Source organism: Notothenia rossii (genome assembly GCF_949606895.1).
Source record: "Notothenia rossii genome assembly, chromosome: 9".
NCBI classification, from domain to species: Eukaryota; Metazoa; Chordata; class Actinopteri; order Perciformes; family Nototheniidae; genus Notothenia; species Notothenia rossii.
The window spans coordinates 74,855,199-74,979,265 of NC_136907.1; the positions used below are offsets into that span (position 1 = coordinate 74,855,199).

The 124,067-nt window shown below is 41.3% G+C and overlaps 3 protein-coding genes across 4 annotated transcripts; 1 reads left to right on the forward strand and 2 right to left on the reverse strand.

The window, feature by feature from the left end:
* Positions 1-10,574: 10,574 nt before the first annotated feature.
* On the reverse strand, positions 10,575-11,974 carry LOC307020578 (uncharacterized protein). The gene is made up of 2 exons (XM_079652030.1): positions 10,798-11,974; positions 10,575-10,638 (listed from the first exon to the last, which is right to left on the reverse strand). Exon 1 carries the CDS (start codon positions 11,791-11,793, stop codon positions 10,987-10,989), a length of 807 nt encoding a protein of 268 aa, XP_079508156.1. The 5' UTR covers positions 11,794-11,974; the 3' UTR covers positions 10,575-10,638; positions 10,798-10,986.
* Positions 11,975-18,779: 6,805 nt separating this feature from the next.
* On the forward strand, positions 18,780-115,948 carry LOC307018617 (contactin-associated protein-like 4). 2 transcript variants are annotated; one of them, XM_079648946.1, is made up of 24 exons: positions 18,780-18,938; positions 47,642-47,752; positions 56,314-56,507; positions 59,049-59,196; positions 60,667-60,870; positions 63,680-63,855; positions 64,027-64,173; positions 66,727-66,994; positions 68,903-69,052; positions 69,455-69,626; positions 76,029-76,135; positions 78,820-78,939; positions 79,395-79,595; positions 80,887-81,049; positions 83,734-83,861; positions 86,041-86,211; positions 90,351-90,569; positions 94,404-94,643; positions 96,130-96,354; positions 99,345-99,478; positions 102,170-102,257; positions 108,278-108,496; positions 111,135-111,206; positions 113,982-115,948. In XM_079648946.1, exons 1-24 carry the CDS (start codon positions 18,854-18,856, stop codon positions 114,176-114,178), a joined length of 3,939 nt encoding a protein of 1,312 aa, XP_079505072.1. In that variant the 5' UTR covers positions 18,780-18,853; the 3' UTR covers positions 114,179-115,948. The 2 variants fall into 2 exon arrangements, with proteins under 2 accessions (XP_079505072.1, XP_079505073.1); XM_079648947.1 differs by lacking the exon at positions 111,135-111,206.
* Positions 103,173-105,864, reverse strand: LOC307018623 (tripartite motif-containing protein 16-like). Its single transcript, XM_079648955.1, is given in 2 exon segments — positions 103,173-104,401; positions 104,404-105,864. Coding segments are annotated over 2 exon segments (1,668 nt in total). The 5' UTR covers positions 105,728-105,864; the 3' UTR covers positions 103,173-104,057.
* Positions 115,949-124,067: the final 8,119 nt, after the last annotated feature.

Here is a 124,067-nt window from a genome sequence, read left to right on the forward strand (position 1 = left end):
AGGCTCGTCAGTCCCCTCCTGCTCCCTGGCTAAATGATGCACTGCGTGCTAATAGAACCATCCTTCGGGCAGCAGAGCGGAAACGGTGGAAATCCAAACACCATGACGACCTCCTAACCTATCAGGCTCTCCTCTCCTCTTTCTCTGCTTCCATCTCTCAGGCAAAAAGCACTTTCTTTCAAGATAAGATCTAATCTTCCTATTCCAATCCCAAAAAACTATTTTCTATCTTCTCCACCCTCTTGGACCCCCTCAAAGCCCCTTCCCCCTCCCCCCTTCTGTCAAGCGACTTTGTTAACCACTTTGAAAAAAAGGTTGATGATATTCGCTCTTCTTTTTCTGACTCACCTTTACTCACCGCTTGGTCACCAGACCCTCCTTTCACCCACAAACTAACCTCCTTCTCCCCTCTCTCTCCAAGTGAGGTTCTTACCCTCATTACCTCTGCCCGTCCTACCTCCTGTCCTCTGGGCCCTATCCCCTCAAACCTCCTTCAGACTATCGCTCCTGATATTCTACCGTTTCTCACCCATTTCATCAACACTTCTCTAACTTCTGGTCACTTTCCAAACAGTCTCAATGAGGCAAGAGTAAACCCTCTCCTAAAGAAACCCACTCTCAACCTGTCTGATGTTATAAACTACAGGCCTGTCTCTCTCCTCCCGTTCCTGTCTAAAACACTTGAACGCGCTGTCTTTAAACAACTCTCCTGTTATCTCCATCAGAACAACCTTCTGGATCCGCACCAGTCTGGTTTCAAGGCAGGTCACTCAACAGAAACTGCTCTCCTTGCTGTCTCTGAGGAACTGCACACTGCTAAAGCAGCCTCCCTCTCCTCTGTAATCATCCTTCTGGACCTGTCTGCTGCATTCAACACGGTGAACCATCAGATCCTCCTTCGCACTCCAAGAACTTGGATTTTCAGGCACTGCACTTTCCCTCCTCACCTCATACCTCAAAGACCGCACCTACAGGGTAACTTGGAGAGGGTCCGAGTCCGACCCTTGTCAATTAACTATAGGGGTCCCTCAGGGCTCTGTTCTTGGTCCCCTCCTCTTCTCCTTGTACACAAACTCGCTCGGATATGTCATTAGCCCGCATGGTTTTTCATACCACTGCTACGCTGACGACACCCAACTAATTCTGTCCTTTCCCCGCTCAGAGACCCAGGTCGTCGCACGCATCTCTACTTGCCTAGCAGACATCTCTCGGTGGATGTCTGCTCATCACCTCAAGCTCAACCTTGACAAGACTGAACTGCTTTTCCTTCCGGGAAAAGATAGTCCCACTCTTGACCTAACAATCAACATCGGCACCTCTGTTGTCTCCCCGACTCAGACTGCAAGGAATCTGGGTGTGATCCTAGATAACAAACTGTCCTTCACTGCAAACATCGCTGCTACAACCCGCTGCTGCAGATACACGCTTTACAACATCAGGAGGATACGTCCCCAGCTGACCCAGAAATTAACGCAGGTTCTGGTCCAGGCTCTCGTCATCTCACGCCTAGACTACTGCAAATCCCTCCTGGCTGGTCTACCTGCATGTGCCATCCGACCTCTGCAGCTCATCTAGAATGCAGCGGCTCGTCTGGTCTTCAACCTTCCAAAATTCTCCCACACCACGCCGCTCCTCCTCTCACTTCACTGGCTTCCAGTAACTGCTAGAATCCACTTCAAGACACTGGTACTTGCGTACCATGCTGCGAATGGATCTGGCCCTTCCTACATCCAGGACATGGTTAAACCGTACACCCCAGCACGTGCACTCCGCTCTGCATCAGCCAAACAGCTCGCTGCACCCGCACTGCGAGGGGGACCCAAGTTCCCATCAGCAAAAACACGTGGGTTTGCTATCCTGGCTCCAAAATGGTGGAATGAGCTCCCCATTGAAATCAGGACAGCAGAAAGCTTGCACATCTTCCGGCGCAGACTGAAAACTCATCTCTTTCGACTCCACTTTGAGCGATAGAATTACTAACAAAGCACTTATATACTAATAAAGGGCTGGCTTATCTATAGCCAGTTGAGTAGCACTTGAAATGTTTGGCTCTATGAAACCTGATGTACTTATATGATTCTGTTTTCTTCAAGGTCAAATGTAGTTATTGTAAGTCGCTGTGGATAAAAGCGTCAGCTAAATGCAATGTAATGTAATGTAGCGCGAGGCGACACAACAGTCGGGGGTCCGTCTGTGTCGGTTCTTTGGTGTCAGCTTGGTGTGTCCGGGCCTTAACAGTGATGAACACGTCTTTATTTCATTTAATGAAACTTCCACTTAAGTCAAATGGTTTCTTTGTGTTTGGTAAGGTTTCATCCTAACATTGAGAAACATGTTTTTATTCTGTGAAGTGTTGGATTACCCTGCCTCAGTTTCAAAGCGTCTGTCAATAAACACAATGTTTGTTTGAATCTTTAGTCATTCTGAAAGAGAGAGCTACTCAACACAAACCCTGATTAAGTCAAAGTTTATTCTCTGGTCCAAAACACTCACAAATAAGTTATAATATACCTAAATAGTGACGATGAGGAAGAAGGAGCTGTTGGACTTTCTGTTTTGTTTGCAGACACACACTTTGTCTCGGTTAGGACTCAATTCAGTATACAATTTCCTTTAACGCCATGATAAAAGGGAAGAAATCAAACAGAGATAAGCCTTAAAATCAACATGACATTTCAACCAAAAGGTATTTACCGGAGTCTCTGTCACCACGTCTGATCTGAGATAAACAGTTATTGTATATCCTTTATATATTTGAGAAGCTTAAGCAGCTCTGATGTCTCTTATCTTAAAGTCGTTCCACTTCTGAGGCTGTGAGTGTGTCAGGGAGATAGACCAAACACAGCTCAGATGAATCACACTATTTTCATGTATATTTTTTGCTCCTGTCTGACATTGCGTGAACAAATCTCATCTGAGATCTGAAGCAAAACTTTTACAAAGAAAGCAAGAACATTTCCATTTCTGAAGCTTTTCAATTTAAATCAGATTCACCTCTAGAAGCGAAAATATTTCATGCTTTATTCAGACATTTTCCTAACAAAGGCAGTCTGAATAAATTCAAGTTATAAATAGTCCTTAGAGAGTAATGAAATATGCCTGGTTGTGCAGTTTACTATTGTCTCAAAGTACCTTTCTCTGCCCTTATCGTCAGCTCCATCACGAAAAACTAACTATCTATTTTTTTGTCTAAAGGATGTTTAAATTATGTACAAATGAAATATTGTACATATATCGGAAACAGGCAACCCTCCACACACAGAGGCGAAAGAGCTCCGTCTACTACAACAATTTCCAGCACTATAATTTACTTTATTGTGTATAACGTTTGATATGAATCTGACTGTGTGTGTGTGTGTGTGTGTGTGTGTGTGTGTGTTTGTGTGTGTGTGTGAGTGTGTGTGTGTGTGTATGTGTGTGTGTGTGTGTGTATGTGTGTGTGTGTGTGTGTGTGTGTGTGTGTGGCCTAGCATTACTATCCTTGAGGGGACCGAAATCTGTTTACACAGTCACGTGTGGGGACTCGCCTCCCTTATGGGGACATAATGAAGGTCCCCATGAGGGGAATCATTAATTTTAGGGTGAAGACTTGGTTAGGTTAAGGGTAAGGGTTAGGCATGTGTAGGTTATGGTTAAGGTTAGGATAAGTCTCCAGGAAATGCATGTCAATTTAATGTCCCCTGAAGTGATGTATACATGGTATGTGTGTGTGTGTGTGTGTGTGTGTGTGTGTGTAGGTGTGTGTAGGTGTGTGTGTGTGTGTGTGTGTGTGCGTGTGGTTGTGTGTGTGTGTGTGTGTGTGTGTGTGTGTGTGTGTGTGTGTGTGTGTGTGTGTGTGTGTGTGTGTGTGTGTGTGTGTGTGTGTGTGTGTGTGTGTGTGTGTGTGTGTGTGTGTAGATGGCTGCCTCTCCGTCTGCCAGTGCATGTGTCAACTAATGATCAGATTCTTGTCAGGAAGGGTTTTCCTCCAGAATAATTTCATCTTCCTCTGAGTGACTCTGACTGGCATTCATCCTGCCGTCTGCACACCATGTTTAGTCGGCAATACTCTGGGTAATTGAGCAATTTGGAGAAAATGTCTTCACCTCATATTCCAAATTTCTTCGTCTTCTATTCCGAATTTCATATTTTCCTTCTGGCCCAGTAACAAGCAAACCCATCTACCTTCAATAACATCAAATGAGATACAAAACATCCAACTTAATCCAAATTAAACGTATGTGTCATTAGTAATAACCATTCCACTGTCTCTCTCTGGACTGAAGGTTGGAGGCGCATCCAGACAATAGTCACAGTAATTATGATCTGCATGATGATAATTTCCTCACCAGTCGAGCTGCTGCTCCCCAACAACGGATGATTTTGGGTCTGATGAATTTCCTCCCTGTTACGCCGTTAATGAAGGTGAATTGAAATGCTATTTCCAGGTTTAATGAAAGCCTATTTCCCTCTAGTCCTAAAATGAGGTCAGTAATGGATAAAAGAAAAGCGGAGTTCAGATGGAAGCAATGTACAGATAACTGGTACTAAGCAATGATTTGATTACGTTGCTTCACAATTTCAATTCTAAATTATATTTTCAAATATTGCTTGTTGCAGAGGTACCTATAAAAAAAATGCATGAAATCTCCCTTTATGTCACGCTAGTAACATGACATGTGAGATCCTAATCCTTAATCAATTCTCATGAAAGCACTTCAAAGACAACATTAAACACTGATGCACTAGAAACATTTGGCTCATGGTAATTAAAAAGGGAGTTTAGAGAAAGCACAGTGAGGGTTTCTGAGAAAACTGAAAAAAGTAAAGTAGTGGAAAACTAATTTCCTCTGCTAAGTATTGAAATAAACTGGATTAGCGATATCTTCTTTGTAATGTAGATGAAACGTTCCTAATTACGCCGTTAAATGTCATAATCAAAGAGAGTTATTTCTGTTTGGTTTGTTCTCGTTCTCGATAGTGTGAGGATTACATTGTGAGATCTTCCTTTGATGAGATTGTGGTGAATAGTCTTTACTCATGTGGATGTGAAAGCTGCCGTCTGCTGGTGTGAACGCGTGTTCATTCCTGGCAGAGACGAGCAACCACTGAAGCTTCAGGAGGCCGTCTGATCAGCTTTGTTCCAAAACAACACAAACCTGAGTTTCCTGTGAAAGAGAAACAGCTAGGATTATTGTAGCTGCTCTCTGTGTTCGACTCACATCAGAGTTTAAAGAATAAATTCACTTTTAATGCCATTCAGATCTCATTTCTCTTCTGGCTTGGTTTCATAAATCCAGGATTATAAAAACACCCTCAGGCCGTTATGGAACCGGGTGTGTAAAAAACCCAAAGAAACATCCATATTCATAACATAACATAACTCAGACGCTCCCAGAGATTTGGTAATTCTCACTTACATACACGTATAACACTTTTCTTGTATGCAAACAGAAAAAGAAAAATGTAAACAGGCCCCGTTATGATTTTGGGTCGTGTTTGATACAGGTTTTTGTGCATGTAAATGGTCTGCAAAGGGTAAAATCCCAAAGCTCCCTCCAGAGTGAGTTTCCTTCAAAGGCACTGAAAACACCCACCATTGGATTCCTTTGTTTAATTCCGTAACATAGTGACATCACTACGTACAACTTCTATTGGCTAGCGTTCCAATACATTGTAGGTGATAGGCTAAGGGGCGGGACAATCTTTAAGCGGTTGAGCAATCACAACAGATCCGGCCAGCTAACCAATCAGAGCAGACTGGGCTCTGGTTTCAGACAGAGAGTGAAAAGAGGTGCTGCAGCACAGGCAGTATGAGCAAAATTAAGAGCTTTTTGAACATTAAAGCATGGAGACATGTCCCAGTAGAGACACTGAATAAGAAAGATTGCTTGAAAATGAGCGTAATATTATGTCCTCTTTAAAAAAAAAAATTACAATTTTGATTTGCTACTTTTAGTTAAAGGTAAGTAGGTATGTATGTAGGTAAGTTTGAGAAACCGGCTCGAGATACACTTTTTGCTATATTCCATGGAATGCTCTTAACATCCCGATAGCAATGAATATCTGAAGTGCTTTGACAATAAATACATAAAATTCCATCATCAGTTGAAGCCGTAGCGCTGTAAAAAGCACGACCAATCATCTGAGCCGGCCCGGCTAAAGTAACTGGATGGCCTACCTGCCTGTCAGCCTTCCATCTGTGCACAAACTTATCTTGTGGTCATGTGCGCCTTCGTGTGTGTTGGAGGAGGGGCTCTGTGAGGAAGTGGCAGATTTGTTCCGGCCGTGTATTTTCAAATTCTAGCGCACTCGAGCTGGTTTCTCCAAAATTACCTACCCCACCTTTAAGTATTAAAATATTTTTAAGTGAACATTTTTAGTGTTGAAGACTTTGTTCCAAAAAAAACAAACAACTGAGTGTAGCAAGAGCTAATTAACTTAAAAAAAATAAAACAACATATTTATACTTAAAGACACTCTTGAAATCTTTCCTCAATAATCCAGGTACAGTGCTTTGTGTCAAGGCCATAACGGCTAAAATCGTGATTGAGTGCCTGTCAGACTCCACTTAGATTGCCTTAAAACCTGTGTGCCATCATCCTCCCCTCTGAATGTCAGCCTCCCACTCTTCCTTCTCTCCCTGGGAGCTCTAACATGTCACTGTATGTTTGGCAGCCTGTAGTTAGTATCACTTTGCACCTGCTGCATTTAAGGGGGTGTGAAATCCACTCTGGCAATCCAATGTGCGTTTTAAGAGCTCCCCTGACTGTTAATGTTTCTCAGCAAAGGACATAAAAGCCAGTGTGACTTCCACACTTCTGTGTGTTACAACCGTTTAGAAAGTGTGGAGGAATCACAGGGTTAGAAAGCAAACCAGAACACAAACAGGATACAATTCATCCTGGGCATAAAGTGATTTAATGGTTTCATCATGTATTTGGCATGAAAAAATGAAACATAGTCAACTACATTACATATTAGACGTTTTTATCCAAAGTGAATTACATACTCAATACTGTGGACAATCCCCACAGATAATCAATTTGGGGCGAAGTGTCTCAGGGACACAACGACATGCTGTCTACAGTGGGGTTTGAACCTGCTCTCTTGATCCGAACACCAACGCTCTATCCACTTCGCCACACACCTCCTGACTATTTGATTATTTCTAGAAAACCTTTGTTGGTTCTGTGTAGAAGTACTCTTCACTGTTGATGTAATTATTAGTTGTTAGCAGTGTGCGAAATACCCGTCAATAATCAGGGGGGTCTCCATCTCCCATTTATTGCGCAATATACCGGTCGAAGATTTCTCAATACGCAGTAGGCCTCCTATACAATATTCCATGGATGCAAGCCAAGACAATCAGTAATCTATAGCAGCGTTTCTCAACGGGGGCGCCGTCTGGCGTCTTCAGGGGTGCCGCCAAATAATTCTAGATTCTGGCGTTCATATGAATGAATGAATATGTGACCGTTAAAGAGCCGTCTGTTTTCGATCCCATGCGAGGAAAGGCTTTTGCCAGCCAAAATAGAAGATATGTGAATAAATGTTTTGAATTATGAATACTGGACATAGTAAGCTTAAAAACATGTAAGTGACCATTGCAAGTGACAAATAAATATTATAATTTGAGACCCCCCTCAAATGTAGCTGTTGAGGCTTTCAGGGGGGCTCAGGTGTTAATCAGGGGGGTCGAGCTCCCCCGGACCCCCCCGTATTTCGCACACTGGTTGTTAGCCTAATAGGGTGCAATCATCAAAAGTCAGAAATCCTTTATTTGTCCCTCAGTGGGAACTTTTTACACAATTTCATCAAAATTGCACACCGTGAATGTCTGGATTTCCATATTAGTGTGTCTCCTAATGAAGGCCACGTTCAATTGAATTGGGTTATTTGTCACATGAGAATAATATGTAACCATAGATTATCTTTAGATAAGAGTATGAAATATGTCATATTCTCTTAGTCTTCAGACACACACACACACTCCAGACTGATTTGTCGCAGGTATTTTGTTTCTTACAACAATATAAACTTCAATCAGCTTTTTCTGTGTTTCTATTGTGTTATGTTCCTGAGTGCGGAGGTAACAGATCCATGACCCATGAAGTGAGAGCAGGAGGAGGCTAATGGAACAGAGGGAAAGTTGAAAAGCAGTTCAGGATGTCAGCCCTTTATATTGGCAGCCTAGAGGGAGGCCTGCTGCTGGACTGATCTCAACCAAACAAAAACATCTTTCTTCAGATCCTACGTACAGCGCTGCTACTTCAGAACCATTTCCTCCACATACAGGAAGTGGACTTCCTACAAATGCAAATACAGCACGCGGAAGAGTTGATTTCTCTCTGAAAATGTTTGATTTCTGCACCTCTTTTCTGGCTGCCAGCAGCTTGACCTCTGAGTCTTTTCTGTGTCAGCCAACTGGCCGGCCTCACACAGCCAGCAGCTGCTGCGGGAACACAGAGCAAGGAAACAGACATTTTGAGCCCAATTCTTTTTTGGCTTTCTCTCAATGGCAGAGGACACATCACACAACTCATTTCCTTTTATTTAATTAAGTCTTTTGAAGAGTGCTTGCCTTAAGCAGACAATTAAAAACACGTTAGCCACAGCAAAGTGTTTATTTACTTTTTCTATGCCGAATTTATAATTTTTTTTTTATATTTGTCATTCAAAATAAACAGCTATCACTTATTAGAAAACAATCTTCAACTAATTTATGAATTATTAACTTAATTCTCATACATTTTCTTCATCTCACAGAGATGGCCCACATACAGATCAAGAAACCTTTGTTTGAATAAATGATTAAATAATTAAATATGAAACGCTTCAGTTTACTCCATTATCTACCAATAACTATAAACTGATGAATCATTTATCCCTTTATAGTCAAATCCTTTCAACATATCCTGCTTCTCAACAATATGTGCTCAATCGAACACAAAATAAAGTAAATAAAAAAATAATAAAGATTACATTTACAAATGTCCTCCTCAACACTCAGGGAAGATGCTGATATGATTAATGAAATAACGAATATTAAAGATGACACTAAAGGATTCAGACTAATGCAGTTAATTCAGTTTCTTATAAATGATTATCCAACTTAAACCGAATATCCAACACATCTGTAGTCAATTGGTTTCCTCAGACATCGTTTGTTAAAGTATTCAGCTCTTTCTCATTATTGCCAAATTGTAATGTATCACACATTTGTTTGAAAATCAGGGAGAAAGCAGATGCTCCGTCTACTGATGAAAGATGCAATCATAATTATGTGTTGTCCAGACATCTCTCATCATATCAGAGTAGCTGCTTCCCCTTCTTAAAAAGGCATGTTTATTCAACTGCAAGGACTCATCTGCTTTTGCTCATTGAGTGAGGTTCATTTGGTAAAGTGAGAGTAAAGTCATTTAGTCCGCGGTGCTACTGATTACGAAACAGAAACACTTTAAAAGTTAATTTCCTCTTCTCAGAGAACTGCAGGTGGGTTTAAAGGTTGAGAACTAAATCCAGAGACAGCTTAGCAAACAAGGTTAGACACTCGGCGTGTTTTTTCCGAGCGCGCCGTCTTTTTAGTGCTGAAAAGAAATCAACTTTTCAGAAAAGTGCCAAAGACGTGACTGTAATTGCAGGAGAAGCTTGTTTTTGCCCGTGTTTGTCAGATGGTAACTCAATCCCAATCTTTATTTATTTATATAGCACATTTAAAACAACCTCGGTTGACCAAAGTGCTGTACAGGGAACACATATAATAACGCAATAGGAGTAAAATAATAAAACAAGAATTCAAAACAAGTATTAAAAGCCAGGGCGAAGAGGTGAGTTTTTAGCTGTGATTTCAATAGACTGAGCAGATCGGATATGTACTGGGAGGCTGCGACTCTTATAACAAAGACTGAAAGCATTTGTTTAGGCAGAATAACCTGCAGACACTGAGTGAGGCTGCCACTGGACGCGGATTGTCCTCCTTGCTCTAAAGCAGGGGTGTCAAGCTCAATTTCACTGCGGGCCACGTTCATATTATGGTTGCACTAAAAGGGCCGGTAAGATACATATTTAAATATTTAATATATATATAAAATAATGTATTATTTGACATTATTGCCTCTGCATTGGATTATTATCGGAGAGGGTAATAACTTCATAATTAACTACGTCTGAAAGCAGAAGTCTAGGGCAAATAAGTGAAGTCTCTTCAGTGAGAATGTCACAAAATGGTTTAAAAAGAAAAGCCAAATTCTGGAAAAAAAGTCTAAAAAAAAGAAGTTACATTTAAAAAAAGAAAAGCCAAATTCTGAGAAAAAAATCAAATGTGAGATGCATTGTGTATTGTCCATATATGGGCTACGTGCTTCTGCAAAGCGGCATGTAACCGTATAATAAACATATCATATTTTTTGCAAGCTCTTGTGGGGCCACAGAAAATGAAGTCTCGGGCCGGATTTGGCCCCCGGGCCTTGAGTTTGACACCCTTGCTCGACAGCTTTCAGATTGAGCAGTGAAGCTAATTATTACAAAGAGTGAGAGCAAACATCTTCTGGTTGGTGTACATGGTGAACAAAACTGTGTCACGTAAATATGTAGTAACTGAAGAAACACACTCCTCAATGTCAGTTTCGGTGATTTATTGACAAGGATGACGACACCCTAAAACAGAATAATGCAGCAAGATAAGCTGACAAAGTATTACATCCATGCAATTCAATCAACACAAATATATACCACGAAACAGAGTATAGTAGTATAATAGTATAATATATATATAGTATAATATATGGTATAATATAATAGTGGAAACAGTCTTACATGAATGAGTGGACGAACGTCTCAACTCGAGGCGGAGTGCATGAACAATGTTTGAACTAAAATGGCCGCTCGGCACTTCCGGGTCAGAGCACGGCATAACCGGGCAGCGACAGCAGTGACACTGCCCTCTAGTGGCCGGCGATAAACTCTTCATCCCCCCCAGACCGGAAAGCTATGGGCCGGAATAGGTTAACGGTCTACATCCCGTATCCAGCTGCCAGACTCGGGCTCGTAACGTGCAGGCGGCCTCCTCAAGCGGCCCGGCCGAGTCGGCTGGGGCAGCGTCGGCGGCGACTGCGGCACCGGGAGCGGTGCACCCAGGAAGGCACCCGTAGGAACAGCGAGGTCAGAGGACGCCCCATCAGCAGGCGTCGGTGGGGAAGCGCCAATAGCCGAGTCGCGGGGCCCGACAGCCGGCCGCTGAGCAATCCCCTGGGGCGTCGCCCAGCCCGGGTGGATAGGTGGGGGCTGATGACCCAGGGCAGCGGGCGGCGGCGACGGCGCAGCCGACTGCTCGCGGGCGCAGGGTGTGGCCGGCGTGTAGGCACGGAGGAACCGCCGGTTGCGCAGTGTCAGACGTCCCGAACCGTCAACCCTGACCCGATACTGGTCGTGGCCCGGCGACTCCACCACGATCCCCGACCTGTCCCATTTGTGGGGGCTCGGGCCTTGCTGGTTCTGGAGGAATACCCTTTCGCCGAGTGCCAATGGGCGGAGCGGTCTCGAGTGAGTCCCCAGAGACTCTGTGGTACGGGACATACGGGTCCGAAGGGCGTCCTCCTTCGCCGCCCATGCCTCGCGCCATAGCAGGCGGATATGCGGGTTCGAGAACTTCTCGAGGCGGTTCACGAAGGAGAGCGAGCCACGAAGTGGGCGGCCGAAGATGATCTGTGCTGGCGAGAGGTCGCAGTCGGGGTCAGGCGTGTTACGCAACTGCAGCATAGCGCGCAGGAAGCGGTCCTGATCAAGGCTGCCCGACGGGCCGGTGTTGGACATCAAGAGGCGCTTAGCAGTCTTAACCGCAACCTCCGCCCTCCCATTCGACTGCGGAAAGCTAACGGAAGACACACGGTGTTCGACGTGCCATAAGCGGAGGAAGTCCTCGGTGTGGCTCGCCTTGAATTCCGGACCACCGTCGCTCGAGAGCTCCTCCGGTACGCCGAAGGTGGCGAAGAACGACCGGAGGTGTTGGACCAGGCCAGCTGAGCCCGCCAGGGCAGTACCCGCCGTAGAGCTCAGGACCTCTACCCAGCCCGAGAGCCGATCCCCGACAACTAGGTAGTGACGGCCCCCATAGTCGAAGAAGTCAGCAAACACCGCCTCGAATGGCGTGGACGGGGGTGGGGACGGCCGGGGGGGTGTAGCCGCCTGTGACGGAGCATTGCGGTTGCAGTCTGCACACCCGTCCCTGGTGGCCTGAATGTCCCCGGACATCCCGGGCCAGTAAACTATGGCTCGGGCATGCTGCCCCATGGCTGAGGTCCCCTGGTGTCGTCATGAAGAAACACACTCCTCAATGTCAGTTTCGGTGATTTATTGACAAGGATGACGACACCCTAAAACAGAATAATGCAGCAAGATAAGCTGACAAAGTATTACATCCATGCAATTCAATCAACACAAATATATACCACGAAACAGAGTATAGTAGTATAATAGTATAATATATATATAGTATAATATATGGTATAATATAATAGTGGAAACAGTCTTACATGAATGAGTGGACGAACGTCTCAACTCGAGGCGGAGTGCATGAACAATGTTTGAACTAAAATGGCCGCTCGGCACTTCCGGGTCAGAGCACGGCATAACCGGGCAGCGACAGCAGTGACACTGCCCTCTAGTGGCCGGCGATAAACTCTTCAGTAACACAAACTATATATCTTTATAAAGTCTGGATGTTTGTTTCACCTACGCGATGCCATTTACTGCAACTGTTGACTCACACTCTTTATGGAGTGGTGCAGGGATGACGTATTTACCCGGAAGTAAGCTGCTGGTTCCCTCGAAAAAAAAGCAACGGGATTTCTCCATAGGATTTTGGAAAATAGCTTGAAAGGTCTTTAGTTCAGGTTCAACCGGATAATCTCCACATGTCTACCCTACTTTTATAATTTTCTAATCATAAATCTAGTCGCCAGAAGCAACATGCTAACGTTATGCTATAAAGGAACTACAGCAGGGTCGCTGCTTCAACGTCACGCCAACTTAAGATCCATATTCAAAACTACAGATTCTAAATGTTACAAGTTGAAGCGTTTGTTTTAACAGTTTGCAGGAGGCAGGTACTTGCTTTCAAGCCGAACAGGGCAAACAAACTTAGAGGAGTGTTTAGGTGTTCGGCGTAATGACGTACAGCGGCCTCAACAACTTCTGTAGCCCTATTCAGCTCCTTGGTAACAACCATCGCTTCTCAGACACTTAAACTCTTCAAAAATCACCAGTGGGGTCACTGCTGAGGTGTTTAATGTCGTAGAACAAAACGTGATCAGTCTCTTAAATGTGTCTCAACCACAGACCTTATTTCCAGATATTTTCCAACATCCTATGGAGAAATCCCATTGACTCGGGGACGAGGGAACCTGTAGTGGCTCACTTCAGGGTTTTAGGACTCGTCACTGCACCGCTCTATAACCACCACTTGTTCTGAGTGTCTAATAATGATGCGGGTGGATTTATAGGAGGAGGAGTCAGGGAAATGCCATGTGTATTTCATAAACACGCTAAAAAGTGCCTTGTGTATTGATATCAAGACACGAGTAGAACCAGGCTGAACTGAGAACCTGAGCTGTGACACGTCAAAATGGTCTAAAAGATAGTAATTCCAAAAATCAGGAAGCATTAAACTGCATTTCTTACCAAGAGGTATCATCCAATACAAATGTACTTATCAAGTGACCATATGACCACAACTCACTCAATGATCAGACGCTAGAATCCCCCCAACAAGCTCTGTTTATATTTCTTGATATCCAAGCCCAGTGCGCAGTGAATGAAATGTATTTCCACTGCTTGTTTCTGTGATCTAATCTTTCCTGTAACTTATCAAAGCTCCTGACCTTAACCAGTACTTTGTCAATCAAAGCTTCCCCCTCAGGTAGGCTCTCATTTATCCACCTGTCAAACGTATGCCACTGATGCATTTTCTTATGGCCTCACTCTTGATAAAGTTGTCCTATTGAGACAAATATCGTATCAAACCACAGCTCATTCAGCGACGAGCTAAAACTGTTTCTCTTTGAAATGAAACTATTGTTTACTCCACTGTGGCTCCTGTCTGCCTGGAGATTTGATCAAACCTTTGAGAGGCAGCGGCACGCTATCATCCTCCAACAAAACAGAAAACGCACCTACTTCTTTCTCTCAGGAGGTCAAGCTGAAGATTGTTTTGTACTGCAAAGTATTTAATTAAACTGAAGGTTTGTTTGGGAAGTAAGGGGAAGCTTTGACAACAAAGCAGACATACAAATCTACTTTAACTAGCATTTAAAAATGAGTATGATATGTCCTCTTTAAGGAACAGGTTGTCTTCCTCTAACAAAATAGAAAAAGCTCCATTCTACTTTCCTCAGTAAAGCTGAAGATGTTAATATGATTTTTGCAACAATGAAATCCACAAATCAAAGGGCGGCATTGCTTTGTACCTCATTACGAAGTATTTTACTAAACTGATCAAAGCCGACAGAAAAACCTACATTAACTAGCATTTCACTTTTTCTTAAAATCTCTCACCCGTCTGATTTGAACATCAAACAGCCAGCTGGTTTCTCAGTGTGTGGTGTCTCTGCAGGCCACCGATGTGTGTGATGCTCATGACGAGTGTGTGTGTGTGTGTGTGTGTGTGTGTGTGTGTGTGTGTGTGTGTGTGTGTGTGTGTGTGTGTGTGTGTGTGTGTGTGTGTGTGTGTGTGTGTGTGTGTGTGTGTGTGTGTGTGCGATCCTGTGTTTCTCGCTGACTGGCTGCAGTGCTGTGTTTGCTCTCAGTAGGTTTCATTATCAGATTCCCCTGCAGACTCTCTCTGCACGTCTTCCCTTCCCTCTCTCCTCTTTCTTTTTTAACCAACAAATACAAAGCGCTCTTCTCCCACAGAACCCCCCCCCCCCCCCCCCCTTATACACAGACATGGGTGTGTGCATCTGAGCTAACAGAGATGTTTTATTCAGGTTTCCATGGCCAGCTGCAAGAGATGCATGAAAAATGGGTAGTGTGTGTATTGAATGGTATTTCATGTAATGTGCACCTCTCATTTATTCTGAAATATTTTTTACATAAGTCTTGTGGGCAAAAATGTAAGACACAATGTTCCTGAATAAGATCATAATAGATAATATGCAAGGCACAGTTCTTCCATAGAGTCTATTACTATATGTGTCAACCTTCAGAGTGCACGAATGCATTTGCACGGCTACTTACAGTTTTTCTCAATCGCTAAACCCACTTTTTAGAATCTAAATTCATTTCTTCAAAACAAGAACATAGCCATCTAAACAGAAACACACTTGCCATAACTCTGAATATCTTTTGCAAAATGCACTTACATGACCAAAACTGAAAATACTGGTCACAAAAAAGAATAAGTCGATCGAAACAGAACAAATTGTCCTCTAATGAGACAAATGTGTTTTCATAACTGAAACTCCGGTCACCATAACAACACATTATACCATAACAATATACATTTCTTGCAAAGTGCTCTAAGGCACTCAAAACTAAAAATACCCCTTCCAAAACCAGATACCTTCTCCAAAAACAAACATTTGTCAGCTCATTAGAAGACTATTTGAACAGTCATTACTAAGTGGCACACTAAATACTGACTACAATCATCAATACACAAACCTCAAGCTATCGATATTGGAAACTGAACGGAAAACTGACAAGTTGGGAGAAACAAACTTACATATAGGAAAAACAGTATGTTACTGTAACTATGTCATTGTTTTTATGTCTCATTTTCAGAAGAGCACCGTAACAGAAACAAAAGATGAATAGCAATACACTGGAAAAAAAATAACATGGGTAAATGATGTAAATCAGCAGTAAAGCAGAGAATGAGATCTATATAGCTTTACTGATCTGCTCTTTGCCGTCTGTCTGGCCACATAGCCTCATCTACGTCACAGCGTATGTCTTCCCTTGCAAGGCAGCGTGGGAAATATCTCCTTGTGTGTCGACACCACCCTTGACAAACATCTTACTGAAGTGAGGGAGGTCTTTTATAGGATTCTCACTAATTACAATTACTATAGGAAATTCATTGATATCAGCTGTGAGCAATTCATTTACATGGAAGTGAAGTACTCAATTCACCCCAATACAAAAAAAAACATTTCTCAATGTGCAAAAAGGAAAAGACCACAATTACTGACTGTAAAAATGTTGTATCAGCTATAGCTAATCCTCCCCATATGAACATCTCAAAGAGCTATGCAAGTCATATCAACACTATTATAGCTTTACCGGCACCATTTAAAAAAATATTTTACGTAAGTACAGTCATGCAAATTCTATCTTGTAAATGTTTTCAATGTAACATCATTACTGTAAGGTATACAGTACATTCCATGGAGTTACCTTTTTCAATGGGGTGATTGACTGATAACAAGTGTTCATATTTTGCACATCAAGTGTCAATTAGTGTAGCTATGGTCTAAGTTTATGAGGAAGTGTTATCCACTGTGAGAAGATTATTTGTTGTTTTGTAGACATGAGTTACACAAAAGATTTTTGATCTTTGTGTAGAGAATTGTAACTTCAGTTCGAGAATTGTGTGATCTGTTTTGCAAAACACTGCTTAGCATCTGCATTTTGTGTGATATCAATGATAAATGGTATACTGTTGTAGAGAAATGGTTTTCTGTTTCGATGGCTGTGCTGTTGGTTTGATGAAAGGAATTTTGATTCTAAATAGTGGGTTTAGCGATTGAGAAAAACTGTAACACAGGAAAAAGTTCAAGTTTCAATTGTTACCACTCAAGTTTGTTGTAGAGTAATAGAGTAGACTAGAGTACGGGGCACTTGCTGATTAAGATACGTGCAATTCAAAGCAAGAATCCATATGTAAGGCATCAAACACTCAACTCCTGCAGGCCGTAAAGGTTTGTAGTTCGCCTAATATTAAGAAAACCTTCAATTCACACCATGACTCCAGGATGCAGAAGTTGTTAATTCACATTGCTTACGATAGATTGCAAAGATTTCATGGCAAGTAAAGCTTGCACAATCCATCTTCTGCTGATTCGAGCTGTCACAATATAAAGTATATGGCTTTTTTCTGTTCTGCTGGAAGCATTTACAACCACATGTTAGTGAAAGCAACTGGTTCTATTGAACATGCAAATAATAAGTGCATTTATGTCCGTTTGGTTTGAAAATGTTCAATAAATGTTTTTTCCTCTATAAAAACTTCTCATTATTACATAAATTCAAGCTAACCACAGCCACTGTTCTCCGTTTGTGTAGAAACTACTTGATTTAAACAGCCAGTTAGATTTCAGATAGGGCCCTAACCCTTTTAAATGAATTCCCACAACACAAAGCCTGTTTGAGTTTTTACCGCAAATGTGGTTGCCAGTGGAAATTCATTCGTACCCATCTGGTTTATTTCATTCTGATTTCCTGCCATTTTATTTCATAGAACACATCCTGATTATCATGACCTCGATGGGTTCACTTAAGTGTTCTCATATCTATTCTAAGTTCTCGTTATTTACCTCAGAATCAGTGCAATCTGCCCCCTACTTATTTCTCTTTCACTCTCCTGTATGCTTTTGTCAGGCTGTCTCACTCATGTATTCCCATTCACAGCTAAGAAAGCCCTGGGTTAATGTAGGCATGCCTCCCTGCTATCTGACCTGAAACATAACTAGGACAACTTCAAAATGATGTTGTTTTTATCACTCTTTAATTATTCACCTCCTATCTTTCTTGTTCTAAAGAAAGTCTCTGCTGGATGTGATTCTTATACCTTTGCCCTTCAAAATGGCTGCATGACTCTCCACTAAAAAGATTACATGTAACTTTTAGACACTTTTATCCAAAGCAACTCACACATATTAAAGGTCTCCTATTATACTGTTTTTCATCAATATATTATAGGTCTCAGATATGTACAAACATGTCTCTGAAGTGTTTGGCTCCAAACACCAAACAGATCCTTGCAGCACTATGCACTGCATAGGTGACCTTTAAGTTTTTGTGGGCAGTCCCCAAAGGAGCAATTTTAAGTGTCTCACGAAAGGACACAACAACTGATGGCCAGTCCCGATGGTTGAAGATGTGTAACATTTTAAAGTTGGAATGAGGTTTCTGAGGGAAAGTATAAGAATTTTCAAGTCTGAAGAGTTTCTCCATTGGCTTCCAGTTAAAAATGTGATGAATTATGGGATGTGTCTCTGGAATTATGAATGTCGATTCCCGACCGAGCTGAACGTTTTGATGTTTGAACAGAGTTTCTGCGATGTTTAATGTGGGAGAAGAAGCAGCGCAAAATAACCCGGCGGAATAATAATGAATTTCGTGCAAAATAAAATAAATAAATAAATAAAATAAAAAAATAAAGTAATTAAATAAAATAAAATAAAAAAATAGTGCAGTGCCTTTAATGTTTTTCTCTGAAACGTTGACTAACAAGTCCAAAGTGCACAGATTGACACTAAACCAGTGTTCTTCTTTATTACATTTCTCTGTGCACGCTATTTTTCAGAACATGTACAAGTTATACTTTTAAAAAGTGGTGGAGACACATGTCCCCAGCGCAAAAGAGGCCTATTCTATGATTATGTCACCATCTGTCATGCAGCTGTTTGTTGGTGTTTCATTTTAACTGGTGAAAGACCATTTGCACCTGAGCGCACATTTCAGTTTGGCTCCAGCCAACCACAGAGCTGCAAAAGCTGAGAAAACAGACTACACTGACCCCCCCCCCCCCCCCCCCCCCCCCTCTCTCTGGTCCTTCAGTCTGGTTTTGGGGAGATCTCTCTTGGAGCTGTAGAGGAGAGGTCGACCGTCTCTCTCCTCCAGCAGTTTTTCTGCAGCCTCCAGTCGCCTCATCATGGATTTTGGGACTAAAAGAGTCGCTGGGATTATCGCTCAGGTCGCCCTGCTCCTCTGCAGCTCGTCCGGGACACACGGAGCAGGTGAGCAGGCTGCGCGCTTTCTACTTTCCCCGGGGGAGAGGGAGCGAGTCCGGGCAGCGCGGACCCGGTGGAGAGGCTCTCAACTGGGGCTTCATGTCTCTGTCATACCGCCTGGAGTAGTAAAAGACTCATTGATATTTCGGCTGATTGTCTCGTAATGTTAATTTGGGTGAAGTGGATTTGATTCTCTAGGTTTTGAGATGGTGTGAGTCGCGGTTACGCGTCAGTAGGCTACTTGGTTAAAAGAAGAAGGAGAAATAAGGACATTTGAATAATGACTGCTTGATTGTCAGTCATTTACGAGAAAGTAGTGAGTTTTATCAGTGGACTGGACTTGCTTTGTGATTTAGGATTTTGGTTTCCCGCCTTACTTTTGCCGCATTTTAATGAGCATGTTCATTTACTCCCATGGTTACAATGATCATAAGCAATTCGCCATTTGTCACCCAAATGTGTCAGAAGCCAGTTCCTCCAGCGTGTGCGTAAAACATCAGTGTCGCTTTGTTTTCTGGTTCATTTGGTGCTCAGAGCAGCATGGTGGGGATCCTGGGACTGAACCACGGCTGTGCTCACACACTCCAGAGAGCTGCCACATTATGAGGATGTGTGTAAGTGTGAGAGTAGTAGCCTTTGCAGGTGGTTGGAGGGCAGAATAAGATTTAGCGGTCTGCTGTTTGAGTATCTGTGAAGGAAAACATTAATGAGAAAGGTCTTGTTTGTCCTGCCTGCGTTAATTCAATTAGTAAAAAGGAAGTTTATTCTGCTGAGAAACACAAATAATTCCAAACACAGAGATGGAGAGAAACCCGAAAGGAAGATATGATGGAGATGAATCTCAGGATGAGACCTGATACCTGAATGAGATGAAAGCAGGTGGCTGTGAGACCCTTTTGTTCTCCTCTTTTACAACATATTGCCACCTGATCCTCTCTTTGATTCATCTGTTCTGTATTTGACTAAATATGTTTTGTGTTTTGTTTTAGCTTTTCTGCCTTTTCTTAGCAATAAAGCAATGTAATAAGCCCTTTCTGCCTCTCTATGACACTCTGTTTCCTACACATCATTATGAAAAGTCCTAAACTCAGTAGCGATGGTTATGGTGAGCTGGAAAGGCAGTCGGCTGTAAGACAGGAGAGGAGGAGAATGAATTTAAAACAGATTCATATCCTTTGTCCCTGAAAGAAACATCGACAGCTTCACCAAAGTATCCACATCTCTTCATCTCTTCTCCTCCTGCTGCTTCTCTTTTTGTGTCTGTTTCTGATCTCCTGCTGCCCTCTCCTTCCTGACGCATCTTTCTGCTGGTTCCTGTGCTCTTTTCGTGCCCTTTTGTCTTGCCAACAATTCCTCTCTTTCTCATTCTGTTTCCATGCCTGCTTCCTCTTCCCCTCTCACCTCCACCTGGATCTCTGCCCTCCCGCTGAATCAGAGAGCTGCTGCTGTGTCGCTGGCTCTTTCCTCCCTCAGTTTTCCTCTCCCCCCCCTCCTGTATGTTTTCCTGTTTCTTGGCTTCGTCTCCTCCTTTATCTCTCCTCCTGCTCTTTTCCTTTCTATCTTGTGATTTCTGTCATCACCTCCTTCTGTGTAGGTGTCAGAGTTTGTGTTCACACTTAAGTGGATTTCAAGACCCAAAGCAATGCCAACACTTCCCTTTCCCCTCTTCCTTTATTCCTGTCTCGATGAAACAGTATTTAAACCACAATGGGGCACTAAAACGCTCCACTATGAGTCGGACTGACATTGACATTGTTTGCAGCTTTTCAAAGCAGGTGTTACCACACATATCCAGTGATTTGTGTGCATGTCTTTTCCTGCAGTTTTGGTAATAAAGAAACAACCATTATATTAGAGGTGGGCAAGGGTGTAACTTTGGTTTGAGAAGTGGGGGGGACACAAAACCGGGGGTCCTCCGCAATGAAGCATTGTTCTCGATTTAATTCCATGTCCTGCCTTTCTACAAATATATTAGAGACTATGGTGTTAACTAATCCAAGAAAAATGTGTAGTGTATATAATGAGTGCAGAAACTTATCTAGTATCCTTTCCATGTGAACCTGTTTTATTTGTGATGACCTCACATCCTCTGGGGGGTCCGGGGGCATGCACCCCGGGAAGATTTGTTTCTTTAAATTGAAGTTAAAGGCATCAATCGGGTGCACAAATTAAGAGATGTATGGATACAGCTCTCAACACTCATATGAAACAGAACTGTATATATTTCAATACTCCAAAACCAATTAGAATATTTGATAAACTCCTCTCTCCTATCTTTATCTTACCTAGTCTGCATTCTTTCTTTTTATTTCTGCATATTTGACTAATCACTCCCCTTTTAAACTGTGTTTTTAATTTTTTAACTGGACATTGGAATGATTTCTTAACTTTTTTTGAGCAACTATATTAAATAGATGGAAATATTTGTTTACATAGATGACCAAATCGTTTGAGACCTTCTGAGACAACTTGGACTAAAGTTTACAATCTAAGCGCTCGTGCCACACAGACGCTCCTCCGTGACGATGAGCGCTTGAGTAAAAAAATAACAATACACACATTTGAAAAGTGGGGGGGACACAAACGGGATTTTGAAAAATGGGGGGGAAATGTCCCCCCTGTCCTCAGTGGAAATTGCGCCCATGGAGGTGGGTAACACTGACTTGAATATTTAATTTAACATTAGCTTTGTTTTCTATTGTTTCTGCATTAGTTGCATACTTTTTCTATAATTTTTCTCTTTCTCCGCCATGTCCATTTGTCTTCCCTTTCTCTCTCTGCTCTGTCTATCTCTCTGTTAATCTCAGCCTGACCCAGCAGCGCACCCATCATGCACGGACCATAAACCACATCAGTGTAATAAGTTAAGAGACTGCAGATGTGGAGACATCCCAGCCGCAGGTTTTCAGACTGAGCTTCACATCTCGCTCCCCCCCTGCAGACAGCTCACTGTTCGTTATGGAGGTGGTGGTAAATGACAACAAAGTACAAATACATATTTTAAATGCCACAGATGGCGCTCCCATCACTTGTTAGCCGGAGGAGGGAATGCTGGGGTTTATGTGATGAGATTCAAGGAAGTCAGTGCGTGAAACAGATACCCACAGGACAGTAAAGTCACTGTGCGTTTAATCGCCTTCTGATATTAACAGCAGGATACTGTCACTGTCGGTTTTGAAATGGCTTCTTGCATAAAGATAGTGAAATTAAAGCAGAATGGTGCTCAGAGACCATTATGTAACTGAACGGTGCGATCGGTATAAACAGAAAGGAGGTGTTGCCTCTGAAGAGAAATTAAGGTTAGTTCAAGTGATTTTTCGGGCAACCTGGGGGCAGCAGAACATAGGGCTGCTCGATTATGGCAAAAATCATAATCTCAATTATTTGGGTCAATAATTGATATCACGATCATTAAAAACGATTATCCATTTACTTTGAAAACATCCATTTATTGAAAAAGGAAATTTGAACAGTAGGTTTTGAACAGTTGATTACCCTGAACTTTAAGTATAATTCAACTGAAAAACCCAAAAATAATAATAATAATAATAATAATAATCGTTGTATTTAGATTACGTTGTTTTCGTAATCGTTGCAAGCCAAAATCGTAATTGCGATTAAAATACGATTAATTGAGCTGCCCTAGCAGAACAAGCTGTAAGCATCAAACCCAAAATATGATTTGATTCGATTTGGAGTCATGTTTTTTGAAAGTAGTGACACTGATCCAAAACAGACTGGACCCAACAACCAAAACACTAAGGGTGCTTTCACACTTTAAGTTAATTAGGTCCGGACCTAATTAACTAAATTATATTTAGGGAATTATATTATGCATTGTTGCATTTTAGTTCTGGTCTGTTCCTGGTCACACTTACTATAGTTTTCCACAAACAAACTAAGAGCAGTATAGATGAAGTTAAGCAGACTGACAGGTCAGTCATTGATTGGACAGTTTTGTCGATGCAGCGATTTTGTTTTGCTTGTGATGTGTTTGTTTGGGGTCTCGCAAAGCTCATGAAAAATATATTCTTTATTAAGCATTATTCGTAGGATTAGACTGAATCAAGCACATGTTATGCAGAATGACTGGTATCGGTACACAAGCCTTTTTTTGCTGAAGGGAGACAGGAGCTGGATTTGAGGCTTTCTGTGGGATTGTTTTTATACACTTTTTAATGGACTTAATGAACTGAAAAAGTACATTGAGTCAGAAAATAATAATACCCCCATGGCAGTGTGCCGCAAGGAAGCAGCTCAAGGTCGCTTGGAAAGGCCCAGTGTGGAAGTGGACCCCAGAGGATGTGCTATGTGTCTCCTTTCCTAAAGGCCCGGACACACCAAGCTGACACCAAAGAACTGACACAGACGGACCCGACGTCTTGGCCATGTGTCGCACTGGAACACACCGCAAAGACTGGCATGACGGCCAAGTAGCACCTATGAACTGTGCATGCGTGAGTGGCAATAACTCTCCTTACCAGCAGGCGGCGGTAGTGTGTATTCGTCATTCAAAAGAGGCAACAACCGGAAGACAGACTGCGTGATACACCGAGAGACGAAGAACAGACTGCACAGTGTTTCCCCTAGGTGTACTGCCTTGGCAGGGTGCTGCTCGGTTATCCCGAAAAAAAATCAGGGCACCCGAATTTTTTTTATCCTCTGGAGCAGAGAGAGGAGCTGCGGATTATTGTTATTGATATCGTACAGTAACAAAGTATTTGTACATTAAAAAGTAATAAAGTACAGTGTTACACTATACTTTATTACTTTAATTCAAACTGTATTCCCTTCTTATCATGTAGCCTACACTTCTTCCTTTCATTGATACATTTAAATCACCTGTCTACAGCATATAACATACCTGCTGCAAATTTGTGCTGCTGCTGCTTCTCTCTACCTCATCCTCTATTGCTGGAGGCAGCTCCACCTCATCAGATCTCTGATATGAAAGCAATCGTGTTATGATCATATTGAGCTATTGGTGTGAGTCTAACATTAAACAAGCAGTCTGCTTGTCATACATTGCTGACGATACATTTTAAGTGGCAATTTGTTGAGTCACTGCCGCTAAATGCCGGTAGCATCAAGCTAGCAAATCCTGCATTAGCCTCACATCAACAGGTGTAGACAGAACATCCAATTATCCTGAGCTAATTTACTGAATAAACCAACTCACATCTCCTGTCTTTTTTTTCACCCAACTCATTAGACTATTCTTCTGCTGGCGTTTCATTTTCTGTCAAATTCAATACTATAGTTCAAAACCGCGGTACCTGCTCACCATCTGTGAGCTATTTTTAGAATGCGCACGCTACGTTCGTTGTCGCGTTCGCACGCGTCCACCTGGGCAGGCTGTGTGTGTCCTTCTCTCGTGACGATAACGGCTTGCAGTTAAAAAATAATAATAAACTAATTTGAAACTGGGGGGGGACACAAACGGGCAGACAGCAGAGCTGTTGTTCTCCTCCTTTCCTCCGCTCTTGTCTCTGATTGTGAGTGTGTGCATTCGCGTGTGTGTGTGTGTGTGGGGTGGGGGGGGGGGAGCGGATCCCGGCCCTTCAGAAACAGAGCGGAGGGAGAATGTGAATACGCAAGGCAGTGGACACTGAAACATGCACATTGGATAAATAACATAGGCGTTTAGTTTATTTAATAAAAGAGCACATGTTCAATGTGAAACGTGACCGTAGATAGATTACTTCAGTTGCAATTTGGTGCTATATATATATATATATATCTTTAAATAATCAAAACAAAAAAACACCTTGAATTTTAGGCAGGGCGCGAGGTTCCGTTGGCAGGGCGCAGCGCCCCGCCAAGACAATGGTAGGGGAAACACTGCTGCATGATATAAACAAACAACAAATAGCGTGTTCCATTTTCACTCTACAGCGAGAAGCTCACGGGGCTTTCCCGAACCTGTGTCGAGAGCTGGAGTTAAATGAAATCTCAGATTTGCATTCTCAATAGTTTGTTTGGGTCCCTCGCTTCCGTTTTGCTTCTCATGCACTGATTCGCTAGCTGAACAGCCAATCAGAGTGATTTCTTTTGCCGACTGCCTTTGGCCGACTGCTTGATTAATTAATAGATTGTAGCCTGATTCAACATACATTAAGCTTTTGAAATCATGCTAAAATCAGATATCTGCTATTATAAATTCCTTTTGTTTGTTCATTTTCTTTTACACTACAAACAAACAACTCATTAAAGTCTGCTTGGACCACCTTTTAATTGTTTGGTCCCCACGAGGGTTCGATTGACAGCTTTCACACCAAGAAAACTGACCTGAGTTTGTACAGTTACAGAATATTGAGTGGTGTAGTTTTATATCAAACCTGACCCCACATTTTAGTTCAATTTTTTGTTTGTTTTATTCTACAGATTAGTGGGGAAACTTGCCAAGAACAAGTCCAGAATCTCAAAAGAGATCTGAAAACTCCTTCGCACTTGTAAGCATCAAAAATCTAATCAAAACTGTGTGTCAGTCCCTCCGTGGAAAAGACCAACTGCTTCTGTAACCATTTTTGCACTTTCACTCAAAAGTCATACAGTGAGAAATCCATCGTAAAGAGCAAGAAAGACCAATCTTTCCAGTCAGAGCTGCAGAAAACAGAAAATAATCCATCGCTGCCTCAGGGCATGTTGTGCTTTGAATTAAACATGTTGGCTGTCGTTATAGATCGGGTCCATAATAATACAGCCTAGCCTTGTTTGTGTGCTCATACATTCAGCTTCCATTGACAACAAAAGAGCATCACTCCAAGTCAGAATGTTTTGTAAAGAAATGTTTGAGTTTTTAAGATGTTGGCAGTAAAAACAAATGTGTGTTAAAAAAGTGAGAGTGTCTGCCATGCTAGCGGCTGTGTGATGCTGTATTTCTCTGAGCTTATTGCTAACTAAAATACTGACAAAAAAAATGCTAACTTGCTGATGCTGAGAAGACATAATGTGTACTCATCATCTTATATTACTATGCTTACATTTGCATTACACGTTTCCTTAAGGCTGCACCATAAACAGCATTTGTTTCCTCCAACAAGCCGTTTAGGACAGAGAGTGAATACACATACTGTACAGAGATGCTGTATGAGAAACCAATGTGAGTTTGGAAAATTGCACAATTTAAATCTATTCTAGCAAACCTCAACAATGGAATTATGATCAGTAGAAATGGCCATGACATGGGACCTTTAAGTTAACATGTTGAGTGTAGGACAGTCAAATAAAGCAATTTCAATAATTTGAAATAATCATAATAGTGATAATGAATATAAATTCACAACAACACTTAATATATTTCAATGATGAGTTTTGATTTGTGATTTGAACATATCAAAACTCTTTCTGGGTAGCAACTAGAATAAAATATCGGCATGTCAAAAAAGTTGTTATTTTATTTTTTGATATTTCAGTCTGTTGCTACATTTAAGCACTTTTTGTTGCCGATCGTCCCTGTAAAACATTGATATCCAAAACTAAAACGCCTGCTGTTCTCCTCACAGCGGACCACACTTTTACTGATCTGCTGGATCTATAATTGTGCCCTCAGAAAGTTTCGATCTATTGTGAGTTGTTTTGTTCTCTCAAAGCATAATTTGAGTACGCACAACAGTGTCTCTAATGCCGTAATTAGTGGATCCTTTGCTGTGTTGTTATGCTGTGGTTTTCTCTGCTGCTTTCAGAAATCCTCCCACTGGGTACTGTAGTTCTGCTTCTGGAACAGACTACTGTTTCTAATTAGGTGGCTCAAAACATGTCAAGCTTGGTTATGTAATTTCTCTTATTTTTAACTGTACCATAACTGTACGTGATGTTACATTTTAGCTTCGGGTCACAAACAGACCAACAAATATACAGCGGAGATAAACTCTGTTATGGATTGACAAGGCCTAAATTCCCCTTGGCTGTTAGAAAAACTGCAGCTTGCATTACTCAGCAGTGGATTTGAGTACAAGCTAACTCTAATTAAATAATTGTATTCCCTTTTTGAGGTGCAATATCCAATCGATTCCAGAAGTTGTTATCTTAAACTGTTTCATAATGAACTTGTTTTGTTCTTCTCTTTGTTTACTTCAATTTCCAGGATGTTACATGGTGATCCCTAGAGATTGAATCCGAACTTGTTCCATATAATTTTTTTGTACCGTTAGTTTACTGTCCTGTTAAATTGGCTAAATCAATGTGTTTTCTAAACCTTAAAGCATCACAATACTACGGTGGCCAACAGGTGCAAACGCGTTACAGAGGCCCAAAACACTTTCATGAGGAGAAACACACTGCACCTGCTTGACAACACATGACCAGCCTTTAGAAAACATTCACGAAACATGCACAGGGTTTTCTAAAAGCACGGCATAAACTAAACGCTGAATTACTATTATAAAACCATACTTTTTCTCAAACAGGACATGAACACACAAGTTCAGAGTTCACACACACACACACACACACACACACACACACACACACACACACACACACACACACACACACACACACACACACACACACACACACACACACACACACACACACACTTTGTGATGGATTTGTATGGCAAAAAGTCTTTCTCACAAGCAACACATTTACTAACTTGAAATGCTCAGTACTGTCCCCTGGAGGTTTAGGATAAGTTATGTGTGTTGCTTTTTTAAGACAATGTTAGCTTCCTGGTGCAGAAACTAGAAGCAGACAACATGCACGCACACACAAACACACACACACACACACACACACACACACACACACACACACACACACACACACACACACACACACACACACACACACACACACGCACGCACGCACGCACGCACTAAATAAGAGAGATATCCGACAGCCAAAGGTGACATAATGATCCGGGGTCATAACACCACACCTTAGATTTGTAACACACGTTGTTACATTACGTTGCATTTAGCTGACGCTTTTATCCAAAGCGACTTACAATAAGTACATTCGGCCAGGAAAATACAACCTTGAAGAAAACAGAATAATATAAGTACATCAGGTTTCATAGAGCCAAACATTTCAAGTGCTACTCAACTGGCTTTAGATAAGCCAGTCCTTTATTAGTATATAAGTGCTTTGTTAGTAATTCTATCTCTCGAAGTGGAGTCGAAAGAGATGAGTTTTCAGTCTGCGCCGGAAGATGTGTAAGCTTTCTGCTGTCCTGATTTCAATGGGGAGCTCATTCCACCATTTTGGAGCCAGGATAGCAAACCCACGTGTTTTTGCTGACGGGAACTTGGGTCCCCCTCGCAGTGCGGGTGCAGCGAGCTGTTTGGCTGATGCAGAGCGGAGTGCATGTGCTGGGGTGTACGGTTTAACCATGTCCTGGATGTAGGAAGGGCCAGATCCATTTGCAGCATGGTACGCCAGTACAAGTGTCTTGAAGTGGATTCAAGAAGTTACCGGAAGCCAGTGAAGGGAGCGGAGGAGCGGCGTGGTGTGGGAGAATTTAGGAAGGTTGAAGACCAGACAAGCCGCTGCATTCTGGATGAGCTGCAGAGGTTGGATGGCACATGCAGGTAGACCAGCCAGGAGGGAGTTGCAGTAGTCTAGGTGTGAGATGACAACAGCCTGGACCAGAACCTGCGTCACCTTCTGGGTCGGATGTATCCTCCTGATGTTGTAAAGAGTGTATCTGCAGCAGCGGGTTGTAGCAGCGATATTTGCAGTGAAGGACAGTTTGTTATCTAGGATCACACCCAGATTCCTTGCAGTCTGGGTCGGGGAAACAACAGAGGTGCCGATGTTGATTGTTAGGTCAAGAGTGGGACAATCTTTTCCCGGAAGGAAAAGCAGTTCAGTCTTGTCAAGGTTGAGCTTGAGGTGATGAGCAGACATCCACTGAGAAATGTCAGCTAGACAAGCAGAGATGCGTACAACGACCTGGGTCTCTGAGCGGGGAAAGGACAGAATTAGTTGGGTGTCGTCAGCGTAGCAGTGGTATGAAAAACCATGCGGGCTAATGACAGATCCGAGCGAGTTTGTGTACAAGAAGAAGATGAGGGGACCAAGAACAGAGCCCTGAGGGACCCCTGTAGTTAATTGAAAAGGGTCGGACTCGGATCCTTTCCAAGTAACCCTGTAGGTGCGGTCTTTGAGGTATGAGGTGAGGAGGGAAAGTGCAGTGCCTGAAACTCCAAGTTCTTGGAGAGTGAGAAGGAGGATCTGATGGTTCACCGTGTCGAATGCAGCAGACATGTCCAGAAGGATGATGACAGAGGAGAGGGATGCTGCTTTAGTCCGCTGTCCGTTCAAAATCTAAGATGTCATTGCCTCTGTGTTGAAATTGCTAAAAAGGCAAACTGGTGTGTTTGTGTGTGTGTAGGTTAAACTTCCCACTGTAGGTTGAAATTAATTGGATTGGCCCTGGGCGCTATATGCAAACATGAGGTCAAAGTGTATGTAAGCACATTAATATGAAGATTTAGCTGCCTGGAGTGAAAGAGACACGTCTGACCTGCGGTTTAACACACTAATATTTCTCTGCAGAGGAGAAGACACCCCCCCCCCCCACGCCTCCACCCGCAGTACTCCTTCAGGCTGAGGCTGCAAATTAGAAAGTATTCCCAGTGTGAAATTCTTGCTTAAGTGTAGTATAGTGGTCAGAAAGCAGCGGACGTAATGCTCATTAAAGCTCCTCAGTGTGTGATTACAAGATTAGAGGAAGATTAAAATGGCAAAGAAGATGAGGCTGGCTGTTTGGAAAGGGAATTAAAAAAAGATGAGAAAACCTTACTCACGCAATTCCGGTACAATTAAATTAATGGGCTAAAGTTATCATAGAAAAAACTGAGAACAGATATAAAATGGTAGGTAAAGTAACAGAGCAAAACACAATGAATGCATATAGTTGCATATATTTAGATATGTGCATATTAGTATTCCTATGAAGACATATTACAAATAAGCAAATGTTTTCTAGCATCTTTCTGTCAAACATGATATAAGATCACACGGTGAACTGGCTCAAGGGATTTGGGTTTTTGTTTATTCCTCAAAAAGCCCTCCCATTGATCATCTTTAATAATCGTGCATGAATTCTCTCTATACGGTTTTTGTTTTGGGGTTCTGCAAGTGCCACGGCCAGGTCTGGCTGAGGCCATTTATCACAGTGAAATGAAGGAGCTAAAAAACATCCTGAGAGGTAATGAGGTTTGTGTTTCGTCCTTCACAATACTTTAGCATCTGTGTGGAAGCAATGGGGCAGTTTTGTTCCAAAAGCCTGCTATTAAAGCAATTAAGGATGGGCATTTAGCCTAAAAGGAAGCCCGGAAAGAGTTAGCATTTTACCACTTCCGGGATACCTTGTTTTGAAGTCAACTGTTTTTGTGTGTGTGTTGTTGGTTAAATGCCTTAAAGGTGGGGTAGGTAATTCACTTCAGAAACACTTTTTGTTATATTCCATGGAATGCTCTTAACATCCCGATAGCATTGAATATCTTAAATGCTTGGACAATAAATACATAAAAAAAATTAATCTGAGCCGGCCCGGCTAAAATAACTGGATGGCCTACCTGCCTGTCAGCCTTCCATCTGTGCACAAACTTATCTCGTGCCCTCATTGGTCATGTGCGCGTTCGTGTGTGTTGGAGGAGGGGCTCTGTAAGGAAGTCTGAAGGAAGGGGCAGATTTTTTCTGGTTGTGTACTTTCAAATTCTAGCGCACTCGAGCTGGTTTCTCCAAAGTTACCTACCCCACCTTTAAATAGGTCTTTGGTTTTGCACACGTTTTGTTTGATGCCATAAAACACGTCAGTACCCACTCATGAATGTGCAAAGCTTATACGTGTCTTAATAATGGTGGTTGCCAACATGTGACAAAAGGAGACAACAACATTAGCCGTCTTTAGCTTAGCGGTGGTGATGTGAAGTCATGTGACCGTGCTGTCGTTCCCTTATAGCCTAACGTTAGCTTTTTACATCTGGTGATAGAATTTACGCTTAAAAAGTGGTGTTAATATGTGGATATTATCCTGCTGAACAAAACCTGTTAGTATCATAATCGTGTGTTTGCCACAGAAACACATTTCTGCACTATTCCAAAATCAAATGGAAACATCACATTGCTTTTATTCGAGTGGGCCCTTGCTAAGCTAAATTCCGCTCAAACCTACAAAGATATGCAATCACTTCACTTTGAATAGATGGTAGAAAAAATGGCTTCTTACCTGTTTGTACAAAACAAGGTCAAGTTATGAACAATACATGGCTCATCCTCATCTATATATAATGCTAGGCTGCTCTCTCTCTCAGTCTGTCCTTCTTTTTCTCTCTCAGTCTTCCTTGAAGTGTTTATTTCCCGCCTGAGCTGATTTAGAGCCACTGGAGTGAGTGCTAATCATAGCCTAATGGCAGATAATATCAATAACTCTAAATTGCTTTTAATCCTATCCTAATGAAAGATAAACCTCCTACCGTGCGTGTGTGTGGATTAACATTTCTTTCCCTCTCACTCCTGGGCGTTAAGATGATAGCGGCTCACTGGTTACTCACAGGATTCCCAAACCTCCTCAAGGAAAGACATTTTAAATCTGGTATTAAACGGCGTCCTGTCATGCCTCAAAGTCACATGCTGAGTTTGAAGTTCCTCGGGAAGTGAGATATTTTGTCAGGTCAAAATGAAATTAATTTATACTCAGACAGGTTTTCATTTATTTGCTTCCTGTCCTCTAATTTCCCCGCGATCACGACACAAAGCGGTAGACATGAGAGGCAGGTGATCAGTCATTTTTAATCCTTGATCTTGTCAATAGTGTTTCCGCTAATGATTTCGTTATTAACATATTTGCAGATGAAGGGATTCAATGAGTTGCTGGAGGCTAAGTGGCAAATTCTGCTGAGTTATTCCCCTCCAATGAAGGCTGTTAGGGCTCTTCTTATGTGGACTGTGGAGGGTTATATCCAGGGGTGCTTGATTAAACTCCTGAGCTCAGGAAATATCCCTCATCTGTTCCAGGATTAATCTGGGATAGAAAACTCTAAAGAGGGTGAACATTCAGCCAATCTCCCGCATTGCCCGCGTGAATGTATTGCTTTCCAGTGAGCTCGTTGTTTGCACCGAGGAGAACGTAAAAACCTGTGGATATAAACGATTGAAATTCCCGGTAAGCCTCCCGGTCCTCTATGATTCATGAGAGGGCAGCATCAGTGAGGGCAAACATGAGAATAGGGAAAGTAGCTGAGGATAAATCCACTTCATATTTCTTCTTTAGTGTCATTTATGGAAATGTGTGAAGGCAAAGTGGAGCCACGAATGGGAGCAGATGAAGTCAAGGATACAGAGCCACCAGTCATGAATCTATATTTACTGCATTAGCCCAGAAACAGGGAGTTAAGTGAGGAGAAGTCCATCCATTTGATATCTGGACCTGCTTGATTACTGTTTGTCTTCAATGCACTTCCCCAGAGGAAGTGTGGCTTCCTAAAATAAATGATGTGGCCCTATTATGCTGCGTGGGTGTTCCCTTTCCTGTAGTGTGTCATATAGGATTGTGTACATGTGAATGGTCTGCAAAGGCTAAGATCTCTGTGTTCCCTCCAGAGGGTACTTCTCTTCCACACACTCCCCCCCTGCCTGAAGCGCCTCCCTTGGTTCCATCCTTAACATAGTGACATCACTACGTATCACTCACGTTTCTATTGGCTAGTGCTCAAACACATTGTACGTGATAGGCTAAGGGGCGGGACATCTCTAAGCGGTTGACCAATCACAACAGAGCTAACCAGCTAACCAATCAGAGCAGACTGGGCTCTGGTTTCAGACAGAGGGTGACAAGAGGTGCTGCAGCACAGGCAGTATGAGGAAAGTATGACAACATAATGTTTATTGGGGCACTTAACAGAGCTCAAGTGTTCACACAATGTACAACAATATCTGTTTTCTTTTCTTATAACTGCCGATTATTATTTTTTTTCCATATTTTATTCCTTTTTATTCCATTCCATCGCAATGTAAATACTGTTATATTTATATTTTACTATATCTTTTATTATTTAAAATATTTTTTCTAGTTCTCTATCTGTGTTTTAATTGTTGTTTTACTTTTATGTATACACCACAACACCAAGTCAAATTCCTCGTAAGTGTAAACCTACCTGGTTATAAACCTGTTTCTGATTCTGATTCTGATTTAGCTGTGGTTTTAAGTCCTGTTAGCAACAACTAGCAAGCCACTGTTGCAACTTTGGCATTACCCCCCAAATTGTGCAACAGAGAGAGACTGGTGGTGTCACTAAGCTCTGGAGACACAGACTGCTGCAGGAATTTTAATGTCACATTTTCATATGTCCTCCACATTAGAATAATAAGTTTCACCTTCAAAATCTGAAAAGTTGCCCCTTTAATGATGTGACTGTGGAACTCTGCATTATTCAACGTTTGTGTAATTGTCTAATATCTGTCTTCTGCATCAGTGCATCTACATAACTTTATAACTCGCAGTCTACGCTCCACTGAAATAGATGCTGATCGCCGCTTAATGCTGTCACTGCTGTGTGTGTTTTATGAAGTCAGTACTGCGTGGCCACATCTCTGCAGACGGCTGCTGTACAGCGACTGCTGATGAGAAGAAGCAGAGCCGCTCACTTTGCATTAGAGAGGAGGACACAGCTGAGTCAGTGGCCATTAAAAAAGAAAGTGTACGGCTGAATTTCAACTCAACAAGACAGAGTTTAACCGAGCTAAGCATGTTCAGGCGGGAGGAGGCAGTAGTACACAAGTAACAACCTACATTTACTTAAAAACTGTGCTGTATCTTAAGGTACCTGAGTATTTTCCTTTTATGACTCTATCTAATACATTGTGGAAGCCAATATTGTACTTTTACTACACTAAATTGATCTGACAGCTTTGGTTACTTGTGTCACAGATTCAGATAATAGAAAAAATATACATTAACAAATCATCCTTCTAGGTAAAGATATCCAGAAGCAGTAAAGCAATCAAAATGAGCTCCTCCTTTACCAGCTGTAAGAAACACATTAATGCATCAATATTGATAATACGGTAGGTAATATCAAGTATTTTTTATGTTGGTATATATATATATAGGTTAAAGAGCTATCCAATCAGAGCAGACTGTAATAGAAAATAAAGAGCTTTTTGAACATTAGACATGGAGACATGTCACAGGAGACTACATACTGATACACCTGGAGATGAGCATGATAGGAACGCTTTAGCTTTTTTAATATTACAATTTTCTATTGCTACTTTTACTTAAAGGTGACCTATCATGCAAAATGCACTTTTGTACGTCTTTTATACATGAATATGTGTCCCCGGTGTTCCAGGGAACTCACCAAGTGTCAGAAAACACAACCCTCTCTATTTTCCTCCATACCAAAAACTCTTAAAAAGAGGCTGCAACGGATCTGATACAGGCTGATCCAGATTTGAACACTTCTATGATGTCACAGAAGTGGGGCTACGGCTATTGGGCCAACTCCACCAATCAGGAGGAGACAGCCACGGACATTGCCGTTGGAAAGCGCTGGAGACGCTGTAGTACATATGCCAGGCCTGTAGATGGTGCTGTTCTCACAGAATCAGCCCATGATGCAAAGACAGTGTTAAATTGAGCGAAATGAGGGATGGCTAAAATGCATGATCTGTTTGGTATTTTGAAAAATAAAAAGTATAAATATGCCTTATATGGGTATGGTCCTACACTATATTATTCAAATATAGCATGATAGGTCCACTTTAAGTACACTTTCTGATGACTTCTTCCAACACTGACTACAGGGGAAGGGATGAAATGAGGATGAGGAGAATTGAAGGTGGATAAGAGAAGGGGAGAAGAGGAGGTAGAGGAATATAAAGTACGAGAGGGGTCAGAGTCTGCAGGCTGTCTGCTCGTAGTGTTCCCTCTCCGCTCCTCACAAATGCACTGACCTTTCTACTGCCTTTCCCATTTTATCCCTCAATGACTCTGCAGCGTTTGTTTGTGCCACCATCTGCTTTCTGGAGGCACAGCCTCACATCTTTGAGATTGTTTCCAGAGGAGGATGATGGGAGGACAGCAGGTACAGTATAGTGAGGACAGTTAGAGAAGGAATGAGGAGTTCATATAAGGAGATAAGGAGTGTAGTAAGAAACGTAGGAAACAAACTGGGTTAAAAAGTTGATACTGTCCTCGAGGAATTAAGAGATTTTAGCCGTTCCTTCTGTCTGTTTTTACAATACATCACATTACATGTCAAAGCGACTTACATACCCAATACTGTGGGCTATCCCCACAGGAGCAATTTGGGGTGAAGTGTCTCAGGGACACAACGACATGCTGACTGCAGTGGGACTCGAACTTGATACCCCCTGATTCAAAGTTCAGCACACTATCCACTGAACCACAGCCTCCCTTCAATGACATTCTCAACTGCCTTTACAATTTCACCCCCGGCTGACTCTTCAGTGTGTGCATATATGTATACGCGTGTGTATATGTGTGTGTTTTTATGTTCAGCGCTGAGTTTGCCGAGCTCTGCAAGCTGTGGGTTTTTTGAAAGACTGCACTGGTATCAATATTAATGCCTCACCCATAAAACAGCGATTCTAGTGATATTTGATCTGTGAAATATCAGCCTCTTTTAAACCAGGATCTTGGGATGAAACAAAGACTGAATCAGATTATTAAAGTAAAGCCTACAGTGGATTTATGTCGGAAATGTGTACTTTATAACTTAATTAGCGGTGATGAGGCTAAGTACTTCCCATTATATATAAGCATCGTGGTACATACATTTGTTCATAAGTTGATTACTTTCAACATAACATTTAACCACCGAATTAGATATGAAATATTATGATAAATCAAAGCTTGCATGCCTGACGACCTAAAGAACACCTTCTTATGCTAGCTGCTAAATGTAGAAATAATCTGCGATAGAGTCAGGAGTGAGTTATATCATATCATCTGCTACTGATGCTCAGACTTTGAGATGACAATGAGTCCTAATCTGTACATAATGTTGCTACAGGGGGCAATAGTTAAGGGATTATAATGCTATGACTAAATCCCCGACCACTACGTTCTGCACTTAACATTTAACCTTTTGTCACGGCAAGAAAAAAAGATAAGGTTCAAACAGGGATTTATACTGTTCCAGTCTTTATCAACGCATGTGAACAGATGTAGTGTAACTCCTCAGGGAGCAGAGTGTAGCTTTCAGGTCTTGACCGGTCATATCCCAACAGCGTGACGTATTATTTATATCCCAGCGCAACAAAACAATTGGATTCTGTAAAGTGCATTAACAACGCAGAGATAAAACGCTCCAAGCTCCTGCAAAAGATTACATTTAAGACGGGCAGGGAAACAAATGTACAATTTGTAGTTCTGGAGCGATGCCACCTATCCTCTGCTCCCAAACTACCTGCATGTTTCTGACAGGAAGTGCAGAATCTAGTGTAAAAAATTGGCAATTGAGATTGATATTTTTTGCATCATGATTCTCATCATCATTGAAAAATATATCAATATGATATATGGTACTCAAATGGTATTATATGGTAACACTAATTGAGCCTTTAATAAATATGTTGCCCTTGAGATTTGAACATTGCAGTAACACATATTGCAATTTTGATAACAATGTTTCATCCCTAGTGTCAATTACTTTGTCAGTTTGGGTGCTACCTGTTGTAGATGTTGTTTTCGGAATCGCTTCCTTTTCTCTTAGGTCGATTCAGGATTTCCAAATGGCTAAAGTTTGATACTTTGTGCACCAGATCTCAAACGGTTTTTACTGAAGTTACTATTCCACTTTGTAGAACAATCTATGAAGCTGTGACAGGAAAGATTTGCCCCCATATCCCATGTTTCTGACCGGTGCCCTACAGTAATTGGGGTCTCTCTTGACTTTTCCCCCTTCTTTCCTATATTAAACTGTGAAGTGGAGGTTCAGTAGTAAAAGTGCTGAATTAAAGCTTCTCTTCCCAACTTCTGAAAGTGAAAGAAGTGTCAGGAGGAGCCTTTGTGTTTCCTGAGTGGCAGGAAACATGACATTATCTGCAGAGAAGTTTTATAAAGAGCATTAAACTTCTGATGTCTCCCGAGGAAGGACACACACACACACACACACACACACACACACACACACACACACACACACACACACACACACACACACACACACACACACACACACACACACACACACACACACACACACACACACACACACACACACACACAGGATTATATGTGATGTGTGTAGGAGTTTCCTTGTCTCTCTATCTGTGCCCATGTGACTTTAAAGTGTCAGGGGCTACAATTTCACACGTCCCAGTAACCCTCCGTCACTTTGACTGTCTGCACTTTTGACTCAGTAAATTATTTGTCTAAAGAAACTATTACCTTCCAGTGTGTTGCACATGACAACATATTTTTTCAGTATTTTCCACATTGTAACAACCTGAACTGAAGCAGTGGTGTTTTTTGTCTCCTCCCCCCCCCGAGTATCCCATTTATTTTAATGTCGCACTTCTGAAATAAATGAATCATGCTGAGCTGCCTGGATGATGTGATTTCTTTTTTTTGGGTGCTTTTTGCCTGATTGATGGAAGAAAATCACTTTTATTCCATCAGATGTTTTCAACTAAGAGGCAAATATATTCAAATCACTTACTTACTGCATCAGGTGATATTTTACGATACATCCCTCAGGAGCTATTAGTACGAGAGACGTAGCCTGCAGCCTTCCCTGTAAATCTGCATAATTGTGACAGAGATTATGATTGACAGCGAATGTTTTGGGCTTCAGCAATGTTTGTACTGAGCTGTGGTGATAATACTAATAATAATACATTTTATTCAAAAGTGCACTTTTCATTTGCGTAAACAAAACTCAAAGTGCTACAAAATTAAAAAGGGTGAAACAAAACAACAAAAACAATAAAAACAACAGAATAAAAGCAGTGACATGTATGCCGCCATGGCATAATGTGGGGGTTTTACAAATCTAGTTAAAAGCTATTCTAAAAAGATGAGTTTTTAGGCCTTTTTTGAAAGCATCCACAGCAGGAGGCTCGGTCTCCCATGGTTTTCAGTTTTGTCCTTGGTTTGATGAGGAGGTTTGCCTTTACTGAACGTAGGTTCCTCGTGGAGGTTTGTGGGGTGAGCAATTCCTTGATGTAGGAGGGAGCATTTCCTTGTATGCACTGATGAGTGAAGAGGGTGATTTTGTAGTCTATCCTGAGTAAGACCGGGAGCCAGTGCAGTGATTTGAGGATGGGTGTGATTCTCAAAAAGCTGTGTATTGCAGCTTCTGGATGTTCTTGCTAGGAATCCCAATGAGAAGTGCGTTACAGAAGTCCAGCCTGGAGGAGGCAAAGGCGTGGACACGTTCTTCAGCATCTGGCAGACTGAGTGTGGGGGGCGGAGTTTCGCAATATTTCTCAGGTGGTAGAAGGAGGTCTTGCATATTTGTTTGACGTGGGCCTCAAAGTTCAGGTGAGGATGGGAGGCGTGTGGCGCAGTGGGTTAATGCGCTGATCTTCGAATCAGAATAGCGAGTTCGAGTCCCACTGCAGTCAGCATGTCGTTGTGTCCCTGGGCAAGACACTTCACTCAAGTTGCTCCTGTTGGAATTGCCCACAGTATTGAGTATGGAAGTCGCTTTGGATAAAAGCGTCTAACATGTAATGATCCATTTTAACTCCCAGATTGTTAACCGTTGATGAGAGTGGAATGTTCTGACCGGAGAAGGTGATGCTGGTGATGGCGGAGGAACGGACCTGATGCGGAGTGCCAACAAGAATGGTTTCAGTCTTGGAGCTGTTTCCACACCTGTATCTCCTCCAGGCATGTGGTGATTGTGGATCATGGCAGAGGGTGCAGAGGGGGTTGGGTTTGCTCTGATGTAGAGCTGTGTGTCATCAGCATAGCAATGGAACGATATTCCATGCCGGCTGATGACACGGCTGTGGTGCAAGTCCACAGCAGGTGTTAAGCTCTCTTATCTGTGTTTATGTGCGTTTAACCGGGCAGTGTAACGATGAAGAGATTTCAAATGCTGCCGTGACTGTTTCTGATCCCTTCATTTGGTCGGATGTCTGTCTCCAACACACATTGCAGTGTTAGCTGTAGCCTATGCATCAGGATGTTGTTTGTGTGGGCTGATCATTCATTTTATCAATGACACTTCATAAGCTTACGGATCTTTTGACACCAAGGAGAAGAGTTTTTATTTGACTGTTCTCTCTCTGATTGCTCAGGTTGCTCTGGTGTCGTGTTGGGAGTACCAAGAGGTTTTTCTTCAAGGCAGATTGATATGTTTTAATGGAATAGTTTCATATTTTGGGAAATATGAAAAAAGGTGTTTAATCTGGCCCGGTATGAGTAAAAAATAAACGTGCAAACACCTCTAAAATGCACTACTGAACATCTTGATTTCAGCCACACAAATACAGAAGACAAACACACAAAAACAGACACACTGTTACACAAAGTAATGAGTTAATAATTGATCTTGCTCGTGCTGAACTTAGTTTCATTTGGCAATCAACTGCGATTAACTTACCTTTGTCTATTACATAGTTATTTCTATTTACTAAAATTAAGTCTTTGTATGTCTGTTCCCAACATAAGTGTAGAAATCAGATGACAAGATAATAATAATAATAATAATGCATTTATTTAATATAGGCGCCTTTCAAGGCTCTCAAGGTCGTCGTACAAACACATAAAAAACAAGATACATAACACCAGCATAAGAGACATAAACAAGACAATGCAGTATATAAATCAATCAAATAATCAAATAAATAAAACGGAGGATGTGTGATGGATAATGATCAGGGTGGATATGCGAGTGTGAAGAGATGTGATTTGAAAATGGGGAGAGAGTCAGTGTTGCGGATGTCAGGTGGGAGAGAGTTCCAGAGGCGGGGCTGAAGGCTCTAGACCCCATGGTGGTAAGGCGGGGTGCAGAGCGGCTGAAGGCTCTAGACCCCATGGTGGTTAGGCGGGGTGCAGAGCGGCTGAAGGCTCTAGACCCCATGGGGGTTAGGCGGGGTGCAGAGCGGCTGAAGGCTCTAGACCCCATGGTGGTTAGGCGGGGTGCAGAGCGGCTGAAGGCTCTAGACCCCATGGTGGTTAGGCGGGGTGCAGAGCGGCTGAAGGCTCTAGACCCCATGGTGGTTAGGCGGGGTGCAGAGCGGCTGAAGGCTCTAGACCCCATGGTGGTTAGGCGGGGTGCAGAACGGCTGAAGGCTCTAGACCCCATGGTGGTTAGGCGGGGTGCAGAGCGGCTGAAGGCTCTAGACCCCATGGTGGTTAGGCGGGGTGCAGAGCGGCTTAAGGCTCTAGACCCCATGGTGGTTAGGCGGGGTGCAGAGCGGCTGAAGGCTCTTGACCCCATGGTGGTTAGGCGGAAGGGGGGTGCAGTCAGTGAGGCGGAGGGAAGCAGAAGACCTGAGAGTGCGGATGGGTGTGTTGATGTGCAGGAGGTCGGAGAGGTACAGAGGAGTGAGGTTATGGGTGGCCTTAAAGGTGAGAAGCAGAATCTTAAAACTATACAGGATTTGACGGGGAGCCAGTGGAGTTGCTGAAGAACGGGAGTGATGGAGGGGGTTCTGGGGATGATGCGGGCGGCAGAGATCTGAACCAGTTAAAGTCTGTGGATGGATTTGAGAGGCAGACCAAAGAGAAGGGAGTTGCAGTAGTCAACACGGGAAGTGACCAGGGTGAGGCGGTTGATGTTGCGTAGATGGAAATAGGCAGATATGACTGATATGAGATTCGAATGAAAGTGTGCTGTCGAGGACGACACCCAGACTCTTAAGATGTATGTTTGCAGTATCCTAAATTATGTCAAATCATTCCTCCAGATTATAAAGTGCTTTGAATACCCTGCTGAGGTCATGCAGTTACTGTTTGGCTGTAGACTGCAGGTGCCGTATGCTGGTGTGAGGCATGATCAGATTCTCTCACCCTGTGCTATTAATTGTGTGTCAAAGAAATGCTAATTAAACTAGCGGAGGAGAGCTCCTGCCATGTCCTTACCTTCAGGGTATTAGTTAGCACAGTGCGCTGCTCTGCATTTCAATTAATCAATTAACAAGTCGGGCCCCAGGCAGCTCCAGAACAGATACTGGCTGCTGGTGAATCATTCAGCAGCTTTAATCAGCTTCTTCTATCTATCACAGCCGGAGTATACATCGAACATGGTGTATGATTTAAATGCAAAAACAACATGTAAGTGTCATTTGGATTTACTGTTCATTTGTATAGCTGAAGCGTGCTGTCACGGATGATTTTATAAGGTAATTATTTCTGTTTTTGTCAATCGTTTCAGTCTATTGTGGGGTAGAACTGTCAATGAGTGACTGTAGGTGAGCCATTAGCACTCTGTGTCAATCACTATTTATAATTTATATTTGATCGGAGCAAAACAGACACTTATAAGGGATCACCAACAATTAAGACTCCAAAAGAGCAAGGACAAAGATGTGCATCCTTGTAGGTTGTTATGATGCAGCTTCCAGTTTCACAGTAGTCCACCTACTTTGTTTAATTGTTATGCACATAATGAAACTTGACAATGAAATTAACAAGATAGAAAAGTAATGACACAATTCAAAGAAACATATTAGACTGACTACTAGCACTAGCATGTTTCCGGTTCATAGCATTACATTACATGTTAGACACTTTTATCCAAAGCGACTAACATACTGTGGTAAATCCCCACTGGAGCAACTTGGGGTGAAGTGTCTCAGGGTCACAATGACATACTGACTGCAGTGGGACTCGAACTTGCTATCCTCTGATTTGAAGATCAGCGCACTAAACCACTGCGCCACACGCCTTCGTGTTGCATGCTAGCGGTTAGCTCACCAGCTGCAGCAGATCATCAACAAGCCTTAGTAATAGTCACTAAGCTTCTATTCTTCACTATTTCCCACTAGTTATAGACCAAACAATCAATCTAATAATAATTATAAACACATTAGTAATTCGCCAAGTTGTTGTTTACTAAAAAGACGGTTTCCCAGTTGTCCTTTTGTATCCGACAGGTCAAATGAAATTGATCAAGCAGACATAACGTTTTAATTTGTGATCTTTATTACGTGGTGGATGTTTTTAGTCTCTGCACAGACTTTTGTATGAGGTAGAAATTGTGTGGATTATTAACAAGGAACATTTTCTACTGCATGATTGTCAGCGCTGTGGAGCAAGAACAACGATGTCCGGAGCCTCATTATCCTGCTTACTGCTGCATGCTCTGAATGAAGGAGAGGGCTCACACTGAGCAGCACTGAACTCTGGGTGTTCGGGGCTTACAGAGCTCTGAAGAGCAGGACCTTCTGTTCACTGCTTGCTGAGTGATGGATGGAGCTCATCGCTATGCAGGGTCTCTGTCCCGGACTCTGTGGGCACTTTGTTATTCAGTAAAACAGTAAAGAAGTGGACAATGCAGGTGAAAGAGCTATGGCCTTCTCTCTGTTGCTCCTGTGCCAAGTAGAAGTCCGCCCATCTTGTCAGTGGTGAGTAATTGGGCTTGACACTGCCAAGGCCTCGGTCCTTCAAAGATTTGAAAAAAACGAACATCTTTTGAGACTTTTAACAGCCATCAGACTCCAAGTTTATACTCCCCGAATGATAAAAGTGACACTGTGGATGGATAGATGGGCTCCAGGAGAGAGGTTAGACTACGCTCTCCCTCTAAATCCATCTCAGGCACCAGAAACGATTAAACATTCATTTGATGGGAGGATATTTTATTGAAATGAAAAGCCATAGTCCATCACTCAAATGCCAATATAATGTTCTCCTGCTCTTATCGGTGAAATTCTGTGTTTTTTTGTATTTGTTCACCAGAAGAAGGGAGGCCTATTCTTAGATTCAGTTAATTCTTACATTTTATTCCACATATATTTTCAGACATCAAGAAAAACAGTGGCCTCTGTGTTCCAAATGCCCTCTCCTCCTCCTGGTTTACCTCCTGTAATCACATCTTAGGGGCTTTCATCCAGAAGAGAAACAGCTCTCAAGTTACTCGTTTTATTCTCCACATTAGACCTTCTAGTGTCACAGAAATGTTTTGTATTGTTTGCTGTCAGTGTACTTAGACTCTGACATCTTCAAACATTTTTACTGTTTTTCTTGTAGTGCATGAAATGTAAATGCCAGGAGAGACTATTTTTTGTGAGTGTACCCTCCATTGAACGTCAAAGCTGACAGAAGTAGAAAGGAGGTGCGTTTGTTTTTGTGTAAAGGATGAAGGTGCAGTGATTTGGTATTCAGGAAAGCTCTCTGTCCGACACAGGGTCCGTGTCGAGGTTCAGTGGCTGCAGAGTCCAGCAGGTATTCAACATGTAGCTCCATCTTCCTCTGAGCTCTCTGTGTTTGTGCTCCACCGGCCACAGTGTCAAGGGCGTCGGCTCTTAAATGCCAAAGCGGAGGAAAACCTGCCCGATGCTTTCAAACTGCTGCTCCCTGTTGAGAGTTACCTCACCACGCATTATCTCCACAGGGATTAATGCACTCAGAGAGCCTTCCCTCTCATTTACCCTCTTCAGACAACTGTAACTCCCCTGCTTTTCACGCTGAGCTCCCCCCCCCAGCCCCACAGTAACAAGTGTCTGCAGGTCAGCGGCTGCAGGGATAAGGACTATCAGGACTATCAGGACTAGGGATGCCAGAAACTGACCATGATCAAATTCGAAAATCGGACAGGCCTGGCGAATATTAATCGATTATTCGCCGCCGCTGCTGGCTTCCTCCAAGTTCACAGTAAAACAAACTGCTGGTGTGACCAATGGTCATTACTATTATTAATACTATTACTATTATTAGCATTAGTCTATATTTTGGTTGAAACTAAGCCAGGAATAAAAAGAAAAACATAAATAATAATAAAAAAATATATTAATAAAATCGAACTTTAAAAAAAAATTGATTATGGAGAGTGTAACGAATATTTGAAAAATCGAATAATCGCTGGCATCACTAATCAGGAGGAGCTCCAGGGGAACAAAGGGCTGCAGGCCCTCTGATGACTGTGGAGCAGCTACAGCACATTTAAAAGAGTCACATTAAATATGTATGAGGCTCAAACTACTCTATTACTAATGATAGAGATATCAAACACCAACTAAAGAGCCACTGTGAAGCTCAGTCGGAGTAATGCGGCCGTACGTCAGGATTCTTAATGATATCTGCCGTAACAAAGTGTCCTAAATTGACTTCAGACTCGGTTAGTACCAGATCATTTCACCATCAGAGAGACACTGAGGCCAAGCTGGAGGCTGGGTTGAATATTCATCGACTTTAAAACTCTCCGAATGCATAAATGAAACTTTTAAAGGCTAATTGTAATATTTAACATCAATAACTCATTAGAACTACACTGGCACATTTGGACATGTAATTAATAGGGTTGCAGAAATGATCAATCACAATTAGTTATTTTTTCCAATTGTGTCTTTTACACTAGATTCTGCACTTCCTGTCAGAAACATGCAGGTAGTTTGGGAGCAGAGGATTGCACAGTAGGTGGCATCGCTCCAGAACTACATACTGTACATTTGTTTCCCTGCCCGCCTTAAATGGGGCTTGTTTGCAAACTGGGCCTTTCCCCCCAATAATAAATCCAATGAAATTGAATTGAGAAGTGTTTCGTCACAAATATCATAATATTATATTGTATAACCTAAATACAGTACAACATACTCGTTGACATTTAAAACTGGAAAATATGTCATTTCATGTGACGAATATTAGAGGGAACTGGTTTGCATTCGTAGCAATTTTGACACAAAGAAGGAGGAAGTCAGATGAAATTTGTATTGAAGTTGTAACTTGTTGTGCTACGAGTGGTTAACTCCCCTCAAGTATCCCAACAAATTGTGAATTCAGGATTAATCATCATTAAAACATATGTTTACCCTTTTCAGGATCTGTGAAAGGTCAACAAATCTGTGACCTGCAAGATATTTTGGGCAGTATAGTCTTACTTTTTCAGAAATACTTAGCTCTTATAGTACCTTTTGTCACAATACAAATTCAGGTGACATAATCCAGCACTGTAGTGAACAATGTGTCTTTTTAAATTGAGCGTCATTCCTCTTTAAAGGGGCCCAATTATGCTTTTTGGGGGGTTTTCCGTTTCCTGTTGTGTGTTGTATAGGTTTGTGTGCATGTGAATGGTTTGCAAAGGCTAGAATCCATGAGTTCCTCTCCTACACGCTGCATCAAACGCCTCTATTGGAGTTTGTTTACTTTTGTAACATAGTGACATCACCTTGTAACACCTGAGCTTTTATTGGCTAACGCTCCAACACATTGTACGTGATCGGCTAAGAGGCTTTTGAAACCATTGAAACATGTCACAGTAGAGGCATAAAATACCCAAATGGAGCACAACATGTCCTCTTTAAAAAGTGAAATCATGGTTGTTGGACACTGAGAGGCAGATGAAGGCCTTGTGCTGTTGAGATGAAGTACACTAATGTTGACGGAGTAATGGAAGCTAAAGCGTTGTTGTCAGAGATCGGACCGAGCGTGAGTCACAGTAATTGGCTCTCATCTCAGCGGTGGAGAACAACAACCATTAACAGCTTTAGATGGAGGCAGCGCTAGATTACAGAGGGGGAAGCTGTGAATACTTATGCAGCTGATGTTCATGAATCTGTTTGTATATATATGTGTGGGGTTCAATTACACTACGGGCTGCAATTCCACAGTGTGTCCCATTACCGTTAAGTATACAGTTTATCCAAGGGATGAATGATGAAGATGTGTACAGCCGCAGGGCCCCACAAACAATTAAATACTTTCCTCAATCATTTTTATTTAACTGTGTTTTTAGTTAAAGAGAATTACGAGAGTGTTTGAACATTAGTGGGATGGAGACGGGGACTAGCTTAACATTATTAACTCATTCTCCTTTATTAAGTTTAAATTGCAACCCCCTTCCTACAATATCTCAACACCATTGAATTTGTACAGCTTCACAATTGCATATTGTGCTATATATAATACAGTATATTAAATGGGGTTTGATTGCAAAGAGAAACCAATTAAAATGCTAATAATATCATTAGGTATAAAATATGACGTTTTTATTGCCTTCAGTCTTTAATAAAGCATTAAAGAATGAAACACGAACGTTTCTTCTGACATCGCTGATTAGTCTCCATCAGGATCAGCATGTAATGAGCCGTTCATCTTAACAACACCACATGATTACAGCATCCATTCATCCACATTATTACACAGTTCATTCATCTCCTGTATGGTGCCATTACAGCTGAAAGACCTGTTTCCACCTGGGGACATGAAGCATGCCTCTCTGTGATTAGTGCCACTCGCTAATATCCACAGACTCAAAAGGAATGATGATGAAGCTGTGACAAACGTTTGATTTAAAGGTTTCTTTGTGTATTACCGTATTCGATGACATCATTTATTTCTCTATTGCTGATTATTTCCCCGTCTCAGCCTCGGTGCGCTCTCGTCCTTCTGTTTTTAACAACTCAACACTTTCTCTCAGACGAACAGATGGGAAATGATCATCTATCTCCAGCTGCGTGTGATATTGTGATATCCTCAGCGTGGTTTTAACTGCAGACCCCTCAGCTGTGTTTTCCACTCTGGAGAAGAGTTTGGACACATCTCCTTTTATCATTTTGACCCTTAATAATGTTTACACTCTGAGAGAGGAGACGTTCCTGTGTTAAACTGCTGACAGACTGCAGTGTAATGTCAAAGGCCTGCTTTCACTTCGCTGACATTTAACCTGCTGTTACTATCTGCGCTATTTTTAAACCTTGTTGAATGGATGGATTTCTTATTTTCTGAATATTTATTACAACGCAAATAATCTGTGTTTTTATTTTAATGCATGCTGTTGATTGCTTTGGACAACAAAGAAATCTCTGAGCAGTTTGAAAATCATCTTATGGAAAATATGCAAATATCAGAACCACAGTTTTGTTAAAGTGCTTTGAGCTAAATGAGCAGACATTAAAGAATGTGTATTGATTATCATGAACACCTTATGACAACTTGTTTATGTTAAAGGCCCATGTCATGCTTTTCTGGTTATCACCCGTCCCCTTGTGTGTTATGAAGGTTTTTCTGCATGTAAACGGTCTGCAGAGTCACAAACCCTCAAAGTACACCCTGTAGGGAGTAAAACTCTAACACAGAGAAGACCTGTCTATGCTGCCCCAGAACGCCTCGTTGGGATTTCTCATTTTCTTCCTGGGTTCAGTGACGTGCCCATACCCAAATGGACCCATTGGTCCAAATGGAGCATGAGTCCGCGGAGCCGTCACACACACAAACTCCCAGCCAGGTTGCGGGGTGTGTGTGTGTTTCGGGCTGGGTTTCACTGTGTCTCGCTGTCTCGCAGACGGCCACTGGGCTCACAGGGGGGGGGGAGCTCCAACAAGCCGTTTAGGACAGAGAGTGAATACACATACTATACAGAGATGCTGTATGAGAAACCAATGTGAGTTTGGAACATTGAACAATGTAAATCTATTCTAGTAGACCTCAACAATAGAATTATGATCAGTAGAAATGGCCTGACATGGGACCTTTAAAAGATGACAGTTTCCGTGTCAGTTCACTTGTACTTGTTGAGCCACAGAGTTTTGACAAGTTTATATTTTAAAGAACTTTAAGGGAGAATGCGAAAGCTCTAACTGTAATGCTTTTTTTCTGCTCTTTGATTGGTTGACAGAAGGGTGTGACAGCTCATTGGTGTCCAATCTGCCTCCATCGTCCTTCAGAAGCTCCTCCCAGCTGTCCGGCAGCCACGCGCCGGGCTTCGCCAAACTCAACAGGAGAGACGGTAAGAAAGATTTTCTGCTGCTGAGAGTGAATTACAATGAATGACTGGATGATGTTTACTAAGTGGGAACTAATCATCGCAATTTACAGCATGATTTGGCAGAATGAGACACAAGTGAGACTTTAAAATAATCAAAAATGTGTTTATTTATTTTTACTGAACATATTCCTGTTGAGTTTTATTGTATTATCATTTGTGCGTTATTTAAAAAGTCTTGCTTTCCCCAAACAGTAGATCCCCTCAGCCTTTTTTCCAAGTTTTAGCATCTTTCTTTTTTTTGTTTTACGACATGTACATTCTCAATTTTGATTCACTCTCACACATTGCCATCTGTGGCAGCTGTTTTCAAATGTAAAATAAATCACTGTATGCTACCTGCTCATTTCTAAACATCAGACCAACAAAGGTAGCAGTTAGCCGGTGAACACAGTGGGGCATTTAACAGATAATATGTCAGGGTTTGGTAGGAAGGTAGGACCCAAACGCAGCACAAAACAAGAAGTCAAGTAGTTTGAACAAGAACCAAGCTTTAATCCACCAACAAGCCGAGAAAACGAGGAAAAACAGATTATGCACAAACAGGAACTCGAGGTACAGGAGCCCAGGGAAGACCAACAGGAACATGCATGGGGAGAACAACGACCCAACAAGGAGCACAAGGGAAGACAAAACTATAAAGACACAAGACTCATCACAAGACAAGACACAGCTGGGGGGGGGGGGCAACAGGTGAACACAATCAGACAATCACTGGGAAACGAATAACAGGAAGAAAAACTGGACAAGAAACAATGAGGTGATACATTTAAAAATAAAACTGAAGAATAAACAGACTGTCACATAATAAGCCAGTAAGAAAGTCATCAAAAGGAAACCCATGCATCAATTATACATGCAGCTTCTTTTCCACTACGCTGCTCAATTAAAACCAACTCTGTGTTCATTGCATCAACTTCATATTATAATAATTACTGAGTTATCTGCTGCCAGAAGGCCCAAAAACTCATAATGCCGCCACAATAACATGACTGAGGATATTTCTACACACACACACACACACACACACACACACACACACACACACACACACACACACACACACACACACACACACACACACACACACACACACACACACACACACACACACACACACACACACACACAGTAGTTGATGTATTGGATGCCCCAGACTTTCTTGAATGTGAGAACATGCAGGGATTAGGAGTGGGGGTGTAATGAATGAGTTAAAAATAGCTGAGATAAGGAGGGATGTTTGTGTCACATCTCCTCCCCAGCTGTATTAACGGTGCAGAGCTCACACGGTTCCAGCTGTTCCAGGAAATCGATGAATAAATGAACGTCTGGTTTCTATTTCCTGCTGCTCACTCTCCGCCTCCGCTCTCAGAGGAGCAGCTCTGCTTCCAGTTCATTTACTCCCTAAATGAACAGATTATCAGAGCCCTGCAACACCGCCTAAAGGATTAATACGCATGCTTTTCACATGGGCTTTCTCATTAAAGAGGTTTTTTTTAAACAACAATGCGCTGTAATTAAAATAATTTACTTCACTGAAGAGGTTTGTGCGCATCCAGGGAATAGGTCTCTCGGTAACTGATGTTGTTGTTTACAATTTCACCTCAGAAGTGTTATAAAACGAGTCTGATCGTGAGCGTAATACTGTCGTTTAAGGTTAATTAGATTTGTAGTTGTATACATTATCTGCAGCGTCAAAGTTTATTTCACAGGTGTGATATAGATCATCACGATGGTGCTGTTAGAGATAACAGATAAAAGGCTCCGATTAAAACAAATCAGTTCAACGACGAAAGTATAAGCAGATATGTTCCACGGCGTTTGTCTATTACTTAACCTTTTCCCCATAAATGAGAGTGTGTTTCCGTCTCCTGGCTCCAGTGTTGTGTAATTGCAGGAAGTCTTATTTGCTACCCTGAGTATATTGTGCTAAACAGATCATAATTATGCTGAACAGACAAAGCTTCAGCTGAAAAGTGCACACATTCCCACTTTGAGATTCTCTTTCTGCCAGTGTTTTATCACACACGGCTCAGCAGCGAAGGATGTGTTTGTGTCTGGCGTAAAGCACGCGTGAAACCTCACACATTGTCCCTTTTGTTCACAGCCTTTTCTTTCAAAAGATGACACACTCAATATTTTTACACCTGGGCCAGGAATAGTCTGAAACGCTCCAGTAGGAAGCTGACAGAGATAAATGTCTCTCTCACCAGGAACCTGCAGGATGAAGCACTCTGATTGGCTCCTCAGTCTGTCTTATACATCAATTTGATTTCCCATATTCAGTTTCCATCTTTAATTTCTCCACAAGCATACCTTTTCCTTCCCGGAACATGGTGACATCACTATGTAGCACTGACACTTCTATTGGCTCGCGCTTTTACACATTGCGTGTTAATTTTCTTAAGAAATCCAACTGGTGTTGCTTACAGTATCTACTACATCTGAGTACATTATGCAAAGTGCCCTAATTCATTTCAATAATACTTTAAATTTACCAGGAGTGGGGTTCGAACCCACGAGGGCTGATGCCCATTGGATCTTAAGTCCAACGCCTTAACCACTCGGCCATCCTGGTTACTTCTGTCAGCTTTTATAGTCCAAGTAATCGTTTTTTTTTAGCCGGCCAGCTAACCAATCAGAGCAGACTGGGCTCTGGTTTCAGACAGAGGGGGAAAAGAGGTGCTGCAGCACAGGAAGTATGAGAAAAATAAAGAGCCTTTTGAACATTAAAGCATGGAGACATGTCCCAGGAGAGACACTACATACAGTACACCTGATAATGACCATAGTAGGGTCCCATTTAAGTTGAACCTGTTCTGGTTGTGTATGGATTGCACAGTATTGATTTTCAGTACATGTGTTTGTGCATTGTAATTGTAAAGTTTTAATGATTACACTTGAAATTGGACTCGGGTTATGTGTTGTACTTTGCCTGCAGGAGACACTCAATGTTCCCCGGGCTCCTGCCTTATTAGGCTCTCTCTGTCCATCTGACATGTTATCAGGCTGCTGGAATTACCATCCCGGCTCAGTATTCTCATGCAAATGATGAGCTCTCAGTCCAGGCCTGTATATAAAACACTCTGCCTGCCATGTGTCCGTCTTCTTTTCCTTTCAGCTACCTGTCTTCCTGCTCTCTTTCCTACCTGTCTCTCTCACTGTGACGGCTCACCTCTTCCTTGCCTTTTCCATTCTGCTTGACTTTTCATTTTGCTGCATGTCTCTCTCTTTGTATGTCCTCTGTACCTGTCAGGTGGAATATCGATGCATTATTAATGATTCAAGAGTCCTTTCTTTACTTGTCTATCCATCTTTTCTTTATAGTGAAGCTAACGTCCAGAGCGGACTCTCGTCAAGCTTGGTTTCCCTTCAACAGTGAAGCCTTCTCCTCACCTGTTACATACACTACCTGTACTGCTCTGATAACAACAGGGAGACAAATTGAGTTGGTTTCAGGTGTCCGAGCCCTTACATGTGAGGCGGATTACTGAAGGCTCAGGGAAGAAGGGAGCAGCAAACCCACCTCAAATATATTAAGTATACTTAGCGCTAGGGCTGCTCGATTATGGCAAAAATCATAATCTCGATTATTTGGGTCAATAATTGTAATTGCGATTATTAAAAACGATTATCCATTAACTTTGAAAACAATTATTTATTTGAGAAAAGAAATGTGAACAGTATGTTTTTAACAGTTGATTACCCTGAACTTTAAGTATAACTCAACTGAAAAACCAAAAATAAATAAATAATAATAATCGTTATATTTCGATTACGTTGTTTTCGTTATCGTTGCAAGCCATAATCGTAATTGCGATTCAAATACGATTAATTGAGCAGCCCTACTTAGCGCCGTGGATGTCTCTCTCTATTTTAGTCCATTCATGTAGTCAGGGTTGGGAGGGATACTTTAAAAATGTATTCTGTTACAATTACTAGATACCTCTAAACATTTGTATCAGTAACCTTATCAGAGTATCAAAATATACCTGGTTTAAGTACCAAGACTTAATAACGGAGTTAGGCACACGGGTGATTTACGTGGAAATGAATGACAGGTGTGCAGGTGATAGGAAACTCTGAGGAAACCTAGTGATCATGTAGGGAATGACAACATCTAGAATGATCAATAATGGATGCAGTAGCTGGACAGAGGAGAGGAGGATCCTGTGCAGGAATATGGGAGAAATCAATCATGACAACAGCCTAGACATGCTAGTTACTTATATGTGAAGGGTACAGTATGACACAAGCTTGATTACAATATGTTTATACCAGGCTTAGGTATCCAAATGGTCAAATAGCTTCCTTTCATTTGTGCTATACTTAAAGTAGAAATATAAAAAAAGATAAAATGTTGAATAGGAACTGTTTGGATTATCATGTAAACAAAGTAATTCAACACAAAGGAGAAATAAACTGCATTGCTCTTAAACTGTTGTAAAGTCAAACAAGTTGGCTCAGTGCTGCAGCACCTCTTTTCACCCTCTGTCTGAAACCAGAGCCCAGTCTGCTCTGATTGGTCAACCGCTTAGAGATGACCCACCCCTTAGCCGTACAATCGCGTACAATGTGTTGAAGCGCTAGCGATTAGAAGTGATTGTAGCTTTTGCAGACCATTTACATGCATACAAACATTTATAACACACGACAGGAAACAGATAACTACAAAAAGTACTTTTGTTCCCTGATGGGTGAAGCCATGACATCGGAGAGTTTTTAGTTCTTTTTGGCCTGGCTTTTTAACAATAACCATTTCCACCTTCTTCTCCAGTAGGACTTAGATGAGGGTGTTGCACTTTTCCTTTTCCTTTTCCTTATACATGTGATGTTTTGGTGTTGATGTTTTGGTGTTGTTGTTTTTTGTTGTTGTTTTGTTTCTTTCCGTTAACCGTCAAGTGGGAAATAAGTATTTTTTGTGTTTTTCTTAGTATACTAAGACACTGTTATGTTTGGCTGTGAAAAAAAATGAAAAAAAGAACATGTATTATAAAGGGCAGACCATCTATTTTTATTTATTTTGTTTATTTAGAAAGGGGCAGGTCGTATAAGATTTGTTTCTTCTTCCTGCTCCTTTCCACTTAATGGTGTGTTAATAGAGACAAGTTTTGTTGGCAATTATTGTACAGTTAGTTTTGAGCGGGACAAATAATGAAATGAAATGAAATAACCACATTTCTAAGTGGCTGGTTAGAGTTTGTTCTTCAGAAAGAAACAGTTTGATTTAAAGTGACTTCTGTTCCAGTTGTACCCATCAGGGCGGACCACACGCTAAGTCTTGGTAACGCCCTTCTGAGTCTTGGAGCTCTTTCCCCCCGACCTCTTTCTCTTTTCTTTTCCCTCTGTCAACTCTTCATGGGGAAAGGTCAGAGTGTCTGCTCGGTTCTGTTCTCCTGTCACTGGACACGTCTGCTAGTCAAGCGCTAATTAGCTTTGGCCTTCAGACCGACACTGATTCCTTTTCACTGCTTAGCTTAGTCCAGAGACAATAAGGGAATACGGATGCTATTTATTTTGCAACCCCACAGCCCGCAGTCATAGTGGTTAGAACTCGTATTAATTTAACACATAATTAAAGTTTCATCCTTTCATCCTTTGCAATAACACACTGCTGTAGGATGGTGGTTTGCTCCTCTTGAGGACAAGGGGGAGATGGAATACTTTAGTGACTGAGTAGGGTAAAATTGAGCGTGAGAGAACATCGTGGTGAAAAGGAGGCTGAGCTTGAAGGTGAATTCAACTCTCAAGCTTATATAATATGTCCTGTGGATACTCTGAGAAAATATTGATACTCCCTGATTGCTGAGCCCATATCACACTCGCCGTTTGGCAGACTGCTTGAACCCACGAATAAAACAAAAATGTTTTTATGGCAGAAAGTCCTTCTAGTCTCACAAGCAACACATTTACTAACTTGAACAGCTCAGTACTGTCCCCTGGAGGTTTAGGATACATAATGTGTGTTGCTTTTTTAAGACAATGTTAGCTTGCTGGTGCAGAAACAAAAAGCAGACAGCATGCACACACACAGATGGATAAAAAAAAGATAAGTATGTATGTATAAAAAAAACACAGGGCTGAAAGTTTGACAGAGGAAAAGACAAATATGCAGGGGTAACAGAAGGTTTTGAGAGTTGTAAAATGCAAAAGAAAGAGGATGAAGGAGGCAAAGAAAAAGGAAAGGTGAAGGAGGCAAAGAAAAAGGAAAGGAGTGAGGGAGGTAGAGAGATAATGGTGGGAGGGGATGGGTGAATGGATGGAGAAAGTATTTCAGCAGCCAGATGGAGTTCCTGATGAGAGGTGAGCCATATAGTGATGATTCAGCAAGGCGGCCTCTAGTTTAACCAACCCTCACACACACACACACACACACACACACACACACACACACACACACACACACACACACACACACACACACACACACACACACACACACACACACACACACTACGCACTATAGCCTTTATTGAAAGTGTTTTGGGGTGAGACAAATGGTATGGCGTGCAAAATGTGGAACTAAGCGATAAGATATAAAGGAAACGCTAAACACCTATTGAAGAGACTTCCCTTTTTTAAAACTACTCAGCGTTTCTCTCACCAAACCCTCTTATTCGACATATTAACCTAGAACACAACCCATCAATAAGCAACGACAATGCTCTTTAATTGTGATATGTCATATGGGAAGGATGCAGACATGCAGGACTGTAGAAGCGATCAATACTTGGCAGCGCAACCTTTTATTGATGATATTCTATATAGCTAAGGATCCAGACAGGCAAGCAAACTGTACAACTAATCAATACCTCACGCCACAGCCTCTTAGCAATGCTATCTTTAGAGAAAGGACGCTAATGGTCTAGCATTTGTGCAAAGAATCAATGACCAGAAACACAATCTCTTATTGATGATTTTATGGAAATTCAATACACAACGAATCTCAAGAGTAAACTTGATTGTCATGAATCTAATCCAGTAAAAAAGGTAATGTCAGGCAGGTTTTTAACTTGCTTACAATTGCCTGATTTCTACATTTAATTTACAAAGACAAACAGATTTATAACAATTCAATAAATGAATTGTGTTTGAAGTAAATATCAGGATGTTACTTTTCTAATTCTAAACACCTGCAGTATCTTGGAGTAAAACTAACCATCTGTTTCAGCACCGCGAGTGAAATACTCTATGCTCAATTATGGCACACAAATGGGTTTTATTCCACAACAAATGTGGTAAGGTAACACTTAAAGGGCAAGTAATTCATCCCTAACGCACATACAGTAAGGCAAGGCAAGTTTATTTATATAGCACCTTTCAACACAAGGCAATTCAAAGTGCTTTACAAAAATGAAAGACTTTAACCTGTTAAGCCCTGAGCCTGTTTTTCAGTTCTCAGGCTCGAAAATGACATTCCCAGAACAAATGACTATATCTCCACTTCTAAAAGGGTTACATTAATAATCTTCTTTCTCAAAGTAATGATAAACCTGTGAGTTGGATGTAGAAAAGTCAGAATTAATATAGTTGTTTTTTATTTTAAAGAAAATTCAGATTGAACATAGTAAAAAACTGTAAATTATAATGTCCGTCCAAAAATTATTTTTTACTTACAGTGAAAACCACCCTTGGGTGATGGTAAGGTAGACTAAAAGCTTTAGGAATCCAAAGTACAACATATAATAAGTACCCTGTATCAAGATTGATGCAAAACAAGTGACATTTGACCTTTTTAGAGAGGTTTAGCAAAAATAAAATCCACCTCTGAAGTGATTTAGGTGGAAATGGGGGTTTTACCGTTTCTCTGGAACCCATTGGTCGATTTTGGTGATTGACATCTCTTTCTGACCGTTAGAGCCAATAGAATCGAAGGGGAATCTCCCCACACACACACATGGTAAAACAAAAAGGTGGGGGCTTCTCGCACGCAGTTTTGCTCCAGAGTGAAGCTGTCTCTATAGGTCTGACATCTCAAAACCGAAAAGCAGATTTATTGCTCATGGATTATCAGAAATCATTCAAAGTGACACAGACACATTGGATTAACCTATGGATTCACGGAAATAAATAAAAAGGAACACATTATAAACATTAAGAAACAAAGATAATAAGAGTTGAATAACGCACATGAATAACAGTTACAGTGCAGTGTGAGATGTAAATATTTCAATTCAAAGCAGTGGCAAAAAGAAAAGTGTTCAGCCTGGATTTAAAAGTAGTCAGAGTTGCAGCGTTTCTGGGAGTTTGTTCCAGATGTTTGGAGCATAATAACTGAACCATGTTTAGTTGTGACTCTGGGGACAGAAAGCTGACCAGAAGACCTGAGAGATCTGGATGGTTCATAATTTAGCAGGAGGTCAGAAATGTATTTTGGGCCTTAACCATTCAAAGCTTTATAGACCAGCAACAGTATTTTGAAATCGTTTATTTGACAAACAGGAAGCCAGAGTAAAGACTTCAGAACTGGACTCATGTACTTATTCCTCTGAGAGAAATGTGATGTTTCAACCTCTCCCCTTTAGGAGCTGGAGGGTGGTCTCCTCTCTCCTCAGACGGCTATCAGTGGCTGGAGGTCGACCTCGGAGAGCGGACCACGATCAGCGCCGTGGCAACGCAGGGACGCTACGGCAGCTCTGATTGGCTGACGTCGTACCTGCTGATGTTCAGCGACACGGGAAACAACTGGAATCAGTACAGACAGGAGGACAGCATCGGGGTGAGTGCAAAGGGCGCTGTTTCCTCAAGGAGACATTTTGCATGTATTTAACAATAGTGGGGCACAGCATTATAACAATGGTTCATTTTCATTCAGAAGTGGAGACCTCTGACTGGCTGATTGTAGCTTTAGTTGATTTGTTAATTTTCACTGACCTTTATTTGTGCTTCTACTAAAACGCCACATAGTCAAATAGTCTATTTAATTATTGTGTAAATGGTGTTGTAGCAAATACCAAACTACAACAGAAAAATACATATCAAATATAAATGTCTGTAGTGATGTGATAAAGTCGGAAGTCAAAGAGTGGATTTTTTACTATTTTGAACGGATCGTCAAGTTCAGACAGTTTTTTCTACCATTTGAATGGTTAATTTTTTCCTCAAATCGGCACAGAAAAGAAGATTGAACTTGATTTCTTTAGAGGAATTAGACAAAAGTCTGGGGGGCCTTGCCCACCTTTGAAGACCTTGTAGCCTTCTCAGGCTGGGTATCACTAGCAACAAATGTCATATCTTTAAAACTAGAGATCTTAGTTGTTGGAACTGTGGAAAACTAAACTAAAACGCGTTTGTTTTTAGGAGTTTTGCAATAACTAGCAACATAAAATGACTGTTTATTTCAATGGAGTCTGGTGGCTTCGAGGAGAGCATATTAAATGTGTGTTTTGTACACCAAATAATTCCAAATCCGTCTTTATTTTAATGAATACATATACATCTTAAGAAACAGAAAAGGGGGAAAACTTGTGTCAGCCCAGCCGTAGTTTCTGCTGTTTGGAGCTGCTGATCAATACCTGTGTCTACCGCACAGATCCAACAGTTAATGGGTATTTGAAGACAATTAAAGACAAAAGACATATATTAGCAGGTGTCATTGGAAGAGGAAAAGCGGCTTAAATGTGCATTTATTTCCAAAGTGTGAGACTTTGCCATCTTACTGTTAAACTCTTGTATGAGCACAAGCAGTACTGTAGGTTCAGTATCATAATATGTGTGTGAAAATAAACCACAGTCATTACAGCTCATTTCCCAGCACTACCACAGTGTATTTACAGCGGTATGATGTCGAGCAGTGCTGGTCTGCAGGGATCAGTCCATCCTGAGGAGATAATCACAGTCATCAGGAGCCTTTGACTCTTCATTAATAATGGATGAGCAATGAAAGAGCTCTGCTGACAGCGCGGACCTGTTGCCAAAACACTTAAGCTGCTGTTGAAGGACACGGAGCGAGCGGAGAGGCAGCCGGGCGGCACTTTCCTGGCTGAGACCACGCAGCCTGGAGCTCAGCCACGCACTGAAACCAACGAGGGAAAACTGTCAGGACTGTGACACTTTTATGCACATGCTGTTATGCACATGTTTTTGAGTGGCAGTGACATTAAAGAGGACATATGGGTGAATTGAAGTGGTGTCTAGTGTGCAGGGGAGATACAAGAAGCAAACAGGATGTTGTGACAGATGCTTTTTATAACATGTTGAGTGTTATTAAAAAATAAATAGGAAGAGTCACAGGAATAGTTTGACATATAGCTTAGTTCAACAGTTGCATCTGGTTTGTTTAATCTGTACTGTGATGGAAACTTCTGAAACAATGGAGACTCAGAGGGACACGAGGAGAGCAGGAACTTTGATGGCACACACTGATGGTTTATTTGGAGCTTCGGCCGGAGAAGACGTACTGTGCCACGAGTTGACACAGAAGATGGGCCTGAGTGGCGCAGTGGGCTGTGTGTTTGATCATCAGATCAGCGGGGCGTTGGGAAACTCCAGTTCGAAACCCACTTCCGCCGCCACTGCGTCAGGCCGTTGTGTCCCTGGGCAAGGCACTTCACCCGAATTTGCTCCTGTGGGTATTGTCCACAGTACATGTATGACATTAATGTGTACTTGTAAAGCGCCTCGATGACATTGAGGTGTGAAGATGGACGGTGTGGCGCAGTGGGCTGTGCAAGGGGCCGAAACCCGCCGCTGCTGCGTCTGTAAAGCCGTTGTGTCCTTGGGCAAGACACTTCACCTGAATTTGCTCCTGTGGGTATTGTCCACAGTACATGATCGTTACATGTCTGACATGTATGTGTAATGTGTATCTGTAAAGCGCTTTGGGTCATGGAAAAAGCGCCATAATAAATATAAGGAATTATTATTATTATTATTAAGATACCAAACCATTTCTGAAGATCTCTACCCCAGACCCATGTATTTAGCTGGTTCTGAGAGAAAAATCAACATTGTGCATAACAAGATAAAACACCTCTATGAGCTGACGCCAACCGGCAGGAACAGGGAGACAAAACACTGAGAGCTGCCTAAGGTTGCAGGCCTGTGCTCAGCGAGGGCCGTACAAACTGAGTTATGAGCCCGGGAAAATATTTTCCCCAACATGTACAAAGTGTAGATGTCAACCTTTCAGTTTAGTGTTTGTGCAAATTTTCAAAGTAATTTAGGTGAAATGTGTCCAATCAATTAATCTCCCACTTACACCCATGCCAATTTCTTATAAATCACAGTCGGATAAACAGTTCTTTGTGTGTGTTTCCAGTCTTTCCCAGGTAACAGTAATGCAGACAGTGTGGTTCAGTACAAGCTGCAGCAGCCGGCCGTCGCTCGCTTCCTCCGCCTCCTCCCTCTGGACTGGAACCCCAGCGGGAGGATCGGACTCCGGCTGGAGACCTACGGGTGTCCTTACAGTAAGACATCTCTTCCTCTACCGTCCTGACTGGACTCTCCAGAGACCCAACGAAATATACTCAATGTTTTTAAAAGGGGATCAAGGGGAGTAAATCACTGAGGGTTTCATTTGATATTTACCGCATGTTTTCAGAAAGGCAGATTAGGAAGAGGGCTTTTGCAAAGAGAACAATCTGAAGTTTTCCGCAAAGTTATTTAAAGGTGCTGGCTCACTTTAGGACAGTCTATCATTAAGGCAGCGCATAATGCACACCTTACCACCTTACCTGTTCTGCAGCAGAAATATTGCAGGAATTAATTTGTAAAATTACCAAAATACCGTATAATGTTGAAGCTCTAAGGTGGGTCTCTGGGAGATTTGGTACGTACAGTATGTGTGAGACTTTGACTTTTCCCCTGCTTTAATACACAATGATCATCTACCTTATCATTTGAATACTTAATAATAGCTTATAGTGCCTTATTCTGTCTTATATTGGTATGTTTTTCAGCTTTCATGCAGCATGAGATAATTAGGCTTCATGCAAACTATTGTCCCTAATTCATGTTTTAATTATTTCCTGTTTAAACATTGACAACCATCATGTTTCACACTTCTCTCCTGAAAACCTGAAACCATGGTGTTAACAGCAGTTTAATGGATTCTGTTCGGATTACGATTTGCATTAAGAGTTCTGCATCAGCACAAAATAACAAACTCACAATGTTCTGTGTTCTTACCCACGTTAACATATGTTAACCCATAATTAATGTTTCACAAAAGATCCACATTACATCTGCCAATCCCATGGGAACATTTCTTAATTGCATCCATCCATCCATATTCAGCTTTCATTACTTTAGTCATAAAGAAAAACATATGCTGTTATTTAATTTGTCGACAGTTGATTATGATTTATCGAAAGTGTTTTTCTCATTAAATGAACACAAATACATTAAACATTTACTGCAAAACACAATATCTGCAACACAACACAATTGGCCTGCTATTAGGCGATATCCTTTAAAACATAATTGCTGTTGCAAATTAGTTACATAACCGTAATTTACGTAAAAGTCCTCCTCCTAATCTGCCTTTCTGTGAGGTAAGCATATCTCACACAAATTTAACCCTTAGTGATTTACTCCTCTTCATCCCCCTCCAGAAACATTGAGACAAATTCTTTCGAGAAGGGTGTGTCTATTTTAGCTTGGAGATTTTCTGCATCAATAAATAAAAATACTAACATCTTAAAAAAATGATCTCTTGTAAACTTCTTGTTCATCTTGTAAATCTACATGTAAAAAAAAAATGGTTACAGTCTAATTGAGTTTTTAGAGAAAAGGTATATTAACCATTCATCCAGATGTGGTTTGGTTAAAGGACTCCAAGTTAGTATAGACTAGAATGCTTTCCTTCTGTATGACAGCATGAAATACTGATATAACTCAAAGCTCTGACTGCCTCTGTCTCCCTTTCTGTCTTCCAGCCTCTGATGTGGTGAGATTGGACGGCAGCAGCAGTCTGGTGTTCAGGTTGACCCCCGACCCGAGGCAGACGTCCAGAGAGGTCGTCTCTCTGAAGTTTAAAACCCTGAGGAATTCTGGGATGCTGCTGCATGCAGAGGGAGAGAGAGGGAGAGGACTCAGTCTGGAGTTGGAGAGAGGAAAGCTGCAGCTGCTGCTCAGACAAGGTAGCTCACACAATATTCTGATATCTACACAACTGAGCAATACTGACATATATTATGTAAGTAAGTAACATTTATTTATAAAGCGCTTTTCCCAGACATGGTCACAAAGTGCTTGACAAAGCATAAAAGATTAAATGACCTGCTAAAAACACAATAAAAACAGAATCCAAACATAGAATCCAAAAGAATAAAAGCACACAAGTTACCCAAACGCCTGCCCAAACAGGAATGTCTTTAGATGACATTTAAAAGCGTCTACAGAGTCAGCGGACCGTGGGTGAGCGGGCAGAGCGCTCTATAGTTTAGGAGCCACGGCCTCGAACGCTCGATGTCTTGTACATTGGAGAATAACACAACAATCTCTATGAATACCAGGTTTATCCGAAGAAATATTGTGAGATATACGGATATGGCAAACAAGAGAAGTGGTAGGCTTAAGAAGCTTGTTGACATCGTTGGTAACAATTAAAACATAGCTGAAACAACTTGATCAGCACGAAGAGATGTAGTGTCTTGACATGTCCTCTGTGGGCGTACTGGTGGAGAACTTCTCTATACGGTGGAGGACAATATAAACCCCCCTGAGATAACTTCCGATTGGTTGTGGTTGGGTGAGATGGACGACACGCACGCTGCCGCCTGATTGGTTTAAACCTCGGCTCTCGCTCCGCTGCTGCGTCTCTGTCTAGTTGCAGCCGTGATGGATGGTATCCGTTCACTGTAGCATGTGTTAGGGCCGGACTCTGTAGGACTTGATGCATGGCTTACAGACTGTACAGAGGGAGGTGTGTGTGTGTGTGTGTGTGTGTGTGTGTGTGTGTGTGTGTGTGTGTGTGTGTGTGTGTGTGTGTGTTTGTGTGTGTGTGAACCCCATCTGGCTGCTGAAATACTTTCTCCATCCATTCACCCATCCCCTCCCACCATTATCTCTCTACCTCCCTCACTCCTTTCCTTTTTCTTTGCCTCCTTCTCCTTTCCTTTTTCTTTGCCTCCTTCTCCTTTCCTTTTTCTTTGCCTCCTTCACCCTCTTGCTGTTGCATTTTACAACTCCCAAAACCTTCTGTTACCCCTGCATATTTGTCTTTTCCTCTGTCAAACGTTCAGCCCTGTGTTTTTTTATACATACATACTTATCTTTCTTTTATCCATCTTTCGAGGGGCCCTCATTTTCAGGTTCATATTAGTATTTAGTGTCTCTACTGTGACATCTGACCGGCTCTGTTGTGATTGGTCAACGGCTTAGAGATGTCCGGCCCCTTAGCCTATCTAATAAGCTAATAATAATATATTATCTCCATGATATTAGTGTGCACATTCAAGCTGTAAATATATTTTATTTCTTCGACCCCATGACCCCTCTTCTGTGTTGCCATCCGACTTCACGTTTCCTTTATGGTGACCAGTCGCTTTTTAATATGTTCCTGGCACGTTCAGGCTCCCATCAGGAAGTCACCTATTGATTTCTGCTGACCCACATCACCACTCATATAAACATCTCACTCAAGGACTCACTGACAGGAGGTCTTACACAGAAGACAGCGGTGCATTTTGTATATTCCACACCAAGCAAACAAATGACTGCCATGTCATAAACCTACATGTGCGCCCATTGCTGTCACTTCTCGAAAAAAGATGAATGTATTTTTAATCCCTGTTGACCTTGCTACTTCATCCACAAAGTAAAGATAAGCCACATGCAGTAAAATAAAGAGAGAGCGACAAAGAAAGTCACATTTGATCTCTGTATATTAACATTAATTCATGGACTTCTCCTATTTTTCCACCGTTGTCTTTCCAGTCATGAAGTTAGTAATGAAATCAAATATTTAAAGAAACAACCATAAGATCCTCTCCTTGTACATCCAACAGCATCTTATTTGTTTTAAAGTGTTGCTATTCTCATATTGATTTCACTGTGATGTCTTCTCTTCTTCACGATAGATGAATTTGTTTTCTTTATATAAGCTGCAGACAAATACACCTCTCACAAAATGGACTGCGATATCAGAAAATGTCCATCATCATTAAAGTGTCTCTGTTTCTCTCTTTGAAGTTGGAACTGAGTCTCCCTAAAGATTATCTAATGCATTTTAATGGTGACTGTATTCAGCTCTTCAGCAGAAACACAGTCTTTCTCCCACAGTACTGCAGGGGATGCAGAAATGAATCCACCAATTTGGACTTTGCTCATCAATCATTAACGATGTCTCGCCATGTTTCCGCTGCAGTTTCTCATATTCTGCATTCGGACATATTTCGCTTTGGTTCTCAGATTCTACGACGCAGCTCAGACTATTTTATTCATCCCAGGGGAACATTTTTTGTGAAAGTTTTTTATTAAATAAAAAAATAGAAATTATTACAAATTAATACATATATTTATTAAATATGTTAAAGTATAAATATGCAAGCAAAATATAGAAAAACATTTAAATATGTGTGCGTAGGTTTAAAAAAAGGGGTCGTTGGGTGTGTGGTGTGTTGATCTCCTTCTATTTTCTTTTACATTTATTTATTATTCTTTATATTTTTTGTGTGAATTCTTTCTTCATTATAAATTTAAAATGAAACAATATTTATGTAAAACAAAATGCTGAAGTCAAATGTAAAAAACAATGGATACAAACATAGCATATGCTGTATACAGGGGAAACTAAACTATTCATCAAAGTATATGTTATTGGCCTGGTGTTAAGTTATTTTTACATATTGTCGGAAAATGGAAACAAACTTTATTCTAAGTTTGTAAAATCACGATTTTCTACAGCCTTTTTTCATTACTCTCTCCACCTCTCCTCTCCTCTTTCAGGCAGGACTTCTTCCTCTGAGCCCCGGCGTCTCTCCTCCCTCGGCAGCCTGCTGGATGATCAGCATTGGCATCATTTAGCGGTGGAGCGGCACAGCGCTCACCTCAACCTCACTGTGGACAAAAACACGGAGAGGATTCAGATCCCTGCAGAGTTCAGCCACTGGAACATCCAGCAGGTGGGGGAACACACAGGAGAACATGCATCCACACTTTGATGCAATCGGGAAACAACAGTATACAAGCCCTAAACGCTCATATTAGAGCCAGATATGTGTAGGTTTTGTATTTTATTATTTATTGTGCATGCAACTCTCTGAATATCTCTGTTTCTCGGTGTCTTCGTCCAGCTGAGTGTGGGGACATTCCAGAGCCTCGGCTCTCAGAAACCAGTCGTCTCTAAGAGGGGTTTTCATGGCTGCCTTGAAAACGTGTTGTTCAACGGCCTCAACTTGATAGATCTAGCCAAACACAAAGACCACCAAGTTACCCTCATGGTAAGTTACTTTTGTTAAACACAACCACATGCTCTGAGGGGGCACAGCATCAATCACCGGGCACTATAACACAAATCCACCTCTGAACGTGGTCCTTCAGAAAGTTACTCTTTCAAAACACGTATTAAATATTCTGCGGTGTGTGTTTTGGTGACTCTTGTGACTTCTAACTGATTATTAAACATCCTATTTAATTTCTGTTATATCATGCACTTTTATTCTGAGAATATTTGTATGCTGTTTGTATATTTTTTTCATTTCATTGTACAGTGCAACATATACTGTACATATGACAATAACAAACATATCTTAAATACAAACATGACCAAAGAGCCGCATGTTAATTTTTAATTCGGCCACATTTTTATTTAGTTTAAAGTAATAAGGTTGTTTTATTTAAGTGTTTTTTTATTGGTCATTTTGTGCGAAACAATTGCCAACGTGCGTTTGTGTTTTGATAAGAATCCTTTTGTCTCTACTGGGATTCAATCAATGTGTTATAGATTGTTAAGCCCTCTTAGAGACATTAGTGTTTTGATTTTGGGCTGTATAAATGACATTGAATTGATTAATTGATTGAATCGAAGTGGTGACATATTGGCTTTACCATTCAGGCCCTGCAGTGTGCTGGTTCCTGTGGATGCCTGGGTAATGAAGCCAGGATAAAAGAGTGTAAAAGGTGGTTAGACTCTTACTAATGCCCGGGGTTGTGCTAGTTACTGAAAACCAGTAACTAGTTACCATTACTAGTTAGTTAATTTCAAAAGTAATGCAGTTACTTTACTGATTACTTACACCCAAAAGTACTTAAAAAAAGGGCTCCCATTAATGCCCATGTGTTCTACAACATACCGTGCTGGCTTTATCAACCTTTCCCTGGCTAGCAGTCCCTCGGTTCAAATCCAGCCGCTGTTGCTTAGGTGGAGGTGGAGTGGCGTCGGATGAGTCTGGGTCTGTGGTCTTAGCTACTAGCTTCGTCCCAGCATGTTGTTTCTGCAGATGTTTCAACAGATTTGAATTGCTGTTTTGGGCAGTAGATAGGATCTTTGACCCGCCAAGACACAACTTACATTTAACTAAAACGTTCTTTTCTTTGTGCTCGACAAAAGTGAAAGAGTGAGAATATCTCCAGGCGGAGAAACTCGACTTGAGCTCCGCCGCCGCCATGATAGTCTTGTTAGTAAACACAAACACGCCCACAGCGCGTCTCCGCATGTGACACAGGAAGTATCTAAGTACATTTACTCAAGTACTGTACTTAAGTTGTACTTAAGGGTGTTCTCATCGCTGTAGTTACTTTGATGTGGCGCCGCTCACCAACGTCTGGGAGCCGAGACTATATAAAAAAAATTGCAACATAGTAACGTACCATGTAGTAACGGTAACTGCGTTACTGAATGAAAAAAATAGTGCGTTAGAGTACTAGTTACTGCCAAAAATAACGGCGTTACAGTAACACGTTAGTCCCAACACTGCTAATGCCCCCTCATCTCACACCATTAGTACCTTCAGATGTTTCCACATCGTGATGAGTGGCACAGGCTCATCAGGGAGAGGCTGTGAAGCGTTCCTACAGGAAGTAATAAGTGCTCTCTCATTACAGGAAAGACCCAGGCAGCAGGAAAAACATGAATTCTTAGTGAAGAGTTCCACAGATTTCACATGCATGGCTAAAGATCTAATGGAGGCAATTTTATTTTATGAGTTAAGGTACTAGCCACAAAGTTATGATCCAGTGTAATGCAGGGACTAAATGGTGCTTCATACGGCTCTGTGAGGTGGCATTAACACAAAGAGTGTGGGTGAAGGAAGATTGGTGTGTCAGCGCTTTGGAGCTGTAGGCGTTTGTGGATTTACAAGTTAACTTTTTACTTGTTGTGCTCACTCCCAACATGAGTTATAGGTCATCACGTACAAGTACACCACAAAGGGCTTTGAGATGTCATCTGTGTTTCCTGAGCATTGTAAAGATAGCAGGCTGCGGATACTCCCAGCAGAGAGCTTGAGATGTAATATATTTCTGCTGCAGCCTGGTGACATTACCACTACTCAACACAACGTGCTGCAACAGAGATGTGGAGATATTGTAGCACTAGGCTTACTGTATGTTCTTGTTCTTTTCATTTGTATACTTTATGTCTTTTCCGTCCTAGCTGGGTGACTTTGCTATTTTTTTTGTTTGCTTTCTTAATCGTATTTGCTGTTATCATAGGGAGGGGAGGCGTGTGGTGCAGTGGATTGAGTGTTGGTGTTGGGATCAGGGGGTCACAGGTTCAAACCCCACTGCAGTCAGCATGTCGTTGTGTCCCTGAGACACTTCACCCCAAATCCTGTAGGGATTCCCCACAGTATTGAGTTAAATGGATAAAAGCGTCTAACAAGTGACATGTCATGTAATCATTATGGTAATACAGGTGTCCTCTTAATGAGACTTGCTGATGAGATCATTGCGACAGAAGTCACGTCCTTTGCGACTGATTAAAATTCAAGTTTATGTTGTGTTATCTCTCTAGTAATCATTTCTCTCTCGCTCCTCCTCCTCTCCGCTCTCAGGGCAATGTGACCTTTTCTTGTGCTGAGTCGGTTTCCGTCGCCGTGACCTTCCCCGGACCCCAGAGCTTCCTCCAGTTGCCGGGGGCCACGGCGTCGTCGTCAGGGGGCGTGTCCGTCGGGTTCCAGTTCAGGACGTGGAACAAGGCGGGGCTCCTGCTGACCTTTGACCTGCCTCAGGGAGGGGGCGTGGCCTGGCTCTACCTGAGTGAGGCCAGACTCCGGCTGCAGGTCCATAAAGCTGGCAGGGCGCTGCTGGAGCTCAGTGCAGGTACCTTTAAATATACTTCCAACCGCTAACAGTTAACTTTATTTATTCGTTTATTCCACACATGGCAGTTATTTTAGAACAAAACATGTACCCTTATACTGGTTAATAGCGTATGGTGAAAAGGAGCAGGGAGAAAAAATGTTATTTTACCTGCCCCTTCTTCAAAAAAAGTAAAATAAAAGCAATATTCTTTCAGTCACAGTTGCACACAAGTTAGTCGTTAATCTTACCTGGTTACTGATATATAACGATGTCAACCTGTATGTTAGCGAGACAAGTAAGCCACTGTACTCACAAGCCACCTGTTCACAAACCTTTCCTGTATGGCCATCAGATTTTTGCATCACAATTGTGACATCCGTTGTGACAATTGACAGATTGTTACGAAATCTTGTGGTTTTCGAAGTTGATAACAGAAGGTGCTTTTTTAATTTATACCATTCTCACCAGAGCCACATGGCAAACAGCTTCTATGATTCACTCGGTTTGAAGCAACTGCTCTTTTTGTTGCTCGGTTGCTAGTGAAATGCAACTGGTGTTTTTCTGCTTTTACCTCTCTCGTAGTCTCAAACCAAATGCATTAATCGATTTAATAATACAGTATATCTACCAGGAGTGGGGATCGAACCCACGAGGGCTATTGCCCATTGGATCTTAAGTCCAACGCCTTAACCACTCGGCCATCCTGGTTGCTTTTAGTTCATAATCTAGTAAAAATCAACCCCTCTTGGAATTGATTGATGCATGGATTAATTGGATACAACAGAATGAGACTTTAGCCGAGGTTAGAGCAAAGCAAAATCAGTTCAATTCAAATTAATCAATTAAATAAAATGTAGGACGTGAAAAGTCAAAATCTCATGCATGCAAAAGATCAATTATAACCGTTTCTCCAATATATTGGTTTTAAAGTTTGAACGAACAAGCACATAGTTCTCTAACACAGTCTCTTAAAGTTGCATTTCGTTCAAAGCGTCAATTTGTACTTTGTGATGTACGGTTTTATTCTGATTGCCAAATCCCTCTGCAGCCGATCGCACTGTACGATGACTGAGGTGTGTTCCTGTGCAGAGTATTGCCAGAAAGAAAAGTAGAGGAGATAATGAGATATTGATTAATTCCCTCAACTCCTGACAACAGAGCGACTCACAGGGGAGCAACAGCCTGCTGGTACTTGGTGGCAGATCGATCACACAGAGGATACAGGAAGCAGATACCTTTCTGGTCTGCACTCAATCTGCCCACCTCCCCCATGGTTTTTTCAATGCATTTGTACTAAGTCTAGCATCTGGCAACATCTGCTGCAGAGTCTAAGGGGTGTCCAAACCATGGCCCGGGGGGCAAATGCGGCCCGCGTGCCATTTTGAATCGGCCCTCAGCAAATTAAAAAAGTTTAATAGAATATGGCTCACAGATAAAACTTGTGCTTGTCTTATATTGTACTTCTTAAATATATATGTTCAAATATATTAAACAGTAGTATTCATGTATTGATAGGACCACTTTTCAAACCAATTCATTTATTAAAGTTCGAAACATTTTCTAACATATCTTAGTTGATAAGAGAAGGCCAATGACTCACAGTATTTTCATAACAAGCTTGAAATACACCCTTCCTATTCCTCCTTATTCTAATCAATCTGAGGCTTCTGTTTTAAGGAATGACCAACCTACACTCAAAATCATAATTGAACTACATTTGATTGATTTTAACTTATAACTGAACTTATCAGGCAGTACACCTCGCCTCTAGTGAGCGGCCCAGCCCTTCGTATATTTGTCTGTATGTGGCCCTCGGTATAAAAGGTTTGGACACCGCTGCTCTAAATGGAACCGTGTACATACTATATGAAGGGGGAAAAGTCACATTTTTAGCAGGGTGTGTGTTAATTGGTATTTGTTTTGTAGGTTCTGCTCTGAATGACGGTCAGTGGCATTCGGTGGGTCTGAACTCCAGGCGAGGTCGTCTGAGCATCATCGTGGATAAAGAGGAAGGAGGCAGCGCTCACGCCACTCATTCATTTCCTGTCACTGTAGAAAGTCACCTCTTCTTTGGTGGTAAGATGCAATTTCAGCATGTCCAACATCAAACAGCTCTCTGGGAGTTTAAGATGTTAAAAAATCGTTAAGAAAAGTAAATTGTGATTTTAAATGAGGTGTTCCCCAGAGAACTACATTTTTAACTATCATGCAGTTTTTAGATTTTAATACAAATTATACTCACAGGTCACATTGTAATCAAGTCATATATTTTTTATATACATTTTTTTTTATATTCGGGATTTTGGGAAACGGTATTTCGATCTCTCTGCCTGTACACACAAACTGGAAGATTGACAATAAAGTTGACTTTGACTTTGATATATCTTTGTGTCACCTCTGAAAACATGTTTTATTTGACAGAATTGTTTATGTTTGGAGAATGACTGTCTTTTGTAAGAGCTCTTTTTTTCTTTTTAGGTTGTCCTCCTGAAAATGATAGGCAGGAGTGCAGAAACCCCTTCAATATCTTCCAGGGATGCATGCGTCTCTTAACTTTGGACGACCAAATTGTGGATCTGATCATGGTGCAGAAAAAGCAGCTGGGAATCTACAGCAACCTGCAGATAGATATGTGTGGAATCATTGACAGGTCAGTTTCCCAAAATATGTTCATTAATATCTGTTAAGACACACGTATTGTGATTTGCTATTACACCTACAAACTTCCCAAATCAGCCTTGAGCTTTTGCAGACAAAATGCAATGCTAACCAGTTCCAAACCTGAGTTCTCAAATAATCCAACGTTGAGAAAGCTTTTATTAGCTCTGTTAAAATATCCAATATTAAAGGTTTGGCATCCTTTCCACTGTTTGGTTTTTAAATTCATACTGTACCAGGAGTGGGATTTGAACCCACTCACAAGTCCTCATGGTTTAAATCATTCATTTGTAGATGAAATTATGTTGTTATCTGGCTTTTCATGAGTATCAAAGGACAGACTTTTCCTATTACGGATCACAAGGAAATTAAGTTAAATTCCAACTGTTGTTGCCATTATCAAATCTGCTTAATTAATACTTAATTTACCAGGAGTGGGGTTCGAACCCACGAGGGCTGATGCCCATTGGATCTTAAGTCCAACGCCTTAACCACTCGGCCATCCTGGTACGCATTGGTAGCTCATGATACATTAACAGCACCACTTTAATGGACTAGAGTTCTAACACACAAGGATCCTCGCAATTACACTCGAGAAGTAATTACTGTACCAGCAGTGGGATTTGAACCCTCCTAATTACATCCTGGTGTTTTTAAACCAATGTTTAAATGTCTCAATTCATGTCAGTGGGCTTGTCAAGAGTATCAAAGGACAGACTTTTCCTGTAGAAATAATACCACCAGGGAATTAAGCTAATTTGCTTATCTAATACCTCTGATGTTGCTATTATGAAATGTGTTCTAATTAATTTCCAGCATCACTTCAATAATACTTTAAATTTACCAGGAGTGGGGTTCGAACCCACGAGGGCTGATGCCCGTTGGATCTTAAGTCCAACGCCTTAACCACTCGGCCATCCTGGTGATATCTGTTGTCTTCTATCGTCTTGAATTGAACTTGAACAATCACAGTGGACAGACAGCTCACTCTGGGGACAGACAGCTCACTCTGAGGGGACAGACAGCTCATTGAGGGGACAGACATGTCTCTGAGGGGACAGACAGCTCACTGAGGGGACAGACAGCTCACTCCGAGGGGACAGACAGCTCATTGAGGGGACAGACATGTCTCTGAGGGGACAGACAGCTCACTAAGGGGACAGACAGCTCCCTCTGAGGGGACAGACAGCTCATTGAGGGGACAGACATGTCACTGAGGGGACAGACAGCTCACTCCGAGGGGACAGACAGCTCACTCTGAGGGGACGGACAGCTCTCTGAGGGGACAGACAGCTAACGAGCTAAATAAATACTTTTTTGAACTTTAAAGCATGTAAACATTCACAGTAGAGCAGCGGTTTTCAAAGTGTGAGGCGCGCTTCCACGGGGGGACGCCAAAGAGCTTCAGGGAAGGCGCAGCGTGAGAAAAAAATAAAGAGAATTTCAGCTAGTTAACTTCAGCTAACTTTGAGCGAGCTGCAGCATGGATCGACTTTTTGTGAAGTTACCTAAAGTGAGAGAGGAGACAGCGTCTGGCAGAAAACTTCACTTGCACACTTTTGGCTGTCGGAGGCAAGATGGTAATCACCACATTCAGCTGTTATCGGCATGCCAACTTGATGCTCTGCTCACGGATGACTCGATGAGCATAAAAGACTGTTAAGATGATGACCTTACGTGTGTAAATATATATTTTTCTTTGAGGGGGTCTGCCCCCAAAAAACAGTTTTAAGTCCTGAGAAAGTCAAATAAAACGGTGTGTAAAACTACACTGCCCATTCAAAAAAAAGTAACCGCTTTGATTTAACTAGGCCAGTAGGTAAGGACTTTCCACTGGATAATAATACCCCTGCATTATAGCAACAACAACAGCAACAATAATAATAATAATTGGGAGGGGGGGGCGCAGCTGTTCTTATGTTCTCTGAGGGGAGGCTCACCTTCCCACACTTTGAAAACCCCTGCAGTAGAGGAACACAATATGTATATAAATAATAAATAACCTAAAAATGAACAGAATATTTCACAACTGTGATCACACGTGTCCTAACAGTAGGTTGATTTGACTCTAACCCTCAAACCAATCAGCTACATGAAATGCAAAGGAAGGTCAAAGGTACGTTTATTTAGGATAATAAGAGCAGCATATTTGACTAAACAGTGTTAATCTCAATGATGATAAATTATAGTATGAATATATGTCTCATCAGCGAGAATATAAGACTGCAGAGATAGCTCCAACATAAGGAGCAGAAAAAGAGAGAGATGAGGGAGGTAGTGTAGAACAAATCGGTTTTCTGTTTGGGTGACACGCCAAATAGCAGCACAATTATGAGACAATTACAGCCCTTCCCTCGGGTGCAACACATACACACACACACACACACACACACAAACACACACACAAACACACACACAGAAAAACAGACACACATTTGCAGTCATTTTGATTGTTCACACTAACATACACATTAATATTGAACTAACCACACATCCTTGCAAGATAAGGAGAATTTGCTCGAGTGGTTTTAATTAAATACCTCCCTGTTTTTGCGTTAATTAGATTATTATACAGTCATTGCACAGATCTAACTGCTCACTGACACACACCCACAAAAGGCCTGTTATCCAGTAAAAAGAGATAGAACATTATCCTTATGCTCTCTTGCTGCAATACCGCTCAGATATATTGCACTGTGCAATCAGTTGGCAAATGGACTCTCTGCCATACTTCAGAACAGGTTATTACTCTGTTATTGTTGCCAGCAGCAAAGGGTGTTATTAGCTAATGCAAACACCCCATTAACATCACAACTAGAGTTCAAACACACAAGGAGCCTAGCAATTACACTCAACAAGTCATTACTGTACCAGGAGTGGGATGAATCCATTCTGGTGTGGTGGGACAAACTTCTCCTGTAGAAAGGGAATTAAGCTAATTTGCTGATAATTTCCTTTAAAATATCCAACTAGTGTTGCTTATCTACTACCTCTGTTGCCATTATGCAATCTGCCCTAATTAACTTCAATAACACTTTAATTTACAAGGAGTGTGGTTCGAACCCACAAGCGCTGATGCCCATTGGAACTTAAGTCCAACGCCTTAACCACTCGGCCATCCTGGTTAGTTTTGTCAGCTTTTATAGTCCAGTTTCTCTCCCACACACTCCCCCTCCTGCCTGAAACGTCTCCTTTGTTTACTTCCAGAACATAGTGACATAGGGCTGTCCCGAATACCATTTTTCGGGCTCCGGATATTCGGTAGTAATCAGCAGCGAATATTAGAATATTCAGTATTGTTGTTTTATAGTTATTTGTTAATGTAACCCAATTTGTGTTCTTTGAAATTGAAAAGGATATTGCATTGTGTTTGTTACTTTCGTTGCAGTTGTATATGTCTTAAGTGTAATTTGGCTTGGCTTCCTATTTTGTATGGACATGCTTTGATTTTGAAGGAGAGTTAGCGCTGTTGACAGGAAGTTGTTGTTGCTATGGAAACAACGTGACGAAGATTAACGGAGAAAAGTCATATCTACATATAAAGACGGAGAAAGTAAACAATAACGTTTATGGTTAAGTGTTAGCACCCTCCAAAGAGGCACAAGCTCTTACTTTGATATTGGAGATTTCAATAAATTCAATTTGAAAAAAAAACGGGGAAAAAACAAACAACGAATATCCGAATAACGAAATTGAAACCCGAATAGTACTCCATCGAACGAATATTCGGATATTCGGATATTCGGGTACAGCCAGACATCACTACGTAACACTTGCGCTTCTACTGGCTAGTGCTCCAACACATAAGTGATAGGCTAAGCGGGCAGGAAATCTTTAAGCAGTTGAACAATCACAACAGAGCCGGCCAGCTAACCAATCAGAGCAGACTGGACTCTGGTTTCAGACAGAGGGTGAAAAGAGGTGCTGCAGCACAGGCAGTATGAGAAAAATATATTTTGACTTTCGACTATGCATGTTGATGAAGATGGGAACGGGGTTCTGTTGGAGTTTTTTTATTGTAATTAAGTGGCATTTCGGGATAGTTATTTTTTGTGCTGTCATTACATTTCTGAAATGAAATCTTGTGATGTGTGGATGTGTGGTTTAAATGAGCTATTTGAAGTCTGAAAGAGTTCGTCTATGTATAACTATAAACTAGTTTTAAGACGCTTTCAATATTGTGTTCTCTTGATATATGTTTGGGGGTGGCAGTGTGTAATTGTGCCTGGAATATGTGTTGATTGGGAAAAAGGGTTGGAGGGGGATTTTATTTATCGTATTATTGTATGTGGGGTATGATGTTGTAACTGGTCCTTCCCCTTTACTTATTTTTCTTAAAAATACCATTATTCATCATTACAATCATCTTCATTATTATGGCTCAATAAAAAAAGGAATTCCACCACAAAAAAAATCTATATTAACAAATACAGTAGATGTCACTACTTACTAGCGCACTAAAAGTCAACATAACGAATCAGACAGCAGCAGGCAGCCGTAGCTTTGGTTAAAATGAATGTGAATTTAATGTGAATACTAAATAGCTCACTTTAGACCACAGCGGTGTAGAGATAAATGGAGGTAAAAATCACACACCAGCAGGCTGACAGGCTGCTGACACAGGGCTTTTATCTAAATAAAAGAGTCGGCCTTGCAGAAAGCAACACAATGTACACTCATAAAAGCTAAAAGTGAGGAATGATTAAATGCGATTAGAGCAACGTTTTTATTATTATTACAGTACCTGTGTGTTCAGGTTGAGTTCAGGCTATTGATTTGATTTACATGAAAAAGACAAGGTATCTATTGTTACCCAAGTTTCAAACAACACTTAGGGAACTTTTGGATGTTAGCCTTTGCAGACCATTGACATGCACAGACCTATATAACGCCCTACAGGGAAGGGAAAACCACCACAAATAATAATAAAAAAGGTCCCGGTAACATTGGACTGTGTACTTTTGGGGAGTTGTTTGTCAATCAAAAACAAAAAAACGACTGTCACCCTGATACAGTTATTTTGACCTCTAGACAAGATTTCCCCCAAACTTGATAATGTAAAGATGGCTGTGCACAATTAACAGTGTTTATTCATTCAAAAGGACTGACTTATTTGTATCCCTGTCAGAAGGGTTGGAAATGGTTCGGCTGAACTGTCTTTCAAAAACTAAATGTTTCAGAGAAATGTTTTCAAAACCTCCCACAACATGTCGCCTAAATGGAAAATATGACCTCTTACAAATACTAAAGCCGAAAAATACTCTCTTTCTATTATTTACAATATTCCTGACCCTCCTACACACATCAAGCCATGAAACAAATAGGCTCGAGTAAACACAATTTGAATTGCTTTCTGACCATTAAATGAAAAGCCTTATGTAATGTTTTAATGTATTTCAAGCACACTTGGTTTTTGTGAGGAAAGTGAGAGTTTGAAGGCACTTCTTTGACAATCATCGCAACCTATTATCATATTGTTTCATGTCCACAAACACAATACGCCTGCTGACTCGTTCAGAGATAAATGACTCAAAAAAACACAAGGGACCCTTCAGCAGCTTTTTCAAATAAAGTGTATTTCTCTTGACGATAATGGATGAAAGGCTTTTTTTTTGGCAATGGCTGCTTTTGTCCTCCTGAAAGGTTTTTGGCAGTAAAGTCTGCAGATATGTTCAAGGTGCCAACACAAGAAAATAGATTGTTAAGCTGCTGTCTCAGTATATATAAAAGAATAGATCATTAAAAAGTTTTTCTCTGTCTCTGTCTCAGGATTTAATTAGGGACTGAAACTTTTGGATACACTTTGCAGTCTCTCTCTCTCAATTTCTTAAAGCTCTATTGGCATGAACACAATGCCATGTTGCCAAAGCACTGTACAATTACAATAAACCATTATACATATACGTCCAATTGTAATACGTTGATGTGTTCACATACATTTTGAACAAAGCAGAATAACAGAATAAGATACTTATTTTGAATGTGAACCAACAAATTAATCTAAAACTTTACTTATTGATTATTCTGCAGGATGTTTCTGATAACATGTAAGGATATGTGCAAGGACGCGGTCATAATGGAAAAAGAACACAGAGAGGGTGTTCATGGAGCCCAATAAGCTAATTTACAAACGTCTCTTTCCCAATGTAAGTCAATGGGAAAAAGTATTTTTGGACTCAAATTACATCACAAACTACAACAGAAGTGTAGTACCACCGTTTGACCACGCAAATGTCCTTTCACTTCCAGACCTAGACCCTCGGTCCTCCACACTTTTGGCCTAATTGCTCCTCTTTTGGCAGCCATGCTTTATTTTACCTGTTTATATGGTCAGTGTATGAGCACTCAGTCTGTTATTTGTGAACATCTCTTTCTCTGCATCCCTCTCTCTCAGGTGTTCTCCCAGTCGGTGTGAACATGGCGGCCGCTGCAGTCAGTCCTGGACCGTCTTCCACTGTAACTGCTCTGACAGCGGCTACAGCGGAGCCATTTGCCACAGCCGTGAGTCAAACAGCAGCACATACAGGGAAGCAGAGACAGATTAAAACCTACGATAGGACATAGGAAACAAGAGGACATAATAGGACACTATATGACGCGATAGGACACGATAGGACACGATAGGATAGGATAGGATACGATAGGATACGATAGGACACAATAGGATACAATAGGACACAATAGGACACTATATGACACGATAGGATAGGATAGGATACAATAGGACACAATAGATAGGACACGATAGGACACAAGAGGACATAATAGGACACCATATGACACGATAGGATACGATAGTACACGATAGGACACAATAGGACACGATAGGATACGATAGGACATGATACGATATGGCTGCCACATGTGGAGATGGTTCTGGCCGCAGTTCTGGATGTAACCTTATTGTTGTTGGTTCAGCTCTGGTTCTCTGTCTGTTCAATGGAGAAGGAGCAGTCTCCTGCTTGGGTTAGGTCTTTGTTTGCTCAGGCGGGTCAGGTTCTTAGCCGTCTGATGCAGATGGACAGTCCAGGTTTCGGCACACATTACCATAGAAATTCTAGCACACTCAGGTTAAATGAATCCAACCCTTTCTAAACTGTCTGTTTCTAATCATACTATCTGTATTGGTCTCCTAATGATATTACAAGAACTTCTTCTAAAAATTATTTCAACCATATTTACCCAAAATAACTCTTTCAGGAAACCATTTTCTCCTATAAATTGAAATACTCACATGTTACAAGCACCATATCTTTCACACACTACAAAAATAACGTGCCCATATATTCCCCGTTCAAATCCCACTGTTACTTAGAATATCAGTAAAAACCAGCAGAGCATACTAACAGATCACAGAAATGTAAATTGACTCAAGAGTAGGCCTATGTTTATACTTTTTATTATAATTATTAATATTATCACTTTTAGTGAACACTTATATACACATCTACACAAAAGGTGTCTACAGATTCTTGAAATCATAATGGATCAATTACTAATCCCTTTGCACTTCTGATAAAATTATTTATGTTTAATGTTTTAAATATACAAATATGTGCTAAATGTAATAGTTCTAAATATGAACACTAGTGTGTGGTTTTAGTTCGGACTGAAATGTATTATATATAATGTATATAATAATATACAATATGTCCACCAGTGTGCGCTATTGTATTTCTAACTTTTGTCCACTAGGGGCGCTATATTTAATTTGTAGATGTAATACCAAAGAGGTACACTGGGGGCGTTATATTTAAGAATTAATGCAATATATCGTATCTGCCACAGTTTTGAGTGGGTTTTGACTTTACTTGTATTACTGGCTCTGTCCACCAGGTCTAAACATATTTCATTTTGCTCTTATTTGGCCACCAGATGTACTCTTGCCTACTTCCTCATTATTTTCTTATCTGTTACTTCTCCCTTGTTCCTCTTTCCCTATTATATACTTTTCCTTTTGCTCTGTATTTCTACACTTTTAACTCTATTTAGTAACACACTTTTAATACCATATAACAACACACTTTTTGGGGGGGGGGGGGGGTTTCTCCACTGAGCTAGTATGTTTGTTTTGTATGTTTTTTTTTTAATGACGCCTTTGTGAGTGAAAAGGTGGGAGTTCTTCGGAGGGGGATCAACCGCTCCTTTCTGTTTGTGCCTTGCAGATAAATCACGTCAGGGTCACCAATTTGTTGTGTTTCAGAATTCCTCTGCAAAAGCAAGGAGTCAGACCAGGCAATAAAGTTATAATAAATCTGATTTATTTCAGTTGTGATAACGAATATAATTGCTCAGCTGATGTCTCTGGAGATCAGGGATCCACAGACTGCGAGCAGTTTCCACTCCAAGCAGTTAACTGTCTCACACTTCCTTCCAGAGCCCCGAAAACCGGCAAAACACATTTCATTTACTCGTTACAGATCAAAGGTGTCATATTCTGATTGGATATGTGTATTTCTGAGTGAGGTGCTTTAGATTTCTGATTGGAGAACAGGCGAGCCCACGCCTCTTGGCTTCGTCCAGGTCCGACAGGTCCAGTCTTCTTCCCAAGGTCATCCAGGCCCTACACTATACTGACTGTCTGTTTCTCCTGTCACGTGCTAAGCTCTGATCTGCTGGGTGCCTGGCACGGTGCCCTCTCCTGAACCTCAGCGAATAACTCACAATAGTGCACAATCTAAATAAAGTAGCAGAAATGCAGTTCCTTCCTTATGTTTTGCTCACCATTAACACTGTCATGAAGCTCACTTCTCTTCATAGTTTAAGACCATCTGGTAGCATATTATTCATACACATTTCTTTATGAGCAAGCAACACACATGACTTACGATACATGTACACAGTTTGCACATACACCTACACACAGACAACATACTGACAATGACGCCTTATTGCACAAACCCCAAGGCCAACGTTTAAACTATACGTTACTTTGGTTTGTTGAGAAGATTAATGGACATTGGTAGGAGTGTTTGTAACCGTTTAGCCTGCTTTTAGGGACCCTAAAGTAAGAGACATGAGAGCACTGTCGGCCACCAACGACCCAACTCTCTCTCCCTCCCTCTCTCTCTATTAATCCCTTAAATGGTTTCAGTATCCTGGAGGATTCACTCATTTGACAGGCTGTGTCCATGTGTTGATGTTGACGTGATTCATTTTGACGTGATCTCATTATTTTCCTCCAGCTCTGTACGAACAGTCCTGTGAGGCGTACAAACACAACGGCAACACGTCGGGACATTTTTACATCGACGTGGATGGCAGCGGACCAATCAAACCGCAACTGGTGTACTGCAACATGACAGGTGACAAACACACACACACACACACACACACACACACACACACACACACACACACACACACACACACACACACACACACACACACACACACACAAATACAGACACACAAGCACACAGACATATACTCCACCTCTTCTCACATCATCACTCCATTTCTTTTATGATTACAATTTACATAATTGTAAATGATGATGCTCCACTCATCCCCCTCTGATCCACTTCCATCTTCTTGTCTCCAAGCTTCTCTCTCTTTCCCTCCTTTAATCTCTGTCCCACATTCATCTCCCTGTCTCTTTAAGTCGTGATGCTTTACAAATTTGGTATCATGATGATTGAGAACATTGTCAGTGCTCTGAATTATGTCCTTTTTGAGAGGTAAAGCGAAAGCTAAAATACCTTTGACCATCTAGTGTAATATTCTTCATAACAGCGGTTGTGTTTTCTTTTGTCCACAGAGGAGAACACATGGATGGTGATCCAGCACAACAACAGCGAGCTGACCAGAGTGCGACCGTCTCCAGAGGTGAACCAGCAATCAGTTCACTTTGACTACTCCACTGAAGAGGAGCAGCTATTGGCCGCCATCAGCCAATCAGAGTACTGCGAACAGGAACTGTCCTACCACTGCAGGAAGTCCCGCCTCCTCAACACTCCAGGTCAGGGGCTGTTTCTTTAGCTGACCCTAACATCCTGAATCTGATTTTCCTCACTTTTTCTAAGGGACCTGGCATTTTTAACTCTGTTGATGTGGAGTGATGAATACTGAGAGCCTTTCTCCATTTACCTTCAGTGGGGAAATAAGGAGCCGTAACTCAGACTAAACAAGGCCAATATGAATTACAATTGTTGAAGGTCTTTTCCATTTGGATTTGATTTACTGAGTCTGTAATCACTGAACCGCATGGATATTTGTTTAACTTCCCTTCTTTGCTGTCTTTCTCATTTTATCAAAGTGAGTTATGAGGTGTTTTGTACAAACAAAATCTCTAGAGAAAACAATCTAACTCCCTGGGGCCTCACACATCTTTCCCGCTCTACTAAACAAAAACAAAAAGATTCTTATGCTCGTTGCTGGATACGTAATCAGGTTCTTAGAATTTTCTTTCTTTTCACCAATGAGCCAGACAAATGGGTTTTGTATGAGTAGTTGAAATGTCTCCTCCTTTTAAATTGAGGCAAATGAAGTTCTCTGTGTCTCCATCAAGTTTACAAGTCATTAATTGAACATTATGCTGTGAAGAACAATGTTTACTTGTGGAAAACACTGCCATTAATTAAAATTTAAATGGATGGATGGTGGGTGTGTTTTACCTCCTTGGCATTTGATACTCTTAGAGCTAGATTAAAACATTTGTAAACCTTTATTTCTCCTGTAGGGTATATGCATTTGTGTAAACTTAATAAATAATAATAATAATAATATGAAGAACAGAATAATAATAAGATAAATGCACCTCAATCATCGAAAGTAAAGGTACTCGTTATGCAGAATTGGCCTCTTACAATATTATCTTATTAGTGTTATCATATTATCCTATTTTTAAACATGTAAGAGCATTTTAGTTCTGTAGCGGATGTGTGGACTCAGTATTTGAAATACTACAGTAAGGTATTATACCATATCAGCATGTCATGTGTTTCTATATGTACAGGTTAACTGTGAGTGTTAAAATAAATATAGTGGAGTAAAAAAGTACGACATGCATCTCTAAAACATGAGAAGTAGACGTATGAAGTAGCTTTAAATAGAAATAAAAGTACAAATATGTCAAATTGTACTTGAGTAAAATACTTGAGTACTTTTCACCACTGTGTGTGTGTGTGTGTGTGTGTGTGTGTGTGTGTGTGTGTGTGTGTGTGTGTGTGTGTGTGTGTGTGTGTGTGTGTGTGTGTGTGTGTGTGTGTGTGTGTGTGTGTGTGTGTGTGTGTGTACTGTGTGTGTTTCAGAGGGCTCTCCGTTCAGCTGGTGGCTCGGGGGTCCCGCTCCCGGTCGTGTCCAGTCTTATTGGGGGGGGGCTCAGCCGGGCAGCCAGCAGTGTGTGTGCGGGCTGCAGGGAGACTGTGTGGACCCTCAGCACTACTGCAACTGTGACGCTGACCGCACCGAGTGGTACTGAGACACAGCAATACTTACAGACGTGGTTATTAATACTCAAATGTTCCTACTCCCCCTCTCTATAATACCTCACCTTTGTCCTGTTTCTTCATCCTCTCCTTTTTTATCTCTCCTTATTGCTCTAACCTTTGCCTCCTGATCTCAATACAATACAATACAATACAATACAAAGGGGCTTTATTGGCATGACCACATTTTAAACATAGAATTGCCAAAGCATTCCGCACAAGGCGTTAACACTAATGCAACTGTGACGCCGGCCGCACCGAGTGGTACTGAAACACATATTGTATTGTGAAAAGGCTTGTCCTGGATATCTAAAATCATCACATTGTATTTATATAGCCCAGTTTTACATATTACACATTTGTCTTAGGGGGCTTTACAGACCTTCAGCATGCGACACCCTCTGTCCTTAGACGATTGAAAAAAACATTGCAAAATAAACCCCATAATTAATGGAAAACAATTGTAAATAACTCAGGAAGAACGACATTGATTGATATAAACGTACTGCTTTATCAAACAGTAAAGTATATATTAATGCAGTCGTTGACCGTTAAATCTGTGGTGGTATAATTTCTCTAAGGTTCTGCTTAAATGCTGGGACAACATGATGATTACTAACCTGTAAAACAATGGACAGTTTAGTGAAGCAATGTGTTCATTAAACCAGCTTTTTCCACAAATTATTAAAAAAATAATCTGACCTTTAGTTTGATATTACTTTTTAGTTCCTTGCTGGTGTCTTTGTATTAAAAAACTGTTGAAAATAGATACATCGTTTTTCGATTTGAGATAAGATGGCATTCAAATCAGGAAAAAAAAATAGTTGTATGAAACGTAATGAAACTAGCTGGAAACGCATAGATGGGCACATTTAGGGTTTTTAAATGTCATTGTAACTGCATGATTCTATATTTTCTGCTCATGCTAACTTTCTGCTTAATATAGGACAATACATTTCTGATTGTACTCCTACTAGGGATTTATTTGTCTTGAATAGTAAACATGAGTGCTAAAGGCGTCTGCAGGTTTACAGTCATCAACATTCTGCAGGGAAGCAAACAATAAATTGACTGGGATAATTTGAGCAGAGCACAATCAAAACAACTTTTAACCTCTCCTCATGTCATCTTGGCTTTTTCCTCACATATCATTTCCCAGCAAAAACAGTTTACTTCTATTTTAACTGAGCGGATCGGCAGCTCTTTAATATTTCATCGAATAGAGCTGTAAACTGTCCTCGCTTCCAGCCCTGCGTGTATTTTTATACAGAACTTTCCTCAGCAACAAGGCAAGCGGGCGGTGATCTTGAGTGTGTGAAGCTGCGTGTGGGTGCAAATGGACGGAAGGTGTCTTGTTTTTGGAGTAGCTGTTCCAGAAAAGGCAGAGGATTGAATGTCAGGAAGGCTATTATTATGTTTTCACACAGCAATGTTTACAGCAGCCAGTAAAACATGCAATCATCCAGAGTCGAATACTGCAATAGCACCCTTTATGCCATAAAGTGTATGTCACATTATTCAAACTCGTAACCCTCTCTACCCAAACACATCTGCACCCATATGTCCAAGTTTAGATAGACATTTCCTGTTTCTGGTGATTTGAATGTGGAATTAACTGTTTTGTGTATTCAAAGGGTGTTTCTTTATTATTAACTTTTACCTGTACATGTCAAGTCTTTGAGTACCATGAACCATGTACAAACTCTTACACTACAGATTTAACGAATGTAGGACTTTGAGGATCAACATTTATTAGAAGCTTAAGTCTCCATGAAATGCCCATGTGAATATTAATGATAATAATTAGAAGAAGAAGAATGTAATACGTATTTAGCTTTTTCATAGTTATTATTATTACTATTATTGTTATTAATATTGTAACTACCAGTGGCGGGCGGCTGGTGGAAAATATTTTAGGTGGGGCTGTGGAAATGGTGACCAAACAATACTAGGGGGGTCCGGGGGTAAATCTTTTTGAGAAAAGACCCCTTAAATTATGACTTTTGGTGATGTTAGAGGGGGGGGGGGGGACAAATTGAGACTTAAAAATATGAGAAGACTGACCAATACCTCCATAACCTTCAATGTGGTTTGCTGTGAATCTTCCAAAACTTCCAAACACCTTGTCCTGGACATAGTTTCTACAGTATAAACTGTGCAACAGTACAGTAGCCCACACAAACTGAAGGACACCGGGGCTTTGGGAACACTCAAAATTACTTAAAATTATTTAATTCCCATTTACTTAACATTTACTTGGTGCTATGATTTAAATGTACTTATTAAAATGAAGATACAAAATTACTTAAAAATTCAAGAAACACATTAAATAAAAGGAGAGATTTTCAAAATTATTCGTAATTTCTTGTATAATTTAAACACCTAATCATAGTATTATTTAGTAGAGCAAAATAGTTTTTATCAGTGTATTATTAAAAAAGGCTGAACAATACGCTTTTTAATCAACTTTATTATTTTTATTATTATCATGAATATACACAAGGGGGATTACAATATTTAAAACAAACATCAATTTTTTTCTCAAGGAAATGGTCTTAGATGGGAGGTTGTGAGTTGCCTGAATTTGTTGATTTTTGAAATCCACCATTTATTTTCTTCCTCCTTCCTCTTCCTGCTTCCTCTCTCCTCCTCCTCCTCCTCCTCCTGCAGGACTGAGGACTCGGGGCTGCTCACCCATAAGGAGAGCCTCCCCGTCCGTTCTCTGTTGCTAGGTGACGTCAGGAGGCCGGGGTCAGCGGCCGCGTACAGGGTGGGACAGCTCCGTTGTCATGGAGACAGTAAGTCTAGTCCAGTTGCCTGGCTGCAACATGATGAAAGAAAAACTTCCTATCATAGAAATTTACCTTTGTTTACTTTATTCTGTCAGACTGCATGGTGTTGACAGACTAACAAATTGTTTTTTGTGTGTGTCAATCCTCATACAACGCACCGGTCTTCAATTTTCATCCCAGTTGCCTATCATTTCAATTATAGATGAGAGTTACGCTAATGTCACTTCCGGGCAAAATTACGGCCCCGCCCACTTCCGGGGGAAAATAATGCATTAGAGCGAAGCGGAACATAATACAGTGGCGAAGTCCCTCCCCTTCCAGTGGACCTCCATGGGACCTTATTTCGAAAAAATTATTTATTGAAGTCAGACTGTATATATATATATATATATATTGAAGTCAATGGAGAGAGAAAGATTATCTTTCGATCCCGTTTGAATTGTGCCACGAATTACATGATGTTTGTCAAAAAAAAAAAAAGTGTCGTAAAACTGTTAAGTAACACATTTGTTTGTGTGAAACGCTCAATTGACTAAATCTCTGGTCTCGCAGAACAACACACGTCACTAAGATGGCCGTCACTACTGTCTTGTCAACAAAACGATTGACTACCCTCACTATCACCACAATGAAACACGTCCAGAAGAATGTCATGCAAAGCAGCCTGCCTGCCTTCCTTTGATTCTCTCTGAACTGCCTGGTCTTTTTAATGTTTAATGTCAACCATTTGTGCAGATAGCATGAAGTAGAAAAGATCGGCGATCACTAGGGTTGCCAACTTCCAGAAATGGAGAATGCAAGATTTTTGGGTTTCTGGCGGATTTAGTTACTTTTTTTGTTACTTTATTTCGGTTTTAGGGTTAGGGTTAGGTTAGGGTTATGTTATTTAATTCTTTTGGGGGAGCCAGCCCCTAGGGTTCGAAAATGTTTTTGGGGGTCAAACCCCCCAAAACCCTCAAAATGCATAGAAAACTATGCATACCTATAACACAATACAAACACAATGGTCTTACACCTGCATAGGCTACTACATCACATTGTACATCATCATGTTCAAATCGGATAGGTGGGCACTAGTTTCAATCTGACCTGCTGCCTGCCACTAGTCCTCCAGCTTTCTGATCGGATATCATTTCCCTATTGATTTAAATGAAACCATAAATCAACACAGATCATGGTTCTCCAATGATATTGTTTGACAGTTTGCCTTTCCGACCATCATAATTGGGCTTCTTGTAGATAGAAAAAGCGCTGTTTTCGTAATTGTTTGATCTGATTGTTGAAAACAGAATCTGTATTCACTGCCAACCACAATGTACATTTTACATTTATATAATCTGTTTTATATTTAATATTCCATCTGTCATATGTATGTATGTATGTATATGTATATACTGTATAATACCTTGGGATCAATAAAGTACTATCTTATCTTATCAAAATTCAAAGGGGCGTGGCCTTGCGTAGAGGGGAAAGTACCCGGATGTGTTGCTCTCATCTATTGCAGTCCCAGAAATGTCACAAAAAAGTTACACAAGTTTCACATTTTGTTGATAACATTTTTGGGAATGAGTCAAATAATAGCTTTCTCATGTTGCCAGCATCTACTCAGCATAAGAAACAGACAGAAAATAATCCGACTATCATCACCTTCAAATGTTGTACTATTTATTTGAATAGTGTGTTTGAAAAGAGAACGCTGAGACTTTAAAACTCTTTATTTGTAATTGTCGTATTTAACGACCTGTTTAATTCATCTGACACCGGAATCAATGTTTACCTTTTTTCAGTTTGACGTGTTAGTTATTAGATTAGATTAGACATACTTCATTGATACTAAATTAGGAAATAGTTTTCTTACAGCAACATGTTAATAAGGTATTGGATATAGATTCAAATATTATACAAAACAACTATTTGAATAAACATTAATGGTAAATATGGATATTACAAGAATCAATAGAATACACAATCCAAAATATACAGAATAAATTTAAATATATACATAAACAAAATGTTATACAAGTTGTTCAAGTTTCAATTTTTTAAATTAAAATCCAAATGCAATGAGGATTATTTTGTATTTTATTTGTTTTTCCATGTAGATAAGATAATTCATCCCAATTTGGGACATTTTTTTTAATCTTAGTAATCTTGACCAGGAGTTTTCATTTCCTTTTCTCAGAGAACTTCTGGAACGCTGCGTTTTTCGACAAGGAGACATCGTACCTCCACTTCCCGACCTTCCACGGAGAGCTGAGCGCGGATATCTCCTTCCTGTTTAAAACCACCGCCTCCTCCGGTGTGTTCCTGGAGAACCTGGGCATCAAAGACTTCATCCGGATCGAACTGAGCTGTGAGTAAGAGCTGGAGAATCAAGAATGAATCCAAATCAAACACATTTAAATGCGAGTGTGAGTCTTTAAAGCCCTTTACGTATTTCCGGTGTGTGTGGAGGGAGTACGAGACGGTAGGATTTGTGTTCGATTGTGGGGAAAAGTCATAATGAGTGTTATACTATTGATTGGTTCTGTAAGGCGTGGCCTTTGTGTTCGTCCACAGAGCAGAGATAACAGATACACTGCTGATCAGTGCGGCAGAACATCTTCATCACCTCGTCGTGACGAGAGCAGATGTTCTCCTGGAGCTTCTTGGAGGGCTCCACCAGCTTCTGTTTTTTTAATGGAGCTACGTCATAATGAGGCTGGAGGTGTTGGTCACAATAAGAGGCCAGACACACGAGGCAGGACTTACAGGCTCTCGGTTTCCTCCCAGTGCAGACATCACAGGCCACATCTTCAGCTCCAGCATAGCAGTGATCAGCAGGAGCAGCTTGGAGTCCAGTCTTCTTCAGCTCCTCCACTAAAGCTGCTAACATGGTGTTCTTCAGCAAGACAGGCCTCGGTGTGAAGCTCTGCCTGCACTGAGGGCAGCTGTGGATCTTCTTCTCATCCTCTCCATCCCAGAAGCCTTCAATACACTTCATGCAGTAGCTGTGTCCACAGGGAGTAGCCACCGGATCCTTCAGTAGATCCATACAGATCGAACAAGAGAAGGTTTCCCGGTCCAGCTGAACTCCTTTCTGCGCCATTTCTCCTCTCAGTGGCAGCGAGTGTCTGAGTTTCACTTCCTGATAGCTGAAACTATGTAAGCTGTGATCTGAACAGGATGTGTGTGAGCAGTGAATGTGGCCTATCAGCTCTTGTTCTTTACCCACATGTTGGTTACACCCATCCAGAGCCACTATTTCAAGCATACTTCATCGAGTGCCGCCGAAGGACTGTTCCAATCTCCAGCTTACTTGGAATTCTACCGAGGCCGGCGTACTTCGTAGCGGGAAATTTCGAGGCTGCACATGTGTAGACTCCGCGGTCTTAAAATCCCCACAATGCTTTGCGCACGGACCAATTTCCAAATCTGTTCCACAATTCTTCGTTTTCCGAGGCTAGGAAGGATTCTTGCCTTGCTTCTGAAGCAAGTAGCTCGGAAGACATGTGCTACCAAGGAAGTGTCCTCGACATTGAGAAACACCCAGAGTCTGAGAGCAGGAAGAAGAGGGAGGGCTTATCAAACTCTGACTCATTCCAGGAGGAGGAGCAGCGCTGACACTCTGAACTGTTTCCTCATTTGCAAACGGAGCCTCGCTTACAACCTGCTCTACATTTGAAAACAGTCTTCAGCTTTAAAATATTTGTTTTAAATTCAGGCTTTTGAAGCACACAGCTCCACACAAAGTAGAAATACTACCGTGTAAAAATACTCAGTTTAAAGTAAAAGTACAAAAGCATTGGTATCAAAATATACTTGAAGTACCAAAAGTAAAAGTGGTCCTTATGCATAATGGCTCTTTTCAGAATCGTATATATTGAGTTACTGGGTTACTATAATGATTATTGATGTGTTTTATCACAGTTATTAAATGTTGAGCAAATTTAACTTTTTGTCCTGCAGCTGGATATCTTAACCTATACATATATCTATATCTATTCTATATGTCAAAGTGTATTTAATAATTGATTTATATTTTTGAATGATCTAATAATCTAAAACTCAAAAGTAACCAAAAGCTGTCCAATAAATGCAAATAAAAGGGCCACTTTGAAAGATATAGTTAATTGTTTTTAAATTGTATTTATAGGTCTGAGAGCGGTGCATTTAGAAGAAGCAGTCTAATTATATTTGAAGTATATTATTCACACTTCTTGTACACTTACGGCCCGTCCACACGGCGGCGTGCTTTGAAGCTTCAACGCTTCTTCCCATTCACTTTGAATGGGGTGACGTCACGCTTTGCCGAGCTGCATTGTGGGAGCGTTGCTTCGCTTTGCGGGCGTTGCTCGCATCAAAAGTTGAGCAATACTCAACTTTTGAAGCTTCGGTGGAAACGTCAGCCAATCAAATAATATACCAGTACAAGCTCTAGCCAATCAAACCACGTGCTTGTGTGTCCGGGGCGGGAGATTCATATGATTGGTTGTTCGTCGAGTTTCAGACACGCTCACCGGCAAGCTTCAACGCACACCGCCGTATGGACACTGCGTTACAGTTGTTTCCCTGTTCTGGGATTCAACTGTTTTGCAATAATGGATTGAAAGATGTTCCCTCAGTTATCCCATAACTTCTAATATTGAATAAAGCTTTTTTGTTTTATTTTTTATTGACAGGTTTGTTCTTGTTGAGTTTGTGTTTTCTTCTGGCGCTGCTTGCATGTTTCCATCATTTTGTTCTGCTCTGGGTTTCTTTGTTTGTTGTCTTTCGATCAATTTCCTTCCCACAAAGTTTGCAGTTGAATGCATTGCATACGCTGCCATGGATGCTTGCCCACATGGGACAACATAGCATTCTCACAACACAGCAAATAAAATGTAACCAAGGTGAAATCCGTAAAATAGGAACTCATAATCATTGCAGGGCTTTTTTTTTTTGCCCCCTTTTTTTTTATTTGACGGTTGTTTATCAACTCTCAGGGGGCATTTTAGCCGTGACCCTCCATTAATTCCTGTTGATTGATTCTTGCCTCATTCAGATTACGACAGCAATAACCAATAGGGTGTTATTTAGTTTATAGGTGCAGTGAAATGTGTGTGGCTGTGAGATGTGTGTTTATAGCCTACCATATATTATGTAATTTAAAACATAGCTGTATTACCCAACAAGGTGTCCTTGTGTTTATATGGGTGTGACCGCACAACCTAAGGGTTGTACCAGGTTCGCATTTATTGGCAGCTGTACAGTTTGTCATTCAGAACGGCTTGTATCCGCCTTAGTTATTAGAGTCATATGAGGTTGCCTATTGAAGCTGTGTCACCTCACTTCACTTTTTTAGTTTGTTTGGAGGTTCTCTTTGTGTTGCTTTTTGGAGGAAGTTGCGTTAGAAGCGGGATTTAAAGGGACAGACACAGATCATTTCAGGGACACTGCTGCAGCAAACGTCTCTCTCCTCTGGGAAATCACTGTCAGTACCGACCTCTTAAGATAGCTCCGTAACCTCTAGAGGAATTTCTAAATAAAGTTACTTTATAGTCAGGGGTGCACATAACGGGTACGCATGCGCGGCAAACTTCTGAAATGCATAACGTCACTTGTGTCACTGAGCGCCTTTGCGTACTGACGGACTTGTGAAGCTTTTTTTTACCGAAGGCGCGTAGATCACGGACGACAAAGTCGGTCGCCGTGTGCACAGATGGGGCTGCTGTTAACGTCGGTGTGTATAACGGAATTGTGCCAAAACTACGCCAAACGGCTGCGGAGGGAGACTCCCCTGAGCACATTCTGTGCCCTGCGCACACACTGGAGAACTGCGCAAACTCGCAGTTCACTAGCACCCTAGACATCCAAACTATGTCCTCATCTGAGTAACTCACTAAGAAAGTTATAAATGCACCGCGCTGTTTCGCCTTTTGCCCTTGGGAAAGTTTAAGTCGTTTAAGAATAATTCATATCTTTACACTGGAAAAAAAAAAATCCTCTTTACCAAACACCAACAAGTTATTTATAGCGTTTCGATTTGTTTGGCAACAAAACAAAACAAAAAATCTTTTGTAGGAAAACGATGTGCTCTTTACTCCATTACATTTATTTTCCAGCATTACTTACCAGCTATGTTATTAATACAAAATACAAATTAAAATACAGTATTATAGTAAAAGCTACCCAGCAGTTCTTAAAGTAAATTAAATAACCCTAACCTATACTAGCTGAATGAAGTCATGATCACAATATTACATCAATGATTATAATATAATATATATAACTCTGAAATGGGACCTTACCGACTACTTTACTTTTGGTACTTAGGGTTTATTTTGATGATTATTTATACTTTTCAACTTCTATTTGAACTTCTATTTGAATATGTTTTTAAGTGCAGGATTTTATTTGAAGCAGTTTTACTTATGTAAAACATCTGAGTACTTATTCCATCACTCGTTAGACGTGCAGTGACTGACACATCAATAACCCAACATGTCTCCCCCCTCTCTCCCCCTCCGTCAGCCTCCACCCGGGTGGTTTTCTCCTTCGACGTTGGTAACGGGCCTCTGGAGGTTCACGTGGAGTCGATGGTGCCGCTGAACGACAACCGGTGGCATCGAGTCCGAGCCGAGAGGAACGTCAAAGAGGCCTCGCTGCGGCTGGACGGACTTCCTGTCGCCACACAGGAAGCTCCGGCTGACGGACACCTCCACCTGCAGCTCAACAGCCAGCTGTTCATAGGTGAGGAGGAGACACAAGGGCCAAACATATATTCATATAACGTTTATACAAAATAAGAATCTGCTTTAGGGGGCCGAGTATGTGTTCAGAACACACCTGGTTCAAGGTTCAAGGCTTGTATTGTCATGTGTTCATAGCTACAGTGTAGATATGACGATGAACATCTTAGGTCACAGGCTCCTCCAACAGTGCAACACATTAAAACAGATAATAGTGCAAGTAAATAAAATTGAATAGAATATAATAGAAATAGTGCGGAATATTTATACAACTAATTGGAATATTGATATAAGTTGCAAACAGATGAATGTTATGGATGTTCTTTCCAAAGTTCAGGTGTTTAACAGTCTTATGGCCTGTGGGATGAAACTGCAAGGTGACAGATGTTTTGTCTTTCCTTCTGCTATATTCCACTGTTTGGCATATCTGTTCATTATTCCTGTGTTTGTGAATGATGCTCCAGCAATTCAGGCATAGGTGAGAAATGTTCTCCTTATTCTCCATGGTCTGATTATTGTGTTGCTTCCAGTCCTCCAAGAGATTGTTAGTGGTTATAAAACCAAATCCTATAAAAGCACAAATGTGTGTGTGAGCTTCTTCGTGAATTGTGGCCTCATTAGTCTCACTGCTGGAGGCTTTAAGGCCCGTTCTAAAGTCTTCTAGTACTGTGACTCCTTCTGTCTCTGCACATCTCGCAGTCACTAACTTTACTTGCCTTGTTTCTTGTATCGCTCTCCAGAGAATCAGCAGTTGAGCACTTTCTGTCTCTGCAGCTTCAGCAGTTTGATAAAATAACTTTTAGTTGAATATGTTTAGGATCGACTTCTTTCTCAAGTTCATATCCGGCAAGAACAAAACAGTGCTTTGTGTTGTTATGCTTTCGTAGAAAACAGATCATTTACATGGGAGGCACATTACACTTTACAAGTGAGTTTATTCCCTAGAAAGAGAATAACAGTCCAGCTTATTCATATCACAGGGACGTTTTTGAAAACCTTTCAGACACACTTGACAATTAACCCCACCCTGTTGTGTTTATTTTTGTAAACAAAGTACATTTTGCTCTGTTTCCCGATAAAAAGCATGTTGTGTATCGTAACACACCCAAAGCTTTAAACATGTGTTGAATGCATTTCCTTTCTCATAAAGCATTTGCGAAGCTTAAAGCTGTTGACAAATGGAGCTGCTTTAAACCAGGACTGTGTTTATGTAACCTGTGTATATAAAATACTAACCGACTCGGGACACAGTTTAAAAAACACTAAATAATCAATTGCAATGAAGTGTAAGGCTGGAAAGGCGTAGCTGCAATATAAATATCATTATACACAGAAACCCTCTGTGCATACACAGAGACAGCCTTAAGAAAAAATAACTTTTGCTAATTAATAAAAGACATGAACTGGTGTTTAGATTTAACACTGATGATTCATACAATGTATTTTCTGTAAAAGTATCCTTGAGATAGCTATCTAGAAAATAGATTTTATGCATGGAAATGTATAAATAAGCATTCGGCTCAGCTTGTATGAAATCACAAGTCACAACATTGCTGTAACCATGAGGCAAAATGTAGATTTCTACTCCTTATGTGCATTTAAGGTAAACTATGATACTATTACATGCAGCGTAGAAGACCTCCACAGATTTATGTCAGTCTACTTAGTTTTATAATTTAAAGTCATTGTTGTTTTCCATGAATTCATTAGCCATGATTAATTAAACTGTGTATTTATGAGCCTTAATTATTCCTTGCAGACATTTATAAGGTAGTGAATAACATTGTTCAGATTTATAACCCGTGTTATTGCCTTGTGTGGATTTACAAACCGTTGGATTACTGTTCCTCTTCTTGCTTTATTGCCTCATATTTGTCAGCGTATAATATCCACACGCAGCAGTTTCTGGTGACATATTTCTGCATTCATTGCAAGCACCAATTCAGATATCTTGTCGTATAGCCTGGTTTGAATAGATAACCTGTTTATCGGTGCTGTGTTGGCTGGGTTGTGAAGATAGTGTTTTCTGAGATACAGAAAACACTTATCTTCATTTAAAGACAGGGGAAGTGAGAATGTGCTGAAAGATGTTTGTTGGTATCATGTTGGAAATTGTGAAACACTATTTCTGTACTGGCTGATGAGGGTTTTGACCAAACGGTTAAGCTGTAAATCGGACAGACATTGACATCCCAATAGCCTTGCAACTAGTATATAGAAAAACATTAGCTTGAATGGCGATTAAAAAATAATCCATTGGCCTCCTTTGTTTACTTCTTTAACATAGTGACATCACTATGTTACACTCACACTTCTATTAACTAGCGCTCCAACACATTGTACATGATGTCCACTAAGGGGCTGGACATCTCTAAGCTGTTGACCAATCACAACAGAGCCGGCCAGCTAACCAATCAGAGCAGACTGGGCTCTGGTTTCAGACAGAGGGTGAAAAGGGGTGCTGCAGCACAGACAGTATGAGAAAAATAAAGAGCTTTTTGAACATTAAAGCATGGAGACATGTCACGTAGAGGTACCGAATACAATTCTGGAAATTAGCATAATATGGTCCCTTCAATAATTTGATTTCAACTTTAAAAGTATGTGACAAATGGCTCTGAATATGTGGCAGAAGGCCCTATCAAATGTATTTTTTATTGCATGATATCCTGCTTGTATTGCCTCACAGGAGATGCTGCACTGTTGGACATGTGGTTGAATCTTTGCTCCAGAGTTTCTTCTCCAAACTCTGAAGTTTCCAGTGAATTCTCTCTTTTGAAACGTTGCTTTCTGTGCCTGCAGGTCGAGGTTCTTTGTATTGTAAGCCATACTTTGCCTTTGATGCTTGGTCTGATCTCCACTTAGCTAATTGTCAGATTCCCTCTCATGTGGTCTCATACTGTATGTACAGAGTGTGCTCTCACAGCAGGGTCTCCTGTAGAGATGCTGCAATCGTCTTGTTAGAGCTGAGGTTGAATATTGTAAATTCTCACTGATCTTAAAGGTCTCATTTGGTCGGAGGTGAAGCTCCTCTGCATTTGGACTCTTTGATCTTTTCTTTAATCTTTACTCAGCAAATCCCTCATTTATGCTTTTTAGAAATGATCTCACCTTCCAAGAAGTGATTCACTTGATGTTTTATGATTACTGTTTAACTTCTGGATATGTGCACAATAATGAGCAGACATATAAACCTGAACCTTTTGTAGAGCTGTTTAAAGTTTCTGCATTTTGAGGTTTATACTTTTAATGGTAGCCCATATGTGTGTCAATACACTTTCGAATAGCCCCCAGAAACTAACTTTTTACAAAACCGGCCTTGTGTGGGAGAGAAACTCCCTCTGGTGGGACCTTTGGGATTTTAGCCTCTGCAGACCATTTACAGGCACACAAATCTATATAAGATGCTACAGGAAAGGGGAAATCCCTTTGGGCAGGAATGAGTGTTTGTAGTGCTTCAGGCTGAATCTTCTATGAGCTGAACTTCAGGAGAGAGTGGGTGGGATCAGACACGATGTTTGGTCTAATGATGGACTGCTCATAGATGTTTTGGAGGGTGGATGGATTGTATTCAGTTTGTTTCTCAGTGCTAGCTTTGATTCTAATATGCTATGACACTGATTGCTGATGATATTAGTCACATAATCATTTTAGACATTTTATATCTCACACCTACCTTATAATATGAGTGCTCAGGCTGCCCTTGTGAACCCTGATTCTTCTATCAGCTGAACGTGGGTGGGATCAGACACGATGTTTGGTCGAATGATGGACAGCTCCCAGATGTGTTGGAGGATGGATGGATGTTTATTCGGTGTGTTTCTGTGTTTCTCAGGAGGTACAGCGTCCAGGCAGAAGGGCTTCCGGGGTTGTATCCGCTCCCTGCAGCTGAACGGCGTCCCCCTGGACCTGGAGGAGCGGGCGGAGATCACCCCCGGGGTCCGGCCCGGCTGCCCGGGTCACTGCAGCAGCTACGGCTCGCTCTGCCAGAACCAGGGGCGCTGTGTGGAGAGAGCCAGCGGCTTCCACTGCGACTGCGGCCTGTCGGCGCACACTGGAGCCTTCTGTCACACAGGTACACACACTGTTGGTGTTGAAACAATATACACCATCATACAAACCAATTTCTATAATTTGGTAAAGGGTATCTGAGGCTGGAGTATGTTGTCAATTTGGAGATGACATTACAGTTTTTCAAATCCATCGAGAAGAAAAGTGAAAGGTCCCCTATTAGACTGTTTTTCATCAATATATTATAGGTCTCAGATATATACAGAACATGTCTCTGATTGGCTGAAACACCAAACAGATCATTGCAGCATCCCATAATCCCCTCTGTTTCAGCCCTGTTTAAAAAGTGCTGATTCTCTGTGTGTTACTTTGGATGAAAATAAGGAGCCACTCCCCTCAGAGAGATATTTGGTTAAAAATAACACAATAGCCGCACCAAGTACTTAGTCCTGCCGAACTCTTTAGTCCCGGAACTGTCCTAGTACATCGCGTTCACACCGGAATAAGTCCCTGAGGGAGGATTAGGCAAATGAAGCCTCTGACGTCACTTCTTCTTCTTCTGCTCTGGGTTTACTGGCAGCCCGCAAACAACTTCACGGCGTATACTGCCACTCGAAGTCCCGGAGTCGCCACCCGAAGTCCCGAGTAAATCGCCTGAAGCACCGACACCTCCTCATCACTCCACCGCTCCCACGTTATATTTTGTGTTGCCATAAGTCAGTCTCTCTCCGTTGGTGCACTGGGCTAATGCTAATAATGCTAATGCCAGCAAATAAAATGGCGGCTTCACAAACATTTTTGGGAGTTTTACGGGGCGTACTTTGCAATTCGCCCAGCCAATAAGAAACTGGAACCGTTTCCTCCCCTGGAAAATACCTGCTCTCTAGCAGGGACTGCAAAGGGGTGAAAAGGTTCGCATGAACTCAGTTCTAGTTCCAGATATTTTCGGTGTGAACGCAAAATTCCAAGAACCATTGGAACTATTCCTGGGAAAAGTACTCCGGTGTGAAAGCGCCTAATGGTGATCTAGGAGGAGATTCAGGTGATAAGGTGGGGGGGGGGGTTACCTTGGTTTGTGATTGGCTAATGGTTACACAAGCCAAGACATCGTTATGACATCATTAAGTGGCCAAAATCTGATCAGCTCATTTTCAGACAGGTTTTTATAGAAATGGATCAGGACAAAAAGAGAGAGAATTTTTTTCCTGAAACTTTCAGAGTCTCTTTCCACAGAGGGGACACATGTTGATGTAGAAGAGACATGAAGAAGAGGGGACACGTGTTGATGTAGAAGAGACATGAAAAATTGGATTTTTCATAATAGGTGACCTTTAAATCAAGTTCAGTGTTGTCAGTTCTTCATTCATATTTGACATATATTTACTTTAAAATATACCTCTCTCCTGACCTCTTCGTATTAACAGAATAATATATATCTATGACGTTTTTGGCAGTTTAAAAAAAAAAAGAACACTGTTTATACATCTTTCTTAATCAGCCTTTACTAATCCTCTACATTTCTGATGAACTGATCTCTCCGTCTTCCTCAGAGTTGTCAGCCAGCTTCAAGTCGGGCACGTCGCTGCGCTACACCTTCAAGGAGCCGTACGAGTTGAGCAGGAACAGCAGCGCCCTGCCGTCCTCCATCTACTCGGACCTGACGCTGAGAGGAGAGAACGTCTCGCTGAGCTTCAGGACCAATCAGAGCCCGGCTCTGCTGCTCTACGTCTGCTCCTACTACACCCAGTACCTGGCCCTGCTCATCAACAAGCACGGTGAGGGGGCGCTCGCATTTTCAAGGAGCTTGTTTTGCTCAAGATTAAAGTAGAGCGCCTTATCTGCCTTGGCTTCTCTCTCCTGCAGCTTCAATTAATTTAGATGAGCTTCGATTGCATAAGGTGTCACTCTTTGTAAGCCTCTTAAACACCTCTCCTACTATTGACTTCCGCCTTTTCCACTTCCCTTCTTTGTCTCCTCTCCTCCGGATCATTCACTTCAGGTTGAATGTCCTCTATTATTTATTTCTCATAAGCTTATCTTTACTGATTGCCTGCTTTTCAGCTCTTACATATTTTTCAAAGTCTTATTCCCCTTTCCAGATGAGACGGATTTTCCTTTTGGCCACTTCATCTTCCCCCCTTAATCTTTCATTTCATTTCAAACCTTTATTTAATCAGATTGGTCCCATTGAGATCATAGATCTCTTTTTCAAGGGAGACCTGCAGCATATAGGTTCCACATGAAACAAAAAACAATAAAGGACATCATACATTATATTTACAGGATACATTTACATAGTTACAGACATTTACAAGTGCCCATAGTATCAACAAGCATTTCATTTAGCCTAGCTTTAAAAACATGCAGAGGAATGAGATTGCTCAGTTTCAATTCTTGCTGAAGATTGTTTCAAGCAAGTGGAGCTGCGCACATAAAAGCTGTTTTACCTAAGTCCAGTCCTCTTGGCACATCTAACAATACTACATCATGCGATCTCAGACAATAGCTGCTTGCAACTCTCTGTGTTATCAGAGAGCAGATATAATACGGGAGTTTACCCAACAAAGCTTTATAAATAAACGTGTACCAATGACTGAGCCTCTTTACAGTAAGTGATGGCAAACCTGCCTTGGCATACAGGGTACAGTGATGTGTAAGTGCTTTACAATTTGTGACAAATCTCAGAACACTGTGATAGGTGGCATCTAACTTGTTCAGGCAATGGGCAGGTGCATTCATATACAACAAATCACCATAGTCCAGCACAGGTGAAAAGGTCACAGTGACTAGCCTTTTCCTGGCCTTTTCCTGGCCTCAAGCGAGAAACAGGACTTGTTTCTGAAAAAGAAACCTAGTCTAACCCTCAGCTTTTTAAGCAGGTTATTGACATGAAGTTTAAAAGTAAGACAAACACCAAGCCAGATACCAAGGTGTTTATAACGGGTAACCACTTCAAGTACTTGTCCTAGGATAGTAACAATATCTAAAACAGGCTCTGGTGTTGTTTTAGCTTTTGAAAATAGCAATACCTTGGTTTTATCAACATTTAAAAGAAGCTTTAGTTCAGAGAGCTGAGTCTGAATAATGTTAAATGTTAACTTTTTTTCAATGAGTTCTCTCTGTTCCTATCTCCTCTCAGCCTTTAATCTAACCTCTCTTCCTTTCCTCCTCTCGTTCTTCCTCTCTCCTCTTCCTCCTCTGCACTTGTACCAGATCAGGCTCTGTCAGATCTTTCCTCCGTCAGACTCGACTGCCTTTTAATCCGTGCAGCTGATGCTTTGTCTCTGAGGGACTGAGGGATGAAAGTGTTATTTTCTGCTAATGGGTGGCAGAAAACTTGCTGATTTGTTTTTACAAACTTCGTTGCTAAATAATTACGTTGTGAGTTTGGCTTTTAGGAGTAGTAGGAGCCACTTAACTTGAAATTACATTTTACGAGAGCCCTACAGAGCTGGCACTTTGTTGCCTGATTGGCTGTAAATGGATTTGTTCTGGTCTTAATGAGAGGAAGCTGATGGACAGCGTGGCGTTAAGGCCGTGGAGTCGTCAGGTAAATGCACTTAAAATGAAAAGACAAATTAAATCTCGGAGAGCTTTTATTTTTAATTTAAAGGTGAACTATCATGCAAAATGCACTTTTGTACGTCTTTTCTACATGAATATGTTTCCCCGGTGTTCCAGGGAACTCACCAAGTGTCAGAAAACACAACCCTCTCTATTTTCCTCCATACCCAAATCTCTTAAAAAGGGGCTGCAACGGATCTGATACAGACTGATCCAGATTTGAACACTTCTATGAGGTCACAGAAGTGGCTCTACGGCTATTGGGCCAACTCCACCAATCAGGAGGAGACAGCCACGGACATTGCCGTTCGAAAGCACTCGAGATGCTTTAGTACATATTTCAGGCCACCAGATGGTGCTGTTCTCACAGAATGAGCCCATGCAAAGACAGTGTTAAAGTGAGCGAAATGAGGAATGGCTAAAATGCATGATCTGTTTGGTATTTTGAAAAACAAAAAGTATAATTTTTTCTTATATAGGTATATGGTCCTACACTATATTATTCAAATATAGCACTTTAATTTCGCACTCATGGAAATTCCTTGTCATTCACCAGTTTGCCAGAATATAGTATTTGTTATCAGAAAGAGCTAACTGGAGAAGTCAATGCACCAAACAAGGATTCCTTCTGGGTCAATACACCGATGTTATAAAAACAAAAGAGAGCCATAATCATGAAATCTTCTTTATGGGATTAACACGTGCATATGCACTTTAAGGAGGACGTCTAACATCTTATCTTATTAATCTTTAAAGCCCAAAGATATCACAAGGCTTTCTTTATATCCGCATTTAATCTTCCCAATATTAACAAAAGTAATTATAAATTAATTAGTTATTGATAGGGAATTAGCATCTAATCCTCTTAATATGGGAAGCTTTATTGATTCAGATACTCCTTGCTCAGATTCATTATGGAAGTGAAAAATACATCCTTAAAAAAGATCAGTAAAGATTAGAGATGAAGCCCTGCCTGTTTCATAAAGAGAAAACATATTGAAGTGTGTGTGTGTGTGTGTGTGTGTGTGTGTGTGTGTGTGTGTGTGTGTGTGTGTGTGTGTGTGTGTGTGTGTGTGTGTGTGTGTGTGTGTGTGTGTGTGTGTGTGTGTGTGTGTGTGTGTGTGTGTGTGTGTGTGTGTGTGTGTGTGTGTGTGTGTGTGTGTGTGTGTGTGTGTGTGTGTGCGCGCGTGTGTGTGTGTAGATAAGTTGGAGGTACGGTACAAGCTGGACAGCAGCAGAGACGCTGAGGTGTTGAAGAGCAAAGTGAAGAGTCTGGCAAACGGACAACTACACACCGTCACCATCAGGAGACTGACTAACTCTGTGTCTCTGCAGGTAACACACACACACACACACACACACACACACACACACATACACACACACACACACACACACACACACACACACACACACACACACACACACACACACACACACACACACACCTATTCCAGGGGGGTATACTACGAAGCAGGATTTTCGCTTTGCCGGCTAACTTCAGGGAAAAATCCGGCTTTCCGGTCTTACGAAGCTGGTTCTCTTTTTAGCAGGCTAGATCTCCATGGTAACTTATGCCCCAGAGCAGGTTAGGTTGCAGGCTAAGAGATCAACTCAGTCAAAGCACTGCCTGCTGACCAATCAGAGCTCCGTGTGCAGAGTTTAAAGCGATCAAGTCATATTACAGGAGAAAGGAAATACAGAAAAACTGCCGTTGCAGGAAAGACGGCCGGCAGAAATCAACTGACTGTGAACGTGAACATTAATAGAATATCACCTCCCATCTTCAGAGCAATCTGACTATTATAACATTAGCGTTAAGAAAGCTTACTTAAATATCTGTCACAACATAAGTAACCGGATCAGAGTAACATTAAGTACAGTCCGTGGCATATCACATCATAATGTATCATATATTTCCTTATCTGAGTCAGCTGAGCCGTATCTGGCCGTGCAACACTCACAGTGTCACATACTGTATAGAGAAGTATTATTTTAAGCAACACATTAAGTTGACGAAACACTCGAGTCAAATGAAATTAAAGTCAGATCCACTCGTGTCTTAGACGGGGCAGTGATATCATAAACCTGTTAATGTACGCATTCAAACACTTTTTATTTTACCAGCTGTATTCACCTCGCAGGTGCAGCTATGTGGCTTTGATCCTGGATAAAGTGTTTAAGTCATGGATGTTTAAAGTTTAACGTCTTCATATGTGTCTAATTATATAGTTGACTTTTCATTCAGGAAGCATGACGCTGCGCTGTCAGTACGCTTCTCCATGTTTGTGATTGGTCGAATGCTCCAAATACCACCCCTTTCATGTGAACGCGCACCTAACTAGATAGGGCACGGCTGGCTTTAGCGATCCACTTGATAACCCGTATGTTTTGGATTAGGCCAACCGGCTAACTGAAACATAACTCAGGTTAGGTTGAACCAGCTTCGTAGTACAGGCCCCTGTACTCACCATGTAGCTGTTGATATAGAGAGTTAAAGGACAACCATGTTTTTGGAGACACGTTAGGGGGAAACATTTCATAAAAACAAATTATTGGTGGCATAAAATCTGCAAGTTAACGAAGGCGCCAGTACAGATTTGTCAAAACAGAAATAGATTAGTCAATGAACCCTTAAGCATAACAGCTGCAACTATTTGAGCTTGCTTTCAACTAACAGAGCAGAACTTATTTTGTTGGGTGTGAAGGTTTGTCCTGTTAGACTCCCTTTTCAAAATAAAAGCTGTGGCAGGGAATTCATTTTACAAACACATGGAGAGTAAGAGCTCTTAGTGATAATAATGCCCTTTTGATTACCGCAGAGCTACGGCAGGGCAGCAGGGACAAACTACACTAAATCAGCTTCAGATGAAATATCATGCTTCTTAATCATATCTGGATCTACTTTACTTCCTATCTTGTTAACAGCAGCCTGACTTGATATATGAGGTTAACTTCAGCAGCCTGGATGTCTATATAATTACCCCGAGATGAAATAAAAGGTGACCCTCGTGAAATATGAGGGTCATCTCATGTTGCCAGTTTCTGTCTCCCTGAATAATTATATTGTTTGCAATTTACTCCTTAATCCTCTCCCGTCCCGTTGAAAAATGACTCACTGAAGTCTAAAGCACTCGGGGCTACCAATGCACCGTGTCCTCTGTTTTCGTACAGCTATCACAGAGGCCAGTGCACGTTTTCCTCCTAGGGAAACTCACTGCATGCTCCTGTTAGTCGCACTCTGTTCGGACAACAAAAGGGGAAACGCTCCATGTGTGGGAAACTGAGATAAACTAAAATAAATCATATAAATTGAAAGCTAAGAAAATTTGAGACCTGAGGCTTTTCAATATCATAAGAAAAGTACTGCAACCACTCCCCATACCCGTTATTGCCCTTTTCTAGATCAGGGGTTCCCAAACTTTTCAGCCCCAAAATAACAGTGCCAGAGACTGGCGACCCCCTGTCGACGGGGGCGGGGGTGGGCGGGGGTCCATGAGTGTTTTTTATTGGTTAAGTGGTCCTTGGTATGAAAACGTTTGAGAAACACTGCGCTAGTGGATTGTCAAAGGTGAAGCCTCGTTATTATTAATAATAATTAAAAAAAATATATATAAATAAAAATTAATCAATTTTTTTTAATTATTTTTTTTATTTTAATTTTGTAATCATCTCGCGACCCCCACTGGGGACCCCCACTTTGGGAACCCCTGTTCTAGCTGATTCAACACAATTCTAATATTAGCTATCTGTGATACAGTTGCTTACACATTCCTTTGTCTTTATTAAGTTCCCCCCTATCTCAGACATGAGTGGTTTCAAATAATGAATTATTATAATATTTGTTATGAGAATCCATTCTTCCTTGTGTCCACACACAAGACGGCCCATCTCATGCAATTAACAATCAAGTATTGAAGTGAAAAAACGAAGTGATCGTCTTTTACATCGTCATGAAGGTGTTCTCATTATTTTAACCTTAGAGACCTGTGTGTAAAAGTGGATTTTAATTATTTTCATTTTCAGATCGACCACAACCCCAGAGAAGACTTCAACCTGACATCAGACGGAGAATTCAATGGCATGAAGTCGCTGGTGCTGGGCAGAGTGCACGGTAAGAGAGAGACGCGGTAAAGCAGAGGCCTTTTTAGTCGGAGAGCAGCTTTAATGTCATCCAACATGTGCTTTCTTATGACAATCTGAAGGAATAAATTAAGTATAAATACTAAGATGAAAATATAAACACGGTTTTAGTACTGACTGCTGAGTAGTACTGGGTCAAGAGGAAATACAGAAAACTAAAACAGCAGATGGTAAAGATTGAATTAGTCACATCATGTTTACAGAGGACATATGGCTAATGGCCAGCTGCAGTCCTTGGGCTGGTACACAATAAAACAATCTCGATCACACACAATTATAAAACAGACTAAAGTATGAAATACAAACCTTAGAAAATGTTTGTTGGATCGAACACAAGCACGCATTGTGTTTATTTTAGTGACATCCATGGTTAGTAATTATTTTTTTCAGGTGAGTGCTTGTAAAGAATATCTTATCTTATGTTGTTTTGAATGGTGGTGCAGATATTTTTTACAGCATGCTCTGCAACATAAGCCTACTATTTCCTTAGCAATACTTTAAGAAGGTGGAAGACTATTCCCGTATCAACAACCTACATGTGATATAAACTCTGACCCAACATGAATAAAATGACCTCAAGACCAGAACTACTCAATATCTGTTTCCTCGTGTGTGTCTGGCTCAACAAAATGTCTTCACAACCAAACTTGACCAAATTAATTCAGAATATTTGTAAAGTTTGTAAGCCTCTGTGATCAATCCTCTTTATTGTCTTAGTGCTCAAACACCATCTTAGTTGTAAAAAGCAACAAGTGATAGAAAACTCTGCTGATTTCTCTGAGATGTTTCAGTTGCATTACTTACTGCCTCAGTTCTATTCTCTGATCAGTTTCACATTTTCTCCATCAGCTTTGCATGATGACATAAAATGAAGACCAAAACAACCTTTAATTGAAACACCTTTATTCATTATGTAAACCTCCATTTTAGATCAAGCATCCCATCAGTAAAGTCTGTTCAATGATTACAAGATCAGATTCACTTCATGCACAATCAATGTGTTCAACCAGAATCTCAGCTATTAAAACAGAATAAGAAATGATTCACTTAAAGTTTAATAAAACATCATAACACTACATTTGTACAGTGATCAGGCAACAACAACAACAACAACAACAACAACAACAGTTAGTCTGCAAAAATAATACATGTTATAATAAAGGTATTTTTTCATCACACAATCAATTTGTATGACCAAAATCTGAGCAATTTAAAATAAAAATACCTTATTTACTTATTGACTATGATCTTAATGGTGATTAATATCATTTTAACTGGACATTTTCTGATAAAATACATTTTATAAACATCAAAGTACCCCATTTGTTAGTCGGTTTTAGAAACAACAATAGCATTTAGTCTGTGAAAATACACGTCATTATAAATGTATATTTTGTCAGAATAAAATATCTACAATGAAAGAAGCTCTGCTGCTTTCTCTCCTAAGCCTCAGGCATTAAAGAGAAATAACTAAATATAAATGCATCAGTAGAAATATTCAACACATATTTAGAGCAAAGTTTACATTTCCATGCAGAGAAATCCTCCTGAGCAGTGACAGCCTCCATGGCTAAACAGACACAGGAAGGAGCGCCGCCTAAAGAAACTCTAACATCTACAGAGCAACTCATGAGAAGATGTTAAAGCACATCCCATAATGTTTGATTGACAGCTGATCTCTGTGCAGTGAAGACATGAACACTCAGCTCTCAGCAACAATGATGGACACAATGAGTTTAAGAAGTAGAAGAGTTCCTCAAATGACTTCAGGCTATTTCAGTTTACAAAACTCAGCTGTGGCTCCTAAACCATAAGGCCGAACTCCAGCATGTAGCGGCTGAGTGAATGTGGTCTGGACTCTGTGGAGGAGAGTCATGGTTTCAGAGACGCTGTAGAAGGACAGAAGACCTGCTCTGTGATCCAGGTACACTCCTACTCTGGAGGACGGAGGACCTGAGACAGGAGTGTGGATACTGTTGTAATGGAATGTATAACTGTTTTGTTTACACTCTAAGGACCAAGATTTGTCATTGAATCCAAATAAACTGTTGGTCCCACCCCCTGCTCTGCTGATATTCTTGTATGTGACTGCTACATAACCTCTTCCCCTCTCCACTCCACCTCCCAGTAACAACGTCCAGTCAGACTCTCTCTACTCAGGACCTGAGACCATCCAGTGAATCTGTCTGGATGACTAGAATAAGACTGTTGTTGTTCCATGCGTGTTGCTTTTCTGCTCCCCTCAGATAATAACAGATGTGTGTATGCTGTGTTTGGATCCAGAGTGATCTCCTGTGAATATGTTAAGAACCCAGCTCTGGTGGTGGGCTCTGCTGCTGACAGTAAAACATCCACTTCAGTCGGTGAGACGTTTGTCCATTTATCTCTCAGGACGTCCTGTAGTTTGTCTCTGACTGCTGACAGGGCCGCCGTCACGTCCTCAAAGTAGCTCAGAGGACGGATGTTGATGCTGGAGGAGTGTGTAGCTTCACTGAGGGCTGGCAGTGAGGAGGGGTAGCTGAGCAGAAACTGGTTGTGATCCTCTGTGTGAGACAGCAGCTTCAGCTCAGCGTCTCTCCTCTTCAGCTCAGAGATCTCCTGCTCCAGCTTCTCCTGGAGCTCTCTGACTCCACTCACTTCTCTCTTCTGCTGGGATCTGAGCTGCTGCTTCACATCAGAGCTTCTTTTCTCCATGAGACGGATCAGTTCAGTGAACATCTTCTCACTGTCCTCCACTGCTTTCTCAGCAGAGCCATTGACGGCCTCCACCTCCTGCTGAAGCAGCTTCACCTCCTTCTCTCCCTCCTGGATTCTCTGCTGGATGTTTAGTCGACTCCCCTCCAGCTCTCTCTGCCTCTCAGTCCTCTCTGCTGCAGCTGACACCGTGTCGTGGCCTTTGTGTTCGTCCACAGAGCAGAGATAACAGATACACTGCTGATCAGTGCGGCAGAACATCTTCATCACCTCGTCGTGACGAGAGCAGATGTTCTCCTGGAGCTTCTTGGAGGGCTCCACCAGCTTGTGTTTCTTTAATGGAGCTACGTCATAATGACCCTGGAGGTGTTTGTCACAATAAGAGGCCAGACACATGAGGCAGGACTTACAGGCTCTCAGTTTTCTCCCAGTACAGACATCACAGGCCACATCTCCAGCTCCAGCATAGCAGAGATCAGCAGGAGCAGCTTGGAGTCCAGTCTTCTTCAGCTCCTCCACTAAAGCTGCTAACATGGTGTTTTTCAGCAGGACAGGCCTCGGTGTGAAGCTCTGCCTGCACTGAGGGCAGCTGTGGATCTTCTTCTCATCCTCTCCATCCCAGAAGCCTTCAATACACTTCATGCAGTAGCTGTGTCCACAGGTAGTCGTCACCGGATCCTTCAGTGGATCCAGACAGATCGAACAAGAGAAGGTTTCCCGGTCCAGCTGAACTCCTTTCTGCGCCATTTCTCCTCTCAGTGGCAGCGAGTGTCTGAGTTTCACTTCCTGAAACCTGAAACTATGAGCTGTGATCTGAACAGTGTGTGTGTGTGTGTGTGTGTGTGTGTGTGTGTGTGTGTGTGTGTGTGTGTGTGTGTGTGTGTGTGTGTGTGTGTGTGTGTGTGTGTGTGTGTGTGTGTGTGTGTGTGTGTGTGTGTGTGTGTGTGTGTGTGTGTGTGTGTGTGTGTGTGTGTGTGTGTGTGTGTGTGTGTGTGTGTGTGTGTGTGTGTGCAGTGAATGTGGCCTATCAGCTCTTGTACTTTACCCACATGTTGGTTACACCCATCCTCCTCAGTGTGGATCTGAAGGGGAGGAACCAGGAAATACAGAGTGGAGCTGGCTGCGTCTGAGAGCAGGAAGAAGAGGGAGGGCTTATCAAACTCTGACTCATTCCAGGAGGAGGAGCAGCGCTGACACTCTGAACTGTTTCCTCATTTACAAACGGAGCCTTGCTTACAATCTACATTACTTCAGCTGTAAAATATTTCCTGTCCCCTCAGACTTTTAAACTACTTGTAAAGGAAGTCAGTAGTGCAATAAATAATGAGTGGAGTCTATGATTATTATTACAGGTTAAACTAATCAGGATTAAAAAAAGGTAACTATATCCCCGTACAGCTACATAAAAAATTACTTAATCACTATTACATTTATTCACAGATTAGCTCACTGATTTCATTTTCTTTTTACAGGTAACTAGTGATTGTAAAAAAATACATTTTTAAAGTTACCCTCCCAACCCTGCACCTCCCAGTCATGTGAACAGACAGCTGCTGTTTACTCTGCTGTGCAAGAGAGGAGGTGAATGATGATCAGAGTCAATAAAGTGAACAGATAGAGGTCAGGGTGCACATCTGTCTCCAGGAGTGATGGATGCAAACTGGAAGCTGAAGCATTGACAGTGTGTGTGCTGAAAGGAAGGAGGTAGTTTCTGATTGGACGGTGATGAGCATTATGGATCCTGATTGGATGTCAGTTTGGGGCTGCTGCATTCAGTGGAGATAAACCAAAAGTCCTGTCCTCAGCATAATGAAAGAATGACGTGTTTACCGGTGCTTTATCAGTCAGGTCAATGTTCCCACAATGAGTAACAGGAGAATCTGCAGCAGAGTCAATGAACCTGCCACATGGGTATTTATCGTGTTTAAAATAAAGTGTAAACAGTTTTGCAACCCTATTTCTTTATTCTCGTGTGTCGCACTACAGGATCATGACGTTATCATTCAAGAGAAATGTTTTCACCTGGCCTGTGAGCATCTAGAAATTATGTTTATCAAGTCTGATTTAATAACTGCATCAATATTCTGTTAATGAGAAAATAAATGCATTGAGATTTTTCCTTTCCAAAGTGATGCACAATACAGTATAGCGTACTAGAAAGAAAATAAAACTATCAGAATCAGAAATAATTTAAAGAGTCCTCTCCTGCTGATGTTCAGGTGTATATCAGTATGTAGTGTCTCTACTTTAAAGAGTCCTCTCCTGCTGATGTTCAGGTGTATATCAGTATGTAGTGTCTCTACTTTAAAGAGTCCTCTCCTGCTGATGTTCAGGTGTATATCAGTATGTAGTGTCTCTACTTTAAAGAGTCCTCTCCTGCTGATGTTCAGGTGTAAATCAGTATGTAGTGTCTCTACTTTAAAGAGTCCTCTCCTGCTGATGTTCAGGTGTAAATCAGTATGTAGTGTCTCTACTTTAAAGAGTCCTCTCCTGCTGATGTTCAGGTGTATATCAGTATGTAGTGTCTCTACTTTAAAGAGTCCTCTCCTGCTGATGTTCAGGTGTATATCAGTATGTAGTGTCTCTACTGGGACATGTCTCCATGCTTTAATGTTCAAAAAGCTCTTTATTGTTCTCATACTGCCTGTGCTGCAGCACCTCTTTTCACCCTCTGTCTGAAACCAGAGCCCTGTCTGCTCTGATTGGTTAGCTGGCCGGCTCTGCTGCTTAGAGATGTCTCGCCCATTAGCCTATCACGTACAATGTGCGCTAGCCAATAGATTCTGATTAGTTTGTTGAGTCTCTTGGCCTCCATAAATATGTCTTTAATTCCAAAACTGTCCCACTGTAGAGCAGCACAAATGCAGGACACAATAACTTTGAAGAAAATACATTTAATTGTAGGTTATCCAAGCAGAAGTAAGGTAAACAAAAAATAACTTTCCCTTGGACAGAGAACAAGGATCTGACTAACAGTGACAGAAAACCTGAACTTAAATACATGAATCACTATAGGACAAGACACAGCAAGGGAGAGCAGGACACATTAAAGGGAACCAAGTGAACAGAATCAGGTAACAGAGGGACAGGAAGTAAAAACAGATAACACAGGGGGTGAACACTTATCAAAATAAAACACGAAACAGACAGATCGGGACAAAAAATGGTTGTACCATGCTGCGATACCCTTAATGAAAGTGGAGAGCATAACGAGTTCAGGACACTCTTCTTAATGTACAGAATTTGTTACAAAAACATTTATAATTATTAAACACTTTGATTTCCTTCCCTCTCCAGACTCGGAGGATCTGGATCCAGATCTGTCCAGGTTGGCGTCTCTGGGTTTCTCCGGCTGTCTCTCGGTGGTCCGCTTTAACTCCATCAGCCCTCTGAAAGCTGCTCTGCTGCACCCGGACAGCAGCCCCGTCACCATCTCCGGACCTTTACTGCAGTCCAGCTGCGGCTCCTCGGCTGCAGCCAATCCCTACGCAGCAGAGAACACACACCACCTGTCAGGTAGGAGAGGAGTATGGAGCTATTTCAGGGTCATACATTTTGATCATTCAAAAAAATACAATTTATTTGAAAGTTCAAGTTTTTATCCTGAACTTTGAAAAATACAATGATGTATTCAAAATAAAAATAAGTATTTGAAATCATTTTTCAGGTTGAATATTATTTTGACTCAGTTCAGCAATTTTTTTAAATAAAATATTTATTTTCAGATTTCACTTTTATACATATTTCGATATTTGAATCCTTATTTTTTTCAGTTACATTTTTTATCTTCTTCAGATTCATAACAATTATTTTTTCAGTTTCAAATCTTGTTTTTTCAGGTTTCACATTGCTTTTCACCTTCAGATCGTTTTTCGCTTTCAGATATTTTTTTTCGCTTTCAGATATTTTTTTTTCCCTTTCAAACTTTTTACCCTGATGTTGCTCGGGGGGGGCGGGGCTTAGCAAAGAGTAGTTTGGCATCCTGAGTGACAAGCCTCCCTCTGTCATGTTGCCTTCATGGATGTTAGGTAGCGCGAGAAATATAACTCAATACTTTCTATACACGATACTCCCGTGATAGGTGGGAAATAAAACTGATACCAGCGTCAAAGTTCCGTTAAGCGAGCTGTTGAGCATCGTAGTTGGCAACAATCAAGGTATAAGCGCAATAAACTGCTAGAATGTGAAATTACGTATCCGCAACGAGCCAGCAGGTTGTTCTGGTGGACCTGACGCCATCCCCCGCTGTCTCACGGAGAGATACCGCAGGTCCTTCCTTCCTGCAGCGGTCAGACTATAGGCCTACAACCAGCACAGCCTCTAGACCCCGCACAAAACAACTCAAGACTATAACACCTCTTGTTGATAAATACCAACTATGTGCAATATTTGCAATATGTGCAATATATATATGCCGTAAAAAACTGTGCTGCTAAATCCGCAGAACTGTTACAGGGTGTGTATTATGTAAAATGTGTAACTTTAAAATATATAATTTCTTTTTTTAATCTTTAATACTTTTTGTATGCATGCTTTAGGTAACATTAAGCTGTCTTTGGCTCTTCTCTGCTGTAACAATGTAAATGTATCCCCTGTGGGACTAATAAAGGTAATCTGATTCTGATCGCAAAAACCAAGCCAATACTATGCTGCGTTCATGGAGCTACGTGGAAGTGGGGAAGGACAATACTTGATTGCGGATACGTAATTTCACATTCTAGCACAGTTCTTATACCTTGATTGTTGCCAATTACGATGCTCAACAGCTTGCTTAAAGGAACTTTGACGCTGCTAGCAGTTTACCACCAATCACGGGAGTATTGTGTATAGAAAGTATTGAGTTGTATTTCTCGTGCTACCTAACATCCTTGAAGGCAACATGACAGAGGGAGGCCTGCCACTCAGGATGCCAAACTACTCTTTGCTAAGCCCCGCCCCCCCACGCAACATCATGGCCAAAAGTCTGAAAGTGAAAATAAAAGATCTGAAAGTGAAAAGCAATGTGAAACCTGAAAAAACACGATTTGAGACTGAAACAATAATTGTTTTGAATCTGAAAACGAAAAATCTGCAAGTGAAAAAAATAAGGATTCAAATATCAAAATATGTATAAAAGTGAAATCTGAAAATAAATATTTTATTCAAAAAAATTGCTGAACTGAATCAAAATAATATTCAACCTGAAAAATGATTTCAAATACTTATTTTTATTTTGAATACATCATAGTATTTTTCAAAGTTCAGGATAAAAACTTGAACTTTCAAATAAATTGCTTTTTTTTGAATGATCAAAACTTATTACCCTGAAATAGCTCCATAGAGGAGCACATGGTTAGGTTAATTCAATATCACATTTTGAACACATGTGTTTTAAACGTGAGGGTTTGGATAATAATGAGGTTTGAGTTTTTGTTCGCAGTTTTCAGGGCACTTAATCTAATGTCACATGATGTATCAAAAGTAAGATCAGCTTTGTATGTTTACTTATAGCCTTCTAAACTACTAATATCTAAAATCCTGCAAATCTAGTTAATCCTAGCAGGCACAAAACAAGTACCACAACAGATTATAAAAGAAAATAACATTGAGTCCCTACCGTGCCCTACACTGCTCCCACAATAAATATATTCAATGAAAACAAGAATATTATCTTATATCTTAACACTGACGTTGTTATCCACCGTACAGTAGTTAACGGCTCTTCAAGGCTTTTATGATGACATTACGTCAGAAGTTTTCAAACTCTGTTTCCGTCTTTTTGCTTTGATTGTTATCTATATATATAGTTAGGCATCTCCTGCTGTCTCTCCGTGTCTTTGTGTTATCACTGCATGCTGTTCCAGCTAATATAAGAGGCTCAATAATCCCACAGTTATGACAGAGAGATCAATGCTTTCATTATTTGCTGCGAGGGGAGAGCTTTCTCTTGTTTCCTCTGGGCTGGTTCTCCTCCAGTCATCTACTTTGAATGATGATGCTTTATCTGTTTCCTTTTTCTGTTCTGATCCATGTATTCCTTAATGTTCCCTCATGTCTCTTTACTCTCCTTCATATCATGTCTGCATTTCTTTCTCACTCTTTGACATCTTCTTTTTCTCTTTCTTGGTGTCCTTTTTAAAAAATATATCTTCTCTGTCTTCTTCCTCTGCTGTAGACCAGTCTGGGTCAGTGGGTTCAGGTCAACCTTTAGTCAATGCCATGCGGACTGACTCTGCTCTGATTGGAGGTACTGAACCTTTTCTCCATATTTTGCTGCAACAGGAACCGGTTCTACCTTGTTTTATTGAAATCCCTATCCTTGTTCTTTGGTACTTTATTGACCAGGCTCATGCACAGGATGTTAGAGGGGCAAGCTGGCGATTTGTGTCACTTTTAAATAAATATATGCCTGGAATTTACTTCTTTTGTCACAGATTGAAGGGATATTAAAATGTATGTGCTCAAACCATCCCATGACCTGGGTTGGTTTAAACACTGGTGTTAAAGGGGCCTTATTATGCTAATGTTCAGGGTTCATAATTGTATTCTGTGTCTCTACTGTGACATGTTTTCATGCTTTAATGTTCAAAAAGGTCTTTATTTTAGACTTTGCTGACCATTTACATTCACAGAAACACACACTACAGGAAAAGGAAACCCCAAAAAGATTAATAGAATTGCTTTCATTAATTATACATGGAAAGGAATTCAGTTTAGTAAATTCTTCTCACATGTTAACTAGCTGCACTCTTACCTAGCCCTCTGACAAAGATGCACTTCCTCTCCTCCAAATTGTTGTCTTACCACCTTCTCCATAAAGACATCAGGCACAATGATTCAGCGATAAGAAGATGCGGATATTGTACGGCTAAGATGCTAAAAAAATTCAAATATCATATAATCAAGGCACACAATCATACAAAGCAACACTTATGCTTTAGATAAAGTGTATTAGACACAGGTTAATAAATTGTTTTCTTTCATGTAAGAACATTTGATTGATTTGTAAAAACAAGTGTAACTCTAAAAAAGGAAGGCGCCTTTGAGGTCTATCTGTGCTCTGAAGTCAGTGATTCATAATGATTTTAATCTATCAAATATTGATATTCAACGATTCGTTTGATGCACATTTTCTGTAGTTAGAAAGACTCAAAGTCACACCTAGACTTTCCTTCACTGTGAACACATGCTGAGCTGTAAGAAAGAGTAAAGTGACGAGCAAGAGTCCATTCAAAACTATTTAAAACTGTGTTGCTCTGCCAGCACGGATTGATTCAAAGTGAGCACAGAAAAGGTTTGATCTATCATCGTGTAGATATTAAAAGGTGATACCCAGAGAAAAGCCATTTGAAAGTGTCCATTGAACTGACCTGACTGTGTCTGCTCACCTAATTAAACCAATGCAGGGATGACTTGCTGATGGGAAAACTATACTGCTGTTATCTTAAAAGAAAGAAAAATGGTCTCTTTATAAAGTAATGTCGTATTAAATTGATTTCCGTCATATTTTCAAATTCCAATTAAATGAAACCTGCACTCATGTTCCCAATTGTGCTCAACGGAGCAGAATAACCTGAAACATTGAAAAATATTAAAAATGATGTTTAATGCACTCAAGAGTGAGATTAGCAAGATATTCAAGGCATTAGGAAATTAAATGGCAGTGGAAGGGGGGGGGGGGGGGGGGGGGATATGCAGACGTTTTGCTCTAATTTTGAGATAGTTTCAAAAGTAAAGGCTTTATTGTCCTATTTACAATATCAACAGCGTAGTTGGTGGAAAGGGGCCCTGTTCTGCTTATTTCCAGGTTCTCATTTGCATTATGTTGCTCAGCTGTGACGTGTCTCTGTGCTTTAATGTTCAAAAAGCTCTTTATTTATCTCATACTGCCTGCGGCACCTCTTTTCACTCCTTCTCGAGGGAACTTTGGGATTTTAACCTTTGCAGACCATTGACATGCACAGAAACCTATACAACACACTACAGGAGAGGGAAAACCCTAACAAGCATAACAGGGCCCCTAAGTACCTTGCTCTTCTAACAGTGCAGCATACGATATATTGAAGACCAAAAGGAAGTGCATAAATAATGCAAGAAAATTGTGCAAATGACAAAATGGAGTGAGCACAGACACTATGAGGCTGGACCCGTTCGAATCTGCCGTGGTTGCATTCCATTTCAAAGAGCTGTTTGACGCGTAACCTTGTCGCACTGCCACTCCGACATCACAGAGCTTGAGGAATAATCACAGGGTCTGTACAGCAAAGCGAATGTTGGAGTCACAAACGATAGCTGAGGATTCTGAGTAGTGTAGTGTCTTCGGAAACTCACTCAATTAATAAGGATAACCTGATGTTTTTTAGTGGATGAGTAATGCAGATATCACTCTGTGATCATTTGACAGTGAGGGGAATACTTCCGTTTTTATAATGAAAACTTCGAGACCGGAAAAACTGTTTTTACTCCGTGAGGGTTGACGCCAACTTTACATGGACGCTGCCGTCAATAGAAATTAATAGGGGAAAGACGTAGTACACGTTCTCCTGGCGAGACCTCAAATCCTCCTTGTGATATCTATCAAACTATAGATCCTACACATCCATTGGACGTGAATTCTAAAAGTACAATATACACTTCTCGCTAGGGATCTAATCAAAAAGCATTTGAATGTCCAAACTATTTTAGGATTTTCCAGAGAGGGTTATTTGTGAATAAAATTATTTGCAATAAACGGGAGCATGTTGTTTCTTACACGACCACTAGAGGTGCTACACTTTAAAACGTGACTCTGGGTCGTAATAAGCTGAGGCTGTGAAAAATAGAGTAGGATCAAACATACAACTTATTGTGATCATAACTCAGATGTGTTGCTCAAACAAATGAATGTGAAGACACTTTACAGAGCTCAGGATTTAAACAATCTAATGGTCTGTGGGATAAAACTTAAAGCTCAATGGAATTTAAAAAGTGAATAGTGTGATATCTCAGTTTATTACATCTTAAAATGTCCTCTTCCCTGCAGGGGTCATAGCGGTGGTGATCTTCGTGATTGTGACCGTCCTGGCGATAACGGCCAGATTCCTCTACCGGAGAAAAGAGACGTACCGGAACCAGGAAGTGAAAGGAGTCAAACAGGAAGACAGCCAGGATTTCCATTTCAACAACCAGACTGACCCCCAGAACGTCTCCTCTGAAAACCCAAAGGAGTATTTCATCTGACTCAGAGACACTCAGAGACCCTCAGAGACCCTCAGAGACACTCAGAGACACTCAGAGACACTCAGAGACAGATTTGTGCGTCTGTTGCTTTACTGTAAATTGTGAATATACTGATAAACTAAAACAGGCAACAGTGTTGGACTTATGAGATGTTGATAGCCTTGTTTCAACTGTAAATATTTAAAAATGTAAATGTTGATTTCATGTCTTTGTAGCGATCTCTGGCTAATGTCACAATGAAATAATGAAGGTCTCAGTACTGTATCCTCTTGTGGTTGGGTGTTCCTTGGAGGGAGATGGGTACTCGTATGTGAAAGACTTGAAATTGGCAGGATGTTGTTTTATATCAGACAGTATTTATTTGTTTGTGATCATATGATTTCTCCCATTTTAAAAGGTCATCCACTAACCCTCCAAGGAATTTCTTCAACCTCCAACAATTGACTTCTTTCCACAATCGTGCAGTTTTTGTTTCCCCCTCCTTAAAGGATTAAGCGTTCACGTTGTAAGGTCTTTGGTGGGAAAATAACTTGAGTGAACATTAAAGTAAAGGTGCTTCAGTTTGGTTGAATTTCCTCTCACCATATTCCAGACATGAGTCAGCATTTATGAGCCGAGTCTTTGATATACCACGCTTTAAAATAATAATGTTAAACGTGGTTAATGTCAATTTATTTTACAAAACAAAGTAACAAAAGACTAAATGAAGTGAGACCCTCAAAAGGATTTACATCAAGTTCCCTTTGCTTTTCCCCACTCTTCCTTGCTGTCTGCCGCCTGCTGGGAGCGTCCTCTCCCCGCTCTCGAGATGCCTCTGAAGCTTTTAACGCTGACAGCAGCACAGACTCGATAGCTCTGTGGCGCTCCGTCACCTCTTTCCTGCACACAGGGACAGCTCATGTGTTTCTGAAATGCTAATCTGCTGGGCTCTGACAGCTGGATTGTGACTGGAGACAACACAGAAAGAGAATGAGACGCACAGATAATCCAATAGAGTCTATAGAAAGTGTCAGGATGAACACGATGAAAACAGCCTGATATTTACACTTCAAAATGGAGCAAACTCCCCCATGTGTTAATTCAACTCGTGTGTAAAGAGAGACACTGATAGAGGGAGGAAGCGGAGCAGCTGTTCATCAAACTCACACCTCTCTCTGAGACCCCAAAGCACAGATGGGCTTTTAACGACAGAAGTTGCTAACAGTGTATTCAAACTTCTTTCGGTTGTTTTCTCCACCAAACAAGTGCTGATACCATCTCTGCTGCATACCATGTTTCTGCACTAAGAAATACATCTTCTGATAACAGTTTGGTGGGTATAGAAGTGAAGAAAGCATGTGAAAGGGAATTTATTGAGTGTGTCTCAAACAATTTACCAGATCATGCATCTTAAAGGAAGAGGAAAGGGGAGCATTGGTCACTCAGAAAACAGACTTTTTTAGGATTTTCAATCAAGTTTTCTGTTTTTATCAATAAATACAAAAATGATGTCTGATTATTTGGATCTGCGAATGTTCCCCTGGACAACTACAATACTTTTTGGACATTTCATTTTAGCAATCAGGTTTTGCTGACAGTACTTTGGATTCCTCTGGTAAGGTTTGTAGTGGATGGATCTCAGTGTCACAAAAATAACGTAATTGTACTTCTTCTGGTGAATAACAGTAATGTAAGTGAGTTTGAGTGACATGCCATGAAACAGACAATTCAAACCTGTTTTTTGGTAACAGACACAAACCTGTTTGTAAATAAAACATGTTTTTTTCAGAATCTGGGTTGGCTTTTAATTTAGCATTTTTCTCCAAACTACTCTGCTCTCTCTCCAGATGTTGCAGAGCATCAGCATCTCCTCAGACGACTGATACACACCTGCACCAAACGCTGGGCACACACACATTTCATTTATGAGGCCTAAATGCAAAGATGAAGGTAATTTAAAGATTGTAATCTTCAGTCATTTTTTTCACTTAGAACAATGAATGATATGAATATAGCAGACCATGGGGACACTGCAGGTATTTTTAAACATTTACTGCTGCTGCGGTAATAATTTGGATGAATAATGCGCTCTCTCAAACATTCCCCCTTTCATAAAAGTAATTTAAAGATTAAGATCAGCTTTCTTAAATATGTTTGAAGGGAAATGAACAGAATAAATGATTAAGTTAAACACTATAGCACACAGCCAGAGCTTTTGTAGGAATATGGCTATGAATGTGTGAAATTAAATTCGAATAACATGATATTTATTCCAGACTGTGGTCGTTGTTCAACTAGAAGGTTGTAGGTTCGATCCCAACCCGGCCGTACCGTCAACATGTCAGTGTGTCCTTGGGCAAGATACTGAACCTTAGAGGTTTCTCAATACTCAAATTTCCCCTCCTCGACTCCTCGACTCCTCGGTCCTCCGGTAGTGACCCGGAAATGAATTTCAGCGCGCCATTTTGAAGGACATCTAATTTTTCTAAATGCACTTCGAGGACCGAGCATCGAGCGTCGAGGAGGCTCTCTGGAGGAGCTCTAACCGAGGAGACACTGATGGGTCCTCCACGGCTCCTCCACGGATGCATTTCCGGGAACGGTGGAGGCGTGACGCACGGCCGGACTTATCTCAGCCAATGACAGCTCTGCATGCATCCCTTGGATATTATATTAGTAACTGCTTTCATCGCAACGCGATGTTTACAGTGAGAACAGCTGTGAGGTCTGTGCAGAAAGCAGAGCAGTGTGTACAATATATATGACTCAGTATAACAGGCCTACTACATTACTTTCTGTATTTGTATGCTGTAGTTTAGTAGATATCTACAAACAAAGAGTCGATATTTCTTCTAAGACCATTTAGTGATTCACATAATAAAATACACAACGGCTGTAGCCTGATTATGCTTTAGGAGCAGTAGGTGTGTGTGGTACAGTGTGTAGGTGTTTGAGACCTCAGAAATCGGGAGCATTTCCTGTGGGCGGCACCAAGTCTCGAGGAGAGGAGTCGAGGATAGGAGTCGAGGAGGGGAAAATTGAGTATTGAGAAACCTCTCTTGAGTTACTCCCGATGGCCAATGTGTGTGTGTGTGTGTGTGTGTGTGTGTGTGTGTGTTATGCCCCTAATATGGGGAAAATATAAGACAAAGGAAACAGAGACGATGTTAGCTTGCTTCAAGTCTTATGTATTATGCCCGCCAACAACATGGTACACATAGCACGCTGTATAATACAGAACATGGATTCTTGATATAAAACAACCACTAACAATGCGCGTACTGCAAACATACATCCAATTTAACACACAAGATGTCACTTTTTAAATGCACAGTACAAACATACATATCCAAATTAACACCCAAACTCCCCTTCTTGGAGCTAAACTACACTATCATAGCTAGCTGCGCTAGCATAGCTAACGGCGCTCGCAAAGCTAGCATACACAGCTACAACAATTACAGAACCTAGAGAAACCCTCCAAAAATACCTCTAACAACTATCACTATTCACATTAATATTATACACAGTCAGTCTACATATATAACGTTTCTCACGGATGAACTCACCTAATATGGGGAAAATATAAGACAAAGGAAACAGAGACGATGTTAGCTTGCTTCAAGTCTTATGTATTATGCACCCGCGGCAAGCAACACGCGCCCTCTGCTGGACAGACCCGGAAGGTCATCAACCATGACATATCTATTACACACTCCCCTTCAAAACAGATGTCGTCCCGACATTCTAATCCACAATATTATGCCTACATGTCAGCAACATCTATAACATTTATTAAACACATACCACGCTCACTGTTCAGTCTGGCAAAAGTGCAAACACTCAATTTACACATTTAAGCCCTTGGCTTAGTAGAAAGTCCATCATTGTATGACAAACATATGTTCACAAGCTCTCCGTTTGTTTTTGTTTTTTACAGTCCCTGAATGTATGTTGTGTGTGTGAGTGCTCTACTTCTTGCTGCATATGTGGCCAGAAGAAACGGTCTCGAATATGCATTATTTCAGGCTAAACATGTTTAGTACATTTACCTATAAAGTGCAATGTTACAGTCTGGAACTCTTTTCATACATTTGTTTTTGACCTCCTTTGTCACACATAGTTTCAACATAGTCCGTTGCTACCTTGTTAACAGTTCTGCCTGTGCAGCATGTCCAAGTGAACTACACTCCTTTAAAACAGGTGAGTGAGATATGATTGACTGTAACAGTGTCATGTAATGATATATTGTGTGAAAACACAGCCCATAAATGTATCTCATGTCAACAATCACTTTGAATGTGACCTCTGCCGTCCATTTTCCTTTTTATGTGTTCTTTGAGTGTAATATATGTGCATTTACTCAGTTCAATGGTGTGCAATGTCACTACCCTCATATCCATAGTACTGCTGAAAGTGGTATGGCGGTACAGTGGGTGTCCATGGCACCTTTAAGTTTGTATGCAGAGGTGGTGCTTTTATGTTGTAGCAGGCTGGTGAGCCAAGCCTATCATATGTGAAGACCTTTGGTCGTCTGCATTGTCGTCGATGCCCTTGAAGCTCCTTACTACTGGGGTCACTTTGAGCAGGTGATGGGACAGCATTCTCCACAGGTAGATCCTCAACGTAGCTGTCATTCTCCACAGGTAGATCCTCAACGTAGCTGTTTTCAACGTAGCTGTCATTCTCCACAGGTAGATCCTCAACATAGCTGTCCTCAACGTAGGTGTCCTCCCCCTCCGGCAAGTACCCAACTTCGTGTGCCATTTCTTGTTCTTTCTCTGGCTCAGCTGACAGGTTTTCCTCAGAGTGTATGAATTCAAGCTCCACAGGTGTACTAGTGCACGCAGGATTCACTGTCTCAGGTGGGCATGGATTTGATTGCTGCTTAAGTGGTGCTAGATAATACTCATCATCCTCTTCCTCCTCCCCTGTTTGCTCCGCTTCCTAATTTCTCTCCACACTCTTTCTCTTTGCACGTGGCTGTACTTGAGTTTCCAGCGGCAGGTTGTCACATGGGAGGAGAAGATTACGATGTAAAACCCTTGATCTCCCTGTCCCTCTCTCAGGTCTGAGTTCATAAACAGGGATATCTTGACTCACTTGACGCACAACTGTGTGAATAGCATCTTCCCAGTGATTTCTCAGTTTGCCAGGACCATCGCGAGGTGTCATGTTCCTGATTAATACACGATCACCAGGCTGTAATACTGAGCTTCTCACCTTACTGCCATAATGTGTCTTGCTTCTCATAGCAGCTTTGTGAGCATTTTCTCTTGTGATCTCGTATGCCTCCTCCATGCCCTGCCTCCACTTTTCCATGTAACGATGATGATTACTGTCCCCTTGCTCCACGGTCAAGTCGAACAGCATATCAACTGGCAACCGTGGAGAGCGTCCGTACAACAGGTTGAAGGTTGAGAAACCTGTTACATCACTACGAGTACAGTTGTAGGAGTAAATCAGTTTATTTAGTGAGTCTTTCCAGTTAGTCTTTTGTCTCTCTGTGAGGGTCTTTAACATCTGGAGTAATGTTCGGTTAAACCGCTCGACCTGTCCGTTTCCTTGTGGGTGGTAGGGAGTGGTTCTCGACCCAGCAACTCCACAGTACTTTTTCAATTGTGTGAACAATTGGTTTTCAAATTCACCACCCTGATCATGGTGTATTCTTGTCGGAAAGCCGAATCTCAGCACATAGTCGTTAAAGATTTTTTCTGCAACTGTTTTTCCTGATTTGGAAGTCGTGGCGTAGGCCTGGGCAAAACGTGTAAAGTGGTCAACAATTACAAGAATATATTCATAACCACCCTTACATTTGTCAAGGTGCAAGAAATCAATTGAGACAAGCTCAAACGGTTGAGTGGTGACAATGTTCGTCAGTGGCGCTCTTGTCTGACGGCTTGGTTTCTTGTGCTTGAGGCACACACATCTCCTCATGACATAATCTTCGATTTCTCGTTGCATGTAGGGCCAGTAAAACCGGTCCCGTACCAAAGATGTAGTCCTGTCTGCACCTTGATGGCCCATTTCATCATGGAGCTCCTTTAATACTGTACTTTTGTGCTTTTCTGGAAGCACAAGCTGTGTTCTGTTTGAAGTTTTCCTGTACAACACTCCACTCTCATTCATCTCCAACTTGTCCCACTCTCTTAGCAGACATAAGATTTGTGAACTGAGTTGTTTGAGTTCTGAGACTGATGGCTTCTTTTCTGCCAGCTTGTACTGAATCACTGCTCCAACATTGGGATCATTTCTTTGGTCATGTTTGATCTGTCCTATTGTCAATGGAATGATGGATGCGTCTACAGTTAATGCTGCACAACTTAATGAGACACCCATGGACCATGACACACTGGATTCATCCTGGTGCTCCACTGCTTGTGTAGCTGCTCCAATCACATCATATGACATTTCCTCTGTACACTCATCCATGAATACTTCCACGTCCAAAGGCATTCTGGACAGACTGTCAGCATCAATGTTTTCCTTACCAGGACGGTATTTAATTATGAAATGGAAGTCTGCCAGTTCTGCTACCCATCGACAACCTGTTGCATTCAGTTTGGCAGTGGACAGTACATATGTAAGTGGGTTATTGTCACTGTAGACGGTGAAGAATGGTGCATAGTATAGGTAATCACGGAATTTTTCTGTGATTGCCCATTTGAGGGCAAGAAACTCTAATTTGCCTGAGTGTAGATTGTAATTTTTCTCTGCTGTTGTTAAAGTACGTGAACCATAAGCAATCACACGAAGCTTTCCATTTTGCTTTTGGTACAATACTGCCCCCAATCCCTGGTTGGAAGCATCGGTATGGAGGACAAATGGCTGTGAAAACTCTGGGAAACCTAGAACAGGAGGCTGCGAGAGACAGTCTATCAACTGTTCCAATATTAACTGATGCATGTCAGTCCATTTGATGGGTGTGTTGGATGAAACTCCTCTACTGTTTCTTTTTGTTTTCGTTTTTTTCAGCATTTCAGTTTCTGTAGGTGCTTTAAGCAGGTCATACAAGGGACAGGCAATACGTGAAAAATCTTTGATATACTGCCTGTAATAACTTAATAGTCCCATTATTGCTCTTAACTCACCGATAGTTCCTGGGTGTTTGTTTTTCAGGGCCGTTACTGCAGCAGTATCGGCAGGGTCCACTCTATTTCCCTCAGCAGACACAATTCTTCCAAGGTAACGTACTTGTGTTTTAAACAGGTCACACTTTCTGGGCTTTAGTTTTATCCCATGCTCCCTCAGCCGTTGCAGCACCCTTCTGACAGCATTGATATGATCCTCAAATGTCCTGCTAAACACAAGAACATCACTAAGATATGGCACACATATTTCATCCCTTAAGCCCTCCAAGCACTCTTCCATGCAGCGCTGGAATGCTGCAGGGGCATTCATGAGTCCAAACGGGATTCGTTCCCACTCATAAAGGCCCCAGGGGGTCACAAAGGCTGTTAGGTGTCTACTGTCTTTGGCCATGAAACCCTGGTGGTATGCCTTACCCTGGTCCAGCAGTGAAAAGAGTGTGTTTCCTCCCAGGTTATCCATAATGTCCTGTACTCTGGGGATGGGATGGCGATCTGAGTGGGTTTTCCTGTTGAGCTCCCTGTAGTCAATACATAAACGTAGAGTTCCGTCCTTTTTTCTTACGCAGACGATTGGAGAGGAGTAGGAAGACATGGACTTTTCAACCCACCCTTGTGCTATCAAGTCCAGTAAGTAATCTTTCATCTCCTTGTATAAGGGTTTTGGAACAGAGCGGTAGGCTCTTGACACTGGCTCAGCATCTTGTAGTGAAATCTTCATTTGCAAGTTTTCCACACAGCCTATGTCGTCATCAGACTTGGAAAATGAGTCTGATTCTTCTCTTAGCATCTGACTGACTATTTGTCTCTGGTGTTCATCAAGGTGAGTCAAATCCACAGGAGGATCCCACTGCTCATGCACAGGGGGGCTTTCACTGGAGATCTGGGCGTTGACATGGTGGATTGATGTAGCAGGTTTTTGGTCTGTTTTAAATATGTTTGCAGGATATACTGATCTGACTGACTGTACAGTTCCAATAATAGTTCTTGCTGCCATCGTAATGTCATGATTTGTTGTGTTTTGCACACTAACAATAATTATTGGGACTGTATCTGCCTTCACGGACACAAGAGTATCACAAAACTCTAATCCTTCAGGCCATTGTGGGTTCTCATTTGGCTCAAAAACCAGAGTTTTATCCTCTTTGAAAAATGGAGCCTGTACTCGACACTCGAGTTGAATGGAGTTACGTTTAGGCACACTAACTCTCTCATTTGCTGTTCTTACGTTATAGTCACATGTCTGTCCTACACTCACAGCATTAATAAAGGCTTTTGCTTTGTTTTTTCGAAGATGAGGAAAGGCAATTTTTACTGCCTGTACAAGCTTCTCTTTATCCCCATGTCTTTTCTGGCCTGGCTGACTGGCTATCACAAGGTGCTCAATGACATTAAAGCCAATAATGGGACACTGCTGTTGGTTACCTTTTAGCACTAGCATGGGTATTAGCAACTCGGTATCACTTGCAGTAAGTTTAAAGGACACTTCAAGCCAACCAACATATGGCATTTCTGTACCATTGGCCGCTTCAATTTGTAAAGAGTCTATAGGGTCAATTAGCTCTGCTACATCTCTTAGCGGTACATCAGTTAGATGGCTTTCTTTCCATACCTCATCTATAGCACAAATTTGTGAGCCTGTATCCCAGAGGGCCTGAGTTTTCTGTTCGTGTAGGAAACACCTGATGAGGCACTTTTTCCCTACTAACTCTCTCACAGTAGCTGTTTTTTCTTTTGCAATATTTTGTTTGTGCTTGGATTTGTCATGTGACTGTGTCGCTTTCTTAATACCTGAACATGTGTATGTCTTACAATGCCTTTTGTGTGCAGGCCAATGGTTCTCCTGACATTCTTTAGAACAATACAGTTTAATTTTGCAAGTTGAACAGTATTGTAGTTCCCTACTCTTTTTCTCTTCATTGCAATTTGCACAAGATTGGGACTTATCTGTGTGGCCGGTTGCTGCATGTCCCATGGGAGCAACCCCTCTTAGTTTAAAGGGCTCCGCCTAGTGGGTCCCTCTACCCTCTGTGCCTTACAACCTGCTCTGAAATGTTCACTGCTTCCACACCTAAAGCAATGCTGACAGTACTCTTCGCCTGCATGAGTACAGGAAACACACCTAGGTCGGGGGCGTGGTGCTGGGTAGTATCGCTGCGGAGCATACCCTTGTTGAAACTGAGCCGTTTCTCTTACTCGTGCCGGGTGGAATGCCGGTCGGTACTCCTGCACTGCTGCTGGTGGCTGCTGGTGGTACACGCTGTTGGCATTGAATTCAGCCCTATAGGGAGAGGGTTGTTGGGGTGAAAACACAGGATAAGGGGCGGAAATATTAGCTGGTTCTCTGCTTGGTGAGGGATGCTGTGGGGGTGCAGATGTGGCCGTTTGGATCGTTTCTCTGATTTGGGAGACCTCAGCTCTCAGGGCTTGCAACAGCACCATGTCAGAGCGCATTCCTTTGATTTCTGACAGCAGATCAGTGGGCAGAGTAACTGTGTTTTGCTGGCTGGTGCTTTTCATTTCCACCGGAACTTCAGTGGACTTGACTGTATTCACATGTGTTACTCGTGATGGGGCAGCAAGTTTCTTTTTATCCTGTCTCTCTTTTTCATTGGTGTACGCAATGTTCACTTTCTCCAGCAGCAGCTCATCCGAAGTACTTATCTGCATGAGGAGAGGCTGCAGGTCACTTTTAATATTGTCATTCTGTAGACCAGTCAGGACAGTATGCATGAAGAGACTCTGGACTAGTGCTGGGTCATATTTTAGGTTTGACTCGGCTTCTTGAGAAGCAAACAGGATTTTCTGTCTCATGTCCATAG

Coding starts and splice junctions, on each gene's coding strand:
- LOC307020578 (XM_079652030.1), bottom strand. CDS start 11,793: ATGTCCAACACCGGCCCGTCGGGCAGCCTTGATCAGGACCGCTTCCTG.
- LOC307018617 (XM_079648946.1), top strand. CDS start 18,854: ATGGATTTTGGGACTAAAAGAGTCGCTGGGATTATCGCTCAGGTCGCC. Junction 56,508..59,048: donor GACAGGAGGACAGCATCGGG/GTGAGTGCAAAG, acceptor GTGTGTTTCCAG/TCTTTCCCAGGTAACAGTAA. Junction 81,050..83,733: donor GACGCTGACCGCACCGAGTG/GTACTGAGACAC, acceptor CTCCTCCTGCAG/GACTGAGGACTCGGGGCTGC.